Source organism: Perissodus microlepis, chromosome 14, assembly GCF_051167445.1.
Source record: "Perissodus microlepis isolate ML-2025 ecotype Zambia chromosome 14, ASM5116744v1, whole genome shotgun sequence".
In the NCBI taxonomy this organism is placed as follows: Eukaryota; Metazoa; Chordata; class Actinopteri; order Cichliformes; family Cichlidae; genus Perissodus; species Perissodus microlepis.
This window is the reverse complement of record NC_140474.1, coordinates 14,462,112-14,584,007: the sequence shown is the minus strand read 5'-3', so window position 1 is coordinate 14,584,007 and position 121,896 is coordinate 14,462,112. Positions and strand designations below refer to the sequence as shown.

At 39.9% G+C, this 121,896-nt stretch overlaps 8 protein-coding genes and 3 pseudogenes across 9 annotated transcripts in view; all 11 read left to right on the top strand.

Moving 5' to 3' along the window:
* Positions 1 to 707: 707 nt before the first annotated feature.
* LOC146373647 (extracellular calcium-sensing receptor-like) lies at positions 708 to 4,834 on the top strand. Its single transcript, XM_084950126.1, has 7 exons — positions 708 to 747; positions 999 to 1,167; positions 1,339 to 1,636; positions 1,878 to 2,672; positions 2,822 to 3,049; positions 3,228 to 3,351; positions 3,912 to 4,834. The coding sequence occupies exons 1-7, from the start codon at positions 744 to 746 to the stop codon at positions 4,832 to 4,834; spliced, it is 2,541 nt and encodes an 846-aa protein (XP_084806252.1). The 5' UTR covers positions 708 to 743.
* A 4,621-nt stretch (positions 4,835 to 9,455) lies between these two features.
* Positions 9,456 to 13,136, top strand: LOC146373646 (extracellular calcium-sensing receptor-like). Its single transcript, XM_084949735.1, has 6 exons — positions 9,456 to 9,631; positions 9,849 to 10,146; positions 10,291 to 11,085; positions 11,176 to 11,403; positions 11,554 to 11,677; positions 12,232 to 13,136. Exons 1-6 carry the CDS (start codon positions 9,555 to 9,557, stop codon positions 13,134 to 13,136), a joined length of 2,427 nt encoding a protein of 808 aa, XP_084805861.1. The 5' UTR covers positions 9,456 to 9,554.
* A 6,817-nt stretch (positions 13,137 to 19,953) lies between these two features.
* On the top strand, positions 19,954 to 30,568 carry LOC146373645 (extracellular calcium-sensing receptor-like). Of its 2 annotated transcripts, XM_084949730.1 has the most exons (6): positions 19,954 to 20,144; positions 20,284 to 20,581; positions 20,663 to 21,427; positions 21,579 to 21,806; positions 21,983 to 22,106; positions 29,655 to 30,568. In XM_084949730.1, exons 1-6 carry the CDS (start codon positions 19,969 to 19,971, stop codon positions 30,566 to 30,568), a joined length of 2,505 nt encoding a protein of 834 aa, XP_084805856.1. In that variant the 5' UTR covers positions 19,954 to 19,968. The 2 variants fall into 2 exon arrangements, with proteins under 2 accessions (XP_084805856.1, XP_084805854.1); XM_084949728.1 differs by lacking the exon at positions 19,954 to 20,144 and having other exon boundaries at positions 20,318 to 20,581.
* Positions 30,569 to 31,994: 1,426 nt separating this feature from the next.
* Positions 31,995 to 39,615, top strand: LOC146373644 (extracellular calcium-sensing receptor-like; annotated as a pseudogene).
* Positions 39,616 to 42,629: 3,014 nt separating this feature from the next.
* LOC146373643 (extracellular calcium-sensing receptor-like) lies at positions 42,630 to 46,604 on the top strand. The gene is made up of 6 exons (XM_084949733.1): positions 42,630 to 42,814; positions 43,034 to 43,331; positions 43,575 to 44,369; positions 44,523 to 44,750; positions 44,923 to 45,046; positions 45,691 to 46,604. Exons 1-6 carry the CDS (start codon positions 42,738 to 42,740, stop codon positions 46,602 to 46,604), a joined length of 2,436 nt encoding a protein of 811 aa, XP_084805859.1. The 5' UTR covers positions 42,630 to 42,737.
* Positions 46,605 to 58,293: 11,689 nt separating this feature from the next.
* LOC146373642 (extracellular calcium-sensing receptor-like) lies at positions 58,294 to 62,054 on the top strand (annotated as a pseudogene).
* An 11,312-nt stretch (positions 62,055 to 73,366) lies between these two features.
* LOC146373641 (extracellular calcium-sensing receptor-like) lies at positions 73,367 to 76,963 on the top strand. Its single transcript, XM_084949734.1, has 6 exons — positions 73,367 to 73,545; positions 73,673 to 73,970; positions 74,192 to 74,986; positions 75,137 to 75,364; positions 75,541 to 75,664; positions 76,050 to 76,963. Exons 1-6 carry the CDS (start codon positions 73,367 to 73,369, stop codon positions 76,961 to 76,963), a joined length of 2,538 nt encoding a protein of 845 aa, XP_084805860.1.
* A 6,011-nt stretch (positions 76,964 to 82,974) lies between these two features.
* On the top strand, positions 82,975 to 90,145 carry LOC146373640 (extracellular calcium-sensing receptor-like). Its single transcript, XM_084949739.1, has 6 exons — positions 82,975 to 83,111; positions 83,350 to 83,641; positions 83,869 to 84,663; positions 84,840 to 85,067; positions 85,252 to 85,375; positions 89,232 to 90,145. Exons 1-6 carry the CDS (start codon positions 83,080 to 83,082, stop codon positions 90,143 to 90,145), a joined length of 2,385 nt encoding a protein of 794 aa, XP_084805865.1. The 5' UTR covers positions 82,975 to 83,079.
* A 2,638-nt stretch (positions 90,146 to 92,783) lies between these two features.
* On the top strand, positions 92,784 to 99,709 carry LOC146373639 (extracellular calcium-sensing receptor-like; annotated as a pseudogene).
* Positions 99,710 to 105,087: 5,378 nt separating this feature from the next.
* On the top strand, positions 105,088 to 117,261 carry LOC146373638 (extracellular calcium-sensing receptor-like). Its single transcript, XM_084949738.1, has 5 exons — positions 105,088 to 105,366; positions 105,618 to 106,412; positions 106,589 to 106,816; positions 107,013 to 107,136; positions 116,348 to 117,261. The coding sequence occupies exons 1-5, from the start codon at positions 105,103 to 105,105 to the stop codon at positions 117,259 to 117,261; spliced, it is 2,325 nt and encodes a 774-aa protein (XP_084805864.1). The 5' UTR covers positions 105,088 to 105,102.
* A 4,505-nt stretch (positions 117,262 to 121,766) lies between these two features.
* Positions 121,767 to 121,896, top strand: part of LOC146373637 (extracellular calcium-sensing receptor-like) — a 6,031-nt gene continuing 5,901 nt past the window's right edge. The window contains exon 1 of the mRNA XM_084949732.1: positions 121,767 to 121,896. This exon is cut by the window's right edge and continues 61 nt beyond it. Within this exon, the coding sequence (XP_084805858.1) occupies positions 121,881 to 121,896 (16 nt within the window). The 5' untranslated portion in view covers positions 121,767 to 121,880.

Genomic DNA, 121,896 nt, shown 5'->3' with positions numbered 1-121,896 from the left:
GGGCGGTGCTAGATCGGCTTGGGATCACCCCGGAGGACTACCGGAGGCGGTTTCGAGCAAGCTGGATGTCAGCGGGGGAGCGGCCATTCACTTGGGCTCGTCAGCTGGAGGAGGCGGCGGCGAGATGGCTGCGACCAGGGCCGACGGAGGAGGAGACGTGTCTGCTGAACCTGGTGGTGTCTTTAGTTAAGACAGCTGGGTCATGTGATGGCTTTTAAAGTAATGGTTTAATCACTGCCCCCCAAAATGCCTGTGGTATATAACCCATTAATGGAGATAGACTGATTATATTTAAGACTGGAACATTAACAAGTGGTAGGACTTCTTTGAGCAGTCTTGTAGGAATAAGGTCTGAAAAATTTTGATGGTTTGGAGAAGGGGATTTCTCAAGTTAACCCAGAGAGATCAATTGCAGAGAAAGAGTATAAATAAATATCAACTGAACTGAATAGAACTGAATAGCTTCACTCCTCAAAAACTGTAGATGGCTGTTTTTCCTCACTGTACACAAACTGAAACCAGAATATAAACATGTCTGATTTTTTTTCTTCCTGTTTGCTCGTTGTGCAAATATTGGAAAAACTGATTGAAAATACAATAGTGAAAGGAAAGGAGATCATATAGTTTCATTTATCAAATTAAAACATTTCCAAATATAATCTTAAAAGATAATAAAGGTTTTCTTGAATCTTCATGGAGCTATTGAAACTATAAATGTTATATTGCATCTGATTCAATCAATAATGATATTGTAGAGTAGTGTAGTGTGTTGCAGTGCCACTCCTCTGGCCCCTCCTTTTCCTTCCACATAGAAGAAGCATGATGGTTCTGTTATTCATTTTTGCTGCTTCAAAATGTATAAATAAAGTCTGCATGTTTCACTTAGACTAGGTTACTTGCAATGCCACCCAGTGGTTTATTTTTTACAGACAGCATGTCATTTACACAGAAGTGGCCAGAACAGGGGTGGGCACTTTTCCAACTGTTACTGGTGGCATCTTTCTCTCAGGCAAAAGAACCCGTGTGCATGCAAAGAGGGGACCCTGACAACCCTCAGTTATCTAGGGATGGGGACATTATACTGGGGGGGATGTTCTCTTTTCACAGTAGCTGGAATGACAGAAAGGATACCTACATACAGAAACCACTGCCACTTCAATGCACGAGGTAAATAACATTATAAAAATAAATTTAAAATAGATAAATGATCTAAGATGAAAAAAAACCCAAACATTTTTCTCTTGTTTCTTGTTTTTTTTTTTCATTAATATAACTGACTGATTTCAGTATCTCATGTGTTAGTAATCTATTGTCAACTTTTTCACTGTTTGAATGAAGTTTGAATTCCAGAGAATTCCGGGTCGCCCAGGCTATGCTTTTTGCCATTGAGGAGATTAATAACAGTACAGACCTACTGCCAGGAGTCTCTCTGGGCTATAAAATGTATGATACTTGTGGTTCCATTGCCCAAAGCATAAAAGTTGCACTAGCCTTGATGAATGGTAATCAAATTATTTTCACAGCACCTGAGGCCCCTTGTACCAAACCAGCACAAGTGCAGGCTATAATTGGAGAGACTTCTTCCTCTCCTTGCATGGCAATAGCTACCATAATTGGGCCATTTTATATACCAATGGTGGGTAGGATAGCTAAAAATATTTTTTTCTGGAAACACAAATGTGACTCATTTTAGATAGGCCTCTTTGCGGGGATATAATGTGCTTAACACAGTGAAAACTGAAATTAAATGTGGATGTGTGCAAAAAATGTTTTTCATTTTTAATGGTCAATGTGACTATTGTCATTATTATTCCTTGTAACATCTTAAATTTTATCGCGTTCTTTGTCTTTTTCATGGCCTTTTCCCCCCCTCTTAGATCAGCCATTTGGCCACATGTGCTTGTCTCAGTGACAAAACCAAGTACCCATCTTTCCTCAGAACAATACCCAGTGACTACTACCAGAGCAGAGCCCTGGTCTATTTAGTAAAGTACTTTGGATGGACTTGGGTTGGAGCTATTCGAACCAATGATGATTATGGAAATAAAGGCATGGCAACATTCACAGAAACTGCACAGCAGCTGGGCATCTGTCTGGAATATTCTGTATCTTTTTTTAGGACAGATCCCTATGAAAAAATTCAAAAGATCATTGACATTATAAAAGCTTCAACCTCCAAGGTGATTGTTGGCTTTCTGTCCCACTTTGATATGGATGTGCTATTACATGAGTTTTCTCTCAACAATCTGACTGGTTATCAGTGGGTAGGTAGTGAGTCTTGGATATTTGATTCTCAAACCGCAAAAATGGATATACATCACATACTGGATGGTGCCATTGGTCTTTACATTCCCAAAGCACACGTCACTGGCCTGAAGGAGTTCATGCTGAATGTGAAACTTCTTAATTCATCTAATAATGATTTGTTTACTGAGTTCTGGGAGGCATTATTTAACTGTAAGTTCAAGGAGTTGAAGTCAACAGCAGAAAATCCAAGAGAGTGTACCGGACATGAAGATCTTACTGGAGTTCAAAATAGCTTCACTGACATGTCTCTCATGCCTATGTTTAACAATGTATATAAAGGAGTGTATGCAGTGGCCCATGCCCTTCACAATATCCTTAATTGTAATAAAACATGTGAGAAAAATGTGCAGCTAGATCCATTCATGGTGAGCCTATCTAAAATTATATTGTTCAAATCGAGTTACAAGAAGAATTGTTTAAATTTGAAGACAACATATGTTGATCATGTCATTAAGCCAGTAGATCTATTAAATATCTGTCAGTGTATTAACTGCCTTATTACATATGTTTTTAGATTTTGCAGCGCATTCTAAAAATTTACTTCAAAACAAAAGAAGGAGATGAGGTTTACTTTGATGAGAATGGAGATCCAGCAGCAAAGTATGAAATTATAAACTGGCAGCCAAGAAAAGACGGCATTGTGGAGTTTGTGACAGTTGGCCTTTATGATGCATCACTTCCTCCAGGCAAACAGCTGACTCTGCAAAATAACTCTTTAATCTGGGCAAGAAACTCAAAGCAGGTGAGTGATCAATAAACAATGAGTACAAATAATAAGCTTATTAAGAATAAAGAATTAATTATAACCAGGTGTTATTTTAAAACATTTGAACTTCATGCATATAAAATTAAGAAATGATTGTAAAGATCATCATACATGCAGTTTATCCATGGTTATTATTGTACATTTATTCATACAGGTGCCTGTGTCAGTTTGCAGTGAGAAATGTCCCCCAGGAACACGCAAGGTTCTCCAGAAAGGAAAGCCTGTTTGCTGCTACGACTGTATAAGATGTGCAGAGGGAGAGATAAGCAACATTACAGGTGTGGTAATATTTCAATAAAAACTTTAATGAACTACAAGCAATATTACTGTTCATGTTCCAGCATATTTTTTCATTCTTTCGCAACATTGAGGAAACCCCTCAGAAATTTTAATAATTATGCTCTTTTTTTCTATACATAAAGCAAATGAAGAGTGAAATATGGGGCTGTTTCAGCCTACTGTGAATAATATGAGCACACTCCCTGCTTCAAAACCTTCCCTATCTATCATAACTTTCGCTGTTGTTCCAGCACCAGTTGCTTTATACCACAGCATGTAATTTCTTGATGCTGCAGTTTGTTCAGAATCAGTGTCAGTTTTACTGAAACATGGCCAACGATGTTTGAAGTGACTTATTTACCATTTTTCATATTGACTGTGCAAAAGCATTGTCAACACATTTTTTTTCATCTTCTCATTGTGTAGCTTTAGCAGTAGCCTGACCAATGTAGAGTAATAGTTAGTGTGCTAGTGAGTATAATATGCTGTAAAGTAGATTCAAATGCATAAATCTAATAAATCTCCAGAATTTTAACATTGTATTAACATTAATTTGCAGATTCTGTTACCTGTTTGAGATGTCCCCCTGAATTTTGGTCAAATGAAAGAAGAGACACGTGCATAAGAAAGGAAGCAGTGTTTCTGTCATATGAAGAAATTATGGGAGCACTCCTGACTGCTGCATCTTTATTTGGAACATGCATGACTACTGGTGTGGCATTAATATTCTTCAAATACAGGAAAACTCCTATTGTGAGGGCAAACAATTCTGAGCTGAGCTTCCTGCTGCTCTTCTCTTTGACATTGTGTTTCCTGTGTTCTCTGACATTCATTGGTCAGCCCTCTGAATGGTCCTGCATGCTGCGACATGTAGCATTTGGGATCACCTTTGTCCTCTGCATCTCTTGTGTTCTGGGGAAAACAATGGTTGTTTTGATGGCTTTCCGGGCAACGCGTCCAGGTAGTAATGTTCAGAAATGGTTTGGACCTACACAGCAGAGACTCTGTGTTACAAGTTTTACTCTTATACAACTTATCATGTGTATAATTTGGTTAACAGTTTCGCCTCCTTTTCCATTTAAAAACTTTAAGGAATTTAAAGACAAGATCACCTTAGAGTGTGCTCTGGGCACATCTGTGGGCTACTGGGCTGTGCTTGGCTACATTGGACTTTTGTCTGTCTTATGTTTCATTTTTGCTTTTCTGGCTCGAAAACTGCCTGATAATTTCAATGAAGCCAAGTTTATCACCTTTAGCATGCTAATATTCTGTGCAGTGTGGATCACATTTATTCCAGCATATGTCAGCTCTCCGGGGAAGTTCAGTGTTGCTGTAGAAATATTTGCTATTCTTGCCTCCAGCTTTGGACTGCTGATTTGCATTTTTTTCCCAAAGTGTTATATCATCTTACTGAAACCAGAAAGGAACACGAAAAAGAACATGATGGGGAAGGGTGCTCCACGACCACCATCTTTAAAATAAATAAGTTATTTAATTAAAATATTAAGTTTGTGTGTGTGTGTGTGCTTCTGTGCTGTTTTTTTTTTGTACCAGCAGAGAATGCAAACATAGCACACTGCTCAGATCTTGTCTGAGGTGTTTAGTGTGTGGTCAGAAGGACTAAGCAATCATTCAGACAATGCCTGACTTTAACATTTATGATTAAATAAAATAAATTTTATTGAGTATATTATGATTGACACACACTTAATTCAAAGTGCACAGTTCTCACTACTGTTGGGTTCATCTTATGAGAGAAGACAGCTCAGCAATCTGTACGAATAAAGAGCACCCAGGTAGTAAACACTTTTATTATGAGATATAAAAACAAAATGTTAATTTGATTGGCCAAAAGGTTGTGGTCGTGGACTTGTTTCCCATTATTTGCCTTGGGTCCATTCCATGGATCACCATACCCCCTGGTATGGATATCTCCTTCTGCAATGAGAAGAACAGATAAACAACCACCGACTGTCTAAACAGAGAACTTATTCCTTGTGGTATTTGTTAAGCAGTCTGGTTTTGGATGGGCGTGACATTATCTTTTCAACACTCTATTCTACAACACCGATTTGTGTAATAAAAGATAAGATATAAATGTGTTATTTTAGATAAAATATAAGTGCGCGATAAAAATTGTGAGGTAATTGTAATATGTAAGACAATGGGGCACGCAAATATTAAAAATTTGTTTAAAAAAATTAAAACAAATCTCTACTTTCACACCTTTTAACATGTAAATCCATAATCCAGCTTAAAGCCTCATGTCCTTTCTTGGTATCAGTGTGATATTGGACCAGAGTGGTCTTCCTCTCTTAAACCTGTTTCAGAAGTCCCCAGAAGGTGAGAAAAATCTGTCACTCTTCTAATAAAAGTTAGTGGACCTTACAGGCCATCATCCTTTCCCATCAGGAGAGTGCAAAATGAGGTCCTCTGGACAAGCCTGATGACCTGAATGTTGGAGGGAAAAAGAACAAAAAACTTATAACCCATGGAAGGAAGTTTCCTCTCTCAGTACCTTCCTTCTGGCTTTCTTGACTGTTGTCTTCACTTTTCAGGTCCTCTGCCATACTCTAACAATGGCATCTGAAGCTATGTTTTTAAGAATGAGAGTGCAGCACACAATACCAAACACGCCAAGAGCGGAGAGGGGAAGTCTAAGGACTTCCTGTTCTATACCACCCTCAGTGACTTGAAAACAAATTTTTCAAATGGACCTGCAATGTTATCATCAGATTAAGTTAGCCAATTGGGTATTATAGTGTGGTCCACATGTTATTAGGGATTCCCCAACAGGATGAATGTAAACACGTTTACAATTTAATTAGGTAACACATGCTCATTAGACACACATCTTAGAACTTCAATAACACCAATTTGTATCACAATCTTTATGAAATAAATATTAAAATTGAGGAATCATCTTAACCACAAAAGTATTGGAGTTAGGTTCGACCAGTCCCCTATTACAGTCACTGGAAGCAGTAGTCTTACCATTGTACAGGTTCCTGACCACATCTGAGGCAGGAAATCCAAGTCTTTTCCTCCACAGAACCACAATAGGTCAGACTTGGAAATAGGTATCTGGTATTGGACCAATTCACAATGTTTATTATTTTATTAAACCATGAAAGCTTTGCTGCACTCCACCTACCTCTGTTGCATTATAGTAAACATGTGTAATTACCCTCCTTTGGCATTTAGTTGGGTGGTGTGGTCATGTTGGACGCTCTGAAAACAAAGAACTCAGAACATAACATTTAGCAGGGGTGTGACTCATATGCAAAGCAATCATGCAGTGTAAACCTTTTAATTCTTTACACATCATGATTTCTCTCAGTAATGATACAATAGCATTTGCTGGTGATGTTCAGTAACAACAGCATTAATGAGACAGTCAGGTCAAGGAAATATGACAAGATCAGACCTAATTATTAGGCTGATGATTAACAGAAATGACATTCATTCACTGTAGCAAATGTCATTTGTAATAACATATAAAATCATTAGTTCATCTTCCTCGCAATGGTATTTGCTGATAATCCATTGTGGGCTGGTTTGGAGGCGGCCCCCAAAGACCTGGTGGATTCAGCTGTTGTTGTGATGTCAGTGCTGCTGCTACTGCATGTTTTTATCTTAGTCTTCAAATCCATAGGTGTTGTGACCATCTGCTTGGCCTTTTCCTTTGTTTTGTTAATTTCCTTTTCATTCTGTCAGGGCTCTGTGTGCGGGTAGGCAGAGGTGAGGATCCAAAAGCAGGACTCGCTGAAAACCATAGCTTTATTGCTGGCGATAAAAACAAAACATGAACTGAACACTGACTGCAGAAAACAGAAATCAAACCAGGGAAAAACACAAACTAGAACACACAGGCAAAATCTGATTGTACGACGCGACACTGAGCAAAGGCAAACACAGAGCTAAAATACACAGGCCTCGACGGACCTGGAAATCCCTCACCTAGGGTCTCCTGGGTGAGGGATTAGATCAAACACAGAGTGATTCAGAAGGCCCCTATGAGAAGAACACTTAGGGAAGAGTTCACCCTGCCCATGATAGGGTTGCCGGGGCCCCTCCCTAAAGCCAGGCCCAGGGAGGGTGCCCAAGGGCAAGACAGGCCTAAGTCCATGGGGCTCGGCCAGGCACAGCCCAAAAAAAGGACATGGGCCCATCTTCCTGCAGGTCCACCACCCGCAGGAGGCACCGTAGGGGTCATGGGTGGTGGTCAGGAGCAGAGGCCCTGGCGGACTGATCCCTGGATACCAAGACTGGCAATTGGGAAATTGAATTTTACCTCTCTGATGGGGACAGAGCCTGAGTTAGTGTGTGAGGTTGAGAGGTACCAGCTGGATATAGTCGGGCTCACCTAAATGCACGGCTTGGGCTCTAGAACCAGTCTCCTGGAGAGAGGTGGTGGACTGGAGTGGGTATCCTAGTATCTCCTCGGCTTCCTGTCCGTACATTGGGCTTTCTTCAAGTGGACAAGAGGGTTCGTTCCCTGCGCCTTCGGGTCGGGGAACGGGTCCTGACCATCATCTGCACTTATGCACCAAGTGGCGGTTCAGAGTACCCAGCATCTTGGAGTCCCTAGGTAGGGTGGTAGAGGGTGCTCCACCTGGGGACTCTGTGTTCCTACTGGGAGACTTCAATGCTCATGTGGGCAATGACAGTGAGACCTGAAGGGGCGCAAATGGCCTCCCGGATCTGAACGTGAGCAGTGTTTTGTTGTTGGACTTCTGTGCAAAACACAGTTTGGCCATAACGAACACCGTGTTTGAACATGGCAACGGGCTTGGTTAGCCTGTGGGAATTTGGAGGCAGCTGATAGCTACCAACAGGCCAAGTGGAACACGGCTTGGGCAGTGGCTGAAGCAAAATTTTGGGTGTGGGAGGAGTTTGAAGAGGCCACAGAAAAAGACTTTCGGACTGCCTCGAAGAGATTCTGGCACACTGTCAGGCGACTTAGGAGGGGAAAGCGATTGCGCTACCTACACTGGTGGTGGAGCGCTGCTGACTTCAGCTGAGAAAATATTCAGGCGGTGGAAAGAATATTTTGAGGACCTCCTTAATCCCACTGTCATGGCTTCCATGGATGAAGTGTGAGATGGCCCCACAACAGCCCTTTTGAATGTCTCCCTAATTATGAGGTCTCAAGGTTGGCAAGTATGCTCCCACTCCCCAAATGCTCTCAGCCAGCCACAAGCATGCTCTCCTACTCTGTCATAGTTAGCTGATATGACTGATAGGCTTAACGGCCTCTAGACTGTGGAGCAGCTATGCCATAAGTGAGTGGCAATGTGAACACAATAACACAACAATCAACTAACTTGTAATCGAGTGCGTTACAATATGTAAGGAAACATGTTAGCAGTGGCTACAGGTTGTATTTATTTTAAAGAACAGAACAGACTCAATATATCAAGAATCATACAGAAGGGTGAGAGAAGGCCACCAACATCCTAATCGTCCTTCACACCTCAAGCTTCATGTTTTGAACAAGGCTCAAACACACAAATATGCATAAACACGCATATTTATCCCTGATAAAGTTATTTATTGTTAGCAGATTAGACATGCAACCCTTCTGCCTCCAGACAGCAGACAAGTACAAGCTAAACTACAACACTAGCAGGATATTCCTTTGGTTAGAAAAACATTGCATATAAGATAACAAAGCAGGTTTTTGTTTTGAGCCTACCATAGATCAGAAAGCAGGTTGTTGTTTTGAGCCAGCCCTAAATCAGAAAGCAGGTTGTTGTTTTGAGCCAGCACTAAATCAGATTCTCTTGAGTCTAATTAAAGTTAAAGAAAATGTAGTTTAAACTGTATCTCAGTCAATTAAAAAATTGATAACAAATACATATTTGGGATTTAAGCACATATAGAATATATTTTGAATAAGACTATAGTATATCACAGAGTTACTCCTCTCACCCCACCTTTTTGTTCCACAGGGATAAATTTTTGCTACTTTAAAATGTATAAATACAAGTCTTACTGTATACAGTGCCATATAATGCCACCCAGTGGTTTAGGTTTTCCAGACAGCATGCCATCTACGCAGAAATGGCCAGAACAGGGGTGGGCATTTTTACAACTGTTATTGGTAGCGTGTTTCTCTCAGAGTGAGGAGATATGCAAGAGAAGAGGGGACCCTGAGAACCCCCAACTGTCTAAGAATGGGGATATTATACTAGGAGGGATGTTCTCTTTTCACAGCAGCTGGAAAGACAGAAAGGATAACTACATGCAGAAACCACTGCCACTGCAATGTACCAGGTATAACGTTGCAAAAATGTATTCAATTTTGAAATATCTAAAAGTGGTCTCCAAAAAAAAAGGTGTCAGGTCTTTTGTTTCATTCTGGTTTAGATATTCATGTATTTCAGTTGTGTTACTGACGGATTGATTTTAACTGAGTGACATTTAACAATGTTCTGTGTCTTCTTCAACGTGAAACTAAATATTATATCAATTATTTACTGTTTGGATCAAGTTTGAATTTCAGAGAGTTCCAGTTTGCCCAGGCTATGCGTTTTGCCATTGAGGAGATTAACAACAGTTCAGATCTACTGCCAGGAGTCTCTCTGGGCTATAAAATGTATGATACTTGTGGCTCCATTGCCAGAGGTATAAAAGTTGCACTTGCCTTAGTAAATGGTAATGAAATTTTTTCTGCAGTGTCTGGAGTACCCTGTACCAGACCTGCATCAGTGCAGACCATTTTGGGAGAGACTTCTTCATCTCCTTGCATGGCAATATCAACTGTAATTGGGCCATTTTATATACCAATGGTAGGTAGGATTGGTAGAAATGTAAGAATTTCTGAAAAAAAGAACCCAAACAAAAACCATTTGCCTTTATTGTTCCACTTTATCAATATATATCATTCTTTGTGTTTTCATCCATGTGAATGAGTTCTTTTTCCTCTCTTTTAGATCAGTCACTTTGCCACATGTGCTTGTCTCAGTGACAAAACCAAGTACCCATCCTTCCTCAGAACAATACCAAGTGACTACTACCAGAGCAGAGCCCTGGCCCATTTGGTCAAGTATTTTGGATGGACTTGGGTTGGAGCTATTCGAACCAATGATGATTATGGAAACAATGGCATGGTCACATTCACAGAAACTGCACAGCAGATGGGCATCTGTCTAGAGTATTCTGTATCTTTTTTTAGGACAGATCCCTATGAAAAAATTCAAAAGATCATTGAAATTATAAAGGCTTCAACCTCCAAGGTGATCATTGCCTTTCTTTCACACATGGATATGGATGTGCTAATAAATAAACTGTCTGTCCATGGCCTAACTGGGTACCAGTGGGTAGGCAGTGAGTCTTGGATATCTGATTCCCAAATAGCTGCGATGGATATACATCACATACTGGATGGTGCCATTGGTCTTTCAATTCCAAAAGCACATGTCAGTGGCTTGAAAGAGTTTATACTGAATGTGAAATCACTGAATTCATCTAATAATGAACTCTTTATTGAGTTCTGGGAGACACTATTTAGTTGTAAGTTCAAGGAGTTGAACTCAACAGCAGAAAATCCGAGGGAGTGCACTGGACATGAAGATATGACTGGAGTTCAAAACAGTTTCACTGATATGTCACTTATGTCTATCTTTAACAATGTCTACAAAGGAGTGTATGCAGTGGCCCATGCACTTCACAACATCCTCAGCTGTAATGAAACATGTAACAAAAATGTGCAACTAGATCCATTCATGGTGAGGTTACATTTGAACAAAAAGTAGCAGTTGTGCTGTCTGTGTTACAAAATGAGATTCAATAAATTAACAGACTGCCTGTCTTCTTAGATTTTGCAGCGCATTCTAAAAATTTATTTCAAAACAAAAGAAGGAGATGAGGTTTACTTTGATGAGAATGGAGATCCAGCAGCAAAGTATGAAATTATAAACTGGCAGCCGAGAAAAAACAGTATTGTGGAGTTTGTCACAGTTGGCCTTTACGATGCATCACTTTCTCCAGACAAACAGCTGACTCTGCAAAATAACTCATTAATTTGGGAAAGTAACACAAAGCAGGTATGGTATTAGAAAATAATTAAAACTGTAATTAAAAGCTACAAATTAGATTTTGAATGTTTGAATTTGGTTTGAATTTGAGGCAATGAAAAATAAAGCTCAAATGATACAGGCACTTTTGTTGTAGTCATTGTGCATTTATCCATACAGGTGCCTGTGTCAGTTTGCAGTGAGAAATGTCCCCCAGGAACACGCAAGGTTCTCCAGAAAGGAAGGCCTGTTTGCTGCTATGACTGTATAAGATGTGCAGATGGCGAGATCAGCAATATTACAGGTTTTGTGCTCTAACAGAAACTTTAGAAGTTAGTGAGGCAGGTTTTGCATTTTTGTTTAATTCACATATCCCCCAAACCCAGTAAAATACACCTTATACCAGGCTGTCATCAAGACAGGAAAAACAAAAAAGAAACAGACAAAAAGACCTATGCCAGATGTCTTTTCACAGTTCAAGAGTCAACTCCAGGTGACACCAAATCTTCAACGTTAATAGAAATAAAAAAAATAAAACAAAACAGTCAACTCAGCAGATAACATGGGTTTGTAGGTTGATCTCTTTTCATTTTTGTATGCTCTATATTTGGCTAGGTGCAGAGTAGAAACTGGAGCAATGTAAGAAATGCATCATCTACTATGTTGATGAGAAAGTGTAGAAATGTCAGGAAGCATGTTGCTTCTTCTCTTTATAATTGTGTGACATCAGTAGCTTACTAGAGTAATTGTAGAAATGATATAGGATAAAGTAGATGTAAACACAGAAAATTATGCACTTGGGGAAAAGTGAAAAATCTATTGATGAAGTGTAACATCTGGTTCATTATCAATTTTCAGATTCTGTCAGCTGTGTGAGATGCCTCCCTGAGTTTTGGCCAAATGAGAAAAAAGATGCCTGTATTAAGAAAGAGGCAGTGTTTCTATCATATGAAGAAATTATGGGAGCACTCCTGACTGCTGCATCTTTATTTGGAACATGCATGACTACTGGTGTGGCGTTAATATTCTTCAAATACAGGAAAACTCCTATTGTGAGGGCAAACAATTCTGAGCTGAGCTTCCTGCTGCTCTTCTCTTTGACATTGTGTTTCCTGTGTTCTCTGACATTCATTGGTCAGCCCTCTGAATGGTCTTGCATGCTGCGACATACAGCATTTGGCATCACCTTTGTCCTTTGTATCTCTTGTGTTCTGGGGAAAACAATGGTTGTTTTAGTGGCTTTCCGGACTTCACGTCCAGGGAGCAATGTAATGAAATGGTTTGGACCTGCACAGCAGAGACTCTGTGTTACAAGTTTCACTCTTATACAAGTATTCATATGTGTCATCTGGCTAACAATTTCTCCGCCTTTTCCATTTAAGAATTTTAAGGAATTTAAAGATAAGATCACCTTAGAGTGTGCTTTGGGCTCTGTTGTAGGTTATTGGGCTGTGCTTGGCTACATTGGACTTTTGTCTCTCTTATGTTTTATTTTTGCTTTTCTGGCTCGGAAACTGCCTGATAATTTTAATGAAGCCAAGTTTATCACCTTTAGCATGCTGATATTTTGTGCAGTGTGGATTACATTTATCCCAGCGTATGTCAGCTCTCCAGGGAAGTTTAGTGTTGCTGTAGAAATATTTGCTATTCTTGCCTCCAGTTTTGGACTGCTGATTTGCATTTTTTTCCCCAAATGTTATATCATCTTACTGAAACCAGAAAGGAACACAAAAAAGAACTTAATGGGAAAGGGAGCTCCATAATCATCGTTCTGAAAAAAATAAATAAAACAATATGTAAGTAATGGTTTGGATTCACTTCATCCTTTGGTTACAAAGATTGTATTTTTAAAATGCATATGAATATACCAGTGACATTAATATGGTCATATTGCGAAAAGTATTCACACTCACTCATCGAAATTATTGAATTTAGGTGTTTCAATCACAGGTATATATAACCATGCATGTAGGCATGCAGACTGCTTCTACCATCTACTATCATTTACTATCAAAAAGTTGATTCTGTTCATTGGACATAGTGTTTTCAGTAGGAGAAATGTTTTGTCACTCATCCAAGTGACTTCTTCACTCTCAGCTGACTTCAGGTTTCCCCAACCTTATATAAGGTTTATAAGGATGGTTTAAAATGCTATGTCCAGATGAACAGAATCAACCTGTTGGCATTTACTTACCTGAATTACTGAGCATGGATCAAGACACCTTTGGGATGAATTAGAGTGAAGGGCAGCCCTTCTCATCCAACATCAGTGTCTTATCTCTGAAATGTATGTCTAGAAGAATGGTCAAAAATTCCCATAAATACACTCCTAAACCTTGTTTAAAGCCTTCCTAGAAGAGTTAAAGCTGTTATAGCTGCAACGGGTGGGTCGACATCATATTAAACTCTGTTGATTAAGAATTGGATGTGATGTTAATGTGCACGTGAAAGGAGTTGAGGATATACTTTTGGCAGTACGTCAGTCATGTACAGTTAAGGGAATTGATTAGAATTTAGCAATTCTGATTCTATTATTAATATTGCTTATCAATATTTGGTTCCTTATCAATTCCTTATCATTGGGTTCTCATTGGCTCTACTTTAAGAGTCACCACCATCTCAAAGCAGGATATCAAAGACATAGCAAAAGTTTGTCCACGTGGAGGTATTTCTCCTCTTTATTGTGAGTGGTGTTAGAGTCATTGCTCAAAAAATGATGGTCATGGTGTGCGCTCTGTGACAGGCAGGAGGAAGGACCCAAATGCAGACCCAAAAATTAAACTCAAAGCGACAGCTTTATTTGCTAGAAAAACTCAAACATGAAATACAAGATAACTCAAACTAGAAACTCAAAGCACAAAGCTCTAATTAGAAAGCTGGGAAAACTAAAAAAGAAAACCAGGAACAGAGAACCATAATGTTACCATTAGCACAGAGGAGAAAACGCAGCACAATGAAGGTACAACACAACAATTCACAGAAATATACACAGGACTTAAATACACAAGCAGGACAACAAGAGGATGGGGAACAGGTGGTAACACAGCTGGGACAAGTCAGACCTAACGAGACAAGGGAAGCAAAACCAGACACACTGCACACAGGACAGGGACTATCAAAAGAAAACAGGAAACATATGACAGGCACAGAGGCATGGACTTGACACTGAACAGAGGGAACATGGAGCACAGGGACAGGATTAACTGGGGAACAAGAAAATAAACATGAAGACAGAACTACGCCTACACTAAACATGAGGGGCACAGGAACAAAACCCAAGGACTAGAAATCACAGACAAAGAAGAACTCGATAGCTAGAAATACAATACCATAAACCAAAAAGACTATTAATAATAAACTATGATGAAATCAAATATTAATAATAACACAAAACACTGGGTCACCAACCCATGACCGTTACAAAAGTAATGTATTACACAAATTACACAAAACACTTTTCTTAAAGGCAATGCAGTACATTACTTAATTACTCCCAGGAGAAAGTAATTCATTATAATACGCATTGCATTACGTTTAATTTCCCCCCCAAAATTGCCTGAAACAAATTATCTCATAGTCAGAGATGAACAGTAACACATTACAAGTAACGCGTTACTGTAATCCCATTACTTTTTTCAAGTAATGACTTATGTAAGGGATTACTATTGCAAACAAGTAATTAGATTACTGTTACTTTCCCGTAAGCACGCTGCAATACCGGGCAAACCTTCACCGGTCCCACTCCTACTAAACAGGTGAAAATAGATTAGTGCCGCTGAATCTTTGATTTTATTTATTTTCTGCTGTGTTTTACTTGCATCTATTTGAAAGAGTGAGTGTATACACAAAACTTTATTTTATATGCTGGAATATGCAGAAAATAGGTTTAAATATTAAAGAATTTCTTCAAGTCAAAGACTGTTGCATATAATTTAATTTTTGCTTAATGCAAAGTGCATAAAATTAGATTAAGGTTAAAACTCATAAAACATTTTTTTAAAATAGGCTTTCCATTTGATTAAATTTTATATGATGGCTTATGCATAAAAAAAATAGAAGCTGACCAGCCAGCACAGAAACTTAGCAGGGATTGCCAGAGGTGGGATGTAACGAAATATTTCATTGATGTCCTTAAGTAGAATTTTCAGGTAAAAGTTATTTTTTTGACCACCTTTTACTTTTACTCTCTACGTTTTCAAACAAATATGTGTAATTTCTTTTTTTAAAACATTTTCATTACATTTGGTTTAAGGCATATGATTTTAGGTCAGTGCAAGCCTGCAAACATCTAAGCAATTTGAGCCTAAACAGTCAAAGACAAACGAGAGTCTTATTTTTGTATTAATCACCAGGGCTTGTTGAACAAATATAGATGAAAGAGGTAAAATCGTGTGGAATAGTCAGAGGTTAAAGTGGATTAGTGTTTTTTTGTTTGTTTTGTGTTTTTTGGGTGCAACACTGGAACCTTTGCAGACGTCCATAGGGTGCAGTTGCATTCAACTGGCGCTTCAAAAGAGGAGTGAGAGGAGCAAAAAGTAGCAGGTAATTTCAAATGCAGCATTTCTGTTTGTGTCTTCGGTTTGTTGCACTGTGTGTCTGCTAGCTAAATGTACAGCAGCTGTATTTCACAGGGAACAAAAAGAAAAAGAAGTAACTTCACTCAGAGATACTGTAGAGCAGAGCTTCCCAAAGTGTGGGGCCCGCCCGAGCCATTGCAGGGGGGGGGGGGGGGGGGGGGGGGGGGCGCGGTATGAAAAAGGAAAAAAAAAAACGTTATACTGAGATCTCAGGACACATTATGTTGCTCATTTTTTGGGGGGGCTCAGATCCAATGACTGTAGAAAATATGGACGACAAAAAGGAAACTATCCCGCTTCTGGAGGCTGCCATCTTGCATTTTTGGAGCCAGAGTCAGAGCCAGAGTCTGACTGTGAAGACTGTGAGTGTAATGCATCTAAAACTGTTTAAATCTTCAGACCACTCTACAGCCTAACATGGAAACTTTAAAAACAGCAGCAGAAAGTTTCAGTACTGTAGTGTAATTTGTTATTTTCATTTAATAATAGAGTCCATATTATATCAACAGCTACATTCACCTTGGGGAGACCATGAGGTAAATTGGTGTTACTGCCTTTACAGATGTGGCAAGAGACTGAAAACATCCTGCTGTTTGTCCATATTTAATAATCAGCTCTGCACAGGAGCTGAAGCCTGTTGCTTTTGCAGTATAATACTTGTAATAAAAGTACAGTAACAGTAATTAGTTAGTGACTGAGCAGCCCAGGGTGTTTCTCTTGATTTCTTCAGTCAGGGTAAATTCATTCACCTGCACGGATTAGCTAAACAAACTTTACAAAAACAAGTTTCCCCGGCATCTGAGTGCTCATCTTAGCCTACCATGGAAACTTTAAAAAGAGCAGCAGAAGGTTTTCTGCTTTTTTTTCTAATCCATAACTAACGTCTTTAGCTGAGACCCAGCTAAGGACTTTATGGATTAGCTTACAAACACGTTTAACTTACTGAAAAAGTGCCGCAGGGCCTCGTGTCCTTCTGTCAGCTAGTCCAGTTTACTGAAGAACACCTCAGTCTGTCAGGTTAAAACAGTCTGTCGTTGTTTTGTAACGTAAACGCTGGCCCTCCTCTCAGAGCCTACGCTCTATCTGCTATTCCTGAACAGAGATACGCAAGTTTCTCCGTGACTGCAGCTTCCAGTCAAAGCTGTTATGATGACATTACACCCCAATTTGGCTTCATTTTTGGTTAGCTGTTGCGTCGTCCATGTTTTCTACAGTAATTGGTCAGATTTGATACCGCTTAACAAAAACTTATGCATCAGAAAGCAGAACTGTGACTAAAGACAATCAAAATAACTTTGAGCACTTACCAAATAGTGAATATTAAGTGCACTCACCTGAAATGGACAGCGTACCCGAAATACTTATGGACACTTAAAGTGATGGTATTGAGCATCTTGAAAGTCAAATCACTGAGGTGAACTACATGTTTGAAATTAATTAAATGTTTTGTTCATGTCTATGTTTTTTGGGCAATTTAAATGTTTTAATACACTCAAATCACTTTTTTCCTTTAAGTCGTTGCCAGTGTCTCATTTTAAGTGGAGGTTTTCTTCTCTAAGTTGCATTACCACTGCCAGTCTCCTCACAATCCTAACTGAACCCAACAAGAGTAGATTCCAGATATTTATTTTTTTTATTTGACTTCAGATGACAGATTACTGTGGATTTGATTATTCTGACTACTCAGTTAAAAAGGGTGCTGATAGCATAAGATTCAGTTAGCTTTGTACAAAAATAGCTGGTAGAAACGTCCTCCAAAGGGCAACTTTTTACTTTCTTACTTTAAGTAAATTTTAGAGTGTGTACTTTTTCACTTTTACTTGAGTAAAGAAGTTGAATCAGTACTTCTGCTTTTACTTAGGTATTTTTCAGACTATCTGTACTTCTACTGAATTACAAAATGACTGTACTTTTGCCACCCTAGCGGAGTTATCTACTGTATAAAAATGAAGCAGTAGAAACTGCCTATCACTACTTTTGTTACCTGTTAAAGTTCCAGGTCTGGGAGCTGGGCTCGGATTTCCATTCACTCAGCTTTATCGTCACTTGGTTCTTGGCAAGCTTAGCATTATGATGCTCACTGTGCAGGTGCTAGCAAAGAGTCAAAATTGTATTGTTTTTTTTCTGAAACTGTTTGCACATTACTGTTGTGCTCTCATCTTTTTGTATGATAAAAATAAAAGTAATGTACATATCCATACTGTAGACTTTGCCGCTATTTTCCTTCTCTGGAGCACAAACTCAAATTAGCTCACTGTAGCAGAAGTACAAGTGGAATCAATAAACGGGATCGAGAGACAAGCAGACTTAACAGTTCCAAGGAACTGGACTTCTGGGAATCTGTTCTTAAGTCCCATCCCTAGACACTAATAATAATGCACCAACCTACTCGAGAGCTTTCTTAATTTGGTTAGATGTTGTGTTGTCTTGAGTTTTTCATTACCATGGAAATAATTCTGTCAGCACGCAGTTTAGTTGTCTTATGCACACTTTCAAGTCCTTTGATGCTTTTTTTTCTTTTCTTTTTTTTTTTTTAAATGTAACAGATTGTTGCTTTATGATTTATTCACATTCAAAACAGTATATGTTAAAAAATTTTTTAGTAATGTGACTATGTAAACAATTTTCATTGTGTAACCATTTCAATTAGAAATACTATAAAACATTATGTTGTATATTATTATAATGTATTATATTACGCTAGTAGGTAGGTAGGTAGGGTAGGGTAGGTGTAGGACCACAATTTTCCAAATGACCAAAAGAGGGTGCTAGGCATTGTTGGAAAAGAAAGAAGAAAAGAGAAAACAGAAAAATGGATGCAGCAGAATTTGGTGCTTTAGAAAGTTAGCCTGGATTAAACACAAGAATTATATTTTTTCTTTCTGGTTAAATGTCATTAACAGTGTTGTTTTATCATTATGTGGGAAATACAACTAAGATGTGGAATAAGGTACTATGCTGTTTTGTAATGATATAAAATATTGCAGTTGCTGTTACACTTTATAAACACAAGTAGATTAGAAATTTTTTTAAAAAAAGCAATTGTTAAAATTACATTTTTGTAATTTTTATTTTTAAGTGTTTCATTGCAACTAAGAGTGTGAATCTTTATTGCTAAATTTATACTCTTTCTCTTCTCAGTTTCATTGTGATTTTACTTCCTCACACAGACAAAAGACGGGTGAAGTGAAGAAAATCAAATTGGTAGCTAGTTGTTGCAGTTGGAGAGGGAACCACTGTAAACACAAATTACTATAAAGAAAAAGTGAAATTGTTGATACTGACAGCCTGAAATACCTCCAAACTGTCGATTTTTTAGTATTAGCATCTCCCCTTCTAGCAACTGGTAGACTGCTGGTAATCTTTATTGTAGAAAACACAGAAAAACATCAAACTGAATCAATCTGACCCATCAGTTGCCCAACTGTGAGAAATACAGTTGTTTTAAGATTGATATACAATATTGCATTAGTGCATCACTAATATGAATGTAGGTGTGTGAATGGGTGAATGTGACTTACACAAAGCTCTCAGAGCAGCCTGAAAATACAATATAAAGTGAAGTAAATAAAGTAGGCAGCTCAATTATTTTAATTGAATTAATAAATAAGTAGGTGTTTTCTAAGAAAGTAATAATGACAACTTTTTTGTCACTTACTGTAGGAAGAAGCCACTATAATTTCATAATTTTTCAGTGCATATTTATTTATAGTGAATCACTTTTTGTATTATAACTACATATTACATACCTACACACCTAAACTGCATTTCCTTCTTTTACAAAAAGTAAACTCTATAAAATTGTATAATTGGACATGTTCCTCCTCTTCCTCAACCTGAGAATGCATCATCTCTCTTCTGTTATTACATCTTAGGTTACACCAGAAGGTATAAATATCAGTGCAAGTCTTTCATTTACATGAAGCCATTTATAATGGCATTAAGTGGTTTAGCTCTAGACTTGGCATCCTCACACAGGTGGCCAGAGCAGGGGTGGGCACTTCTCCAATTATTATTGATGGCTTCTTTTTCTCAAGCTGAGGACCCAGTGTGCACGCAGAGAGGTGATTCTGGGAACCCAGTCCTATCAAAAGATGGGGATTTTATATTAGGGGGGATGTTCTCTTTTCACAGCAGCTGGGAAGACAGAATGGACAATTACACACACAAACCAATGCCACTACAATGTACCAGGTAAATGATAAGAAATGAATTTAATACAGTCATTTTTAAGAAATTCATCAATTCTTGGCTTTAAACATCGTTTGAAATGTTTTTTCTAAGTTTTAAGGGAAAATGTGATGCAATTCCAATTATTTGTAAATGTCTCAAGTTTAAATTTCAGAGATTTCCAATTTGCACAGGCTATGCTTTTTGCAGTTGAGGAGATTAATAACAGTACAGACCTACTGCCAGGAATCTCTCTGGGCTATAAAATCTATGATACTTGTGGATCTGTGGCCAGAAGTGTAGGTGTCACACTGGCTTTGGCTAATGGAAATGAAATTGAGTCTGTACCCTCGAAGGCACCATGTACCAGACCTGCACATGTGCAGGCGATAATAGGAGAGACCTCTTCTTCTCCATCCATTGCAGTAGCTACTGTTATTGGACCATTTGTTCTGCCAGTGGTGGGTAGGCTTCTTTCTTTATACATTTTATATATATATAAAGATATATATAACATTTAAAAAATATTTTTATTCTCTTAGATCAGTCACTTTGCCACATGTGCTTGTCTCAGTGACAAAACTAAGTACCCATCCTTCCTCAGAACAATACCCAGTGACTACTACCAGAGCAGAGCCCTGGCACATTTGGTCAAGCACTTTGGATGGACTTGGGTTGGAGCTATTCGAACCAATAATGATTATGGAAATAATGGCATGGCCACCTTCACAGAAACTGCACAGCAGCTGGGCATCTGTCTGGAGTATTCTGTATCTTTTTTTAGGACAGATCCCTATGTGAAAATACAAAAGATAATTGAAATTATAAAGGCTTCAACCTCCAGGGTAATTGTTGCATTCCTTTCCCATGCGGATCTGGATGTGCTGCTACATGAGTTTTCATACCATAACTTGTCTGGGTACCAGTGGGTAGGCACTGAGTCGTGGATATTTGATTCACAAACAGCAAAAATGGATATACATCACATACTGAATGGTGCCATAGGTCTTTCCATTCCTAAAGCACATGTCACTGGCCTGAGAGAGTTCATACTGGATGTTAAGCCACTGAATTCATCTAATAATGAACTCTTTATTGAGTTCTGGGAGACACTATTTAGTTGTAAGTTCAAGGAGTTGAAATCATCAGCAGACATGACTGGAGTTCAAAACAGCTACACTGATATGTCTCTCATGCCTATCTTTAATAACGTATATAAAGGAGTGTATGCAGTGGCACATGCACTTCACAATATCCTCAGCTGTAATAAAACATGTAATAAAAATGTGCAGCTAGACCCATTCACGGTGAGCTTTACACCAACTTAAAAGATTAAATCACATTAGCAAGAACATTGTTGTCATAATTAAAAAAATATTTTGTCTTTCATAATCTTTGACCATTAGGTGTGCAAGATATCTCTATTGCAAGTAACTGAGTTTTGGCATGTTATCTTAGGTTTTGCAACACATACGAAAGATTCACATCACAACAAAGGAAAGAGATGAGGTTTACTTTAATGAGAATGGAGATCCAGCAGCAAAGTATGAAATTATAAACTGGCAGCCAAGAGAAAACGGCATCGTGGAGTTTGTCACAGTTGGTCTTTATGATACATCATTGGCTCCAGAAAAACAGCTAAATTTGCAAAACAAGGCTTTAATTTGGGCAAGAAACACAAAGCAGGTACACATTCATACAATTTTGGGGTTTTTTGTTTTATTTTTTTCAATTTATAAATATGTATTTAATTTGTTTTACAGTATTTTGGTTTTGATCTTTCAAAATTAAGAAATTGTTTGACAGAGAACTTCATTTTTTTCTTAAAGTCCATATGCAGTTTAATTTTCTTGATCATGCAGGTTCCTGTGTCAGTTTGCAGTGAGAAATGTCCCCCAGGAACACGCAAGGTTCTCCAGAAAGGAAGGCCTGTTTGCTGCTATGACTGTATAAGATGTGCAGAGGGACAGATCAGCAATGTTACAGGTGTGGTGACATTTCATTTTAACTTTGGTGCATTACAAAGCAAAGTTAACCATGTAGGACGGTCATACGAGAACTATTTAATAATCGTGATGTTTGTTTTTATGCAGACATAATATGCATTTAGATTTCCTTCTCAAACTAAGTAAAACTATTTAACTAATAGTCACAGAATCATAACATTTCAACAGTAAGGAGACAGATTTATGTTGGGCATTGTTTCAGTTGACGGTTTTGGATTTTTACAGAGCTGCATAGAACTATATGTGCATTTTTTCACATATATACTCATAATTTAAAATACATGAAACTAGTAACCAATATGATGAAGAAGAAATCATCCATTCATTTTCTGCTGCTTATCCATGTCTCGGTCATGAAGTAGAATTGATAAAAAGAATTAGATAAAAGTTTACATGGAAAAAAAGAACAGGTTTATTCAAGACGTTGTATTTAGTCTTGTTGTTGCTAACAATAATAATAGAAATAATAATTCATTTTACACACAGAGACCCACAATAACATGCACAACTTACAAGTCAAAATAGAAATATAAAGATATAGTCTGTGCCAAATTTCATCAGGTCTTTTTATTTATATTGTAGTGTCTCTCCAACAGAAGACAGAGACAGTCGGTTATTCTGTTTATGAGTTTATTTGGAACAGTAACACATGTAGTTCTACAGACTCTCTGTCATAGGTAGCTGATATAATTGACAGGCTTAACAGCCTCTAGACCAGGGTTCTCAAACTTGCGGCCCCTCTACTTGCGGACTGTATATTGATGTGAAGAATTTTTTTTAAAATTATTATTCAAAACATAATTTAATATGAAGGCAATATGAGCAGAGTGTTACAGGTATTGCCCTTTAAGAATGTAGCCAGTGTAGTCCGTGCTTTAGGGAGATAGTGTGGGACTGCCTCTCCGTTATGTGTGTGAGTGTGAGCAAGGGAGAAAAAGGGGAGTCAAAAAGTATGAGTTGTCACCGACCAGAAACAGGAGATGGAAGCATGTAAATATAATAACAACCACTCCAGCCAAAAAGAATGCTTGACGAGCCCAGTTGTAAGTAAGCTGTTAAGACTAGACTGTACGCTGTGTTCGTGTTTTCCTCCGAAACAATAGAGTTCAGTTGGAGCAGCCTTTCAACACCTCTCTCTGTCTCTCACTAGCAAAGTTGACCCAGACAGTAAAGCTAGTTCCTGGCTATGAGCCCAACACGGAACCCGACATATTAGCCAGAGGTCTCTTTACTACGGTTTGGAGCCGTTGACCTGGCTGAGGTAGCAAGAGAGTACACACACGTGGAAGGATTGGCTGTGCCAGTTCAATGAGAGTCAAAAACGAATGTGTACACTTACGTCTGCATTTTTATTTTGTTAAATATGAACAAAATTATAGCAGAAGTGCTGTCACGTGTTTGGCCAGAAAGAGAGTACCAATTTGTTTATTTGGTAGTTCAATGAAAGGCTTCAGTTAAGAGTGAGAAAAAGAATTGCGTTCATGTTTGCAGTTTTGTCTTGTTATACAATATTTAAAATTTAAAACAAACAAACAAAATACAACATTTTAGGAAATATTAGTGGGTGTTTTCTGGTTTGTTTGGGTTTTTTGTACTACTTGAACATGAAAGTGGCCCTCCAATGAGATGGTGGTGCCAGCAGTGGCCCGTGGCTCATTTGAGTTTGAGACTCCTGTTTTAGACTATTACATCTTCAAGGATACTCAGTAAATTACTTCTTTGCAGGTGTGGAGCATATCTGCCAAAACTGTGTGGCAATTCTGAAAACAATAACAGTAATAACACAATAATTGGATTAACTTGTAATCCAGTCCATTACAATATATTTTAATGCCTTACAAAACCATGATTATACATAGTCTGCTTTTTTTCTGTAAAGTAACTCTTATGTTAGCCTCTCAGTTATAGTCAGTGTTTAATATTTACCACAATCCTTTGTTCTAAACTTAGAGTTAATACAATTATTGGTGATTAATACTCAATAAATGTTTTTCTCTATCTGATAACACCACTGAGGCTAAATATTAAACACTAAATAATATTTGGAATAATATCTGGAAAGTATAGAAAATCTATTATAACTCCTTGTAAAATTTAAATGAAAAGTATGCCACAATCACAAACACTGATGGATGCTCAATTTAATTTAATTCAATTTTAGTCATACAGCTCTAAATTGCAACAACTATTGCCTTGAGGCTGTTGTTGTTGTTGAAAGCTGGTTCAAAAGTAGAAAAAGAAGCCTGAAAACCAAAGGCTCTGGCTCCCATTCTACAACCACAAGTAAGCTTGCAGTCCAAGAGTGAAGTGCTCTAATAGGGTGATATGGTTATTAAGATAAGATGCGACCTGAGTATTCAAGAGCTTAAAAGTGAGAAGCCCGATTTTAAATTCAATTCTGGATTTAACAGGGAAGGGAAGCCAATATTGGAGAAATATACACTCTCTTTCTAGTTCCTGTCCATAATCTTGCTGCAGTATTTTGGATTAAGTGGAGGCTTTTCAGGGAGTTTTTAGGACATCCTAATGACAAACCAATTAAAAATACTCCAGCGTAGATGTAATAAATGCATGCACTAGTTTTTTAGTGTCACTCTGAGATAGGATATTTCTAATTTTAGAGATATTGAGCAAATGGTAAAAAGCAGTCCTACATATTTGTTTAATATTTGACTTCAAGTTTCCTCACAGTGTTACTGGAGGCTAAGGTAATGCCATCCAGAACAAGAATCTGGTTAGATACCATATGTCTTTGATTTCCAGGGCAGTGCAATAACCTCAGTTTTATTTGAATTTAGAAGTAGAAAATTAGAGGTCATCCAGGTCTTTGTCTTTTAAGACATTCCTTCCGGTTAAACTAATTGGTATCTGGCTTCATGGATAGATAAAGTTGGGTGTCATCTGCATAGCGGTGAAAATGTATGCTATGCTTTCTGATGATACCTCCTAAGGGAAGCATGTGTAATGTAAACACAATTGGAACCATGTGGAACTCCATAATTGACCTTACTGTGTGAAGAGGACTCTCAGTTTACTTGATAGCTATGATACAAACCACTGCAATGCAGTACCTGTAATGTCTACAGCACACTCTAATCGTTGTAATAGAATATTATGGTCTACATTATCAAACATTGCACTGAGGTCTAACCGGACAAGCACAGAGATGAATGCATTGTCTGAGGCCATAAGAAGATAATTTGTAACCTTCACTAAAGCTTTCTGTTTCTGTACTGTGATGAGCACTGAATCCTGACTGAAACTCTTCAAATAAGCCATTCCTCTGTAGATGATCAGTTAGCTGTTTGATAACTACTCTTTCAAGAATTTTTGAAAAGAAACAAAGGTAGGAGATTGGCCAGCAGGGTCAAGAGATGTCTTTCCAAGTAATGGTTTAACTATTGGCAGATTGAAGGCCTGTGGTACATAGCTGATTATTAGAGATAGGTTGATCATATTTAAGACTGATGCATTATTAATGGTAGGGCTTCTATGTGCAAATGGGAAGTAATTACTGAAGTTAACTCAGAAAGATCAGTACCAGTGGTACTGAAAGTAGCTGTAGATAATGTTACAATCTTTGAGATGATTATGAGTAATTTTTTTTCTCCAATGGTTACAATTTTATTTGTCGTGGTGGAGGGTTTATGTGTCCCAGGGACCCCAGGGGCTATGTTGTCCGGGGGCTTGTATCCCCTAGTAGGGTCTCCCATGGCAAATTGGTCCTGGGTGAGGGACCAAAGAGTGATTCAGAAAACCCCTATGAGTAGAACATCAAGGGAACAGTTAACCCTGCCCGGGATAGGGTTACCGGGGCCCTGCCCAGGAGCAAGGCCCTGTGAGGGTGCCCAAGGGTGTCTGGTTAATGGGCCTTAGCCCATGGGGCCTGCCAGGCACAGCCCGAAAAGGGGACATGGGCCCACCGTCCTGCAGGCCACCACCTGCAGGAGATGGGGTAGGGGTTGGGTGCTGGGTGGCGGCCAGGAGCGGAGGCTCTGGCGAACCTGGAGAGGGGCTGGAGAGTTTCTCAGTCTGGAGCTGCCCCTGGTGAGAGGCAGCAGGCTGGGGTGGGTATCCATAGTATCACCTTGGCTTGCTGCCTGCACATTGGGGTTTCTCCCGGTGGACAAGAGGGTTTACTCCTGCGCCTTCGGGTCGTGGAATGGGTCCTGACCGTCATCTATGCTTATGTGCCAAGTGGCAGTTCAAAGTACCCATCCCTTTGGAGTCCCTCTTTGGGGGGGGGGTTCAATGCTCATGTGGGCAATGACAGTGAGACTCGGGGGGCATAACTGGGAGGAAAAGCTTCTCTAGACCTAACCGCGGACTTCTGTGCAAACCCCAGTTTGACCATAACAAACACCATGTTCGAACATAAGTGTTCATAAGTGCACGTGGCACCAGAACGCTCTAGGCTGGAAGTCGATGATTGATTTTATAATCGTATTACCAGACCTGCGGCCATATGTTCTGGAGACTCAGGTAAAGAGACGGGCTGAGCTGTCAACTGATCACCACCTGGTAGTGAGTTGGATCAGGTGGAGGGGGAGGATGCTGGACAGACCTAAACATATAGTGAGTGTGCACTGGGAACGCCTGGCAGAGGCCCCAGTCCACGAGATCTTCAATGCACACCTCCGGCAGAGCTTCAACAGCACTCTGAGGGAATCTGTGGACATTGAGTCCAAATAGACCATATTCAGCACCTCCATTACCAAAGTCACTGCACTGAGCTGCAAGGTGATGGTGAATGTCATGCTGGTAACCCCTGAACCAAATCGTGGACACCAGAGATGAAGGAGCCACCAGGCTGAAGAAGGAGTCCTATCAGGCTTGGTTAGCCTGTGGGACTTCAGAGGCAGCTGATAGGTACGGACAGGCCAAGCAGAACATGGCTCGGGACTCGTCACTGCACGGAAAAAGACTTTTGGACTGCCTCAAAGAGATTTTGGCAAACCGTCAGGCGACTCAGAAGGGGAAAGTGGTACTCTACCTGCACTGTGCATAGTGCGGGTGTAGCGCTGCTAACTTCGACTGAGAAAATTGCCCTGAGTTCCTGAATGCTCTGGATTTTGTAAGGCTGTCTTGGCTGACACACCTCTTCAATGTTGTGCGGTACCTCTGGAATGGCAGACCGGATGGTGGTTCCCATCTTTAAGAAGGGGGACCGGAGGGTGTGTTCCAATTACAGGGGGATCACACTCCTCAGCCTCCCTGGGAAAGTCTATGCCAGGGTGCTGGAAAGAAGAGTCCATCCGTTAGCTGGACCTCAGATACAGGAGGAACAGTGCGGTTTTGTCATGGAACACTGGACCAACTCTTTATCCACTCGAGGATACTTGAGGGTGCATGGGAGTTTGCCCAACCAGTCCACGTGTGTTTTGTGTATTTGGAGAAGGCATTCGACCGTGTCCCTCGGAGTGTCCTGTGGAAGGTGCTTACGGAGTATGGGGCATCTCTCCCATTGCTACATGCCATTCAATCCTTATTCAACCGTTGCAAGAGATTGGTCCGCATAGCCGGCAAAAAGTTGGTCTCATTTCAGATGGGTGATGGGCTCCGCCAGGGCTGCTTTTGTCACAGATTCTGTTTGTAATTTTTATAGACAGAATTTCTAGGCGTAGCCAAGTGTCAGAAGGCTTTTATTTGAGTGGTCTCAGAATCTCATCTTTGCTTTCTGTGGATGATGTGGTTCTGTTGGCTTCATCAGGTGATGGCCTTCAGCTCGTGCTGGAATGGTTTGCAGCCAAGTGTGAAGCAGTAGGAATGAAAATCAGTACCTCCAAATCTGAGGCCATGGTCCTGGAAAAGGCTGAAAAAGAGTTCCTGCCCCAAGTGGAGGAGTTTAAGTATCTCGGGGTCTTCTTCATGAGTCACGGGAGAAGGAAGCAGAGAGAGCTGAGCGTAAAAGGGAAGCTCTCAATTTACCGGTCGATCTACGTCCCTACCCTCACCCTATGGTCATGAGCTGTGGGTAGTGACCGAAAGAACGAGATTGCTCTCCCTTGCCTCTCCCTTAGAGATAGGGTGAGAAGTTCAGCCATCTGGGAGGGGCTCAGATTAAAGCCGCTGCTCCTCCACATTGAAAGGAGCCAGTTGAGATGGTTCATGCATCTGATAAGGATGCCTCCTGGGCACCTCCTGGATGAGGTGTTACGGTCATGTCCCACTGGGAGGAGGCCCCGGGGCAGACCCAGGACTCGCTGGAGAGATTATATCTCTCGGCTGGCCTGGGAACACCTTGGTGTTTTCCCGGACAAGCTGAAGGAGGTGGCTGAGGAGAGGGAGGGTTTCTTTGCTTAGCCTGGTGTTAAGCTGGCATTCGAGGCTAATTAAGATAATTTACATCTGGCTCTGCATTTAGATTATGTAATTATTTTATATTTTATATCTGTAATTTATATTTCATATTGTGATTTTTACCTGTATCATGGTTTTACTGGAAAGCACTTTGGTGTACTTCGGACTTTAAATGTGCTATATAAATAAATTTGATTGATTGATCAATGGTCATGAGAATTTGCATATTAATGATCAAGGAACGGACCTCCCAGCCCATTGTTCATTCAGTGGTGCTAGTTTCAGACATGTTGTGTTGAGTCTGTCATTTTTAGCATTTACATGGATGTTAAAATCACCAGCAATAATTATTTTATTTGATCTGACCAGTAAATCAGATAAAAAGTCTGAGAAATCAGACAGAAACTCTGTGTAAGGCCCAGGTGGAAGATAATAACAAATAAGACTGTTTTTTGAGTTTTGAACAAGGCTAAGCATCAGGCTTTCCAATGAATTAAAAGTCTGTCTTGGTCTTTGGTTGATTAATAAGTTGGTGTGGAAAACTGCTGCCACACCGACCCCTCAGCCCTGATAGTTAATATGGCTCAGGGGTGTTGATTCATTTAAACTAACGTAATCATTCTGCTGTAACCAGGTTTCTGTAAGGCAGAGTAAATGAATTTGTTAATCAATTATTAATTAATGTACGAACAGACTAGACTTGGAAGAGAGAGACCTAATATTTAATAATCCACATTTTACTGTTTTACTCTTTGTTGTAGAAGCGCATTATTGTATTGTCCCTTTTTTGTGATTTTTTATGTTTAAGTTGTTTTTTGCCGGTTTTTAGTTTGTTTTTTGTCTGTTTGGGAGCTGACACAATCTCTGAGGAGATGGGGTTTTGGGGGATAATGGGAGGAGAGAAGCTGCAAAGAGGCGTGTAAGACTGCAACTCTGCTTCTGGGTCCCATCTCTGGATAGTCAGGTTTGGCAAGACTTCTAGAAATGAGAGCTGCTCCATCCAAAGTGGGATGCATGCCGTCTCCTCTCTAGACATCACATCTGTTAATCCTTACTTCATCACAAACCAGTATACCCGTGTGCTTAACTTAATAAACATATTGTTTATCATCTTGTAATTGTACAGCATCAGTAGGATATTTCATGGATGTTTTAAATGCAAACACATATGAAATTGTGCTCATTAAATTTAACAACCTGTAACATCTGCATCAATATTAATTTCCAGATTCTGTCACCTGTGTGAGATGTCTACCTGAGTTTTGGTCAAATGAAAGAAGAGATTCCTGTATCAAGAAGGAAGCAGTGTTTCTGTCATATGAAGAAATTATGGGAGCACTGCTCACTGCAGCATCTTTATTTGGGGCATGCATGACAATTGGTGTGATACTCATTTTCTTCAAGTATAGGAAATCTCCTATAGTGAGGGCAAACAACTCTGAACTGAGCTTCCTGCTGCTTGTCTCATTAATTCTGTGCTTCCTGTGTTCTCTGACCTTCATTGGTCAGCCCTCTGATTGGTCCTGTATGCTCCGACATGTAGCATTTGGCATCACCTTTGTCCTCTGTATCTCTTGTCTTCTGGGAAAAACAATAGTTGTTTTAATGGCCTTCAGAGCTACGCGTCCAGGTAGTAATGTTAAAAAATGGTTTGGGCAGACACAGCAGAGACTCTGTGTTACAGCATTCACTCTTATACAAGTTATCATTTGTATCATCTGGTTAACAACTTCTCCTCCTTTTCCATCTAAGAATTTGGTACAATTCAAAGATAAAATCATCTTAGAGTGTGCCCTAGGCTCGGCTGTAGGCTTTTGGGCTGTTCTTGGTTATATAGGAGTTCTGGCTATTTTATGTTTTATTTTTGCATTTTTAGCACGAAAACTACCCGATAATTTCAATGAGGCCAAGTTTATCACTTTCAGCATGCTGATATTCTGTGCAGTATGGATTACATTTATCCCAGCATACGTTAGCTCCCCTGGGAAGTTCAGTGTTGCTGTAGAAATATTTGCTATACTTGCATCTAGTTTTGGACTGCTAATTTGCATCTTCATACCCAAATGTTATATAATCTTACTGAAGCCAGAGAAAAATACAAAAAGGAATATGATGGGGAAGAAGGCACCAAATTCACTTTGAATATTGAATTTGGTAAAATGGTATTTACTCTTATTATTTTTACCAAATTAGTTCGTCACCATCCTGTCAGAATATGAATAAGCTCCTTCTCCTTCCTGATGCATTTTCATTACTTAGTTTGCAACTAGGTAAAAAAAAGCATACCAAGTCACTGATAGCTAGAGGTTATTGAGTCATTCATATATTTATCATGGCATGCCTTTATTTTGTCTTTATTTTATGTCAAACCCTGGAAGTTTGAAATTTGAATTACATGCCACTGCAGATAAAATCAGTAAGAGTACCTGTTCTTCTATAACCTGTTCATTCTCATTTTCAAGAGGTTTCCATTGCCATTATCAAATTTTTGTGCGCACCACAGTGCAACTCCATCAATTGTTTTGCTTTGTGCATGTATGTGTTTAATGCATGGTTCTCAAAGAGCAGCTACACATATATATGGCAAATGAAATAAGGAAAGTAAAAAAAAATCTCTTACTATATGAGTAATAGCAATAGCAGTAAAGCTCTTCCTTTGTATAGGATTAAAACAAAATCTAATATGTGGTACTTTAAAAGATGAGTTTTTAGTGTAAACACAAGTTACAGTAAATAAACAAATAAATCTTTTGGTGTCACATGTTTGAAATATCTCTAAACTGCTGATTATTTGCTGTTGCCTTTGTTCTCTGTTACCTCTTCATCTGCAGCTGGCGCAAAGACGCACTTATCCACACAACTGTCATTTGCAAAGTGGGTCTACAAACCCAAGCATTAGGGCCACAGGTGGATTGCCCTATTTCAGTACACCAAGCAAAACATGTAACACCAACCAACCAACCCAGTGATATCAAGTTCTGTACTGATACAAGATGGCGCTACACATGCTGTAAAATCTTTAAACACTTTCTTAAACCATACTTCAAAGACATTGTTAAGTCCATGACATGTTTTTAGAGTAGGGTTCAATGGTGTAAATTTTCCTTAGCATTTCCTGTTAACTTCAGACTGAATTAGTATCAGACTGATGACAGATCTTAATATCACATCTATGCATTACAGATGTGAAAGTGTAAGTGAATGGATGACTGTAACTTGTATAAAGTTCTAAGAGTATAAAAGTACTGTATAGGAAAAAGATTTTTTTAGTACATTATTTGTAGTGAATTGTTCTTTCCATTGTTAATTTATATTTAAATGGGCCTTTGTATATCCTTATTTTCTGTATATGAACCAACATTAAATTGCAAATTTGGGCGAGTCCCTCCTTTTGCTAGACCTGTACATCGAATGGGAATGATCTGTCTCTATTCTATTTTTTCTTTTGCTGCACCAAAAGGTATAAATACCTTCATCTACATTGCGGTACTTTAATGCTACTAAGAGTTTAGCTCAAGAAATGACATCGACACAGAGATTGCCAGAGCAGGGATGGGCATTTCTGCATCTGTTGTTGGTGGCATCTGTCTCTCATGCTGAGGAGCCAGTATGCAGGCAGAGAGGAGATCCTGAGAACCCACTGCTATCTAAGAATGGGGATATTATACTAGGGGGGATCTTTTCTTTTCACACAAGCTGGAAAGACAGAAGAGATTCCTACATGAACCAACCTCTGCCACTACAATGTGTCAGGTAAATGACACAATACAAATTAATTTACATTTAAGGAATCTGTTGGCTATCAAAAGAGGAGTAAAATGTATTTTGATTTTCTCAGTTATTTCATTTCCTTCCATTGAATGCTTTAATTTTGAGATTTATCCAGATTATTTATGTCTGTTTTAAGGAACACAATGCAATGCAAATTAATCATAATTGTCTCAATTAAGTTTAAATTTCAGAGATTTGCAGTTTGCCCAGGCTATGCTTTTTGCCATTGAGGAGATTAATAACAGTACAGACCTACTGCCAGGAATCTATGTGGGCTATAAAATCTATGATAATTGTGGATCTGTTGCCAGAAGTGTAGGAGTTACACTAGCTTTGGCTAATGGTAATGAAAATGTGTCTGTACCATCCAAGACATCATGTACCAGACCTGCACATGTGCAGGCCATTATAGGAACAACATCTTCTTCTACAACCGTAGCAGTAGCTACAGTCATTGGACCTTTTTTTATTCCAGTGGTGGGTATTATATATATTTGCCTGGTGCATCTTATGTACAAGTACCGAGTAGAATTGTTCTTTTTGTAATTTTACATTATATTTGAATGTTTTATTTTTAACAGTTTCATCTTTTTTCATTCTGTGTCTTTTTCATTTATAAGTTTTTATTTTTAATTCTAGATCAGTCACTTTGCCACATGTGCTTGTCTCAGTGACAAAACCAAGTACCCATCCTTCCTCAGAACAATACCCAGTGACTACTACCAGAGCAGAGCCCTGGCCCATTTGGTCAAGTATTTTGGATGGACTTGGGTTGGAGCTATCAGATCCAATAATGATTATGGAAATAATGGCATGGCCACATTCACAGAAACTGCACAGCAGCTGGGCATCTGTCTGGAGTATTCTGTATCTTTTTTTAGGACAGATCCCTATGTGAAAATACAAAAGATAATTGAAATTATAAAGGCTTCAACCTCCAAGGTGATTGTTGCATTCCTTGCCCGCGCAGATTTTAATGTGCTGCTACCCGAGTTTTCATACCATAACTTGTCTGGGTACCAGTGGGTAGGCAGTGAGTCTTGGATATTTGATTCACAAACAGCAGAAATGGATATGCATCACATACTGGATGGTGCCATTGGTGTTTCCATTCCCAAAGCACATATCACTGGCCTGAGAGAGTTCATACTGAATAAGAAGCCAATTAATCCATCTAATAATGAATTGTTTACTGAGTTCTGGGAGACACTATTTAGTTGTAAATTCAAGGAGTTGAAGTCATCAGCAGACATTCAGAGAGAGTGTACTGGACATGAAGATATGACTGGAGTTCAAAATAACTTCATTGACATGTCTCTCATGCCTATCTTTAACAATGTCTACAAAGGAGTGTATGCAGTGGCCCATGCACTTCACAATATCCTCAGCTGTAATAAAACATGTAACAAAAATGTGCAGCTAGATCCATTCATGGTGAGCTTTTTGCTAATTTACATGACAGTGTTCACATTAAGATTTTTAATTAAAAATTGATTCTTGCATATTTTTCAGTCAGTAGGTGTGTAATATCTTTGTCATGCTATGAATTGAATTATGACATACTTCTTAGGTTCTGCAACACATACGAAAGATCCATTTCACAACTAAGGAAGGAGATGAAGTTTACTTTAATGAGAATGGAGATCCAGCAGCAAAGTATGACATTATAAACTGGCAGCCAAGAGAAAACGGCATTGTGGAGTTTGTCATAGTTGGTCTTTATGATATATCATTAACTACAGAGAAACAGCTAAAACTGCAAAACAAGTCTTTAATTTGGGCAAGAAACTCAAAGCAGGTAAGCTATCATACAATTCCTTTTTTATTGGATGTATATGTACTTAAATTGTTTATTTTGGTTTTAATGCTTCAAAATTAAGAAATCGTTTGACATAGAACACCATGGACACAATTTTTTCTCAGTGTCTATACACGGTTAAATGTTCTTGATCATTCAGGTGCCTGTGTCAGTTTGCAATGAGAAATGTCCCCCAGGAACATGCAAGGTTCTCCAGAAAGGAAGGCCTGTTTGCTGCTATGACTGTATAAGATGTGCAGATGGAGAAATCAGCAACGTTACAGGTGCGGTGATATTTCATTCTAACTTTGGTGCATTACAAAGCAAAGTTATGTATGTAGGAAGGCCATACGAGAACTATTTAAGCATTTTGATGAATGTTTTTATGCAGAGATAATCTCCATCTAGATTGCCTGATTGAAATATTAAAAAATATTTTAACACATTGCCACAGAATAGTATATATGTTTGCATTTGTTATTACAGCTCACTTATAAAGTGATAACCACTTAATATCGAAGTAATGTCATGGTAGCATAATATAATAATAAAATGCTGAAATTTATGTAAATGGATAATAAGTCCAAAAATCTAGGGGTAATAATGTGGAACTACAGCTCGGTAAAAAAGTGGAAATAGTAGGGTAACAAGGCAGAAACAAGAATGTAATAATATGGTACTTTCTAATTTACTAGCACTCAATTACTGTTTGAGTGTTTGTGTAATAATCAGGAAACAGAGCTGCAAAATGCAAAACTGCCTGTTTCTATCTAATAACATATTAATAATCACACTTAAAGAATAGTAATGACTACCAGGAAACACCTTTTGCGTTTTTCAATTCAATTCAATGCCAAATCAAAACAATAGTAATCTCAAGCCACTTTACATTATAAGGTAGACCCTAGAACAATGCATACAGAGAAAAACCCCAACAATCACATGACCCCCTATGAACAAGCACTTTGGCGACAGTGGGAAGGAAAACCACCTTTTTAACAGGAAGAAACCTCTGGAAGAACCAGGCTCAGGGAGGGGCGGTTGGGGTGAGAGAAGGAAGACAGGATAAAAGACAAGCTATGGAGAAGAGCCAGAGATTAATAACAAGTATGATTCAATGTAGAGAGGTCTATTAACACATAGGGAGTGAGAAAGGTAACTGAAGAAGAACTACTCAATGCATCATTGGAATCCCCAAGCAGCCTACACCTATTTCAGCATAGGTAAGGGAGGACTCAAGGTCACGAGATCCAGCCCTAACTATATGCAAAAAGGAAAGTTTTAAGCCTAATCTTAAGAGTAGAGATAGTGTCTGTCTCCTGAATCCAAACTGGAAGCTGGTTCCATAGAAGCTGGTTTCAGGGGCCTGAAAACTGAATACTCTCCCTCCCATTCTATTTTTAATTATCCATCCATCCATCCATCTTCATCCGCTTTATCCGAGGCCGGGTCGCGGGGGCAGCAGCCTAAGCAGCGAGGCCCAGACCTCCCTCTCCCCAGCCACCTCCTCCAGCTTATCCGGGGGAACACCAAGGCGTTCCCAGGCCAGCCGAGAGATATAATCTCTCCAGCGTGTCCTGGTTCTGCCCCGGGGCCTCCTTCCGGTGGGACATGCCCGGAACACCTCACCTAGGAGGCGCCCAGGAGGTATCCTTGTCAGATGCCTGAACCACCTCAGCTGGCTCCTTTCGATGTGGAGCAGCAGCGGCTCTACTCTGAGCCCCTCCCGGATGGCCGAACCTCTCACCCTATCTCTAAGGGAGAGGCCAGCCACCCTTCGGAAGAAGCTCATTTCTGCCGCTTGTATCCGCGATCTTGTTCTTTCGGTCACTACCCACAGCTCGTGGCCATAGGTGAGGGTAGGGACGTAGATCGACCGGTAAATTGAGAGCTTCGCTTTTACGCTCAGCTCCCTCTTCACCACGACGGACCGGTGCAGCGTCCACATTACTGCAGCTGCAGCCCCAATCCGTCTGTCGATCTCCGGCTCCCTTCTCCCATCACTCGCGAACAAGACCCCGAGATACTTGAACTCCTCCACTTGGGGCAGGAACTCATCCCCGACCCGGAGTGGGCACTCCACCCTTTTCCGGCTGAGAACCATGGCCTCAGATTTGGAGGTGCTGATCCTCATTCCCACTGCTTCACACTCGGCTGCGAACCGTTCCAGTGCGAGCTGGAGATCCCCACCCGATGAAGCCAACAGAACCACATCATCCGCGAAAAGCAGAGATGAGATTCTGAGGCCACCAAAGTGAAAGCCCTCCGCCACTTGGCTGCGCCTAGAAATCCTGTCCATAAAAATTATTAACAGAACCGGTGACAAAGGGCAGCCCTGGCGGAGCCCATCACCCACCGGGAACGAGTCCGACTTATTGCCGGCAATGTGAACCAAGCTCTTGCAACGGTTGTATAGGGATTGAATGGCCCGTAGCAATGGGCCAGACACCCCATACTCCCGCAACACCTCCCACAGGACACCCCGAGGGACACGGTCGAATGCCTTCTCCAAGTCCACAAAACACATGTAGACTGGTTGGGCAAACTCCCATGCACCCTCAAGTACCCTTGAGAGGATAAAGAGCTGGTCCAGTGTTCCGCGACCAGGATGAAAACCGCATTGTTCCTCCTGTATCTGAGGTTCGACTAGCGGACGAACTCTCCTTTCCAGCACCCAGGCATAGACTTTCCCAGGGAGGCTGAGGAGTGTGATCCCCCTGTAGTTGGAACACACCCTCCGGTCTCCCTTCTTAAAGATGGGGACCACCACCCCGGTCTGCCAGTCCAGGGGTACTTCCCCTGATCTCCACGCAACATTGTAGAGGCGTGTCAACCAGGACAGCCCTACAACGTCCAGAGCCTTCAGGAACTCGGGGCGGACCTCATCAACACCAGGGGCTCTGCCACCAAGGAGTTGTTTAACTGCCTCAGTGACCTCGCCCCCGGAAATTGGCGGGTCATTCCCCTCATCCCCAGACTCTGCTTCCTCCTCAGAAGACGTGTCAGTGGGATTAAGGAGGTCCTCAAAGTATTCCTTCCACCGCTTGACAATTTTCTCAGTCGACGTCAGCAGCGCTCTGCCAGCACTATACACAGTGCAGGTAGAGCACCGCTTTCCCCTCCCGAGACGCCTGACGGTTTGCCAGAATCTCTTCGAGGCAGTCCGAAATACCTTTGATGTTGCGTGACAAACTCTGTATTCCTCGTCCACACGTAAACGCAAAAACTGAGTTTTTGAAAATCTCCAACCTGACAGGAGTTTTTAAAAATCTCAGTTTGCGGTGATCCGAAACGCAGTTTACCTGTGGACAAAAGCTCCATGCATAAATGCATAAAAAATCTGCGTTTTCAAAAATATCCATGTATGTGTGGACATAGCGTAAAAGAGTTAATAGTTCATTTTATTGCTACCTGTAATTTATTGCAGTTTAATGTATTTGATTTGATTTGATTTGATTGAATCTTTATTTTGAACATGTTGAAAAAGTACAACAAAATAGAATAAAAGAGACAAATGAACAAAGCAAAACAAAAGGAAAACGAGCAACCACAACTCCAAATAACTTTCATGTTCAAAAAGGAGCAGGAAGAAGCATAAGCTTATTTAATCCCACCCCTTTTCCACTATCTAGTAATCAATAGACTACAGAAATACCTCCTTGCAATTACATTATATGTCATGTGTATTTTTTTTTATTATTATTAATTTTTTTTATATATATATATACATATATGTTTCTATCTATCCATACATACGTATATACACATACGCACATATACACATTTTCAATAACCCCATTAACACCTCAAAGGATACACAACCTACAAATATATATATATACCCATACCAACATACCCGTGCACCCGCACACACATGAAAATATCAGACAAGAACACCCTATCAAATCTCTACCTTTTCCCTGTACCCTGTAAAAACCATATCCTTAAACCGCTTTTTAAACTGCGCCATGCTCGGACATTGCTTCATATCTTTACTTAGTCTGTTCCACAGCTTCACTCCACACACAGAGATGCAAAAACTTTTTAATGTTGTACGGATACGAGGATGTTTTAAATTTAATTCCCCCCTCAAATTGTATCCCCGTTCCCTTTTAGAAAACATTTGTAGAATATTGTCAGGAAGCAGGTTATTTGTTTGTTTACTAAATGTTTGAGGTGTGAAATAAACTGCAATTGAGTTTGAAAACAAAAAATATGGGTGTGTGTGGTTAGAGGATCTATTTGTGCCGGGGAGTGGGGTTTGGGGGGGGGGGGGGGGGGGGGCAAAATTTTCTTGTAAAACAAAGGGGTGCCTAGCAAAAAAAACCTTTGGGAACCACTGTTGTAACAGGACGTATATTTGGCCTATGTAAAATTATGTATCTTTCTGCCTTTGTGCTCGCTATTAAATATTTAGAATTATTTGCACATTGCTTCTAAAATGCAAAGGACAAGTATACCACATTCATAAACTCTGATGAATGCTCTAGAAGTTATATCTTTAAATCGTCATTTGATCACAAAACAGTGTGGCAGCCATTCAATAATAATGTTGTTTATGCACTTCTAATTCAACACCAGTAGAATATATCATAGCAGAGGCATAAACAATTGTATTCATTAAGTGTAACATCTGCTTCAATATTAATTTCCAGATTCTATCACCTGTGTGAGATGTCTCCCTGAGTTTTGGTCAAATGAAAGAAGAGATGCCTGTATAAAGAAGGAAGCAGTGTTTCTGTCATATGAAGAAATTATGGGAGCTCTACTTACTGCAGCATCTTTATTTGGGGCATGCATGACAATTAGTGTGATACTCATTTTCTTCAAGTATAGGAAAACTCCTATTGTCAGGGCAAACAACTCTGAACTGAGCTTCCTGCTGCTCTTCTCCTTAATTCTGTGCTTCCTGTGTTCTCTGACCTTCATTGGTCAGCCCTCTGATTGGACCTGTATGCTCCGACATGTAGCATTTGGCATCACCTTTGTCCTCTGTATCTCTTGTCTTCTGGGAAAAACAATAGTTGTTTTAATGGCCTTCAGAGCTACGCGTCCAGGTAGTAATGTTAAAAAATGGTTTGGGCAGACACAGCAGAGACTCTGTGTTACAGCATTCACTCTTATACAAGTTAATATTTGTATCATCTGGTTAACAACTTCTCCTCCTTTTCCATTTAAGAATTTTAAGGAAATCAAAGATAAAATCACCTTAGAGTGTGCCCTAGGCTCAGCTGTAGGCTTTTGGGCTGTGCTTGGTTATATAGGACTTCTGGCTATTTTATGTTTTATTTTTGCATTTTTAGCTCGAAAACTACCCGATAATTTCAATGAGGCCAAGTTTATCACTTTCAGCATGCTGATATTCTGTGCAGTATGGATTACATTTATCCCAGCATATGTCAGCTCTCCTGGAAAGTTCAGTGTTGCTGTAGAAATATTTGCTATACTTGCTTCCAGTTTTGGACTGCTAATTTGCATCTTCATACCCAAATGTTATATAATCTTACTGAAACCAGAAAATAATACAAAAAAACATATTATGGGGAAGAAGGCACCATAGTCACTTTCAAAACTGAATGCAGTAAAATGGAATTTTAATGTTATTATTATTTTTACATAATTGGGTCATCATCCTGTCAGAATTTAAATAAGCTGCCAGCAGGATATACTCCAATTGATACTGGCTTTATAGAAACTGCTTCTTCTTTCTGATGCATTTTCATTACTTACTTTGTAATTTACTCAAACAAAAAAAAAAACATACCAAGTGACCGATAGCTAAAGGTTATTGAGTCATTCACACATTCATCATGACGTGCTTTTATTTTGTTCTGTCAAACTCTGGAAGTTTGTTATTTGAATGACATGCCACTGCAGATAAAATTAGTAAGAGTATGTATTATTCTGTAACCTGTTCATTCTCCATTTCAAGAGGCCTCCATGTATAACCACTGTTGAATTTTAGTGTGCAGCACAGTCTTGATTACAGTAGTTGCTTTGCTTTGTCCATGTATGCGTTTTATGCATGATTCTCAAAGAGCAGCTACACATAGATACATGACTAATGAAATCAGAAAAGTTTAACTTTTTTCTCTTAATTTAATGATAATAGCAATAACAGTTAAGCTCTTCCTTGATATAAGATCAGAACAAAATACAGTCCCAAACGCATAGAAATAGCAGCGTTTTCAAAAATACCCATGTAGGTGTGGACGCAGCGTAAAAGAGTTAGTAGTTTATTTTATTACTACCTGTAATTTATTGCAGATTACTTGTACAGTGGAACCCCGACTTACGAATACCCCATTTAACGAAAAATTCAAGTTACGAAGGCACTTAACGGCAATATTTCTGCCCGTGTTACGGCAAAATGCCCGCTTAACAAAATCCGCTGGCTCTGATTGGCTGAGCCCAGAATGCCCAGAATGCCTGCAGTTAGCAATTAGCCTATAGCCTATCGTTCACTCAAAAGGCGCGATGGGTGCTTCGACTTGTGTAAATTTTCAACTTACGAAAGACCCTCAGGAACGAACTAATTTCATAAGTCAGGGTTCCACTGTATAATATATGGCAGCGGTCCCCAACCCCCGGGCCTCGGACCGGTACCGGTCCGTGAGTCGTTTGGTACCGGGCCGCGAGAGTTGAGGCTCAGGTGTGAAATGTATAGTTTTCAGGCTTTTTATTGGTTTTCAGCGTTATTTTGTTATCGTTTTTATCATTTACTCGGTTTTCCTTGGTCTTTTCACGTGTGTTATGAATAAATTTTCTTTTTTTCGGTACCGGTACTAGTTTTATTTTGTTGTATTTATCCGCGACACCTTAAAGGCCGGTCCGTGAAAATATTGTCGGGCATAAACCGGTCCGTGGCGCAAAAAAGGTTGGGGACCGCTGATATATGGTACTCTATACGATGAGATTTTAGAGTAAATACAAAAACAGTAAATATACAAAAAAGTCTGCTGGTGTAAAATGTCTAAAATACCTCTAAACTGCTAATCATTTACTGTTGCCTTTCTGCTGGCAACGGAATCTGTCTCCCAAGTAGATTGGGAGACAGATTCTAGCTAATTAAGGTGGACATTAAACTCTAAAAAGCTGTCATACTGCCCCTAGTAGCAGCAATAGATTTAATTTTAAGAACAAAAACACGAGGATATGCAGTTCATTTTCAACTTCTGTCTATTAAGCAATAGGTGATTTTAATTATTTATTTATTGTTGGCTAACTGAACTGAAATGGAATCCACTTGTTAGCCGTAATGCATAGTTTTGAAGAGTCAATTATAAATGAAGACTTTGTGGAGGAGAGCCTGTTTGCGTGGGTGCACCAGTGGTTCACCGGACCAACAGGCTAAAGTCAGATTAGATTTTTCCTCACTAGATCAGTATACAGACCAAGCTGGCAGAGCAGATGTCTGTAAGATGCGACCAACAATATTTTATGCGAATAAAATGCTGCTCATCAAAAAACAGGATAACTGGTCATTTTACAGAGTAAGCAGAAAGTATCAAGTAGTGTAACAAATGGCTTTATCATAGGAGTAAGTAACATACTGTGCTACTCAAAAGTAACACGTAATGTATAATACATTACTGTTCTTGAGTAATGACCGCAGCACTGATTGCAAACTGGTTGTAAATTGATTTGATGTGCTTGGGTACTCATCGCACATCTGCACTGCCAGCTGATTGTGCTGCTTGGTCTTTCCACGCGGCCTGACGAGGAAAAGTCAAACACAGAGGGGACAGTGTCAACTTCAGCTTGTGGGTCTGGTGAACCACCGATGCAACTGACTTAAACACACACTTATCCACCTAACTGTCATTTGCAAAGTGATCTACAATCCCAAGCATTATGGCCCACAAGTGGATTACCTTATTTCAGTGGGAATCTATTTAACAATTAAAAACCAACCAACCTAGTGACATCAGGTTCTGTACGGGCACAAGATGGCGCTACACCTGCTGTAAAAACTTAAAACACTTATTTCCTAAACTACACTTAAAATGTCAAATCCTCCCTGCTGCAAATTTCCCTTAGCATTTCATGTCAACTTTAATTTAGTATCAGACTGTTGACAGATCTTAATGTCACATCTATGCATCACAGATGTGAAAGTGGAAGTTAATGGATTACTGTAACTTGTTGTATAAAGCTCTAAGAAGAGTGTATAAGAGTAATGTATAAAAAAGTAAAGTTTCCAGTGCATCCACTTCTTTCCTTATTAAGCAGGTGCTTTCTAAGAAAGTAATTTTATGACCTTTGTTACCACTTTGGAAAAGGATACTGCATGTTTAACATTTGAATACATTTTAATGCATATTTATTTCTAATAAATTGTTTTTTGCACTGTTACTTCTTATTTAAGCCCTGTGTGATGTGTATGTCCTTGTTTTACATACGTAAACTTACATTTAAATGCAAATTTGGGCATGATTCTCCTTTTGCCAGACCTGTACATCTACTGTGAATATACTGCCACTCTTCGATTATTTCTTATGCTGCACCAAAAGGTATAAATACCAGAATAAGTATTTCATCTTCATTATAGTACTTTTAATGCTACTAAGTGGTTTAGCTCAAGAAATGACACCAACACAGAGATGGCCAGAGCAGGGATGGGCATTTCTACATCTGTTGTTGGTGGCATCTGTTTCTCATGCTGAGGAGCCAGTGTGCAGACGTAGAGGAGATCCTGAGAACCCACTGCTATCTAAGAATGGGCATATTATACTGGGGGGGATGTTCTCTTTTCACACAAGCTGGAAAGAGAGAAAGGATTCCTACATGAACCAACCTCTGCCACTACAATGTACCAGGTAAATGACACATTACAAATCAATTTACATTTAAAGAAACTTTTGGGAATCATTACAGACAAAAAGGTATTTTCATTTGTTTTAGTTACTTAAATTCCTTTCATTAAATGTTTTAATTTGAAATGTTTTTGTTTTGTATTTTGAGATTTATCCAGATTATTTGTGTCTGTTTTAAGGAACATGATGCAATTCAAATTATTAATAATTGTCTCAATTAAGTTTAAATTTCAGAGATTTGCAGTTTGCCCAGGCTATGCTTTATGCCATTGAGGAGATTAATAACAGTACAGACCTACTGCCAGGAATCTCTCTGGGCTATAAAATCTATGATACTTGTGGATCTGTTGCCAGAAGTGTAGGAGTTACACTAGCTTTGGCTAATGGTAATGAAATTGTGTCTGTACCATCCAAGACCTCATGTACAAAACCTGCATATGTGCAGGCCATAATAGGAGAGACCTCTTCTTCTCCAACCATAGCAGTAGCTACTGTTATTGGACCTTTTTTTGTACCCGTGGTTGGTATTTTATATATAGAACCTATTTTATCATCTTTGAATACTTTTTAAAAAAATATTTTTTTTTAGATCAGTCACTTTGCCTGGTACATTTTATGTACTCAGTATAAGTATTGAGTAGAACTGTAATTTTAATATTTTTACTATATTTTTTCCATTAAATTTGAATGTTTTATTTTTAACACTTTCATCTTTTTTCATTCTGTGTCTTTTTCATTTATAAGTTTTTATTTTTAATTCCAGATCAGCCACTTTGCCACATGTGCTTGTCTCAGTGACAAAACCAAGTACCCATCCTTCCTCAGAACAATACCCAGTGACTACTACCAGAGCAGAGCCCTGGCCCATTTGGTCAAGTACTTTAGATGGACTTGGGTTGGAGCTATCAGATCCAATAATGATTATGGAAATAATGGCATGGCCACATTCACAGAAACTGCACAGCAGCTGGGCATCTGTCTGGAGTATTCTGTATCTTTTTTTAGAACAGATCCATCTGACAAAATACAAAGGATACTTGACATTATAAAGGCTTCAACCTCCAGGGTGATTGTTGCATTCCTTTCCCGTGCAGATTTGAATGTCCTGCTACCTGAGTTTTCATACCATAACTTGTCTGGATATCAGTGGATAGGCAGTGAGTCTTGGATATTTGATTCACAGACAGCAGAAATGGACATACATCACATACTGAATGGTTCCATTGGTCTTTCCATTCCTAAAGCACATATCACTGGCCTGAGAGAGTTCATACTGGATGAGAAGCCATTGAAATCGTCAAATAATGAACTGTTCACTGAGGTCTGGGAGACACTATTTAGTTGTAAATTCAAGGAGTTGAAGTCATCAGCAGACATTCAGAGAGAGTGTACTGGACATGAAGATATGACTGGAGTTCAAAATAGCTTCATTGACATGTCTCTCATGCCTATCTTTAACAATGTCTACAAAGGAGTGTATGCAGTGGCCCATGCACTTCACAATATCCTCAGCTGTAATAAAACATGTAACAAAACTGTGCAGCTAGATCCATTCATGGTGAGCTTTTTAGTAGCTTAAAATTCAGTTTTCACATTAAATTATTAAGAAAAATGTTATCTAAAAAAATGGATTCTTATATATATATATTTTAACCAGTCGGTATGTAATATCTTTGTCATGCAATGAATTGAGTTATGACATACTTCTTAGGTTCTGCAACACATACAGAAGATCCATTTCACAACTAAGGAAGGAGATGAGGTTTACTTTAATGAGAATGGAGATCCAGCAGCAAAGTATGACATTATAAACTGGCAGCCAAGAGAAAATGGTACTGTGGAGTTTGTCACAGTTGGCCTTTATGATGTATCATTAACTACAGAGAAACAGCTAAAACTGCAAAACAAGTCTTTAATTTGGGCAAGAAACTCAAAGCAGGTAAGCTATCATACAATTCCTTTTTATGTTCTTGTTTCTTTGTTCAAAATATGTAATTAATTATGTTTCACAATATTTTGATGCTTCAAAATACATTGTTCTACAGAGAACATCATATGGACATTTTTCTTTGTCAAAGTCCATATACGGTTAAATATTGTTGATCATGCAGGTGCCTGTGTCAGTTTGCAGTGAGAAATGTCGCCCAGGAACACGCAAGGTTCTCCAGAAAGGAAGGCCTGTTTGCTGCTACGACTGCATAAGATGTGCAGAGGGAGAGATAAGCAACATTACAGGTGCAATGATATTTCATTTTAACTTTGGAGTGTTGCAAAGCAAAGTTAAGTACGTAGGAAGGCCATACAGTAACCATATAATAAGTTTGATGTCTGTTTTTGTGGAGACATAATATCACTTAGATTTCCTTGTTTAACCACGTGAAAATAATTAAATGCTTATCACAGAATCGTGAGTAAGGAGATAAAATTAATTTGGACATTATTTTTGATAATTGATAGCATTGGATTTCTGCAAAAAAAAAAATGAATTAAAATTTATATAAAGTTTACATATGTCTGCATATGTAAATATAGACAAATAGAGAGAGAGTTTTTATGTTATAACAGGACTTACATGTGGTCTTCGTAAAATTGTGTATGCACTCTGGAAAATATTTAGAATTGCATGTTCATTCATTTAAAGTGCAAAGGAAACGTATGCAACAATCAAAAACAGCAGGTGAATGCACTAGATAGCTACACTGTGCAAACTCACTTAACCACAAAACCGTGAAGCACTGTTTTTTTTTTTGGGGGGGGGGGGGTTGCTCAATAAACATGTTGTTTTTCATCTTGTAACTGTAAATCATCAGTAGAATATTACATGATGTTTTTGATGCAAATGCAGGCATATGACAATTGTACTAAATATTAATTTCCAGATTCTATCACCTGTGTGAGATGTCTACCTGAGTTTTGGTCAAATAAAAGAAGAGATGCCTGTATAAAGAAGGAAGCAGTGTTTCTGTCATATGAAGAAATTATGGGAGCACTGCTCACTGCAGTAGCTTTATTTGGGGCATGCATGGCGAATGGTGTGATACTTATTTTCTTCAAATATAGGAAAACTCCTATAGTCAGGGCAAACAACTCTGAACTGAGCTTCCTGCTGCTCCTCTCCTTAATTCTGTGCTTCCTGTGTTCTCTGACCTTCATTGGTCAGCCCTCTGATTGGTCCTGCATGTTCCGCCATGTAGCATTTGGCATCACCTTTGTCCTCTGTATCTCTTGTCTTCTGGGAAAAACAATGGTTGTTTTAATGGCCTTCAGAGCTACACGTCCAGGAAGTAATGTTAAAAAATGGTTTGGGCAGACACAGCAGAGACTCTGTGTTACAGCATTCACTCTTATGCAAGTTATCATTTGTATCATCTGGCTAACAACTTCTCCTCCTTTTCCATTTAAGAACTTTAAGGAAATTAAAGACAAGATCACTCTGGAGTGTGCCCTCGGCTCAGCTGTAGGCTTTTGGGCTGTGCTTGGTTATATAGGACTTCTGGCTATTTTATGTTTTATTTTTGCATTTTTAGCTCGAAAACTACCCGATAATTTCAATGAGGCCAAGTTTATCACTTTCAGCATGTTGATATTCTGTGCAGTATGGGTTACATTTATCCCAGCATATATCAGCTCTCCTGGAAAGTTCAGTGTTGCTGTAGAAATATTTGCTATACTTGCTTCCAGTTTTGGACTGCTAATTTGCATCTTCATACCTAAATGTTATATCATCTTACTGAAACCAGAGAATAATACAAAAAGGAATATGATGGGGAAGAAGGCACCAAATTCACTTTGAATATTGAATGCAGTAAAATGCAATTTACCAAGTGACTGAAGGCTAAAAGTTACTGATGTATATATATTTATTATGGTTTTTCTTTATTTATTTCGTTATGGTAAAGTCTGGATTTTTTAATTTAAATTTGAATGACATGGGACTGCAGATAAATTCAGAAAGCATATGTCATCTGCTCAATTTTCCCTTCTTTTTTAAGAGGCTGCCATGTAGAGCCATAGTTGAATTCTAGTATTAATTGCAATGTAACTTGATTAGTATGTTTTGCTTTCAGAAATGCTGTTTCTGCATGATTCATAGAGAGCAGCTACATTCATGAGATACGTGGCAAATTAAATAAGGAAAGTTAACCCTTTCTTCCTTTTATTATATATGGGAAAAAACAATAAAAGCCAAGCTTTTTCTTGGTATTGGATCAGAAAACAAATGCTATATGGTACCTTACATGATGATAACTAGCTGTTCTCATCACATTATTTAACCATTTTAAACACAAATTACTGTAAATAAAAAAATAAATACAATTTATTGATTTACTGTTAACTTCTTTGTTTTTCTATGTTAATGCCTCATTTAGACACATCATTACTGCTCTTGCTGAACAAGAAAAAATGTAATTTTATGCAAGCCAGAATTTTTTTTCACTCTCACATACTTTCTTCTGTTAGATACACGTATTTTTACTCTTACATAATTTTATGTTAATTTGTATATTTGCACATTTTCATTCTCATATGTATACATTTTAACATGGATGTACAGGGTGGGCCATTTATATGGATACACCGTAATAAAATGGGAATGGTTGGTGATATTACAGGGAGTGCAGAATTATTAGGCAAATGAGTATTTTGTCCACATCATCCTCTCCATGCATGTTGTCTTACTCCAAGCTGTATAGGCTTGAAAGCCTACTACCAATTAAGCATATTAGGTGATGGGCAAATCTGTAATGAGAAGGGGTGTGGTCTAATGACATCAACACCCTATATCAGGTGTGCATAATTATTAGGCAACTTCCTTTCCTTTGGCAAAATGGGTCAAAAGAAGGACTTGACAGGCTCAGAAAAGTCAAAAATAGTGAGATATCTTGCAGAGGGATGCAGCAGTCTCAAAATTGCAAAGCTTCTGAAGCGTGATCATCGAACAATCAAGCGTTTCATTCAAAATAGTCAACAGGGTCGCAAGAAGCGTGTGGAAAAACCAAGGCGCAAAATAACTGCCCATGAACTGAGAAAAGTCAAGCGTGCAGCTGCCAAGATGCCACTTGCCACCAGTTTGGCCATATTTCAGAGCTGCAACATCACTGGAGTGCCCAAAAGCACAAGGTGTGCAATACTCAGAGACATGGCCAAGGTAAGAAAGGCTGAAAGATGACCACCACTGAACAAGACACACAAGCTGAAACGTCAAGACTGGGCCAAGAAATATCTCAAGACTGATTTTTCTAAGGTTTTATGGACTGATGAAATGAGAGTGAGTCTTGATGGGCCAGATGGATGGGCCCATGGCTGGATTGGTAAAGGGCAGAGAGCTCCAGTCCGACTCAGACGCCAGCAAGGTGGAGGTGGAGTACTGGTTTGGGCTGGTATCATCAAAGATGAGCTTGTGGGGCCTTTTCGGGTTGAGGATGGAGTCAAGCTCAACTCCCAGTCCTACTGCCAGTTTCTGGAAGACACCTTCTTCAAGCAGTGGTACAGGAAGAAGTCTGCATCCTTCAAGAAAAACATGATTTTCATGCAGGACAATGCTCCATCACACGCGTCCAAGTACTCCACAGCGTGGCTGGCAAGAAAGGGTATAAAAGAAGAAAAACTAATGACATGGCCTCCTTGTTCACCTGATCTGAACCCCATTGAGAACCTGTGGTCCATCATCAAATGTGAGATTTACAAGGAGGGAAAACAGTACACCTCTCTGAACAGTGTCTGGGAGGCTGTGGTTGCTGTTGCACGCAATGTTGATGGTGAACAGATCAAAACACTGACAGAATCCATGGATGGCAGGCTTTTGAGTGTCCTTGCAAAGAAAGGTGGCTATATTGGTCACTGATTTGTTTTTGTTTTGTTTTTGAATGTCAGAAATGTATATTTGTGAATGTGGAGATGTTATATTGGTTTCACTGGTAAAAATAAATGATTGAAATGGGTATATATTTGTTTTTTGTTAAGTTGCCTAATAATTATGCACAGTAATAGTCACCTGCACACACAGATATCCCCCTAAAATAGCTAAAACTAAAAACAAACTAAAAACTACTTCCAAAAACATTCAGCTTTGATATTAATGAGTTTTTTGGGTTCATTGAGAACATGGTTGTTGTTCAATAATAAAATTATTCCTCAAAAATACAACTTGCCTAATAATTCTGCACTCCCTGTAAAGTCCTGTTTGTGGCACATTAGTATATGTGAGGGGGCAAACTCCTCAAGATGGGTGGTGACCATGGTGGCCATTTAGAAGTCGGCCATCTTGGATACAACTTGTTTTTTCAATAGGAAGAGGGCCATGTGACACATCAAACTTATTGGTAATGTCACAAGAAAAACAATGGTGTGCTTGGTTTCTAGTCATAACAACACCACGCATATGAAAAAAACAAAAACTTGGGCTAGACATTCCAAGTAAAGAGCACCTGTTCATAAACCGAGCGCCCAAGCTCGGCTGATTCAGCGTGCAGGGAACAGTAGAACCAAACCAGGACCCGGATGCAGTCAATGATGCTGTAATAACGGGTGGAAGAAGAAGCAACCGGCAAGGGATTCAATCAGGTAGGGAAGCCAGGAAATCCTGCACCTGCCCAGGGGTGGAGAATCTCCTCCTTGAGCCGTTGTGTGTCACCTGGAGTGTTGCCGGAAAGAACATGGTGTACTGTATCCCCCGCTCCCGCAAAAGCAGCTTCACTGCATCATAGGCCTTTCACTTCTTCAGCACCGCCGTGGAGAAGTCATTGTAGAATGACATCGTTGAGCCATTAAGCTTGAGCCCCCCATCTGAGTTGGTGCACCGCTTCCATGACTCTCTGCTTATCTCTGAAAGAGTGAAAACAAATGAGCAGAGCGCGGGGACGGTTGTTAGGGTCTGGTTAGCCCTCTCCAACTTTATGCGCCCAGCCTTGGTGGAACGCGTGTAGCCAAGTCTCAAAAAAGTCCACCTGCTGAGCAGATTCAGTGTCCTCCGGTAGGCCAACAAGCCGGACGTTCAGTCGTGTGCTGTAGTTTTCTGCTGCATCCAATCTTTCCATGAGAGCGCTGACTTGATTTTCAAGCTCGGTGATCCGGGGCTCGTGAGCAATAGCAACGCTGTCCACAGCTGGCACCCTAGCTTCTGCTTTGTCCAACCTTTTATGTGCTGACTGGAGTTCCACCACGAGCTTAGAAACAGCCTCGGTCAGAGGACTACGTTTCTCGTCAATTACTTTAACAACATTAGCCGTCATCAAGTTAAAGGCATTGGCAAGGGCTGGGTCCAATTCGGCAGTAGGGTCAGAGTTGGAGCGGGCACCATCTTGAGGGGCTTCGCCCGGTTCAGACGGAGTGTCTTTCCTTTCTCTATTCAGTCGCTGCTTACCCATCTTGTCAAAAGACTGTGGCCAAAAGTCTTTCAGGGACATAGCCCACAATGTACAGGGTGGGCCATTTATATGGATACACCATAATAAAATGGGAATTGTTGGTGATATTAAAGTCCTGTTTGTGGCACATTAGTATATGTGAGGGGGCAAACTCCTCAAGATGGGTGGTGACCATGGTGACCATTTAGAAGTCGGCCATCTTGGATACAACTTGTTTTTTCAATAGGAAGAGGGCCATGTGACACATCAAACTTATTGGTAATGTCACAAGAAAAACAATGGTGTGCTTGGTTTCAACGTAACTGTATTCTTTCATGAGTTATTTACAAGTTTCTGACCACTTATAAAATGTGTTCAATGTGCTGTCCATTGTGTTGGTTTGTCAATGCAACCCTCTTCTCCCACTCTTCACACACTGATAGCAACACCGCAGGAGAAATGCCAGCACAGGCATCCAGTATCTGTAATTTCAGGTGCTGCACATCTCGTATCTTCACGCCATAGACAATTGCCTTCAGATGACCCCAAAGATAAAAGTCTAAGGGGGTCAGATCGGGAGACCTTGAGCGCCATTCAACTGGCCCACGATGACCAATCCACTTTCCAGGAAACTGCTCATCTAGGAATGCTCGGACCGGGCACCCATAATGTGGTGGTGCACCATCTTGCTGGAAAAACTCAGGGGATGTGCCAGCTTCAGTGCACAAAGAGGGAAACACATCATCATGTAGCAATTTCAAATATCCAGTGGCCTTGAGGTTTCCATTGATGAAGAATGGATATACTATCGTTGTACCCCATATACCACACCAAACCATCACTTTTGTTGTTCCAACAGTCTTGGAGGGATCCATCCAATGTGTGTTAGTGTCAGACCAATAGCGGTGGTTTTGTTTGTTAACTTCACCATTCACATAAAAGTTTGCCTCATCACTGAACAAAATCTTCTGTGTGAACTGAGGGTCTGGTTCCAATTTTTGTTTTGCCCATTCTGCAAATTCTGTGCGCCGATCTGGGTCATCCTCGTTGAGATGCTGCAGTAGCTGCAGTTTGTAAGGGTGCCATTTGTGAGTAGCTAATATCCGCCAAAGGGATGTTTGACTAATGCCACTCTCCAGTGACATGCGGCGAGTGCTACGCTGTGGGCTATTGCTGAATGAAGCTAGGACAGACACTGATGTTTCTTCATTAGTGACAGTTTTCTTGCGTCCACATTTTGGCAAATCCAACACTGAACCAGTTTCACGAAACTTAGCAAGCAGTTTGCTATCTGTAGCATGGCAGATGGGTGGTCTTGTAGGGTGTCTTGCATTGAAATCTGCTGCAATGACCCGGTTACTGCGTTCACCAGATATCAACACAATTTCGATCCGCTCCTCACGTGTTAACCTCTTCGACATGTCAATGGCTGTGACTTGCAAATAACTCATGAAAGGATAAAGTTACATTGAAACCAAGCACACCATTGTTTTTCTTGTGACATTACCAATAAGTTTGATGTGTCACATGGCCCTCTTCCTATTGAAAAAACAAGTTGTATCCAAGATGGCCGACTTCTAAATGGCCACCATGGTCACCACCCATCTTGAGGAGTTTGCCCCCTCACATATACTAATGTGCCACAAACAGGACTTTAATATCACCAACCATTCACATGTTATTACGGTGTATCCATATAAATGGCCCACCCTGTACACTGTATGTACTGTATAAGACAGCAGAGAGAGAACCTGGGGGATGCCCATATTGTTGCTGGGGACTTTAATAAGGTATGTTTTAAATCTGTACTCTCCAAAATCATGTGTTAATTGTCCTACCAGGGGGGATATAACACTGGACCATTTGTGTACTAACATGAAGCATGCCTACAGAGCAACACCCCTCTCTCAACCTGAGACAATCTGACCACCTCTCTCTGGTCCTCATCCCTGCCTACATCCCCCAAAGGGAACATAGTTCTCTAAGCACCCAGGTCATTAAGACATGGCCAGATGATGCTGTCCTCCAGCTACAGGACTGTTTTGATCTGACAGACTGGTCCATCTTTGAACAGCAGGACATGGAGACCTTCACTAAGTCTGTCAATAGAAGATGCCATCACCCTTCACAGAGCACTGGGCCCTTTGGAGAACAGGAAGAGCTACATGAAGATGCTCTTCGTGGAGTACAGCTCAGCATTCCACACCACAATCCCAGACATCCTTACCACCAGACTGTACCACCTTCAGAAGACTTTCTAATCAGCCAGCCTCAATCAGTCTGACTCCTCGCCCACTGTCACTCAGCACCAGATCTCCATATTGTTGTATTCACAGCCCCCTACTTTATGCCCTGTACACATTTGACTGTACACCAACCCACGCAGCCAGGGTCATTGTCAAGTATGCCCACAGTGGTTGGGTTCATCTCTCAGAGAGATGAGACAGCGTACAGGTCGGAGGTAGAAAATCGGTCCTGCTGGTGTTTAGAAAATAATTTGAAGCCAGACGCCCTTAAAACAAAAGAACTCATAATGGAGTTCAGGAGGCACAGACAGTCCACTCATCTCTTATACTTAATGGAGAACGGGTGAAATCTGTCTCCATCTTCAGGTTTCTGGGCAACCACATCTCTGCTGATCTCACCTAGACCCACAACATAAACGCCCTTGTAATGATGACCCAACAGTGGTTGTACTTGCTCGGAGTCCGGAGGAAGAATAACCTCGACCAGAAGCTGCTGCTTGATTGTATATCTCCTGTTTGTTATTTATTTCTGCTGTCTTGCAATTTATATTTTATTCTTGCATATTTGGCATGGAATACACATAATTTCACTGTAAATGTACAATGACAATAAAGGGCTATTCTCTATTCTATTCTACAATAAAATTTAAAACCCTTCTCCTCGTTTACAAGGGCTTGAATAATCATGCCCCATCTTATCTTAGAGAACTCATACTGCTGTATCACCCCAACTGAGAATTTCAGTCTTAAACCGAAGGCTACTTGTGGTTCCTAGGATATTTCACTAGCTGGGCCCACATCCTCATTTTAGGTTTGACAGCGCTTTTAGTAAAATGGTAAATGGCCTGTATTTGTATAGCGCTTTACTTAGTCACTATGGACCCCAAAGCGCTTTACACTACATTCAGTCATCCACCCATTCACACACTGGTGATGACAAGCTACATTGTAGCCACAGCTGCCCTGGGGCGCACTGACAGAGGCGAGGCTGCCGGACACTGGCGCCACCGGGCCCTCTGACCACCACCAATAGGCAACAGGTGAAGTGTCTTGCCCAAGGACACAACGACCGAGACTGTCAGAGCCGGGGCTCAAACCGGCAACCTTCCGATTACAAGATGAACTGCCTGTCATTTTTCAATGATAAATGCAGAGAAACTGCCAAATCGGTGGTAGAAAAGCTTGATGCTGTGTTTGTGAATGAGGGCTAGAGAAAGATCCTGGCATCCCAGTGCCAGAAGGGTTCACAGCTGCTTTTTGCAAAAAAAAATGCAGAGAAACTGGCAACTCGGTGGCAGGAAGTTTGCTGCATTTTGCAAATGACAGATAGAGAAAGAACCTGGCATCACAATGCCAAAGTTTGCTTCTGCACTTTGCGTAAAGAGGGATGGAAAACATCAAAGCTGACATCCTATGCTTAGCAGAGATAAACGGCATGGAGGAGCAGCAGAGCATGGAACTAGCGACTATTTTCCAGCTGTGCATTAAATGGTGGTGGGGTGCAGGTGCATAGTACTGAGCTTGCCCTTGCTACCTGGTGCTGATGGGTGGGTGGAGCTACAAGGTACGCAGTAGCTTTTGCCTTTGGAGCTGCAATTTTGCTTCTGCACAGAAGAAGACTTTGGACTGATATTTAGTGCGAGGTTAAAAACCTACGAAAGTTAGAATACTGGTGAACAAAAGCAGTTAAAACCGGGCTACAACCCAGTCTGAATCCTTAACGGCAGCATATTCGGAAGACCTTACAGAAGCGTGGGAATGGCATGGTGCTGTCCGGTGCTGATGTCTGCCGGCTTTCGGCTAAGTCACCCGGCCTGTGGGCCAGTTTCAGAGTAACGTGAGTGGAGCTGCGAGCTTTGCTGGTGAGTGATCTTCCTGAATTTCGTGGAGGTGGCCAGTGGCCGGACTTACTTCATAACTGAATTTACTGGAGAGAAGATGACTGAATAGATCAAGCTAACAAAAAATTGCTAAAAAGTTTCCCAGGATGGCAGAGGGCATTCGGTCTCTCTGAACCGCTGCCGTGACATTCAGAGTGTTTGGGTTTCTTGGATCGCCTGAAGGGAATCAGATAAAATTATGTTACTCTTTTAAGTTAAGCTGTGTTAAAGACCTTCTTAAATGGTATTCACACGAAAACGAGAACCGACAAAAACGAACCTTGTTCGCACGAAAAAGAGAACGAGCAGCTTGTAGAACTGAGGGTCATATATAGATAAGAAACAGAAGGGGCGTGTTTGGGGGAGTGGTTCCACTCCTGAAATTCAGATAATTTATCTCCAATTAAAAGTAGTATGGGAGGAGCTTTAAGGCACTGTTTTTAATTTTGTTGTTCTGTTGTTTATGAATCTTTTTTGTCTTTCAAGTAGTACATGTTTTATATGTGAAAATGTTTTTTGTTAAAAAGTTTCTCTGACCCCTGGATTGCAGAAGCTAATGGAACCGGATGCTTGTTCATCTCTAGCATCATGTAAAACCCTCTCTCCTTGAAAACTCTTCTGTGGAAAAAGCTTCTAGCTTGGATCTGGGGACAGACACCCTCTCTACTTTTCAGATAAGGCTTAAGGCTTTCTTTTTTGACACAGCTTATAGTTAGGACTGGATCAGGGGACTCTGAATACACCCTTATGCTATAATAGACTTGGCATCTTATGATACACTAAGCGTTTCTCCTTATCTCACCCCCTTTTCACTCACCATGTGTTTAGACCACTCTACATTTAATTACAAGTAGTGTTGTCAAAATTAACGTGTTAACGCAAGTTAATCTGCCATCACGGTCAAGGCAATACATTTTTTTAACGCATTTAATGCATCTATTTTTTTAATCTATTGACAGCACTAATTATAAGTTATTGTTAATCTCTGGCAGCAAAAAAAGATGTGGTAGCATATCTCATCACACACCACACTCAGCTAGACTCTGGGACCTTCACCTCCCTCTGCAAGCTTCAAAACTCTGCCTGCCAAATAAACCATGCATATCCCACTAACCTTCATTTCCTCCTGGATACATTTTGTGTCCCTGCTAATTCCCACCTCCTCTGTCCACAATTTACCAGCGCTAGACCACCATGCCACGAGTCTCCCCCAATTGTTTACCTTTGGAGCCTTTACCCCTTCACTTCACCACACCATGCACTTTTTTTTGTTGTTCATGATCTTAAATAAAACTTGTGTGAAACTAACTCAACCTTCTCCATATCTGGTTCTGCAGGCACAGGCCCTCTTGACAATCATACCCAATACAATATCCCCAATACAATATCCTCTTTGTTAGATAGCAGTGGGTTTTTAGGATCTCCTCTCTGCCTACACACCGGCTCCTCAGCATGAGAGACAGATGCCACCAACAACAGTTCGGAAATTGGAAAGGTAACAGTGGTCACCATGGTAACACTCGGTGCAGTGACCCGCAGTTTGGACGAGTGGCTCCAGCAGATACCAGGAACAATATCTGAGATCTCTGTCCAGACGAGCACAGTCCTAGGAACAGGAAAAATACTGCGCAGGACCTACAACCTCCCAGGCCTCTCGCGAGAGGATATATAGATATAATTTGTTTTTATTTAAAAAAATGTTTTACTCTGTTAGATCAGCCACTTTGCAACATGCGCTTGTCTCCGTGAAAAAAACATAAGTACCAAAAAGCCAAGACTACTACCAGAACAGAGCGCTGGTCCATTTTATCAAGGAAATAAAGTTTTTTAAAAAAAATTCTCTTAATATATTGTTATAAGCAATAACAAGCTCTTCCTTGGAATAGGATCAAAACAAAATATAATATATTGTACTTTACAAGATAAGTTTTTAGTGAAAAAAATTACAGTAAAAACAAAGATATCTGTTGGTGTCAAATGTCTAAAATACTTCTAAATGCTGATCATGTACAGTTGCATTTGTGGTGTGTTAGCTTTTCGTCTAGCATTTGGTGCATTGCTGCTGATGCTGAATGGAGTCTGTCTTCCAAGTAAATTGGAATGGATCTTAACCCTTTAAGACCTACCATATAGAACCAAGTCCGCCAGAGCTTATATTATATTTTTACATGCTGTAGTGCAATTTTTGGGAGCATTTGAAGTTGATATACATCAATACAACCATTATAGCCTAAATTTTAGTAATATGTATGTATTAAGTGCATAGTAATTACATAAATTGCAAAAAAGTGCAATAAACTACAAAAAAATTGAAAATCGTTTTTGCTTTTTTAACATATATTTCTAGTTAGAGAAATTTAAGAGGCTTATCCCTCAAAACTGTAAATACAAAAAAGTTGCACAAACTAGTTTCCCACCACAGGAAATTTATTTTAAGTGTCTTCATAGTTTTATTTTTGAAATACACCAATTTTCATATACTGCAGGAAAAATGAAAATATTATAATGCAAATTTGCAAAATAACAGCATATGCATCAAAATAAACTATTTCCAGCAGTGCAGCATGAATCCTAAGCATCCCAGAAACGACACAGAAAGTCATAAAGTCAAACATAACTTTTAAAAACAACCATATAGGCTCATAAGGCCCAGATGGTAAAAAACTACATTTCTGCAAAATGACGTCACTTCCGGTTTCGGGCAGGTCATGGCGGACATGCGATAGTTCACGCTGATGGACGTAGGAAGTGTTATGAACAGCTGATCGGATCGGCAAAGCGTGTTTCTGGAATATTATGTTTTTGTTGCAAGTGCATTTTATACAGTTTTTGCAAAGCTATATGTGGAAGGAAACTGTGATCTAGGACAAGCTGATGGCATAAGATGTAATTAAACTCCTCCAGTTTCATATGCAAAAAAAATTATTGTGCTAGCTTACGTGGTTGCAGTGCTACCGGGATTTAAAAATAGTTACGCAAAATGGAGCGTGCCCGCTCCGACCGGCTTTAAAGGGTTAAACCACACTTCCAAGACAGTGGTAAATCTATGACAGCTTTTAAAGTAGGGGTCCATGCTGTAAATTTCCATTAGCATTTCATGTCAACTTTAATTTAATATCAGAGTGATGACAGATCTTAACACATCAATGAATCACAGATGTGAATGTGGAATAGATTATTGTAACTTGTGGAATAGAGCTCTAAGACTTCTGTATAGAAATATGATATCTGAAAAATATTGTTTAGTTTATATTTATTTCGAATGCATTGTTTTTTGCACTGTTGCTTCATATTTTGCTTCATGTGTAATGTGTATATCCTTGTTTTACATATATAATAACCTACATTTAAATGCAAATTTGGGCATGATTCGCCTTTTGCCGGACCTGTACATCTACTGGGAATATACTGCCACTATTCGATAACTTCTTATGCTGCACCAGAAGGTATAAATACCAGCTTAAGTATTTCATCTTCATTGCAGTACTCTCATTCCACTAAGTGGTTTAGCTCAAGAAATGACATCAACACAGAGATGGCCAGAGCAGGGATGGGCATTTCTGCAACTGTTGTTGGTGGCATCTGTCTCTTATTGTGAGGAGCCAGTGTGCAGGCGTAGAGGAGATCCTGAGAACCCACTGCTATCTAAGAATGGGCATATTATACTGGGGGGGATGTTCTCTTTTCACACAAGCCGGAAAGACAGAAAGGATTCCTACATGAACCAACCTCTGCCACTACAATGTATCAGGTAAATGACACACTACAAATCCATTTACGTTTAAGGAATCTGTTGGGATTCATTACAAATACAACTGAGGAGTAAAAGGTATTTTCATTTGTTTTAGTTACTTAATTTCCTTTCATTAAATGCTTTAATTTGAAATGCTTTTGCTTTGTATTTCAAGATTTACCCATGATTATTTGTGTCTGTTTTAAGGAACATGATGCAATGCAAATAATTGTCTCAATTAAATTTAAATTTCAGAGATTTGCAGTTTGCCCAGGCTATGGTTTTTGCAATTGAGGAGATTAATAACAGTACAGACCTACTGCCAGGAATCTCTCTGGGTTATAAAATATATGATAATTGTGGATCTGTTGCCAGATGCAGGAGTTACACTAGCTTTGGCTAATGGTAATGAAATTGTGTCCATACCCTCCAAGACATCATGTACCAGACCTGCATATGTGCAGGCCATAATAGGAGCGACTTCTTCTCCTACAGCCATTGCAGTTGCTGCTGTCATTGGACCTTTTTTGTACCAGTGGTGGGTATTTTATATATAATTTTATATTTTTATATATAATTTTCATCTTTTAATATTTTTTGAAAATGTTTTATTCTCTTAGATTAGCTGTTTTTGTTTATTTGTACTAGTACTAGTATTTTCATATTTTTACAATCGAGTTTTGCATTCTCTGACTTTCACATCTATATGTTTTTCATTTTTAATTCTAGATCAGCCACTTTGCCACATGTGCTTGTCTTAGTGACAAAACCAAGTACCCATCCTTCCTCAGAACAATACCCAGTGACTACTACCAGAGCAGAGCCCTGGCACATTTGGCCAAGTACTTTGGATGGACTTGGGTTGGAGCTATCAGATCCAATAATGATTATGGAAATAATGGCATGGCCACATTCACAGAAACTGCACAGCAGCTGGGCATCTGTCTGGAGTATTCTGTATCTTTCTTTAGAACAGATCCATCTGACAAAATACAAGAGATAATTGGCATTATAAAGGCTTCAACCTCCAAGGTGATTGTTGCATTCCTTTCCCGTGCAGATTTGAATGTGCTTCTACATGAGTTCTTGTACCATAACTTGTCTGGGTATCAGTGGATAGGCAGTGAGTCTTGGATATTTGATTCACAGACAGCAGAAATGGACATACATCACATACTAGATGGTTCCATTGGTCTTTCCATTCCTAAAGCACATGTCACTGGCCTGAGAGAGTTCATACTGGATGAGAAGCCACTGAATTCATCAAATAATGGGCTGTTTATTGAGTTCTGGGAAGCATTATTTAACTGTAAATTTAGGCAGTCAATGTCATCAGCAGACACTCAAAGAGAGTGTACTGGACAAGAAGATGTGACTGGAGTTCAAAATAGCTTCATTGACATGTCTCTCATGCCTATCGTTAACAGTGTCTACAAAGGAGTGTATGCAGTGGCCCATGCACTTCACAATATCCTCAGTTGTAATAAAACATGTAACAAAACTGTGCAGCTAGATCCATTCATGGTGAGCTTTTTAGTAGCTTAAAATACAGTTTTCACATTAAGTTAAATTATTACAAAGACTTTTAATAAAAAATGATTCTTAAAATTTAAGCAAGAGGTGTGCAAAAATCTTTATCATGTAATGAATTAAGCTATGTCATATTCCTTAGATTTTACAACAGATACAAAAGAGTCACTTCACAACAAAGGAAGGAGATGAGGTTTACTTTAATGAGAATGGAGATCCAGCAGCAAAGTATGAAATTATAAACTGGCAGCCAAGAGAAAATGGTATTGTAGAGTTTGTTACAGTTGGTCTTTATAATCCATCATTAGTTCAAGAAAAACAGCTAAATCTGCAAAACCAGTCTTTAATTTGGGCAAGAAACTCAAAGCAGGTAAAATTCCTTTTTTATGTTTTAATTTTTCATTTCTTTTTTCATTTTAGAAATATACACTTAAGTTTTTTTCACAGTATTTTGGTTTTGATGCTTCAAAATGAGTAAATTGTTTGACAGAAGATCATAGACAATTGTTTTTTGTCAAATTCCTTATACAATTAAATGATCATACAGGTGCGTGTGTCAGTTTGCAATGAAAAATGTCCCCCAGGAACACGTAAGGTTCTCCAGAAAGGAAGGCCTGTTTGCTGCTATTATTGTGCAGAAGGAGAGATCAGCAACATTACAGGTGTGGTTATATTTCATTTCAATCTTTGCACAAACCAGCACACACATACCTCATACATTTGACACCACTTTTGTTGGATTTGAAGAAGGTGGGTGGGCGGGAGGGCAACTTCACTCACTCCTTTCTGATTCTGTGCACTCTGGAAAATATTTAGAATTGTATGCAAATTACTCTAAAATGTAAAGGAAAGTATGCCACAATCACAAATATTGATGGACACTCTAGATGTCACATCTGTCAATCCTCACTTGATCACAAAACAGAATGCAAGTGTTATTCACTCAATAAACATGTTGTAAAGCATCAGTAGGATATTGCATGGATGTTTTAGATGCAAACACAGGCATATGGAATTGTACTGAGTGTAACTACTTGTAACATCTGCTTCAATATTCATTTCCAGATTCTGTCACCTGTGTGAGATGTCTACCTGAGTTTTGGTCAAATGAAAGAAGAGATTCCTGTATCAAGAAGGAAGCAGTGTTTCTGTCATATGAAGAAATTATGGGAGCACTGCTCACTGCAGCATCTGTATTTGGGGCCCACATGACAATCGGTGTGATACTTATTTTCTTCAAATACAGGAAAACTCCTATTGTCAGGGCAAACAACTCTGAACTGAGCTTCCTGCTGCTCTTCTCTCTAATTCTGTGTTTTCTGTGTTCTCTGACCTTCATTGGTCAGCCCTCTGATTGGTCCTGCATGTTCCGCCATGTGGCATTTGGCATCACCTTTGTCCTCTGTATCTCTTGTCTTCTGGGAAAAACAATGGTTGTTTTAATGGCCTTCAGAGCTACACTGTCACGGTTTGCCGGGGCAAGCCGTGTGGAATATTTAGGACCAGGACGTGGCAGCTCTGGTGCAGGTGAGTATTTATTAACGAAGGGAAAAACAAACAACAAAGGCACTGGGAACATGAAACTGAAACCTAAACTGGGTAAAACTAACAAAATAAACCAGAAACAAAGATGCAGGGAGGTCCGGGGAAATACACATGGAGAGATGCAGGGAGACCGAGGGGAAACCACACAGACGAACCAGCAACTACTATGACAGAAGACACAACTTAAATACACTCAGAGAACACAGGGAGATTACACACAGGTGGGGAACACAGCTGGGAGTGATTAACGTGACGAGACTAGGGAGGCAAACTGAAAACACTCACATAAGACGCAGACCTTCACAATAAAACAGGAACTACGCATGAAAGGACACAAACTCAGAAACGCGGACTAAATACAAGAACACACGGCAGAACAGAGTAAACACTAAACAGAGGAAGAACAGAAAACACCAAACGCTGGGTAAAAAGGACCCAGGATCATGACATACACGTCCAGGTAGTAGTGTTCAGAAATGGTTTGGGCAGACACAGCAGAGACTCTGTGTTACAGCATTCACTCTTATACAAGTTGTCATTTGTATCACCTGGTTAACAACTTCTCCTCCTTTTCCATTTAAGAATTTTAAGGAGATCAAAGACAAGATCACTCTGGAATGTGCTCTAGGCTCAGCTGTAGGCTTTTGGGCTGTGCTTGGTTATATAGGACTTCTGGCTATTTTATGTTTTATTTTTGCATTTTTAGCTCGAAAACTACCCGATAATTTCAATGAGGCCAAGTTTATCACTTTCAGCATGTTGATATTCTGTGCAGTATGGATTACATTTATCCCAGCATATGTTAGCTCCCCTGGGAAGTTCAGTGTTGCTGTAGAAATATTTGCTTTACTTGCATCAAGTTTTGGACTGCTAATTTGCATCTTCATACCCAAATGTTATATCATCTTACTGAAACCAGAAAAGAATACAAAAAAACATATCATGGGGAAGAAGGCACCATAGTCAGTTTGTAAACTGTATGTAGGAAAATGGGATTTTACTTACTTACTTACCAAAAAAAAAAAGACACAGTAATAATTATATGTATGGCTCAATAACCTGTAGCCTTGAGTCACTTGGTATGGTTTCTTGATTAAGTTTTTTTATTTATATTTACTTGACTTGGTTCTGCAGATAAATTCAGAAAACATATATAACCTGCTCAATTCTTCGTTCTTTGGCTGCCATTTAGAGCCATAGTTGAATTCTACTATTAAGTGCAATGCAACTTGATTAGTATGTTTTGCTTTGTTCACTTATATTGTTTCTGCATGATTCCTAGAGAGCAGCTACACTCATGAGATACATGGCAAATGAAATGAGGAAAATTAACCCTCTCTTGACTTTTTTTTATTAACTGGAAAAAGCAATACCAGCCAAACTTTTATTTGGTATTGGATCAGAAAAAAGTGGTATATGGTAGTTTACATTATGACAACTTACCATTGACATCTCCTTACTAAACCATTGTAAACTCAAATTACTGTAAACAAAATAAAAATAAAATGTATTGGTGTTAATGTCTGAAATATATCTAAACTTCTAAACATTTAGTGTTACTTCAATTTATATTCTATTTTTCTATGTTAGTGCCTCATTTAGACATATCATTGCTGCTGTTGCTGAACAAGAAAAAATATAATTTTACCTGTACCAGAATTCTTTTTCATTCTCACATACTTTCTTCTATTAGATACACATGTTTGTTTGTTTTTTTGGTAGCAAAGAGGAACAAGAGGTAAGTGACGAAAGTGACGGGAAAAGGTAAGTGACTCAAAAAAAGTGAATGGTAGCGTAGAATTTAACAAATGTTTCTTTAGGCTTCAAGTATACTAAATATACTAATCAATATACTAATCAATTGTCATATAGCTAACCACATCTGTATTATCATCTCCAACACCCTGGAGGCCAATGGGGAGAGTTTAGATGCTCTCGAAGATTTCATTGATCGGTGCTTCCAGGACATAGTGATGAAGAAGGCCCAGATTGCATCTTCCTCAGCCAAAATTGAGACGCCGTCATCGAAAAGATGTCGCCTGGCACAACATTGCCTGCCAGCAATGACATTGCAGACATCCTGGAGTCAATCGACTGTCCAGTTTTAATGCGAGGCTGTCCCTGGTGGAGATTTTACACTGGGAATTTAAATTTCTGGGAGAATCCCTGGAGTTCAGCCAGGAGCAGGTGGAAACACTTGCTGCTGAAAATGCCACGCTATGGGAGTTGGTCAAATCTCTTACTGAAAATGTGACTCAGCTAAACATAGAAAATAAAAAAATAAAAGAGACTGTTAGCACGAGAGATAACCTTGTGTTTTCTGGTATTCCAGAATCTGCTGGAGAGGATGCGTAAATAATGGCGAAAAGCTTCATTAAAACACACCTGAAATGCTGGAGGACACCATAAAGAACATCGCGTTTGAAAGAGTGCATCGCATCGGGGTCATGAGGTCAGCGACCGGGGGACCACATCCAATTGTGGCCAAATTCGGCCACTTCAAACAGAAGGAACAGGTGAAGAGTCACAGCAGGGAGCTGAAAGGAACGGACTTCAGCGTGAACAATCATTTCCCCAAAGAGATCCTGGAACGATGTAAGGTTCTGTTCCCAGTCCGATGTAGCTTCATCCAGAAAGGCTCCCGTGCTGTCATTGCTGTGGACCGACTCTACGTGGACGGACTCTACCGCAACCCCGGCATCCCTCTGTGGTTGTATTGACTGCACTCCAGATAAGAATCTGCTTCAATCTTTTCTTATCCACTCACACTCTTCTGCATTAACATGTGTTTAACCTAGAAATATCAGTACGATGTCATACAGATATAACAACGTCACCCTCGATCATTGCGTTAACTGGAATGTTTCCGGGGTTTTTTTCTTTCTTTTTTTCTTTTTTTCCCTAATTATTAAACTATCAATACTTAACAAAAGTATTGATTGGTACACCGAGATGTGCACTTGTTCTTGGGGGTGACCTCAACCTGGGACAAAATGAAGAAATGGATAGGCTCAACACAGCAGGAACTCGGCGCAACTGGCAGTCCACAAATATAATCAAACAGTATATGAGCGACTTTGGTCTTTGCGATGCATGGCGCTCCCTTCACCCCAACAGTAAGGAATACTCTTTCTTCTCACATGTCCATCACTCCTACTCTTGTCTGGATTATTTCCTAGTCAGCAACTCAATGTTGAGTGAGATTTCAGACACTGAGATACACCTTACAGCTGTCAGCGATTATGCTCCTGTATCTTCAACACTAATACATAAGAAGAACATTCCACCAAATAAAAACTGGAGATTTAATACATCATTGCTCAAAGATGAAGAAATATTAAATATATTAAATATTTTTAAAAACAGTGGACCTTATATTTAGACTGCTATGACACTCCTGGACCATCAACATCTGTCCTCTGGGAAGCAGGGAAAGCTGTGATGAGAAGTAAAATAATTTCTTTCTCATCACATAAAAAGAAAGAAGAAAACAAAAATATTCAGGAACTAGGGAAAACCATCAAATCCTTAAAAGAAGCCAACGTGTCCGACCAAGATCAGGAAATACTGAACAAAATACGCAAAACAAAACTCGAATTAAATGAAATCATTAATAGAAAAACTCAATTCCTAGTACAAAGACTTCGCTTCCAGAATTTTGAACACAGTGACAAATCCGGTCGATTTCTAGCCAACCAGTTAAAAGTAAATAAAGAAAAAACAACTATATATGCTGTTAAAGACTTATCTGGAAACACAATATATGACCTTGAAAGAATAAACAACCTTTTTAGGGTTTTCTATGAAATTTTATATTCACCACAAATAAACCCATCTAAAAATGAAATTGATCAGTTTCTTGACAACGTAACTCTTCCAAAATTACTAGACAGTCAAGCAATGGCACTGGATTTGCCGCTGACACCAGGTGAACTCCAGGAAGCCCTGATAAGTATGCCCAATAATAAGGCTCCAGGTCCAGATGACTTTCCAGCAAAATTCTACAAATAATTCTGGACAATTCTGGCACTAGTATTTCACAGAATGTTGCAGGAAATCAAGGAAAATGGCAGACTACCACCAAATATGAATCCTGCTAATATTAGTCTCCTCCTAAAACCAGACAAAGACCCTGTATTTTGCTCAAGTTATCGTCTAATATCCCTTAATAATGTAGACCTCAAAATAATCTGCAAAGCCCTCTCAAAGAGATTAGAGAAGATAACCCTCCTGACCAAACCGGCTTCATAAAAGGTAGGCACTCATCAAAAAAACACACATAGATTATTTAATTTAATAGACTAGATCTAATAGACTTTAATAGACTCTCTCTTGCAGTAAAAACACTGAATCCACATCTCTAGATGCAGAAAAAAGCATTTGACAGAGTTAACTGGAAAGTTTTATTTGCAACTTTACACAGATTTGGTTTTGGAAACTCTTTCCAAAACTGGCTAAAAATATTATATAATTCCCCAACAGCCTGTGTCAGAAAAAATGACCAAACATCCTCCAGCTTCTGTCTCCTGAGGGGTACCAGGCAGGGATGCCCACGCTCCCTGTCACTGTTTGCAATTTTTATTGAACCAATAGCAGCAGCAATTAGACAGGCTACAGTAATTAAGGGCATAAAATGCAAGAATGTAGAACATAAAATTAGTCTTTATGCGGGTGATGTGTTGCTTCCCCCCCGAACTCACAAACCAACCTTTCTGAGGTAATTACACTAATAAACTCTTTTTCAAGAGTTTCAGACTACTCAATTAACCGGGCAAAATCTACAGTTCTTCCAATTAATTGCTCCCTCTATAATTTGTCTTCTACCCCATTGCAATATGGAAATATAAAATATTTAGGTATTAATATCTCTCCTTAACTTGCAGATTTAACTAAATTAAACCAAATCCGACTTTTAAAGAAAGTAGAAGGCGATCTGGCTAGATGGAAATCTCTACCCATATCACTCATGGGAAGGGTCGCAGCTAAAAAAAAGGTGTCTTGCCAAGAATAAATTACTTATTTTCAATGATTCTGAACAAACCATCACAAGACTGGGATTAAATATTATCATGCAAATTTGCAAAAAAACCAGCATATGCGTCAAAATAAACTATGTCTGGCAGTGCAATTTAAGTTCTAAGCATCCCAGAAACTATACAGAAAAGCATAAAGTCAAACATGACTTTTAAAAACACCAGTATAGGCTCATGAGGCCCTGAAGGTAAAAAACGAAATTTTTTGTGAAAATGACGTCACTTCCGGTTTCGGACAGGTAATGGCGGACATGCAATATTTCCCGCTGATGTCTATTCCAACATAGGAAATGTTATCAACAGCTGATTGGATCGGCAAAGTGTGTGTCTGGAATATTATGTTTTTGTTGCTTTTTATGCAATTTTTGCAAAGCTATATGTGGAAGGAAACTGTGATCTAGGACAAGCTGATGGCATAAGATGTAAGTACAACTCCTCCGGTTTCATCCGATTGGTTTTAAAGGCTTAATCCCATGCAATAGTACACCTATCTGGAACAACCCTGAAATATTAGAAAACAATAATATGATTAATTTTCCAGATTGGAGTTGTAAAAGAATTAAATACTTGGAACATATATTTGAGAAGGAACAGACTTTATTCCGTTTGACAGACTAGTTATACAACTGCCCACACTGTCAAGGCAATACACCGGACAATTACATCCACGATCTTTGGTTCTGTCAATATGTGAAGACTTATCAAAGTGTCTTAAATGTAAAATCCCAACCTCCCCTTTAGTGTGCTTGTTGGGCAAATTGGATGATGTCACTACAGAAATGAATACAGCCCACATGGTTTTCACTGCCCTATGCATTGCCAAGAAAATGGTCCTCATGAACTAGAAAAATAAAAATAATCTTAATTCTAGCCAATATAGAGACCATCTAATACAAGCCTATTCAAATGGCGGCCCGCGGGCCACATGCGGCCCAGAAGCAACCTGCGAGTGGCCCTGCCTGTGGTTCTGGCAGAAACACAGAGAAAATGCAAAAAATGAATCAATTAATTTAAAAAAAAAAAAAAATTCCTACAGCGTAGTGTAGACTGTGAATGCAACACTCCTAGTAGCCTAGCAATATTTAACCCACAATGCACCGTGATGTAAACATATTAAACAATCATTGTAATATATGATGCGACAACAGCATGTCTTTCTCAGTCCAAAATCGTAAAATTGACAATGAAAACCATCGGTTTAACCTTGCCTGGACTGACAAATACTATTTCATTTTACCGCCAAATCCAAATGCCAAACCTATCTGTTTAATTTCAAGTGAGTGTGTTGCGGTAGGTACGAAGGCACCACAATGACAAACACCAGACTTTCTACACAAACTTTCCAGAGCATTCTCAGGAGAGGGCTGCAAAAGTACAGTTTAATTGCGAGTTTAATAATCTTACAACCAGAGTTGTACTACCATGGTGAGGGTCCTGTACAGCCCAAGAGAGAGCTGCAGCAGCTTCCCTTTGTGTTTGCTTCTTGGCGAAGAAGAAAAGGCCTTTTACAGATTCTGAAACAGTGAAATACTGCACGCTGGCCGTGGTGGATGCGGTGAAAAGTGACGAAAAAATTAAAGTAAGTGTGACATCTGCTATTAAAAAAGTACCCCTGTCAGACAGTTCAAATATTTGTAGAGTTGAAGTTCTGGCATCAGACGAGTTTGAAATGCTATTAGATGACCTAAAGAAAACTGATGTAATGTCTATAGCAGGAGATGGGTTCACAGACAGAACTGATAATGGTACCATGACACTCAGAGGATCAACATGAAATTAAGAAAATATGGAAATTTTGTATGAAGTACATGACTGATAACTGTTCTGTCTTAAGTTTTGTTTGATTGCATTATAAGTGGGAAAATTGAGTTTCAAAGGTGAAGTTGATGTTAACACACAGGTTTTGGTTCTAGGAAGTTCCAAGGGTGCAGGCTCTGTGTCATGGTCCTGGGTCGTGCGACCCAGTGTTTTGAGTTTTAGTCTATTTCGATGTTTATTGTTTGTTTAGGTTCATTAAGTTATTCTAGCTCATTTGTAATTATATTACCCTTGTGGTTAGTCTCCCTTGCCCTTCATGTGTTTATGTCTGTGTGTCTTATGTTGCCAAGTTCATGTTGTCGTTTCTTTCATCTTCCCCTGTACTCAGTCTCCCTGGTTCGTGCGTCTACCTGTCATGAGTCATGTCTGCGTGGTTATGTTTAGTTCATGTCATGTCTAATCTCCATGTTTCCTGTTTTACTTTGAAAGTCTGTATTCAATGTCAGTGCATTGAGTTTCACTTCTCCTGTCCTGTCTTTAGGTTCATGTGTGTCAGCTGTGCTCCCATGTGTGGCCACTTCCCCTGATCATCCCTCATGTGTATTTAGTCTCTGTGTTTCATGCAGTCTGTGTCGCGTCGTCTGTGTTCCCACCTCCATGTTTTCACGGTCAGTCTTTGCAGTTATCACCATAGTCTCTGAGTCTTCTTAGTTTGTCACAGTACTAGTTTTCCCAGTTTAGTTATAGTCTAGTTTAGTCACGCTATCCCTGCTGTGTTTATACACTTTGTCTTCGGCCATAATAAAGGCTCGCTTTCTGTTAAGTTCACTCCCGTCTACTCACTTGTGTACGCACCTGGGTCCATCACACACACACCACCACACGGCCTGTCTCCACAGACCGTGACACTCTGGGTGGAGCCAGGAGTTCAAAAGATTTGACATGATGATTAAATTGATTTTATTCCTTAACACAGGTTTGCAGGCCCGGAGGAAGTATATACGAGAGGAGAATGGTGGAGGTGTTCTGAGAGATAATATGACTAACCTTTTTATTTTAATTTCCTAAGATGTGGTGAAGCATTTTCAGTTTCAGTAGCTGGTCTTTAGCTTATTTGACACATAAAGTGTGTCAAAAAAGGGGGGATTTTGGGTTTAATTTGAAATAAGGGGCTTTATGATCATTTTATGACTTTCTGGACGTTTGATAATTCAGATACAGTAAAACTTGGGCAGAAATTGTTATTTTCATGTTTAAGCCAAAGGATTAAAATGAACTGAATCCTGTTTAGAAGATAAAATGCCGGTGTTCATAAGAAGCTGAATACCAAACTTAAGGGGAAACTGTGTGACAGCAGCTTGAATAAAACATGCTTTGGTGAAAGGAGGGAAGATGTTAGGATTGAAAATGTTTGTTTTCTCTTTGATCTTTTATTAGAATAAGCGGTTTTAATCATTTTCTTATACATATTGCGAAGTGTGCTCATAAAGAGTTGAGCATTCAGTCGTTCAAGGGTCAGAAGCTTCATTTGGTGGGACTGTCCAGATGATACATGTTGAAAGGAGACTTGAGTGTAATAAGGTCAACGCCAACACGCTTACACACACAGATATTACATAGATTTATTTCTAGGGTAGAGGTGGAACACATTTTGCTTTGTCTTTGCTTAGCAACTGGTGATGCAGAAGGTGTTAAAGATAACCATGCCATGAATAAGTTGATAGGAAACATGTTGAGAGTGAGACAACCATATAGGGCAAAATGTGGTTGAGCCTGTAACTGCATTGGTGCCTGTAAAAATAACAGTTTTGTATAAGATGTGCTTGAGATGATCAGATAAGAGAAGAAGAGAGCTTATTAAAAGGGTGTCAAAGGTTGTCAAATGTGTCGTTTACCCAAATGAATAAAATTGAAGATTATATATGTATAAATGAGAGACCCTAGAACATGATAGGTTGAACCAAGTTTGAATAATTAAGAAAACAATTCATGAACATATTAGATTATGGAGGCGTAGCAGGGAGAGGTGTTTTTTTGTTTATCCTTTACAGGAGATTTCAGGACCACAACGAAAATCACGAAGGGGTTGGCAAGAATCCAGGAAGCACCAGACCGAACGGAACCACCAGAAAGGGGCACCCAAAAGAAGCACAGAGAATCGCACAGTTTCAGAAAATTTGTTGTTTAGGAAATTAAAAGCTTGTTAAGGATAAATGTGAGCATAAAAGTAATGAAGAGTAATGAGAGGGACTTTAGTAATAGTTTGCAGGATTTCTATGTTGGGTAAATTGCCCAAAAATAGTGTTAAGGCCGGATACATGCTACCCCTAAAGGGGGTGGAAAACCAGGAGTAAATTTTTAAAGAGGAAACACGTTAACTTTATAGAGGCTGTTTCCAAAGAGTGACAAAAGTAATGTAGGACATTTTACCAGAAAAAGTTAATTATATCTGTTTGGATTCTACCGTGAGCAGTGAGGGAAGTCAGAAGTGGGTTTAAACTGGGATTGTACTTAAAAAAGGGGTAATACTTAAGGGAGGACAGTTCACAGCCCGGCGCGAACGTGAGGTGCTGTCTAAGAGCTTGATGTTTGTTATATTTTAGCTATTATTGTCACATGAAAGTAAACTTAATGGGATAAATAAGGGAATTATGTTGTGTTTCTTGGGGAAACACAAAAAAGGGGTGAACTGTCATGTATTTAATATATATTCTTAGTGCTTATTTGCTGACTATATTGCTTTATGTGTATAAACTAGACCCAGACGAGACAAGAACTAGGTTAAGGGTGGCAAGTTGCCCTGGTAACAGAACTTAGAAAGGGGAAGTTAGTGCAAAGCTGTACCGGAAATTTGACACAAAGAAAGAGGAACTGAGTAAACTGAGTGTGTGTGTGTGACGTGCTGCAGAAATATAACCATGCTGGCTGCTACCACAGTCAGACTTGAGCTGGTGTCTCTATGAGCTCGGTCTCCATTTTCCGGAAAATGTAAAATTAAAGATCATTATTTGAGTTAGGCCACTTTGAGCTTGAGTCTTTCTTCACCGCCAAAAGAATGCAAAGAACTGAATTTAATAAGGGTCTACACTGTATATAGTGAAGTCTGCAAGTTTTCTAACAGCAAAATTTGTTTTGTGCCCAAGTCATTTTGCAGATCATTAGAATGAAAATTATTGGCCATGTTTGCTTAGCCCTTTTTAAAAATATGCTTTCATGACATTATTGTATGTTGGGTGGTGGTCAAGGCTATCCAGAGTGACAAGTGGGACATTGAATGTCACCTCTCTGGTGGAGGGAGCCTGAGATTGTCTAAACTGGAGTCAGAAAAAAATGTTTTAAGAAAGCAATTAAGTTTGTGTTCCAAAAAATATGATTGTTTTCTTGCAGGACACCAGGAGAGATGAGTCCTCCGTCACAGATGGTGTGGTCAGTGAAGATGGTCGCCTGCAGGTTCAAGCTCATTGCATCTCCAACCAACATCCACTGCCACTGTGCTTAAGGGAAGTTAAAGACTTTCTTCTGCACTTACATTTGGATCACCTCGATCCATGATAGTCATTCAGGCAGTAATGCCTGGACTGGAAACAAGCCATCCTTAAAATATTACAACATTCCAGCTCCTGTGTTGGAATGAAAAACAAATGTGTTGCTTTAATTAGAGACTGCACTTGTGACAGAACAACAAATATATTTTATTTTGATTATATAAGTAATGTAAGTACAAAACAAACTTGAGGTAGGCCTAAACTTAGTTTCAGAATAATTAAATCTGAGACTTTGTTTCATTGTAAGATTATAACAGTGATGGCAATATAATTGTTTGTTGTTCAAGAGAACAGTGTCCAGTATGTTGGCTGTTATACTTTGTTGCGTTTAAAAATAAAAGTTGGGCTGATTTTTAACATCATTACAAAAAGTGTTGTTAATTATTTTTAATCATATTCAGGTTACTACAAATTGTTTTTTCATTTAGTTGAACTTGAAATGTTTGTCAGTAGGTAAACAATTAGTATTGTAAAGTCAGAAATATCAAGTTATTCTTAATACTGTATACTTGCAATGAATAAGTTGTCCTAACAATCATCTTAAGTAAGCTTTACTTAGTTTTTTTTTGAGGTAACGAGTTTGCATATTTATTTATTTTTAGTCCTGGAAACTAAATAGGTTTTTAATCTGTACTCAAAGTGAATAAGTTGCCTTAACTTAGTCATCTTAAGTAAATATTACTCAATTTTTTTGAGGCAACAAGTTTGCATAGTTTTTTTTAGTTCTGGGAACTAATGAGGCTGTACAGTATACTCAAAATGGGTAAGTTGCCCTAGCTTAATCATCTTAAGTAAAACTTTACTCAATTTTTTTGAGGCAATGAGTTTGCATCGGGTTTTTTTTTTTTGAGTTCTGTGAACTAATTCGATTTTACAGTGAACGCCGACCACAGCATTCTGCAGCACCATGCAACACCCTCTGAGTGTTGCTGTAGAAGCTGCTCAGGCGTTCATCCTATAGCAAGATAATAACCCAAAACATAAGTCCAATCTATGCCAGAACTACCTCAGGAAAAAAGAAAAAGATGGTAAGCTTGAAAACATTGAGTGGCCAGCACAGTCTCCAGACTTAAACCCAATCGAGCTGGGTTGGGATGAACTGGACAGAAGAGTGAAAACAAACCAACCTACAAGTGCCCCACATTTATGGGAACTTCTCCAACAGATATGGGAAGAACATTCTGAGGAATATTTGATTTCTTTGATTTCTAAAACGTTTGACCAGTAGTGCACGTATGTGAAAGAAGAAGCTATGTATGTAAAAGTGAAAGAATGAATTTAGACTTGGAATACTCCTCCTAGAATTAGTTTGCCCAGTGTATTTGACTGACTTTCAGTAATGTGCAGTCTGACTACTTAAATGATTATATTAGATTGATGATAGTTTCAAATATTACTTCTTCAATGCGAATATAGACATGAGTAGGTGACTGTGACTTGTTGTGTAAATCTCTAAGAGTAGCCCAAAACTACTTTATGAAATAAAGTAAATAATGTTTCCAATGCATCCACTTGTTTAATAACATATTGACTTACCAAGAAAGTAAATATATGACCTTTATTGCCATATAAGAAGAGATCATTGCACATTTCACATTGGAAAAATTATTTTTAGTGGATATGTATTTGTAAGGAGTTCTATTTGAATTGTTACTTTAAATTTAAATGGGCATATGTGTGTATACCATTATTTTACATACATGAAACTACATTAAATTGCAAATTTGGGCATGTCTCTACTTTTCACTAACCATGTAGGTCTATGGAGAATAAACTGTCACTATAGTATTATTTCTTATGTTGCACTGAAAGGTATAAATACCAGTATAACTCTTTCATTTTCATCAAGGTACTTTTAATGCCGCTAAGTGGTTTAGTTCAAGAAATGACATCAACACAGAGATGGCCAGAGCAGGGATGGGCATTTTTGCAACTGTTAATGGTGGCATCTGTCTCTCATGCTGAGGAGCCAGTGTGTAGACAGAGAGGAGATCCTGAGAACCCACTGCTATCTAAGAATGGGGATATTATACTGGGGGGGATGTTCTCTTTTCACACAAGCTGGAAAGAGAGAAAGGATTCCTACATGAACCAACCTCTGCCACTACAATGTACCAGGTAAATGACACAATACAAATCAATTTGCATTTAAGGAATATTTTCAAGATTTATTCATGATTATTTGTGTCTGTTTTAAGGAACATGATGCAATGCAAATTTTTAAAAATTGTTTGTCTCAATTAAGTTTAAATTTCAGAGATTTGCAGTTTGCCCAGGCTATGCTTTTTGCCATTGAGGAGATTAATAAGAGTACAAACATACTGCCAGGAATCTCTCTGGGCTATAAAATCTATGATGATTGCGGATCTGTTGCCAGAAGCATTGGAGTTACATTGGCTTTGGCTAATGGTAGTGAAATTGTGTTTGCACCCTCCAAGACAACATGCACTAGACCTGCATATGTACAGGCCATAATAGGAGCAACATCTTCTTCTACAACCATAGCAGTAGCTACTGTCATTGGACCTTTTTTTGTACCAGTGGTTGGTATTATAATCTTTTTTTTTCTATTTTTGAATACTTATTAAACCATATTTTACTCTATTAGATCTGTTGCTTTACCTGTCACATTTTATGTAACAGTAGTGAGAAGAACTGTTATTTTCATATTTTTACAGTATGTTTGAATGTTTTATTTCTAACAGCTACAGCTTTTCTCATTCTTTGTCTTTTACATATATACATTTTTCATTTTTCATTCTAGATCAGCCACTTTGCCACATGTGCTTGTCTTAGTGACAAAACCAAGTACCCATCCTTCCTCAGAACAATACCCAGTGACTACTACCAGAGCAGAGCCCTGGCCCATTTGGTCAAGCATTTTGGATGGACTTGGGTTGGAGCTATTAGAACTAATAATGATTATGGAAATAATGGCATGGCCACATTTACAGAAACTGCACAGCAGCTGGGCATCTGTCTGGAGTATTCTGTATCTTTTTTTAGGACAGATCCATATGTGAAAATACAAAGAATACTTGACATTATAAAGGCTTCAACCTCCAAGGTGATTGTTGCATTCCTTGCCCGTGCGGATTTGAATGTGCTTCTACATGAGTTTTCATACCATAACTTGTCTGGGTACCAGTGGGTAGGCAGTGAGTCTTGGATATTTGATTCACAAACTGCAGCACTGGACATACATCACATACTGGATGGTGCCATAGGCCTTTCTATTCCCAAAGCACATGTCACTGGCCTAAGAAATTTCATACTGACTGAGAAGCCACTGAATTCATCTAATAATAAACTGTTTACTGAGTTCTGGGAGACATTATTTAGTTGTAAGTTTAAGGAGTTGAAATCATCAGCAGACATTCAGAGAGAGTGTACCGGACATGAAGATATGACTGGAGTTCAAAATAGCTTCATTGATATGTCTCTCATGCCTATCTTTAACAACATCTATAAAGCGGTGTATGCAGTGGCCCATGCATTTCACAATATCTTGAGCTGTAATAATACATGTAATAAAAATCTGCAGCTAGATCCATTCATGGTGAGCTTTTTACTAGCTTAAATTACAGTTTTGACATTAAGTTAAATTATTAAGAAGATTTTTAATTCAAAATTGATTCTTGGGTATTTTTCAATCAGTAGGTGTGCAAAAATTGTCATGCAATGAACTGAGTCATAACATATTTCTTAGGTTCTGCAACACATACGAAAGATCTATTTCACAACTAAGGAAGGAGATGAAGTTTACTTTAATGAGAATGGAGATCCAGCAGCAAAGTATGATATTATAAACTGGCAGCCAAACGAAAACGGCGTTGTGGAGTTTGTAACAGTTGGTCTTTATGATACATCATTAGCTGCAGAAAAGCAGCTAAATCTGCAAAGCAAGTCTTTAATTTGGGCAAGAAAAACAAAGCAGGTAAGCTATCATACAATTTTGTTTTTATGTCTTTGTTCCTTTGTTCAATTTATACCTAATTAGTTTCACATTGGTTTGTTTTAATGCTTCAAAATGAATAAACTGTTTGATACAGAAGATCATTGGGAGATCTTTTTTGTCAAAGTCCATATGGTTAAATGTTCTTGATCATGCAGGTGCCTGTGTCAGTTTGCAGTGAGAAATGTCCCCCAGGAACACGTAAAGTTCTCCAGAAAGGAAGGCCTGTTTGCTGCTATGACTGTATAAGATGTGCAGAAGGAGAAATCAGCAACATTACAGGTGTGATGATTAGCAAAATTAAGTATTTAGGAAGGCCAAAGGAGTCGTTTCATCTTGTTACAGGACATATATGTGGTCTCTTTCAAATTATGCATGTACCTTTTTGTCTCTGTGCACTTTGGAAAATATTTCGAATTGTATGCACATTCCTTTTAAATGTAAAGTATGCCACAATCACAAATGCTGATGGACTCTCTCGATGTCACATCTGTCAATCCTCACTTGATCACAACTCAGGATACTAGTTATTCACTCAATGAAGGTGTTGTTTTTCATCTTCTACTTGTACAGCATCAGTATGATGCACGGATGTTGTAGATGCAAATGCAGGCATATGACAATTGTACTGAGTTAGTGTAACATCTGCTTCAATATTAATTTCCAGATTCTGTCACCTGTGTGAAATGTCTACCTGAGTTTTGGTCAAATGAAAGAAGAGATACTTGTATAAAGAAGGAAGCAGTGTTTCTGTCATATGAAGAAATTATGGGAGCACTGCTGACTGCAGCATCTTTATTCGGAGCATGCATGACAATTGGTGTGATACACATTTTCTTCAAGTATAGGAAAACTCCTATTGTCAGGGCAAACAACTCTGAACTGAGCTTCCTGCTGCTCTTCTCCTTAATTCTGTGCTTCCTGTGTTCTCTGACCTTCATTGGTCAGCCCTCTGATTGGTCCTGTATGCTCCGACATGTAGCATTTGGCATCACCTTTGTCCTCTGTATCTCTTGTCTTCTGGGAAAAACAATAGTTGTTTTAATGGCCTTCAGAGCTACGCGTCCAGGTAGTAATGTTAAAAAATGGTTTGGGCAGACACAGCAGAGACTCTGTGTTACAGGATTCACTCTTATGCAAGTTGTCATTTGTATCACCTGGTTAACAACTTCTCCTCCTTTTCCATTTAAGAATTTTAAGGAAATCAAAGACAAGATCACTCTGGAATGTGCTCTAGGCTCAGCTGTAGGCTTTTGGGCTGTGCTTGGTTATATAGGACTTCTGGCTATTTTATGTTTTATTTTTGCATTTTTAGCTCGAAAACTACCCGATAATTTCAATGAGGCCAAGTTTATCACTTTCAGCATGTTGATATTCTGTGCAGTATGGATTACATTTATCCCAGCATATGTCAGCTCTCCTGGAAAGTTCAGTGTTGCTGTAGAAATATTTGCTATACTTGCATCAAGTTTTGGACTGCTAATTTGCATCTTCATACCCAAATGTTATATAATCTTAATGAAGCCAGAGAATAATACAAAAAAACGTATCATGGGGAAGAAGGCACCACAGTCACTCTGAAAACTGAATGTAGTAAAATGAGATTTTGTTTACTTACTTAATAAAATAAAGACACACAATAGTAATTATATGTATGGTTCAATAACCTTTAGCTTGCATTCACTTCTTATAGTTTCTTGATTATGTTAAACGCTAAAATTTTTTACATTTAAATTTAACCCTTTAAGACCTACCATAGAACCAAGTCCGCCAGAGCTTATATTATATTTTTACATGCTGTGGAGCCATTTTTGGGAGCATTTCAAGTTGCTATACATCAATACAACCATTATAGCCTAAATTTTAATAATATGTATGCATTAAGTGCATAGCAATTACATAAATTGCAAAAAAGTGCAATAAACTACAAAAAAATTGAAAATCGTTTTTGTTTTTTTAACATATATTTCTAGTTAGAGAAATTTAAGAGGCTTATCTCTCAAAACTGTAAATACAAAAAAGTTGCACAAAATAGTTTCCCACCACAGGAAATTTATTTTGAGTGTCTTCATAGTTTTATTTTTGAAATACACCAATTTTTATACTCTGCAGGAAAAACGAAAATAAATATTATAGTGCAAATTTGCAAAAAAGCAGCACATGCATCAAAATAAACTATTTCCAGCAGTGCAATATGAGTCCTAAGCATCCCAGAAACGACACAGAAAGTCATAAAGTCAAACATAACTTTTAAAAACACCAGTATAGGCTCATGAGGCCCTGATCGTAAAAAACTACATGTCCGCAAAAATGACGTCACTTCCGGTTTCGGGCAGCTAATGGCGGACATGCGAAAGTTTGCTCTGACATCTATTCCAACATAGGAAGTGTTATGAACAGCTGATCGGATCGGCAAAGCGTGTTTCTGGAATATTATGTTTTTGTTGCTGCAAGCGCTTTTTATGCAGTTTTTGCAAAGCTATATGTGGAAGGAAACCGTGACCTAGGACAAGCTGATGGCATAAGATGTAAGTACAACTCCTCCGGTTTCATATGCAAAAAAAATTATTGCGCTAGCTTATGTGATTGCAGTGCTACCGGGATTTAAAAATAGTTACGCAAAACAGAGCGTGCCCGCTCCGACCGGTTTTAAAGGGTTAATTGACATGGTACTGTAGATAAATTCAGAAAGCATATGTAACCTGCTCAATTCTTCCTTATTTTTCAAGAGGCTGCTATGTATGAATTGTAGCATTAAGTGCAATGTAACTTGATTAGTTGCTTTGCCTCAAGCACTTCTGCATGATTTCTAGAAAGCCGCTATACTCATGAGATACATGGCAAATGAAATGAGGAAAGTTAACCCTTTCTTTTTGCAATACCAGCCAAACCTTTGCTTGGTATTGGAGTAGAAAAAAAATGGTATATGATACTTTACATGATGACAATTTACCATTGAAATCTCCTTACTTAACCATTGTAAACACAAATTACTGTAAACAAAAGATAAATTGTGTATGACAATTCACACTGTTTATTATCAGTGTGAATTGTCTGAAATATATCCAAACTCCTTATTAACTTCTATATTAGTGCCTTGTTACGACCCACCTAGGGGCGAGGTCATAACATGAATGAAGCACCCCCCACCCCCACCCCACCGAATACCCAAGCAGCCACAAGAAACAAATATCTGTTCATTGCAATGCCATTTATTTACAACATAATGAAAAGGAAACAACAAAACGCGAGAGTCAACAACTTAGGGTGAGCCAAGGCCAAAATAATAAACTAAACTAAACTCGTATTCCCACACACCTAACCTTACAGAAAACAAAAGCCAAAACCAAAGGCTGAGTCTGACCTCCTTGACCTACACAAAACAAAAGAAAAATGAGTGATCAAAAGAAATGGCAGCTCACCCCCACCCATTCCACCTCCTTAACTGCTACAGGGAACCACAGCCAGCGGTTGTCACAAGCGTACTGCTCAGGTATTGGGAGAAGCTCGAGAACCTCCCTCGCCGGCAGCGCTCCAGCGCTCATTTAAGAGGTGACAGCTGCAACCAGTCACTTCGGAGCTGTACATTCACGCACTGATCGCAGCAGGGCTCCTGGACAGTTTAATTAACATACCACAGTGTGTTGTCCGCACAAAAACAAACACATACGGTCATAGCAACCTAATTTAGACATACCATTGATGATCTTGCTGAACAAGAAAAAATATATAATTTTATGGGTGCCAGAATTCCTTTTTTTTTTACTCTCACATACTTTCTTCTATTAGATGCACATATTTTTACTCTTAGATAGTTTTATGTTAATTTTTATATTTCCACATTTTTATTCTCACATTTATACATTTTAACGTGGATGTACACTGTATGTACTGTGTAAGACAGCAGAAGGAGAACCCGGGGGTTGAACATATATTTGCTGGGGACAATAACAGTGGCATGTTTGAAATCCGTACTCCCCAAATTCAAGTGTTAAGTGTCCTACCAGGGGGGACATGACACTGGAACATGTGTAAAGTAACATCAAGCGTGCCTACAAAACAACACCGCCTCGGACAATCTGCCCACCTCTCTCTGCTCTTCATCCCTGCCTACATCCCCCAAAGGGAAACAAACTCCTCCAAGCACATATGTAAATAAAACATGGCCACATGATGCTTTCCTTCAGCTAAAGGTCTGTCTTGATCTGAGAGACTCGTCCATATTTGAACTGCAGAACCTGGAAACCTTTACTTCGCCTCTGTCAGTGCGCCCCAGGGTGGCTGTGGCTACACTGTAGCTTGCTATCACTAGTGTGTGAATGTGTGTGTGAATGGGTGGATGATTGTGTATAGTGTAAAGTGCTTTGGGGTCCTTAGGACCAAGTAAAGCGCTATACAAATACAGACCATTTACCATTTACCATTTACTTAGCTTGTCCATGGAGGATGCCATCACCCTTCACAGAACGCTGATCATTCTGTAGAACAACATTAGCTACATGAAGATGCTCTTTATGGACTACAGCTCAGCGTTCAACACCACAATCCCAGACATCCTCACCACCAAACTGTACAACCTTGAGAAGACTTCCTGTCTAACCAACTACAATTAGTCTCAGACTTCCCACCCACTGTCAGACAGAGGCTGCCCATAGAGACTGCTGCAACCAGCCGGCGAGTTTGGAAACTGTGGTCACCCTAGCTGAGGATCATCTGGCTGCATGGAGACAAGCAGAGGAGGGCCACAGCCAGCCGGTCAGCAGGCCCTGCCCCATCGGAGTGGGTTAGGGCTAGCCACCACTACATTCCACAAACCCAGTCGTTCCCGATCTGCCACCCTGGGCCCTGGCAACAACAGGCACTGCACCCAAGCCACTAGGGGTGGGAGTGCTAAAAGTGTGGTCGGTCGGGACACCCACTACAGGATTGTTAGCTGATGGAGGTCAGTTGGGTGTTCCGCTTTGGCTGCTCTCTGGTAAGGTGTCAAGGGGGTATACAGCAGGCTTTTGTGGACATGGGCTGCAAGCATACCCTAGTTCACGGTTCACCCCAGGACATTGTTGGAAGCAGAGTGGGTGAAGACTAAGTTGTTCATGGGGATATTCACAAATACCCCACTGTGCTGCTGCTATTAAAATACAAGGGAAAAACGCATGGGATAAAGGTTGCACTTAGCTCGTGCCTGTTGCATCCCCTAATTCTGGAAATGAATTGGCTGGGGTGTAATAACCTGTTGAGGCAGTGTGTGGAGATGCGATCATAACCTTTAGTAGCGTGTACTGACTGAGTAGACCTCACTAGAAGGTCCTGCTGGCTCCAACGATTTGCCCCACGGAATTTTCCACTGAAGCAGTCTCATGATGACCCCTACACTCAGACTTTAACTAAGTGATAGAAATTAATGGTTACTTGGTGCACCCTGAAGCCGCATGGACCTACTTGCACGTCATATTGTTAAATGATAGGCTTTATTGAGTAATTTGTGATACTCGCACAGAGGAACACACACAGTTGTTGTTGTCTATGACAAAACTCTGGAAAGAATAATGGCCAGATGTTATTGGCCGGGGCATCCACGTGGATTATGGACCTTAAAGTCCATGATTCGGAATTTCATTCATAAGGATGAACACAATTGTGATCGCTGGTTAGACCCTCTGTTGTTTGCAGTGCATGAGGTGCCCCCTGCAGAAAGCCGCAGGGGTGTTGGACCTGCTTAAAGAAAACTGAGAGGAAGGTCCAAGCCCAGCAAAAAATCAGATTCAGTAGGTTCTGGACCTGAGACCAAAGCTGTACACTTTGGGGAGGTTATCATGAGAGACACTGCTCAAGTCCCAGCAGCACCTGTACAACAGAGGGGCTAGACTCAGGCAGTTTTCACCGGGAGACAAAGTGTTTGTGTTACTTCCCTCTTCCAGTTGCAAGGACCCTTCTTGTTCAACCAGCGAGTGGGAAACAAGTTATCCTTCATATATAACTAATATCACTAATACATATGTATACTATCGTCAGAACACGTGATCAGTACACTAAGGTAAAAAAAATTTCCATCGCAACCTCCTGGAACACTCGTTCACCCTCTGCTCAGACCCTGCTCCGCTGCAGTGCTTCCAGCGCATGAAGGATGCCAACGCCCAGATCACCTGGTGGGATCTGGCTTTTTAGACCTTTAAATTCAAGGTGATCCATAGGCCTGGTCCTCAGATGGCAGTGGCCGACTTCCTCTCCCACACCCACAAGAGGGTGAGTAGGTTCGGCCAGATGGCTCCCCAGTCTCGGCCAGGTGGTGAGGGTGGTGGTGGGGATGTGTCTTTGGGGTAGGTGCAGGGGAGGGATGAAGCAGCAGGCTCGAGGCGCAATGCCAGTGAGGCTGACAGGGCAGCTGTTCCTTATCCTCCTAATTAGTGTCTTCCTTTTTCAGTGACGCCAGGATGGGAGAGAGGAGAGGAGTCAGCTGGAAAGCTGAGAAGGCCATGTGGACATGTCCACTAGTTTGTATATGTTTCTCTTTTTCCACCCTTATGTTGCAATAGACTTGGCATCTCATGATACACTAAGCGTTTCTCCTTCTCTCAGCCCTTTTCACTCACCATGTGCTTATACATCAATCTACATTTAATTACAAGTTATTATTAATCTGTGGCTCTCTTCCACGGCATGGCTTTTGTCCTGTCTCCCTCCCCTAACCCCCACTTGGTCATGGCATATGGTCGCACCTCTCTGAACCTGGCTCTGTCATTGATTTCTTCTCGTTAAAAAGGAAATTTTCCTTACCACTTTCACCAAAGTGATTGCATGTGATTGTTGGGGTTACTCTGTATTATTATAGGTTTTTCATCTTACAATATCAAGTGGTTTGAAGAAACTGTTGTTGTGATTTGGGGCTATATAAATAAAACTGAATTGAAATGAATTGAAATATGCCCTCATAAACATGTATACAGTAATATATGAATGTGAAAGAAGAATGTACGTATGTGAGAGTGAGCAAATGAATTTAGACTCAAAATATTACATCTTCACTGTGAATATGGAGATGAATAGGTGACTGTGACTTGTTGTGTAAAGCTCTAAGAGTAGCCCAAAAGTATTGTATGAAATACAGTAAATAATATTTCAGTGCATCCACTTGTTAATTAAGATATTGACTTGATAAGAGAGTAAATATATGACCTTCATTGCCATATAAGAAGAGCTCAATGCACATTTCCCATGTGTAAAAAAATTTTTGTGCATATTTATTTTTAAGAAGTTTTGCACTGTTACATATTTAAATGGGGATATGTGTGTATACCATTATTTGACATATATTAAACTACATTAAAATGCAAATTAGGGCATGTCCCTCCTTGTGCCCAACCCTGTAGGTCTATAGAGAATACACTGTTACTATTATATTATATTATTTCTAATGTTGCACTGATAGGTATAAATACCAGTACACTTTCATTTTCATCAAGATACTTTTAATGCCACTAAGTGGTTTAGCTCAAGAAATGGCATCAACACAGAAATGGCCAGAGCAGGGATGGGCATTTCTACAACTGTTGTTGGTGGCGTCTGTCTCTCATGCCGAGGAGCCAGTGTGCAGACAGGGAGGAGATCCTGAGAACCCACTGCTATCTAAGAATGGGGATATTATACTAGGGGGGATCTTTTCTTTTCACACACGCTGGAAAGAGAGAAAGGATTCCTACATGAATAAACCTCTGCCACTACAATGCGCCAGGTAAATGACACCACAGAAATTAATTTAGTTTAAAAGAATCTGCTTGAAATATATAGATGCTAATAAGACTTAATAAATATTTTAATGTTCTCAGTTTTATAAATTGTTTGCATCAAATATTGTTGTTTGAAATGCTTATGTTGCTGTTTAAAGATTTATACATAATTATTAGCCTCTGTTTTAAAGAACATGATGCAAAGCAAATTATTCATAAGTGTCTATTATCGTCTCAATTAAGTTTAAATTTCAGAGATTTGCAGTTTGCCCAGGCTATGCTTTTTGCCATTGAGGAGGTTAATAAAAGTACAGACCTACTGCCAGGAATCTCTCTGGGCTATAAAATCTATGATACTTGTGACAATGTTGCAAGAAGTGTAGGAGTTACACTAGCTTTGGCTAATGGTAATGTGTCTGTACCGTCAAAGACACCATGTACCACATCTGCACATGTACAGGCCATAATAGGAGCGACCTCTTCTTCTACAACAATAGCATTAGCTACTGTCATCGGACCTTTTTTTATACCAGTGGTGGGTATTTTATATATTTAATCTTTTTTTTAAATCTTTGAATACTTTTAAAAATATTTTATTTTCTTAGATCAAAGCTTTGCCTGGTACATTTTATGTACTCAGTACTGAGTGGAATTGTTATTTTTGTATTTTTACAGTAATACTGAATCTTTTATTTTTAACCGTTTCATTTTTTTTTCATCATGTGTCTTTTTCATTTATAAGTTTTTCATTTTTTATTCTAGATCAGTCACTTTGCCACATGTGCTTGTCTCAGTGACAAAACCAGGTACCCATCCTTCCTCAGAACAATGCCCAGTGACTACTACCAGAGCAGAGCCCTGGCACATTTGGCCAAGTACTTTGGATGGACTTGGGTTGGAGCTATCAGATCCAATGATGATTATGGAAATAATGGCATGGCCACATTCACAGAAACTGCACAGCAGCTGGGCATCTGTCTGGAGTATTCTGTATCTTTCTTTAGAACAGATCCTTATTCCAAAATACAAAGGATAATTGACATTATAAAGGCTTCAACCTCCAAGGTTATTGTTACATTCCTTTCCCGTGCAGATTTTCATGTGCTGCTACGAGAGTTTTCGTATTATAACTTGTCTGGGTATCAGTGGATAGGCAGTGAGACTTGGATATTTGATTCACGAACTGCAGAAATGGACACACATCACATACTGGATGGTGCCATAGGTCTTTACATTCCTAAAGCACATGTCACTGGCCTGAGAGAGTTCATACTGAATGAGAAGCCACTGAATTCATCAAACAATGAACTGTTTACTGAGTTCTGGGAGACATTATTTAGTTGTAAGTTTAAGGAGTTGAAGTCATCGTCAGACATTCAGAGAGAGTGTACTGGACATGAAGATATGACTGGAGTTCAAAATAGCTTCATTGACATGTCTCTCATGCCTGTCTTTAACAATGTCTACAAAGGAGTGTATGCAGTGGCCCATGCACTTCACAATATCCTCAGCTGTAATAAAACATGTAACAGAAATGTGCAGCTAGATCCATTCATGGTGAGATTTTTACTAATTTACATTACAATGTTCACATTAAGATACATTATTAAAAAGATCTTTTAGTTAAAAATATTTACAAGAACTTCATTTTGCAGTTCTTCTGTATATTTTTCAGTCAGTAGGTGTGCAAAATCTTTTTCATGCAATGAATTGAGTCATAACATGTTTCTTAGGTTCTGCAACACATACGAAAGATCCATTTCACAACTAAGGAAGGAGATGAGGTTTACTTTAACGAGAATGGAGATCCAGCAGCAAAGTATGACATTATAAACTGGCAGTCAAAAGAAAACGGCGTTGTGGAGTTTGTCACAGTTGGTCTTTATAATCCATCATTAGTTCCAGAAAAACAGCTAAATCTGCAAAACAAGTCTTTAATTTGGGCAAGAAACTCAAAGCAGGTAAGCTATCGTACAATTTCATTGTTTTTATGTTTTTGTTCTGTTTTTCATTTTATACATATGTACATACTTTGTTTATTTTGGTTTTGATGCGTCATGATTAAGAGGGGCTTTTTTGACTGAGAACATCAAAGAGACATATTTTTCTATGTCTATACACAGTTCAAATTTTTTGATCATGCAGGTGCCTGTGTCAGTTTGCAGTGAGAAATGTCCCCCAGGAACTTGCAAAGTTCTCCAGAAAGGAAGGCCTGTTTGCTGCTATGACTGTATAAGATGTGCAGAGGGAGAAATCAGCAACGTTACAGGTGTGGTTATATTTCATTTTAACTTTGGTGTGTTGCAAAGCAATGCTACATATGTAGGAAGGCCATACAAGAACTATTTAATCATTTTGATTAATGTTTTCATGCAGAGATAATCTCCATCTAGAATGCCTGATTAAAATATTTGAAAATATTTAACTCATTGCCACAGATTAGTATATCTCCTTGCACTTTCTATTACAGCTTGGTTATAAATTGATAACCACATAACATCAAAGTATTATCATTGTAGCAACACTGATTACAGTAAAGTAATATTATGCTGGAATTTATGTTATTGAATCATAAGGGCTCAAAAATTAGGTGTAATACTGTAGAAATACAGCTCAGTAATAGTAGGTTAACAGGGCAGTTTCCAAGTAATAACTGCTGAATTACCACTGAATTACTACCCTACTATTACCACTTTAGTACTGAGCTGTAATAAAACGTGCTACCTTATATACCAGCTAGTCCAACTTCGTGCTACCTCCTTCCCCTGTGGGTGGTCTATGCTTCAAGTTCGGGTCCTCTACAGGACGTGTGGGGCTTGAGAGTCCTGCGCAGTATCTTTGCTGTTCCTAGGACTGCGCTCTTCTGGACAGAGATCTCGGATGTTGTTCCTGACATCTGCTGGAGCCACTCACCTAGCTTGGGAGTCACTGCACCTAGCACTCCGATTACCTCTGGGACCACTGTTACCTTCACCCTCCACATCTTCTACAGCTCTTCTCTGATACCTTGGTCCAGTTTCTCATGTTCCTTACAATGCAATACAATACAATTTTATTTATATAGCACATTTAAAACCAAAGGTAGACCAAAGTGCTTCACAATAATGCAATAAGTCATTGATATAAAACATTAACAAAGTACAAAACAAGCACCAGTACTAATACTAACAGATAGGAAGCACTAATTAAACCAGGAGTGTGGGCTAAATAAAATAGATATCGGGCCTCCGTTCAGAGATAGGGTCAATTCAAAATATAAAATATTATCTAGGAGAATCAGGAATAATGCAGTAAAAGGTTAAAATAGATTAGACAAGAGCACTAGATAGTGGGGAATGCCAAATTAAATAGGTACGTTTTCAACCATGTTTTGAAAGATTGAATAGAGTCCAAGGCACGAATAGTAACAGGAAGACTATTCCAGAGGCTCGGTGCAGCTGAGACAAAAGCACGATCGCCCCTGGTCTTTAGGCGGGACCTAGGTTGGACCAGGAGTAGTTGACCAGATGATCTTAATGCTTGAGTATATAAGCTAAGAAGGTCGGCAAGATTGCTAGGAGCAACATTATTTAAAATTTTAAAGGTAAGCAACAAGATTTTAAAATCAATACGATATTTGATGGGTAGCCAATGTAAGTCAGCAAGAACTGGAGCGATGGAAGCAAATTTTCAGGTTCAGGTTGGAGACGAGCCGCAGCATTTTGAACAAGCTGAAGTCTATGAAGGTGTACGGATTGAAGACCAAAGTAAAGGGAATTGCAGTAGTCTAATCTGGAAGTCACAAAAGCGTGGATAAGTTTTTCAAGATCGTTGCACGGTATAAAATGTTTGGCTTTAGTGATTTGGCGCAATTGATAAAAGCCAGATTTGACTACTGGGGACACTTGTTTATCGAGCTTAAATGAACTGTCCAGGAAAACACCTAGATTGCTTACAGTGTCAGAGAGGAAGATGGCAAGGGGCCCAAATAGAAAGGCTAACTGGTCCCGAGGGATATGACTATCAAACACCACAATCTCAGTTTTCCTTTCATTCAAAATAAGATAATTGGCTGACAGCCAATCTTTGACCTCTTTCATGCAATATAACAAGCAGTCCAGTGAAAACGACAAATCATCAGTCAATTGAAAATAAATTTGAATGTCGTCAGCATAAGAGTGGTAAGCGATTTTATATCAAAAATAGAGCCCAGAGAAAGCAGGTACAAAGAAAACAACAAAGAGCCCAGCACAGACCCCTGGGACACACCACAACAAAGAGGAGCCATGGTGGATGAATAACATCCCATCTTCACAGAAAAAGACTTTAAACCAGTTAAGGGCAGAACCCTTAATGCCTAAAGCATATTCTAGCTTCTTTAAAAGAATATTATGGTCCACCATGTCAAAAGCTAAAGACAAGTCCAATAAAATTAAAATAGCAGGACGACCTGAGTCAGTAATTAAAAGAAGATTGTAGAAGACCCTCAGCAGAGCCGTTTCAGTACTGCAGCGTAGTTTAAAACCAGACTGAAATTTGTCACTAATATTTGTGTTTAAGTAGGCCTGTAGTTGCAAAAAGACAATTTTCTCTAATACTTTAAATAAGAACGGGAGTTTGGAGATCGGTCTATAGTTTGCAAGTTCATTGTGGTCAAGGCTGGGGTTTTTTTTAGAACAGGTTGCACTATTGTGTGTTTAAAAGCAGCTGGGAGACAGCCCACCAGTACTGATAGGTCCATCAAAGATAGAATATAAGGCCCCATTACATCAAAACCATCCTTAATAATGCAGGAGGGGAGAATGTTATGTACAGAATTTGAACTTCTCAGCTGTTCAATTAATCTCTTGAGGGTGGAGAGTGGGATTGGCTCAAACTGATAAAAAGTCGACAGAGATCTTGAAGTAGGAAGAGGATTCACCACAGAAGGGTGTAAAAGTGAGGCCCTTAACAATACAATTTTTCTTGTAAAATGATTTAAAAATTGCTCACAGAGAGCTGGGGAGGCCAAATCCAACATTCCAGGACAAGGATTGATCACAGAGTTAAAGATCTTGAACAGGATTCGGGGGTTATGGCTATTAGTCATAATAATATCCGACAGGAAAGACGCTTTAGCTGTCTTAACAGAGTCCTGGTATATAGAACGGTTCCTACGTAGAGTGTCAAGGGATACCTGAAGATTGTCTTTTTGCCACTTCCTCTCAGATGGACGAAAGACACGTCGTAAGGCTTGTATAGAGTCATTTAACCAAGGTTAAGATGAAGATCTGGGACTTTTCAACTTTACTGGGGCCACTGTGTCCAGAATAGAGGAGCATGTGGACAACATAGAATTAACAACATCATCAACCAAGGGGGGTGTATAACATGTAGTGCTATCAGGACGCTATGTCTATAACTACAGCTGTCTTCTTCTGCTTGTCTACCACTACAATGTCAGGTTGGTTAGCCATCTCCATTTTGTCCGTCTGTATCTGAAAGCCCCACAGAATCTTAACTCGTCGTTCTCGAGGGGGTTTCTCCCAATTTGACCTTGGGACTTGCAGGCCATACTCGGCACAGATGTTTCTGTATATTATGCCAGCCACTTGGTTATTGCGTTCCATGTATGCCCTGCCAGCTAGCAACATGCATCATGCTGTTATGTGCTGGATTGTCTCAGGGGCATCTTTACACAGCTTGCTCCTGGGGTCTTGCCTGGTGTGATAGACCCCAGCCTCTATGGATCTTGTGCTCAGAGCTTGTTCCTCTGCTGCCATGATTAGTGCCTCTGTACTGTCTTTCAGTCCAGCTTTTTCCAGGCACTGGTAGGATTTCTTCCTCTGTCTGCCAGCATACATACCGTGCAGGGGCCTATTCTTCTATGATGGTTCCTCCTCTTCCTCCTCTTTCTTGGATCTCTCTCTCTCTCTCTCTGTATTTATATATATATATATATATATATTATATGCATACTCCTTTATAATGCTGGGGAAAAGAGTACCACATTCATAGTCTCTGATGAAAAAAACAGTGTAGCAGTCATTCAATAATAATGTTGTTTTTCAACTTCTAATTCTAAAGCACCAGTAGAATATATCATGGCAGAGGCATACACAACTGTACTGGGTAAAAGTAACGTCTGCTTTAATATTACTTTCCAGATTCAGTCACCTGTGTGAGATGTCTCCCTGAGTTTTGGTCAAATGAAAGAAGAGATGCCTGTATAAAGAAGGAAGTGGTGTTTCTCTCATATGAAGACATTATGGGTGCACTGCTCACTGCAGCATCTGTATTTGGGGCCCACATGACGATTGGTGTGATACTAATTTTCTTCAAGTACAGGAAAACTCCTATTGTCAGGGCAAACAACTCTGAACTGAGCTTCCTGCTGCTCTTCTCCTTAATTCTGTGCTTCCTGTGTTCTCTGACCTTCATTGGTCAGCCATCTGATTGGTCCTGCATGTTCCGCCATGTAGCATTTGGCATCACCTTTGCCCTCTGTATCTCTTGTCTTCTGGGAAAAACTATGGTTGTTTTAATGGCCTTCAGAGCTACACGTCCAGGTAATAATGTTAAAAAATGGTTTGGGCAGACACAGCAGAGACTCTGTGTTACGGCATTCACGCTTATACAAGTTAACATATGTATCATTTGGTTAACAACTTCTCCTCCTTTTCCATTTAAGAATTTTAAGGAAATCAAAGACAAGATCACATTGGAGTGTGCCCTTGGCTCAGTTGTGGGCTTTTGGGCTGTGCTTGGTTATATAGGACTTCTGGCTATTTTATGTTTTATTTTTGCATTTTTAGCTCGAAAGCTCCCCGATAATTTCAATGAAGCCAAGTTTATCACTTTCAGCATGCTGATATTCTGTGCAGTATGGATTACATTTGTCCCAGCATACGTCAGCTCCCCTGGGAAGTTCAGTGTTGCTGTAGAAATTTTTGCTATACTTGCTTCCAGTTTTGGACTGCTAATTTGCATCTTCATACCCAAATGTTATATAATCTTACTGAAACCTGAGAAGAATACAAAGAAATACATGATGGGGAAGAAGGCACCAAATTCACTCTGAAAAATGAATGCGGTAAAATGGGATTTTAATTTGATCATTTGTACATAATTAGTTGGTCACCATCCTGTCAGAATAGAAAGAAGCTGTCAGCAGGATACACTCCAATTGATACTGTCTTTATAGAAACTACTTCTCCTTTGTGATGTGTTTTTATTACTTACTTTGCAACTTACCTAAACAACAGCAAAAACAAAAACAACAACAAAAAAAACATACCAAGTGACTGATAGCTAAAGGTTATTGAGTTATTTACACATTCATCATGACATGCTTTTATTTTGTTCTGTCAAACTCGGGAAGGTTTTGATTTGAATAACATGCAATAAAATGCTGATAAAAACAGTAAGAGTAACTATTATTCTCTATCTTGTTCGTTCTCATTATCAACAGGCTTCCATGTATAACCATGGCTGACTGCAGCACAGTCTAACTTGATGACAGTAGTTGCTTTGCATTGTCTATGGATGTGTTTTATTCATGATTCTCAAAGAGCAGCTAGACGCAGATACATAGCAAATGAAATCAGGTTAGATTAACTTTTTTTCTCTTAATATATTGGTAACAGCAATAACAGTCAAGCTCTTCGTTGGTGTAAGATCAGAACGAAATACAATATATGGTACTTTAGAACATGAGTTGTTAGTGTAAACAAAAATTACAGTTAATAAAAAAAAATCTGTTGGTGTTGAATGTCTAAAATACCTCTAAACTGCTGATCATGTACTCTTGCCTTTGCGCTGTGTTAGCTCTTCATCTCACATCTGGTACATTGTTGCTGAAGCTGAATGGAATCTGTCTCCCAGGTAGATTGGCCCATTGTCAGTGACACAAAGTCTAGCTACTGAAGGTGGACATTAAACTCTACATGTATTAAGGGTAACTTACCCAATGGAGCACTGCTCTAAAAAGAGTCATACTGCTCCTAGCAGCGGAAATGAATTTTATGTTTAAAAAAAACAAGGATACTGTCCACTTTCACCTTCCATGTTTTAAGCAATAGGTGTTTCTTTTTTCTTGATGGCTTGCTGCACTGAAATGGGAGAATCCACTTGTTAACTATAATGCTGAGTGTTGTATAGTACTTTATATATGAGGACTTTGTAGAGGAGAGGCTGTTTGTGTGGGTGAACCAGGGGTTCACTGGACCAACAGGCTAAAGCCAGATCTGATTTTTCCATGCTGGGTCAGTATACAAACCAAGCTGGCAGAGCAGATGTCCATTGGATGCAATCAGCAATATTTTATGCGATAAAATGCTGCTCATCCAAACAACATAACTGGTCATTTTACAGACTAATGAGAAAGTATCGAGTAGTGTAACAAATAACTTTAGCCTAGGTTACTCATTGAACATTAAGGACATCTGCACTGCCAGCGGATGTGATGCTTGGTTTTTCCACATGACTCAACGGCAAACACAGAACGGACAGTGTCAACTTCAACTTGTGGGTCTGGTGAACCACCGATGCAACTGACTCAAGCAAGTACTTATCCACACAACTGTCATTTGCAAAGTGATCTACAAACCCAAACATTACGGCCCACAGGTGGATTACCCCATTTCAGTGCATCTAGCAAAATATTTAACACCAAACAACCAACCTAGTGACATCAGGTTCTGTACTGATACAAGATGGTGCTACACATGATGTAAAATCATTATACACTTTATCTTAAACCACACTTCAAAGACATTGTTAAATCCACGACAGTTTCTGAGAGTAGGGTTCAATGGTGTAAATTTTCCTTAGCATGTCATGTAAACTTCAGAATGAAATTAGTATCAGACTGATGACAGATCTTAATATCACATCTATGCATCACAGATGTGAAAGTGGAAGTGAATGGATGACCGTAACTTACTCTAAGAGTACTGTATAAACGTACTCTATAAAAGTATGTATTGGAAAAATATTTTTTCTACATATTCATTTGTAATGAATTGTGATTTACATTGTTAATTCATATTTAAATGAACCTGTGTATATCATTATTTTACAGATATGAACCTACATTAAATGGCAAAGTTGGGCATGTCCCTCATTTTGCTGAAACTGGGAATGAACTCTCTCTATTCAGTTATTTCTTATGCTGCACCAAAAGGTATAAATACCAGAATAACTATTTCATCTTCATTACAATACTCTAATGCCACTAAGTGGTTTAGTTCAAGAAATGACATCAACACAGAGATGGCCAGAAAAGGGATGGGCACTTCTGCAACTGTTGTTGGTGGCATCTGCCTCTTATGCTGAGGAGCCAGTGTGCAGGCGTAGAGGAGATCCTGAGAACCCACTGCTATCCAAGAATGGAGATATTATACTGGGTGGGGTGTTCTCTTTTCACGCAAGCTGGAAAGACAGAAAAGATTCCTACATGAACAAACCTCTGCCACTACAATGTATCAGGTAAATGACACACTAAAAATCCATTTACATTTAAGGAATCTGTTGGGAATCAAAAGAAGAGTAAAATGTATTTTGATTTTCTCAGTTGTTTAAAGTCCTTTTCATGAGAAATGCTTTTGTTTCTATTTAAACATTTATCCATAAATATTTGTGTCTGTTTTAAGGAACACAATGCAATGCAAATTATTCATAATTGTTTGTCTCAATTAAGTTTAAATTTCAGAGATTTGCAGTTTTCCCAGGCTATGCTTTTTGCCATTGAGGAAATTAATAACAGCACAGACCTACTGCCAGGAATCTCTGTGGGCTATAAAATCTATGATGATTGTGGATCTGATGCCAGAAGTGCAGGAGTTACCCTGGCTTTAGCTAATGGTAATGAAATTGTGTCTGTACCGTCAAAGACACCGTGTACCAGACCTGCACATGTGCAGGCCATTATAGGAGCGACCTCTTCTTCTACAACGAGAGCAGTATCTACTGTCATCGGACCTTTTTTTATACCAGTGGTGGGTATTTTATATATTTAATCTTTTTTTAAAATCTTTGAATACTTTTAAAAATATTTTATTTTCTTAGATCAAAGCTTTGCCTGGTACATTTTATGTACTCAGTACTGAGTGGAATTGTTATTTTTGTATTTTTACAGTAATACTGAATCTTTTATTTTTAACCGTTTCATTTTTTTTTCATCATGTGTCTTTTTCATTTATAAGTTTTTCATTTTTTATTCTAGATCAGCTACTTTGCCACATGTGCTTGTCTCAGTGACAAAACCAAGTACCCATCCTTCCTCAGAACAATACCCAGTGACTACTACCAGAGCAGAGCCCTGGCCCATTTGGTCAAGTATTTTGGATGGACTTGGGTTGGAGCTATCAGAACCAACAGTGATTATGGAAATAATGGCATGGCCACATTCACAGAAACTGCACAGCAGCTGGGCATCTGTCTGGAGTATTCAGTATCTTTCTTTAGAACAGATCCATATTCCAAAATACAAAGGATAATTGACATTATAAAGGCTTCAACCTCCAAGGTGATTGTTACATTCCTTGCCCGTGCAGATTTTCATGTGCTGCTAAGAGAGTTTTCGTATTATAACTTGTCTGGGTATCAGTGGATAGGCAGTGAGACTTGGATATTTGATTCACGAACTGCAGAAATGGACACACATCACATACTGGATGGTGCCATAGGTCTATCCATTCCTAAAGCACATGTCACTGGCCTGAGAGAGTTCGTACTGAATGAGAAGCCGCTGAATTCATCAAACAATGAACTGTTTATTGAGTTCTGGGAGACATTATTTAGTTGTAAGTTTAAGGAGTTGAAGTCATCGTCAGACATTCAGAGAGAGTGTACTGGACATGAAGATATGACTGGAGTTCAAAATAGCTTCATTGACATGTCTCTCATGCCTCTCTTTAACAATGTCTACAAAGGAGTGTATGCAGTGGCCCATGCACTTCACAATATCCTCAGCTGTAATAAAACATGTAACAGAAATGTGCAGCTAGATCCATTCATGGTGAGATTTTTACTAATTTACATTACAATTTTCACATTAAGATACATTATTAAAAAGATCTTTTAGTTAAAAATATTTACAAGAACTTCATTTTGCAGTTCTTCTGTATATTTTTCAGTCAGTAGGTGTGCAAAATCTTTTTCATGCAATGAATTGAGTCATAACATGTTTCTTAGGTTCTGCAACACATACGAAAGATCCATTTCACAACTAAGGAAGGAGATGAGGTTCACTTTGATGAGAATGGAGATCCAGCAGCAAAGTATGACATTATAAACTGGCAGTCAAGAGAAAACGGCGTTGTGGAGTTTGTCACAGTTGGTCTTTATAATCCATCATTAGTTCCAGAAAAACAGCTAAATCTGCAAAACAAGTCTTTAATTTGGGCAAGAAACTCAAAGCAGGTAAGCTATCGTACAATTTCATTGTTTTTATGTTTTTGTTCTATTTTTTCATTTTATACATGCGTACATACTTTGTTTATTTTGGTTTTGATGCATCAAGATTAAGAGGGGCTTTTTTGACTGAGAACATCAAAGAGACATTTTTTTCTATGTCTATACACATTTCAAATTTTTTGATCATGCAGGTGCCTGTGTCAGTTTGCAGCGAGAAATGTCCCCCAGGAACACGCAAAGTTCTCCAGAAAGGAAGGCCTGTTTGCTGCTATGACTGTATAAGATGTGCAGAGGGAGAAATCAGCAACGTTACAGGTGTGGTTATATTTCATTTTAACTTTGGTGTGTTGCAAAGCAATGCTACATATGTAGGAAGGCCATACAAGAACTATTTAATCATTTTGATTAATGCTTTCATGCAGAGATAATCTCCATCTAGAATGCCTGATTAAAATATTTGAAAATATTTAACTCATTGCCACAGATTAGTATATCTCCTTGCACTTTCTATAACAGCTTGGTTATAAATTGATAACCACATAACATCAAAGTATTATCATTGTAGCAACATTGATTACAGTAAAGTAATATTATGCTAGAATTTATGTTATTGAATCATAAGGGCTCAAAAATTAGGTGTAATACTGTAGAAATACAGCTCAGTAATATAGTGGTAATAGTAGGTTAACAGGGCAGTTTCCAAGTAATAACTGCTGAATTACCACTGAATTACTACTATTAATACTATTACCACTTTAGTACTGAGCTGTAATAAAACGTGCTACCTTATATACCAGCTAGTCCAACTTCGTGCTACCTCCTTCCCCTGTGGGTGGTCTATGCTTCAAGTTCGGGTCCTCTACAGGACGTGTGGGGCTTGAGAGTTCTGCGCAGTATCTTTGCTGTTCTTAGGACTGCGCTCTTCTGGACAGAGATCTCGGATGTTGTTCCTGACATCTGCTAGAGCCACTCACCTAGCTTGGGAGTCACTGCACCTAGCACTCCGATTACCACTGGGACCACTGTTACCTTCACCCTCCACATCTTCTTGAACTCTTCTCTGATACCTTGGTCCAGTTTCTCATGTTCCTTACAATGCAGTACAATACAATTTTATTTATATAGCACATTTAAAACCAAAGGTAGACCAAAGTGCTTCACAATAATGCAATAAGTCATTGATATAAAACATTAACAAAGTACAAAACAAGCACCAGTACTAATACTAACAGATAGGAAGCACTAATTAAACCAGGAGTGTGGGCTAAATAAAATAGATATTGGGCCTCAGTTCAGAGATAGGGTCAATTCAAAATATAAAATATTATCTAGGAGAATCAGGAATAATGCAGTAAAAGGTTAAAATAGATTCGATAAGAGCACTAGCTAGTGGGGAATGCCAAATTAAATAGGTACGTTTTCAACCATGTTTTGAAAGATTGAATAGAGTCCAAGGCACGAATAGTAACAGGAAGACTATTCCAGAGGCAGCTGAGACAAAAGCACGATCACGCCTGGCCTTTAGGCGGGACCTAGTTTGGACCAGGAGTAGTTGATCAGATGATCTTAATGCTTGAGTATACAAGCTAAGAAGGTCGGCAAGATTAATATTTTAAAGGTAAGCAACAAGATTTTAAAATCAATACGATATTTGATGGGTAGCCAATGTAAGTCAGCAAGAACTGGAGCAATGGAAGCAAATTTTCGGGTTCAGGTTGGAGACGAGCCGCAGTATTTTGAACAAGCTGAAGTCTATGAAGGTGTACGGATTGAAGACCAAAGTAAAGGGAATTGCAGTAGTCTAATCTGGAAGTCACAAAAGCGTGGATAAGTTTTTCAAGATCGTTGCACGGTATAAAATGTTTGGCTTTAGCGATTTGGCGCAATTGATAAAAGCCAGATTTGACTACTGGGGACACTTGTTTATTGAGCTTAAATGAACTGTCCAGGAAAACACCTAGATTGCTTACAGTGTCAGAGAGGAAGATGGCAAGGGGCCCAAATAGAAAGGCTAACTGGTCCCGAGGGATATGACTATCAAACACCACAATCTCAGTTTTCCTTTCATTCAAAATAAGAAAATTGGCTGACAGCCAATCTTTGACCTCTTTCATGCAATCTAACAAGCAGTCCAGTGAAAACGACAAATCATCAGTCAATTGAAAATAAATTTGAATGTCGTCAGCATAACAGTGGCAAGCGATTTTATATCAAAAATAGAGCCCAGAGATAGCAGGTACAAAGAAAACAACAAAGAGTCCGGCACAGACCCCTGGGGCACACCACAACAAAGAGGAGCCATGGTGGATGAATAACATCCCATCTTCACAGAAAAAGACTTTAAACCAGTTAAGGGCAGAACCCTTAATGCCTAAAGCATATTCTAGCTTCTTTAAAAGAATATTATGGTCCACCATGTCAAAAGCTAAAGACAAGTCCAATAAAATTAAAATAGCAGGGCGACCTGAGTCAGTAATTAAAAGAAGATTGTAGAAGACCCTCAGCAGAGCCGTTTCAGTACTGCAGCGTAGTTTAAAACCAGACTGAAATTTGTCACTAATATTTGTGTTTAAGTAGGCCTGTAGTTGCAAAAAGACAATTTTCTCTAATACTTTAAATAAGAACGGGAGTTTGGAGATCGGTCTATAGTTTGCAAGTTCATTGTGGTCAAGGCTGGGGTTTTTTTTTTAGAACAGGTTGCACTATTGTGTGTTTAAAAGCAGCTGGGAGACAGCCCACCAGTACTGATAGGTCCATCAAAGATAGAATATAAGGCCCCATTACATCAAAACCATCCTTAATAATGCAGGAGGGGAGAATGTCATGTACAGAATTTGAACTTCTCAGCTGTTCAATTAATCTCTTGAGAGTGGAGAGTGGGATTGGCTCAAACTGATAAAACGTCAACAGACATCTTGAAGTAGGAAGAGAATTCACCACAGAAGGGTGTAAAAGTGAAGCCCTTAACAATACAATTTTTCTTGTAAAATGATTTAAAAATTGCTCACAGAGAGCTGGGGAGGCCAAATCCAACATTGCAGGACAAGGATCGATCACAGAGTTAAAGATCTTGAACAGGATTCGGGGGTTATGGCTATTAGTTATAATAATATCCGACAGGAAAAATGCTTTAGCTGTCTTAACAGAGTCCTGGTATATAGAACGGTTCCTACGTAGAGTGTCAAGGGATACCTGAAGATTGTCTTTTTTACAATTCCTCTCAGATGGACGAAAGACACGTCGTAAGGCTTGTATAGAGTCATTTAACCAAGGTTAAGATGAAGATCTGGGACTTTTCAACTTTACTGGGGCCACTGTGTCCAGAATAGAGGAGCATGTGGACAACATAGAATTAACAACATCATCAACCAAGGGGGGTGTATAACATGTAGTGCTATCAGGACGCTATGTCTATAACTACAGCTGTCTTCTTCTGCTTGTCTACCACTACAATGTCAGGTTGGTTAGACATCTCCATTTTGTCCGTCTGTATCTGAAAGCCCCACAGAATCTTAACTCGGTCATTCTCGAGGGGGTTTCTCCCAATTTGACCTTGGGACTTGCAGGCCATACTCGGCACAGATGTTTCTGTATATTATGCCAGCCACTTGGTTATTGCGTTCCATGTATGCCCTGCCAGCTAGCAACATGCATCATGCTGTTATGTGCTGGATTGTCTCAGGAGCATCTTTACAACTTGCACCTGGGGTCTTGCCTGGTGTGATAGACCCCAGCCTCTATGGATCTTGTGCTCAGAGCTTGTTCCTCTGCTGCCATGATTAGTGCCTCTGTACTGTCTTTCAGTCCAGCTTTTCCAGGCACTGGTAGGATTTCTGGATGTCAGCCACTTCCTCTGTCTGCCATCATACATACCGTGTAGGGGCCTATTCGTCTACGATAGTTCCTCCTCTTCCTCCTCCTTCTTGGATCTCTCTCTCTCTCTCTGTATATATATATATATATATATATATATATATATATGCGCATACTCCTTTATAATGCTGGGGAAAAGAGTACCACATTCATATTCTCTGATGATCACAAAACAGTGTAGCAGTCATTCAATAATAATGTTGTTTTTCAACTTCTAATTCTAAAGCACCAGTAGAATATATCATGGCAGAGGCATACACAACTGTACTGAGTAAATGTAACATCTGCTTCAATATTAATTTCCAGATTCTATCACCTGTGTGAGATGTCTCCCTGAGTTTTGGTCAAATGAAAGAAGAGATGCCTGTATAAAGAAGGAAGTGGTGTTTCTATCATATGAAGACATTATGGGTGCACTGCTGACTGCAGCATCTTTATTTGGGGCATGCATGACGATTGGTGTGATACTCATTTTCTTCAAGTACAGGAAAACTCCTATTGTCAGGGCAAACAACTCTGAACTGAGCTTCCTGCTGCTCTTCTCCTTAATTCTGTGCTTCCTGTGTTCTCTGACCTTCATTGGTCAGCCCTCTGATTGGTCCTGCATGTTCCGCCATGTAGCATTTGGCATCACCTTTGTCCTCTGTATCTCTTGTCTTCTGGGAAAAACTATGGTTGTTTTAATGGCCTTCAGAGCTACACGTCCAGGTAGTAATGTTAAAAAATGGTTTGGGCAGACACAGCAGAGACTCTGTGTTACAGCATTTACTCTTATACAAGTTAACATATGTATCATTTGGTTAACAACTTCTCCTCCTTTTCCATTTAAGAATTTTAAGGAAATCAAAGACAAGATCACATTGGAGTGTGCTCTCGGCTCAGTTGTGGGCTTTTGGGCTGTGCTTGGTTATATAGGACTTCTGGCTATTTTATGTTTTATTTTTGCATTTTTAGCTCGAAAGCTACCCGATAATTTCAACGAAGCCAAGTTTATCACTTTCAGCATGCTGATATTCTGCGCAGTATGGATTACATTTGTCCCAGCATATGTCAGCTCCCCAGGGAAGTTCAGTGTTGCTGTAGAAATATTTGCTATACTTGCTTCCAGCTTTGGACTGCTAATTTGCATCTTCATACCCAAATGTTATATAATCTTAATGAAACCTGAGAAGAATACAAAGAAATACATGATGGGGAAGAAGGCACCAAATTCACTCTGAAAAATGAATGCGGTAAAATGGGATTTTAATTTGATCATTTTTGCATAATTAGTTGGTCAACATCCTGTCAGAATAGAAAGAAGCTGTCAGCAGGATAAACTCCAATTGATACTGTCTTTATAGAAACTACTTCTCCTTTTTGATGCATTTTAATCACTTATTCAAACAAGAAACCATACGAAGTTAGTGATAGTTAAAGGTTATTGAGTCATTCACACATTCATCATGACATGCTTTTATATTGTTCTGTAAAACTCAGGAAAGTTTTCATTTGAATAATATGCAAATGAAGGTAAAATCAGTAAGAGTATCTATAATTCTCTATCTTGTTTGTTTTCATTTTCAAGAAGCCTCTATGTGTATCCATTGTTGAAATTTAGTGTGCAGCACAGTCTAAAAGATGACAACCGTTGGTTTGCGTTTTCTATGTACCGTATTTGTCACGGCTAGATGGTCCTCACCGGTCGCCTTGCCAATTTTTGTTGTGTTTGTGTGTACTTTGTGGTGTTCTCCTCTCCATCCTGTGCATGTGTGTTTGTATGCTGGAACGTGTACTTCCGGAATCCGTGGCACGGAACGGCAGCTGACCCGGGGGGAGTATCCTGAGCTGGAATCGTCGCACCTGTGCTTAATCACTTCGCCGGCTACTACTAATCCGAAGCAGACCTATTTAATGGTGCGGTCGAGTCACAACCAACGCTGGAACATTGAGCTAAACCGGGTAGCGTAGTCGCGATTAGCATACCTAGTTTGAGGAGGAGAGAGAAATTTTTCGTTACCGTGCGTGTGTTTTTCTCATCTGCCTCCAGGATCCAGGGATCGGAGGAGGAGCGGGCACAAGGAGTTGTTTTGAGTTGTCACTGCACTGTCACCACGGGGAGAAGCCACCGTATCACTGCACTGCCCTTTTTGGATTACAGACTCGAACTGTTGCCTTATTTTTTCACTGTGAATAAATTCACTGTCACTCTGCAAGGAGTCTCGCACCTGAGTCCTTTAACCCAATTCACCATGACAGAATTTTTCTGACTATAAGGCACACTGTCGATGAACGGGTCTGTTTTCATACGTAACGTGCACCAAATTATAAGGGGAATTAATAAAACAGTCAGATAGGTCAAACTTTACTCAAGTCATTCTTCTTGCTTCCTCCACTTCCGTACCATTGATTCATTAATGCTGAATTCTCTCGCAGCTGCTCTATTCCCATGTTATTACAGTATATTAATGACTAGCCTCATATTGTGGATGGATTATATGAGGTGTTCTCCTGACAGAAGTTTGGTCTGTTTACAGCATCCTGCCATGCGATTGCATTTGTCCCTCACCTTCGGAAGCCCTCACATTAATTTTTATCAAGTGGAAAAAAGTTAGCATTCATCCTCCAGCTTAACTGTTCTAATGTTATGCTAACATAACTGTCTCGAAGTTGGACTAGCTGGTATATAATGATGTGCTAAGTGATCGCTAGCACTTAGCACATCATTATATACCAGCTAGTCCAACTTCATTAACCCTACAAACGTCACTGCTGTTTATTTTTCTGTTTTCATTTATGTTGGAAGTGATAGCAGCGCTGTATGTTTACATTTTTTCACAAATTTCAGAACATGGTATATCATGTTTAGATGGAAACTAGCGAGCTAACTTCCTTCTAACTTCTAACTGTTATGTGACGGCTGTGTGCAGACAGGAATAGGACCCAAGGTGCAGACTCCGGAGACAAACGTGAACTCAAAACAGCTTTAATGTTAAACTCAAATATAACATAACTGGAAAAAATCAAAATAAACTTAAACCAGAGGACTGACAGAACACACAGCTAGGTAAACGGTAGATCGCGACACAGACACAAAGAAACACAGGGCTTAAATACACAGAGGGAGCAATCAGGGAATGGGTAACAGGAGGGAAACACAGCTGGGGCAAATCAGAACTGACGAGACAAGGAAGCGTAAACTGAACACACTGAGATGAGACAGAGACCTTCAAAGTAAAACAGGAAACACAAAACACAGACTGAACAAAAGACACAGACTCACATGCAGGCACTACAGAGGGAACAGAGACGTGGGACCAGGGCAGACACAGACACTGACTGGACACGGGGATATAGCAACTAAGGATACACAGAGACGCGAACTAGACAAGGGGATATAGCTGACAGGGGAGACAGAGCGACTAGAGAAGACAGAGACATAAACCAAAAGACAGAACTCTAACAAAGAAACCAAAGACTAGAATTTATAAATAATAATAAACTCAAAAACCCTGGGTCAACGACCCAGGCATCCTAACACTAACTCTGGTAAGTTTAATTGTACTGCCTCTGCTATGGTTGGGCAGTCAGCTAAACTCCTTCCCCACATCAAGACTCTGATGACACGATTCCCGGTTCACAGGTTTATTGACACAGGGAAAGGTGAAACTGTAACAAACAGTACAAGGCATAATCACTGTACTTATTCACCATGTACATATATAATGATGAAAATATATTTACCCAGTTTTTTTTAATATGTCAACATGCAACGTTCATATGAATTACTTCCCTTTTTAACTCAAATACAAACATCAAATTATGATTTTAACAAGTCTTGCTATAATGAATGCCTCCAATTCGTTTGTTGTTCCCCTTTAACTAGCTCCATAAGCGATTGCTAGCATAAACTGCATAAGATTGGTTTTATCATTAAACTTACAGAAAAATTAACTTACTTAAAAGAAAGTGGTCTATACATGCACATAAAATATAAAACAAGTCCATACATACCCACAATGCTACCAAAGGCATAGGATGTATATGGATGCCACTGGATTTATCTGGCTAAGGCCACCATGCTGCACATGCCTTCTCCTTAATTCACAGACTTACTTCCTGTTTACCGACGACATCATGTCCTATTACCGACTACAGGTTTTAAGGTGGCACCAGAGAGTTACAATTGCATATTTAAACATTTACCAAATCCAAGAAAACAGTCTACCTTAAAAACTTTTGATATCAGAACATTAATAAATTCTGTTTTCATGGATGCCTGGCTGTTAATCTTAATTGTTACACCTGGTAAAGCAGCAACACTGATCATTTGATTAAAGATGAAAGAATTTAGACAGTTTTTAACTCTCAGTGATGCCACATTGTTCGTTTGACTTTGGGACCTGAAGCGCAGTTTGGACGCGGATTACTCCGCGATGTTCCTGACTACAGTAGCCGTAATGCTCCGACAATCCATGTGGTGCGCCTTTGTAGCTTATCAAAGTCGTACTAAAACATTTTTTGACAGATCTTTGAGCGCCGTGTACCGCATAAAATCTCTGCATGGTCAGTAAGCACAACCAGAATTCATACATAATGTGCACTGGATTATAAGGCGCACTGTTGATTTTTGAGAGAAGGATTTTAAGCGCGCCTCGTAGTCCGAAAAATATGGTATGCGTTTCATGCATGATTCTTAAAGAGCAGCTAGACACAGATACAGAGCAAATGAAATCAGGAAAGTTTACCTTTATTCTCTTAATATATTGGTAACAGCAATAACAGTCAAGCTCTTCTTTCGTATAGAATTACAACAAAATATAATATATGGTATTTTAGAACATGAGTTTTTAGTGTAAACAAAAATTACAGTTAATAAAAAAAAATCTGTTGGTGTTGAATGTCTAAAATACCTCTAAACTGCTGATCATATACTCGTGCCTTTGTGCTGTGTTTGCTCTTCATCTCACATCTGGTACATTGTTGCTGATGCTGAATGGAATCTGTCTTCTAAGTAGAACCAGTGGTTCACCGGACCAACAGGCTAAAGCCAGATTTGATTTTTCTTCGCTGGGTCAGTATACAGACCAAGCTGGCAGAGCAGATGCCCGTTGGATGCAATCAGCAATATTTTATGTGATAAAATGCAGCTCATCCAAACAACATAACTGGTCATTTTACAAAGTTACCAGAAAGTATTGAGTAACATAACAAATAACTTTAGGCTAGGAGTATGTAACATACTGTTTTACTTAAATGTAACACATAATGTGTAATACATTATTGTTCTTGAGTACTGACCCCCACACTGGTTGCAAACTGGTGTGAACTGGTTGGAAGTGCTTGGTACTCATTGAAAAAGGATATTGCACTGCCAGCTGATTGCGACGCTTGGTTTTTCCACATCATGACTCAACAACACAGAGGGGACAGTGTCAGCTTCAACTTGTGGGTCTGTTGAACCACCGATGCAACTGACTCAAGCAAGTACTTATCCACACAACTGTCATTTGCAAAGTGATCTACAAACCCAAACATTAGGGCCCACAGGTGGATTACCCCATTTCAGTGCATCTAGCAAAAGATGTAACACCAAACAATCAGGTTCTGTACTGATACAAGATGGTGCTACACATGATGTAAAATCCCTTTTTCTTAAACCACACTTCAAAGACATTGTTAAATCCACGACAGTTTCTTAGAGTAGGGTTCAATGGTGTAAATTTTCTTTAGCATGTCATGTAAACTAAAGAATGGGTATTAGACTGATGACAGATCTTAATATCACATCTATTCATTACAGATGTGAAAGTGGAAGTGAACGGATGACTGTAACTTGTTTCATAAAACTCTAAGAGTGCTGTAAAAATGTACTCCATAAAAGTACTGTTTTGGAAAAATATGTTTTCTACATATTCATTTGTAATGAATTGTGATTTGCATTGTTAATTCATATTTAACTGAACCTGTGTATATCCTTATTTTACATATATGAACCTACATTAAATGGCAAAGTTGGGCATGTCCCCCATTTTGCTGAACCTGTACATCTACTGGGAATGAACTGTCTCTATTCGATTTTTATTTATGCTGCACCAAAAGGTATAAATACCAGTCTAAGTATTTCATCGTCATTACAGTACTTTAATGCTACTAAGGGTTTAGCTCAAGAAATGACATCAACACAAAGATGGCCAGAAAAGGGATGGGCACTTCTGCAACTGCTGTTAGTGGCATCTGCCTCTTATGCTGAGGAGCCAGTGTGCAGGCGTAGAGGAGATCCTGAGAACCTGCTGCTATTTAAAGATGGAGATATTATATTGGGTGGGGTGTTTTCTTTTCACACAGGCTGGAAAGACAGAAAAGATACCTACATGATCAAACCTCTGCCACTACAATGTACCAGGTAAATGACAAGATACAACTCCATTTACATTTATGGAATCTGTTGGGAATCAAAAGAAGAATTAAATTTATTTTGATTTTCTCAGTCGTTTAAATTCCTTTCATTAGTGTTTTTTCTAATTTTTTTATGTAACTTTGCACTGTCCACTTTCTGCTGTAACAAAACAAATTTCCCATGTGTGGGACTAATATATGTTATCTTATCGTATCGTATCTTATCTTAAATGTTTTCATGAGAAATGCTTTTGTTTCTATTTAAACATTTATCCATAAATATTTGTGTCTGTTTTAAGGAACACAATTATTCATAATTGTTTGTCTCAATTAAGTTTAAATTTCAGAGATTTGCAGTTTGCCCAGGCTATGCTTTTTGCCATTGAGGAAATTAATAACAGTACAGACCTACTGCCAGGAATCTCTGTGGGCTATAAAATCTATGACATTTGTGGACCTGATACCAGAAGCATTGGAGCTACACTGGCTTTAGCTAATGGTAATGAAATTGTGTCTGTACCGTCAAAGACACCGTGTACCAGACCTGCACATGTGCAGGCCATTATAGGAGCGACCTCTTCTTCTAAAAGCATAGCAGTAGCTACTGTCATCGGACCTTTTTTTATACCAGTGGTGGGTATTTTACATATCTAATCTTTTTTTAAATCTTTGAATACTTTTAAAAATATTTTATTTTCTTAGATCAAAGCTTTGCTTGGTACATTTTATGTACCAGTACTGAGTAGAATTGCTATTTTTGTATCTTTTGTATGCGTATGTATCACAGCTGTTAAAAAAAAAATTCAAATATTTTATTTTTAACGGCTTCATTTTTTTCATCGTGTGTCTTTTTCATTTATAAGTTTTTCATTTTTTTATTCTAGATCAGCTACTTTGCTACATGTGCTTGTCTCAGTGACAAAACCAAGTACCCATCCTTCCTCAGAACAATACCCAGTGACTACTACCAGAGCAGAGCCCTGGCCCATTTGGTCAAGTATTTTGGATGGACTTGGGTTGGAGCTATCAGATCCAATGATGATTATGGAAATAAAGGCATGGCCACATTCACAGAAACTGCACAGCAGCTGGGCATCTGTCTGGAGTATTCTGTACCTTTCTTTAGAACAGATCCATCTGCCAAGATACAAAGGATAATTGACATTATAAAGGCTTCAACCTCCAAGGTGATTGTTACATTCCTTACCCGTGCAGATTTTCATGTGCTGCTACCTGAGTTTTCATACCATAACTTGTCTGGGTATCAGTGGATAGGCAGTGAGACTTGGATATTTGATTCACGAACTGCAGAAATGGACACACATCACATACTGGATGGTGCCATAGGTCTTTCCATTCCTAAAGTACATGTCACTGGCCTGAGAGAGTTCATACTGAATGAGAAGCCACTGAATTCATCTAATAACGAACTGTTTATTGAGTTCTGGGAGACATTATTTAACTGTAGGTTTAGGCAGTCAGCATCATCAGCAGACATTCAGAAAGAGTGTACTGGGCATGAAGATGTGACTGGAGTTCAAAATAGCTTCATTGACATGTCTCTCATGCCTCTCTTTAACAATGTCTACAAAGGAGTGTATGCAGTGGCCCATGCACTTCACAACATCCTGAGTTGTAACAAAACATGTAACAAAAATGTGCAGCTAGACCCATTCACGGTGAGCTTTTTACTAATTTACATTACAATGTTCACATTAAGATACATTATTAAAAATATCTTTTAGTTAAAAATATTTACAAGAACTTCATTTTGCAGTTCTTCTGTATATTTTTCAGTCAGTAGGTGTGGAAAATCTTTGTCACGCAATAAATTGAGTCATAACATATTTCTTAGGTTCTGCAACACATACGAAAGATCCATTTCACAACTAAGGAAGGAGATGAGGTTCACTTTGATGAGAATGGAGATCCAGCAGCAAAGTATGACATTATAAACTGGCAGTCAAGAGAAAACAGCGTTGTGGAGTTTGTAACAGTTGGTCTTTATAATCCATCATTAGTTCCAGAAAAACAGCTAAATCTGCAAAACAAGTCTTTAATTTGGGTAAGAAACTCAAAGCAGGTAAGCTATCGTATGATTTCATTGTTTTTATGTTTTTGTTCTATTTTTTAATTTTATACATATGTACATACTTTGTTTATTTTGGTTTTGATGCTTCAACATTAAGAGTTTTATTTATTTGTTTTTTGACTGAGAACATCATAGAGACATTTTTTTCTCAATGTCTATAGACAGTTAAATGTTCTTGATCATGCAGGTGCCTGTGTCAGTTTGCAGCGAGAAATGTCCCCCAGGAACACGTAAAGTTCTCCAGAAAGGAAGGCCTGTTTGCTGCTATGACTGTATAAGATGTGCAGAGGGAGAAATCAGCAACGTTACAGGTGTGGTGATATTTTATTTTAACTTTGCTTTGTTGCAAAACAATGTTATATATGTAGGAAGGCCATACGAGAACTATTTAATCATTTTGATTAATGCTTTTATGCAGAGATAATCTCCATCTAGAATGCCTGATTAAAATATTTGAAAATATTTAACTCACTGCCTCATGTTAGTCTGTATGCCTGCACATTCTATTACAGCTTGTTTATAAAGTGATAACCACATAACATCAAAGTAATATCATGGTAGCAACAGTGGTTATAGTTAAGAAATATTAAATTAACATTAATGTTATTGGACTAGGGAAACAAGGCAGAAACAAATATGTAATAATGTGGTAATTTCTAAGTTATTACCACTCAATTACTTGTCAAAGAGTCTGTGTAATAAGCAGGAAGCAGTGCTGCAAAATGCAAAACTGCCCATTTTTGTTTAATAACAAATTAATAACCAAACTTAAAAAGTAGTGATGACCACCAGGAAACACCTTTGGCATTTTCTGCTTAATAAGCAGGAATTGAATTCCATGATCATTATAACTGAATGAAACAAGCACCAGGAAGTCTGTAATGAAGTGAAAACACTTAGGTAAAATACTAATAATTAAGCTTAAAAGAATAATACATATGAATACATTAGGTGTGCATAGAAGTGTAAAGGACCCTCTTTCACAGCATAGTTTATATATGGATGACAATGCATAGTATCGTAAAAATATTTCAGGTAGGAAAGGAAGTGGAACAAATTTTTAAAATGTCTAGTACACAAAAATAAGATGCCATCTATGTTCTCCCGTTTGTCCAATAAACTGTTATAATCTATTGTTTTGTGCAAGCATCGCTCCAAGAAGCAAGCCAAAAAGACGCACTACTTCTTTGTTTTTATCCAGGGCTAAAATACAAATGACAGACTCCCAGTAGACAACAGTCTGCCACCTACTGGCAGCCAGCTCTTTGTAGGCTGTTTCTATTTATGCTTATAACAGAAAAACTACCACAGGTGTTTCCAGGTAATCACAACGTTCTTAAGTCTGCTTTAATAGTTGATTAATATTGTGGCGTGTTGGGGGAACAGCTAGTTCTCTCCCATCATGCCTTGGGACATGTGCTGCTGTTTAGATGTTCTTGTTTTATTGTTTATGGTTACGTTACTTTTAACTGTTATCTTGCATGTTGTGTTTACGCTGTGGTGCAGAGTCACTGACAGATGTTGTTTTGTAGAGAGTGCTGTACCATGAGTGACTTCTGTTGTGCTGTTGTTGAACCTTGAGGCACATTGTAGCACAAGCAAGTGTTATAATAAAGAGCTCCCCCTACCTGCTTGGGGTTGAATAACAAGCTCAATTTCTCTCTGTGAGCTTCTCTGTTAAGATTTCTCTGCATGCCATATTGGTGTCAGAAGTGGGATTCCAAGAGCATGGCCACTATTCTGAAAGAGGAAGAGGAGCTGAGGAAGATTGAGGAGCTTATCACTCGCCTGGATGCGGTGAATGGAGCATGATCGAAGAAGCGGGGAGAGCCCCAGGCAGCAGCAAGCCAGCCAGGGGAAGATCTGTGGGGCTTACCAGATGGAGCCTCACACCCCCGCCCACTGGGGAGCTGTTGGAGCCGCCAAGGCATGCTGCAGGCTCCAAGACCACGAGCAGCCAGCCAGCCTCCACTCATGGTGATGCCTGGGAGCAGCACACCCTCATTGCTGGCAGCCGAGGGGGACAACGCCAACTGTCTCCAGGACCAAGTGCAGCCACCGCTGCCATCAGGGGCTCCTGTCCAGGGGAGCATGAAGCTGCCACACTATAATGGGGAGGCACCTCCAGAGACCTACCTTATCCAGGTACAGCTGGCTGCTCAGCTAAATGGATGGTCAACAGAGGAGACAGCTGTCCAAGTCGCCCTCGCCTTGGAAGGCAGGGCCCTGCAGATCCTCACAGATCTTCAGCCAGAAGAGCGTTTAAGTTGGCCTGCTGTTGCCAGAGCAATGCAGAGCAGGTTTGGCCTCCGTACACATGCAGATGATGCCCGGGATAAACTTGCTAGCCGCCCATGGAGACAAGAGGAGAGTCTGGGTGCTTATGCTGCTGACCTACGTCTTTATGCATGTAGAGGGTACCCTGCTTTTGATGCTGCAGCACAAGAAGAGCTTGCTCTCCAGGCTTTTGTCCGGGGTCTCCAGCAAAAACGACTACAAGAGCACATACGTCTGCATGCACCAGAAACCCTGGCAGCAGCTCTAACTGAGGCCGAAAGAGTGGAGCATGTGCTCAGCCCAGGTGCACGCAGCCCTGGCATAAGTCACCAAGTGCGCCAAACGGACTACGAAAGGAGCAACCAGGAGGAGGAGGCCCGCCAAACCACCAACACACCACCCTGGCGATCTCGGCGAGGGAATAGGCGAGCAGGAGGCCAATCCAGGGGTAACTGCCATCGGTGCGGAGAACCAGGCCACATCGCACGCTACTGTCCAGCGCCAAGCCCACAAAGCCTGGCACCCCAGCTGCCGTTAAACTAAGGCGGGGTGGCACAACGGAGGAACTGCCCCCTGCCACCACTCTGTCCTCCGAATCACACTTGCGGGTTGACCGGCTCGGCCAGACACGGGGACTGTATCTGGACTGTGACCTTGCCGGCACCACCTGTAGAGCCCTGATAGACACTGGATCCACGCTTTCCTTGGTACAGGCCGGAGTCCTCCCTGGTACTGATGGCCCAATACCGCAGGGTTGGCAGCCTACTCAGCTCCACATCACCACAGTCACGGGGGAGCGTGCCAAAGTTAAGGGGGAAAGATCCCTCCCGGTGACTGTTGCTAACTGCACTGTGGACCACCAGTTCTGGCTAGCCAGCATCCAGGACCAATGCATCATTGGCCTGGACCTGCTAGCCAAATGGGAGGCCACAGTGGACGTGTCCCGAGCAATCCTTTACTTGGGCACGGAGGCTGTGAAGCTCCACATCACAAAGGAAGTCCTGCTGCCTGCCTCCACTTTTTCAGCCAGCGTCAGGAAGCCTGAGGACCTGTCGCCGCTGGCGGGGGAAGGGGCCTCCCCTTCACCAGCAGTACCGTAACTGTCTACAGAGACCAAGCAAGCTATCGAGGACCTATACCAGAGGAGCTGCGAGGGTCTCCAGGCTGAGCAGCGACGGCAGCTGCGAGAGATACTCGACTTGTTTGCCGACATCTTTGCGGCCAAGGATGAGGACTGCACGCAAACCAGCCTGGTGCAACACGACATTGACACTGGGGATGCACGGCCCATTCGCCTCCGCCCTCGTCGCCTTCCCCTTGCCAAGCGTGCCGCAGCAGAGCAGAAGATAAGGGAAATGGCAGACGCGGGCATCATCGAACCCTCAAACAGCCCCTGGGCAGCCCCGGCTGTACTGGTTCGGAAAAAGGATGGTACCTGGCGGTTTTGTGTCGACTATCGTCTACTCAACAGCATCACACGCAAAGACTCCTACCCATTGCCCCGGATTGATGATGCCCTCGACGACATTGCTGGGTCCTGCTGGTTCAGTTCCCTCGAATTGCGCAGTGGCTACTGGCAGGTGGAGCTGACGCCAGAGGCCCGCCCAAAGACTGCTTTCTCCATTGGCCAGGGACTGTGGCAGTTTAAGGTGATGCCCTTCGGCCTCTGCAATGCCCCAGCCACATTCGAGCGCCTAATGGAGAGGGTTCTGGCTGACATCCCCCGCGACCGCTGTGTGGTCTACCTGGATGACCTCCTCGTTCACGCGACAGACTTCGAGAAAGCCTTGGCTAACCTGACTGCTGTTTTCCATGCTATCCGCCAGGCTGGCCTTTGCCTCCACCCCAAAAAGTGCCACCTCTTCCGAAGGGAGACGACCTTCTTGGGTCACGTTGTGAGCGGAGCAGGGGTTTCCACTGACCCTGCGAAAGTGTCCGCTGTGAAAGACTGGCCCATTCCGGGCAACACTGCCGAGTTGCGGAGCTTCCTTGGCCTGGCATCATACTACCGGCGTTTCGTCAAGGACTTTGCTACCATTGCAAGCCCCCTGCACTGGCTCACACAGAAGGGCCGGGAGTTCCACTGGAGTGAGGACAGTGCCGTGGCATTTGATCGGCTCCGATCTGCACTGGTTGAGGCACCGGTGCTAGACCTGCAGCTCCCTTTTGTCGTGGACACCGATGCCAGCAACACAGGGGTGGAGGCTGTACTGTCGCAGGAAGGCCCTGAGGGGGAGTGGGTCATCTCCTACTACAGCCATTCCCTCAGCAGACCGGAGAGGAACTATTGTGTCACCCGTCGAGAGCTGCTGGCCATCATCCTGGGTCTCCGCCATTTCAGACCCTACCTTTATGGGAAGAAGTTCCTCCTGCGCACAGACCATGCGTCCCTCACTTGGCTGCTCAGTTTTAAAGAACCGGAGGGACAGCTAGCCCGGTGGTTGGAGACGTTGCAAGATTACCACTTTGAGGTTCGTCACCGGGCGGGACGTCTCCACACCAATGCAGATGCCCTCTCCTGACGCCCTTGTGAGGAAAAACAGTGCAGGTACTGCCAACGCTTGGAGGACCGGGAGGGCATGACTTCAGTGATCGCGTCACCACAGGGCGGCCCTGAGAATGACTCTGTTCCAGGTGGGCATTGTAGCAGTCTTCAGGTCCAGTCCGCCGCAGGGGATACTGAGGGTCTGGAGGCCATGGATCCCCAACAGCTGCAACACGACCAGAACCAAGACCCTGCCCTTTCCCAGGTTCAGTGTTGGATTGGAGCTGGTCAGAGACCATCATGGCCAGAGGTATCTGCACTGGACCTCGAGACCAAGGCTCTCTACTCCCAATGGGCCAACCTCACAAACCGAAACGGCCTCCTCTATCGCCACTGGCAGGCTCCCGGGGGTCACCGTGAGGTCTTCCAGCTCGTGGTACCTCAACAGTTGCGGTCCAGGGTGCTCCAGCTGGTCCATGGTGCGGCGGGGGCAGGACACTTTGGAGTTACCAAGACTCTGCGGCGGCTTCGGTCTCGGTTCTACTGGCCTGGGTGTCGCCAGGACGTAGAGCTCCATGTCCATCGGTGTGATGCCTGCACGGCTCAGAAAGGGCCTTCCCAACGCTCTCATGCCCCCTTGCAGCAGTATCAGGTGGGGGCTCCCATGGAGCGGGTTGGTGTGGACATCCTGGGACCCTTCCCCACCACTGACCAGGGGAACCGCTACGTCCTGGTTGCCATGGACTACTTCACTAAGTGGCCTGAGGCCTATGCAGTCCCTGACCAGAGTGCTGTTACCACTGCTGAGCGTCTGGTCAACGAGATGTTCTGCCGGTTCGGGGTACCAGAGGAACTGCACAGCGACCAGGGCCGGAATTTTGAGGCTGCGGTGTTCAAGGAGGTCTGTCAGCGGCTGGGTATCAGGAAGACCCGGACGACGCCACTGCACCCCCAAAGCGATGGGTTGGTGGAACGCTTCAACCGCACCCTGGCCACCCAGCTTGCTTTCCTGACCTCCCGCCAGCAGCGTGACTGGGATCAACACCTTCCCCTGGTCCTAATGGCCTACCGTTCTGCAGTCCAGGAATCTACTAAGTGCACTCCAGCGGCCTTGATGTTCGGTCATGAGCTTCGTACCCCAGTGGACTTGATGTTTGGATCCCCCCCCGAGCAGGAAGTGTGCGGGGACCCCGGGTTGGACTACCTCCACAACCTCCTCACCCGGCTCCGAGAGGTGCATCAGTTGACCAGGCAGGCTCTCCGAGATGCAGGCTCCCGGCAGAAGCGAGCTTATGATACCCGCTGCAAGGGGGAAGGACTTTCGCCCGGTCAGCATGTGTGGGTCTACAGCCGGGAGAGGAAGAAAGGGCTTTCTCCCAAACTGATGAGCCAGTGGGTTGGACCCTGCACTGTTCTCGAGAGGCTGTCCGACGTGGTCTACAGGGTGCGGCTGGTCAAACGGAACAGGGTGGTCGTACTCCATCGTGATCGCCTGGCACCCTATCAGCCCTTGAGTCCATCCAGGGAGGAGTCAGGGTCCCAGCTTCAACTGCAGGCCCCCAACCTGGCCTCGGAGGCAGCTGGGGGACCCACGGAACGTCCTCAACGAAGCCGTCGCCTTCCCCAACACCTCAGAGACTTTGCTATGCACATGCCGGTTGCTGGGGACAGCTAACCACTCAGGTGGGGGCTGTGTGGCGTGTTGGGGGAACAGCTAGTTCTCTCCCATCATGCCTTGGGACATGTGCTGCTGTTTAGATGTTCTTGTTTTATTGTTTATGGTTACGTTACTTTTAACTGTTATCTTGCATGTTGTGTTTACGCTGTGGTGCAGAGTCACTGACAGATGTTGTTTTGTAGAGAGTGCTGTACCATGAGTGACTTCTGTTGTGCTGTTGTTGAACCTTGAGGCACATTGTAGCACAAGCAAGTGTTATAATAAAGAGCTCCCCCTACCTGCTTGGGGTTGAATAACAAGCTCAATTTCTCTCTGTGAGCTTCTCTGTTAAGATTCCTCTGCATGCCACAATATGTTATTAAATAGAGAGGCAGATTTGCATTTTGCAGTTCTGTTTCCTGCTTATTACACAGAAACCACCAGTGGTAATTCAGTAGTTATTACTTGGAAACTGCATTTTTACCCTACTATTACCACTCTTTTACCGAGCTGTATTTCTACAGTATTACACTTAGTTTTTTTTATTATGCATTAACATAAATGTCAGCATAATATTACTTTCCTGTAACAAATGTTGCTACCATAATATTACTTGGTTATTAAGTGGTTATTACTTTGGTAATAGCATGGTAATAACTTAACTAATAATAACTGCATTACTATTTTGTTTCTGCCTTGTTACCCTACTATTACTATTTAAGTACTGAGTTGTAATAAAATGTGCTACCTTAGAAAAGTATACATATATATTTCAACAAACTCCATCTTGCCCCTGCGGGTGGTCTATCCTTCAAGTTCGGGTCCTTTACCAGAGGTGTGGGAACTTGTGGGTCCTGCGCAGTATCTTTGCTGTTCCTAGGACTGCGCTCTTCTGGACAGAGATCCCGGATGTTGTTCCTGGTATCTGCTGGAGCCACTCACCTAGCTTGGGGGTCATTGCACCTAGCACTCCGATTACCACTGGGATCACTGTTACCTTCACCCTCCACGTCTTCTTGAGCTCTTTTCTGAGCCCTTGGTATTTCTCAAGCTTCTTGTGTTCCTTATTTCTGATGTTGCTGTCATTGGGAACCGCTACATCTATCACTACGGCTGTTGTCTTCTGTTTGTCTACCACCACTATGTCCGGTTGGTTAGCCATCTCCATTTTGTCCATCTGTATCTGAAAGCCTGTGACAAAGTGGGTGAGAACACCATTTGTCCATATTTTTAGTTAACATTCTTGTTTTGATTTAGCCATATCTCATATGTAGTCTGCAATAGGCAAACATCTACTATCCTGGGTTTGTTTATGTTTTGCACTTTTACAGATTATGTAACATCTTGGTTTAAATCAATTCTGACAAGTTTGTTAAGTTAACATGTTATTTATTTCAACTGTTAATTGGTTTTGTTTGAACCCACCTTACCTACCTGTGTTCCAGGAACAAAAGGAGGAAATGTAGCTTAGTTTCCTGGTTAATCTGAGGTCACAGGAAGAGACCAGGTGAAGAAGGAGGAGACTCTTTGTAATTTAATAAAGCTGATTTTTAGAGTGTTAGTAGAGAAATGGATTTGTTTTAATATGTATTGACTATGCCGCACAGCAAGAAGGTCAATTCTACCATCAAGCCGGGGTCTTTCTGTGTGGAGTTTGCATGTCCTCCCCGTGTTTGCGTGGGTTCCCTCCGGGTACTCCGGCTTCCTCCCACCATCCAAAGACATGCAACTTGTGGGGATAGGTTAATAGGATAATCCAAATTGCCACTAGGTGTGAATGTGAGTGCGAATGGTTGTCTGTCCCTGTGTGTTGGCCCTGCGACAGACTGGCGACCTGTCCAGGGTGTACCCCGCCTCTCGCCCTATGACAGCTGGGATAGGCTCCAGCGCCCCCCGCGACCCTGAAAAGGATAAGCGGAAGCGAATGGATGGATGGATGTATTGACTATACCTTAGAGTTTTATTGCTAGGAAGAGTAGTAGTACAGGTTTGAGTATAGAAATGTTTGCCTTACCTATCCTAATGGAATAGTCCAGGGGTGAATGGACTATTTAAGCAGATGAAAGCAGGTGTTCAGGAAGGAAGGACCAGGGCAGTGTAGCTGTGTGCAGTTTGACCTTAATTTCCATTGATTTAAGTTTAGTTATGTTTATTTGAACTGAGTTAATTTTGGAGTTGAGTTTTTTATTTATTTTTGTAAATATTGGTTGGTCACAAAATGGTGAATAAATCACTTGCTACACTGGACAGCATCTGTCTCCTGCACTTCTTTGTCAAGTCCTACCAGAAAGCCACACAGGATCTTAACTCGATCATTCTCGAGGGGGTTTCTCCCAATTTGACCTTGGGACTTGCAGGCCATACACGGCACAGATGATTCTGTATATTATGCCAGCCACTTGGTTATTGCGTTCCATGTATGCCCTGCCAGCTAGCAACATGCATCCTGCTGTTATGTGCTGGATTGTCTCAGGGGCATCTTTACACAGCTTGCTCCTGGGGTCTTGCCTGGTGTGATAGACCCCAGCTTCTATGGATCTTGTGCTCAGAGCTTGTTCCTTTGCTGTCATGATTAGTGCCTCTGTACTGTCTTTCAGCTTTTTCGAGGCACTGGTAGGATTCCTACCAGTTCCACTTCCTCTGTCTGCCAGCATACATACTGTGCAGAGGCCTATTCTTCATGATGGTTCCTCCTCTTTCTTGGGGATATATGTGCATATATATATATATATATATATATATATATATATATATATATATATAGATAGATATAGATATATAGATATAGATATCGTTAGGATAAAAGCGACATGTTTGATTTTCTAACAGGAGAATTATGTATCTTTCTGCCTGTGTACTCTCATGATTTTTTTTTAAATTATATGCATATTCGTTTAAAATTCTTGGGGAAAGTATACCACATTCATAATCTCTGATGAATGCTGTGTCAATCGTCACTTAATCACAAAACAGTGTAGCAGTCATTCAATAATAATGTTGTTTTTCAACTTCTAATTTTAAAGCACCAGTAGAATATATCATGGCAGAGGCATACACAACTGTACTGGGTAAAAGTAACGTCTGCTTTAATATTAATTTCCAGATTCAGTCACCTGTGTGAGATGTCTCCCTGAGTTCTGGTCAAATGAAAAAAGAGATGCCTGTATAAAGAAGGAAGCAGTGTTTCTATCATATGAAGACATTATGGGAGCACTGCTCACTGCAGCATCTGTATTTGGGGCCCACATGACGATTGGTGTGATACTCATTTTCTTCAAGTACAGGAAAACTCCTATTGTCAGGGCAAACAACTCTGAACTGAGCTTCCTGCTGCTCTTCTCCTTAATTCTGTGTTTTCTGTGTTCTCTGACCTTCATTGGTCAGCCCTCTGATTGGTCCTGTATGCTACGACATGTAGCATTTGGCATCACCTTTGTCCTCTGTATCTCTTGTCTTCTGGGAAAAACTATGGTTGTTTTAATGGCCTTCAGAGCTACACGTCCAGGTAGTAATGTTAAAAAATGGTTTGGGCAGACACAGCAGAGACTCTGTGTTACAGCATTTACTCTTATTCAAATTAACATATGTATCATCTGGCTAACAACTTCTCCTCCTTTTCCATTTAAGAATTTTAAAGAAATTAAAGACAAGATCACATTGGAGTGTGCCCTTGGCTCAGTTGTGGGCTTTTGGGCTGTGCTTGGTTATATAGGACTTCTGGCTATTTTATGTTTTATTTTTGCATTTTTAGCTCGAAAGCTCCCCGATAATTTCAACGAAGCCAAATTTATCACTTTCAGCATGCTGATATTCTGTGCAGTATGGATTACATTTGTCCCAGCATATGTCAGCTCCCCTGGGAAGTTCAGTGTTGCTGTAGAAATTTTTGCTATACTTGCTTCCAGTTTTGGACTGCAAATTTGCATCTTCATACCCAAATGTTATATAATCTTAATGAAACCTGAGAAGAATACAAAGAAATACATGATGGGGAAGAAGGCACCAAATTCACTCTGAAAAATGAATGTGGTAAAATGGGATTTTAATTTGATCATTTGTACATAATTAGTTGGTCACCATCCTGTCAGAATAGAAAGAAGCTGTCAGCAGGATACACTCCAATTGATACTGTCTTTATAGAAACTACATCTCCTTTTTTGATGCATTTTAATTACTTATTCAAACAAGAAAGATCTGCAAAGCGCTCCTTCATGCAGCAAGGGTGTTTCAGTCTCTGACTAAAAGAGTTGCTCAGCCCACTCACATACTCATGCAGTGGGTGATGTGGGTTGTTCATGATGGATGTCAGCTTTACTAACATCCTCCTCTCGCCAACCACCTCCACAGACTCCAGGGGACATCCCAGTACGGAGCTAGACCTCCACATCAGTTTGTCAATCCTGCACCTGTCCCTGTCCGTGCATCCACTCCCACAGCAGGCCACTGCATAGAAAAGGGCAGATGCTACCATAGTGTCATAGAATGTCCTTAAACGGTATTTGTAGCGGAATGCAGTTACTCATATTTTGTATTTTAAATATGTAACGCTGGTACATGTATTCCGTTACTCGCCATCACTGAACATAAGGTCAACCTGGATATAAATTGACTCATTAGAATTGAACGATACAGAGTTGAAACATACAATTAAAAAAAGTATAGAATCCTATCTACAACTGTTGGACAGAAAAGACAATACAACCATATATATAACACTGAAATGGGAACGAGAGCTAGGAGTAATTATACCAGAAGATGAATAGTTATATATAAATAAAAATATAAATATGAATATATATATATATATATATATTTCTCATATTTTTTTGGTTCTGTCATAAACATTATAGATTTTTGGGAAGATGTCCACTATTCGAATTCTAGGCAATCGTATACCCAAGTCATGCATGTCATTGTATCTGGGCAATATGCCGAGCAAAGTGGCACAAAGCGGACCATGCAACACAGCACGACTGGCAAAAAAGTATGAGTGAGATACATGTGATGGAACTGTTGACCCATAAGATAAGGACTCAAGAAGAACAATGTCGAGAAAAATGGGAGAAATGGACTGCTTATACAGCGACAAGATAAGGACGATCATACCGACGATAATAATAGAGCAAACTTTAGAGACCTGGAAATCCACTGTTCTTTTTCTGTTGGAATTTGTTTTGTCTTTGTACTGCTGTCTTTTTATGTGCTGTTCAAAAGAAAACAATAAAAAGAAAGTTTTATAAAAAATAAATATGTGTTACTTTACAGCATGACTTTTCACTTGTCAAAACCTTATTTAACCACTCTAAATAAACAAAGAAAAACAGTTAGTGTCAAATGTCTGAAATACCTCCAAACTGCTGATCATTTACTGTTACCTTCTTCTATGCTGTGTTACTGGTACAGCCACTGGTACATTGCTGCTGATGTTAAATGAGAAAGAATACCATCAGTCTGCCCAAATCAAATCAAATCAAATCAAATCAAATCCCTTTTATTGTCACATCACATGTGCAGGTACACTGGTACAGTACATGCGAGTGAAATTCTTGTGTGCGAGCTTCACAAGCAACAGAGGTGTGCAAAAATACAATAACATAAAACAAGCAAAATATAAGAATGGCTAAATCTATGTATCTATGAGTAATAAATATATGTACAATATAAGAGTGTATGCATTACTGGATGTGTATACTAAATATGTTTTTCTACGTGTGTGTGTGTGTGTGTGTGTGTGTGTGTGTGTGTGTGTGTGTGTGTGCGCGTGTGTGTGTTACATATTTTACAAATTAAATACAATAAAATAAAATATATAAAATATACAGAGGTTGGTAGTTGGACATGTGCAAAACAAGTGGTATTTATATAAAGTGTGGAGTGGATAATGTTGAAGTTCCAGTAGTGAAGGTGAGGTGTCTATGAAGTGGTCAGCAGTCTGATGGCCTGGTGGAAAAAGCTGTCTCTCAGTCTGCTGGTATGGGACCGGATACTGCAGAACCTCCTCCCTGATGGAAGTAGTCTGAACAGTTTATGGCTGGGGTGACTGGAGTCCTTGATGATCCTTCCCGCTTTCCTCAGGCACCGCTTCCTGTAGATGTCTTGGAGGGAGGGAAGCTCGCCTCCGATTATCCGTTCAGAGCACCGGTAGATTCACCAACTGTCATTCACATCAGTGATGCACAGATGTGAATCTCAACATGAATGGTGACTGTGATATATTGTGTAAAGCTCTAAGAGTAGCCCACAACTACTGTACAAAAAAAATATGAATAAAATTTTCAGTGCATCCACGTATTTAATGAGATATTGAATTACTAAGAAAGTACCGTAAATTCCAGACTATAAGCCGTTACTTTTTTCCCAGACTTTGAACACTGCGGCCTATACTAAGGTGCAGCTAATGCATGTTTTTTTTTTTTAATGCTACCAAAAACATTTTGCCTCGTAACAGTAGACCAATGAAGTTGATAAGTAGTTCACAGAGGTCCAATGAAATTGTGTGATACATTAGTATACTTTCACAATTAAATTATTGTAAATCATCCTCATCAACATGGAAAACACTCGAAGAAAAGCATATGATGCAGCCCAAATTTTAATATTATGTATGCATTAAAGTTAAAGGCAATCAATCTGGCGGTTGAAGAAGGAAAACAACCCGCTGCATGTAATCTTGGCATAAATGAATTGATGATGAGACAGTGGAGATGCCAGTGTGAAAAACTGAGTCAATGCAAAAATACAACAAAAGCTTTCAGAGGTAATCATAACAGATGGCCCGAACTTGAAAACTTTCTTGAAAACTGGATTAACACTCAGAGAGAAGGTGGCTGCGGTGTTTCCACCGTGCAGATCAGACTGAAGGCTAAAGCAATCACCACCGAAATGAAAATTGAAGATTTTAGAAGTGGACCATTGCGGTGATTTAGATTTGTGAGACGAAAAGGCCTGCTCATCAGGGCACAATTTTGTGTCAGCAGCTCCCTCCCGACTACGAGGAAAAACTTGCTAACTTCTGCACAGTCACTCAAACAAAGATAGCGGAGAATTCCATCGAGCCAGACGATATTACAAATGTGGATGAAGTACATTTGATGTTTGACCTGCCTTTCACTCAGATTGTTAATAAAAAAGGTGACTAGTCCATCACACAGAAAACAAGTGACCATGAGAGAACGCATTTTACTTGTGTTCTGAGCTACACAGCATCCAGGCTAAAGCTTCCACCGATGGTGATTTTTAAGCGGCTGACAATGCCAAAGGGGGATTTTTTCACAGAAGAAAAGCATTGCTATTATGGACAGCATGACGGACCATATAACAGATTCAGCAAAAACTGCTAACAAGAGTACAAACTCAATTCCAGCTGTGATTCCTTGGGGCAGCACTAAGTATTTGAAGCCACTGGACATCAGCGTGAACCAGGCATTAAAAGTGGCACTGCGCCTTGAGTGGGAGGCTTGGATGACAAGCGGCGAGAAATCATTTACCAAAACAGGCCGCATGCAAAGAGCATCTTTAACTAAAGTCTGCCAATGGATCCTAAATGTGTGGAGCTGTGTCAAAACATCCACCATCACCAACAGATTTCAAAAGGCTGGACTGCTGCGTGATGAAGAGGACCACCTGTGCTCAAGTGAGAGCGACAACAAAGAGACTGAAGTGTGTGGCGAGAGCCTAAGGCTGTTCAATTTGGACACTGAAGAAGAGGACTTTGATGGTTTTAGTGCTCAGGAAGAAGATGAAGAAGGCGATTAATTACTTTTCCTGGTAGGCTGTCGTATGTATACGGTATATATTTTTACTGGTCGTTAGAAGATATTGGAATGTTGTTCATTCACTGTTCAGTAAAAAAACATAAGCAACATAACTTGTGTGTTACCGATAAGTACAAAATAGATTTCCTTTCTAAAATTAGAGCATGTGGCTTTTAATCAGGTGCACTCTGTAGTCTGGAATTTATGGTAAATATATGACCTTTATTGCCATAGAAGAAGAAATCACTGCAAATTTCCCATGGGAAAAATAATTTGCAAAGCATATGTATTTGTAGGGAGTTCTATTTTACACTGTTACTTCATATTTAAATGGGCATGGCTAAAGTGTATGTATGTATTTATTGTATTGTATTGTATATGTATGTATTTACTTGTATTCTATTGTACATATTGTATATCTTATTACTGTTCCTCTGTCTCTCTTGCTGCATTGAGCATGTGTATGACAAAATAATTTCCCTCGGGATAAATAAAGTTCTTCTTATCTTATCTTATCTTATCTTATCTTATCTTATCTATTTATTTTACACACTTTAACCTACATTAAATTGAAAATTAGGGCATGTCCCTCCTTTTGCCCAACCTTGTAGGTCTACTGAGAATGAACTGCCACTCTTTCTCATGTTTCCCAAAAGGTATAAATACCACGGTAAATTTCATTTTCATCAAGACACTTTTAGTGCCACTAATTGGTTTAGCTGAAAAATGACATCAACACAGGTATGGCCTGAGCAGGGATGGGCACTGCTGCAACTGCTGTTAGTGGCATCTGTCTCTCATGCTGAGGAGCCAGTGTGCAGGCAGAGAGGAGATCCTGGGAACCCACTGCTATGTAAGGATGGGGATATTATATTGGGGGGTATGTTTTCGTTTCACA

Excerpts from the sequence above, each read along its gene's own strand:
- LOC146373647 (XM_084950126.1), top strand. Across the intron at positions 1,637-1,877 it reads GGCCATTTTATATACCAATG|ATCAGCCATTTGGCCACATG; the intron begins GTGGGTAGGATA and ends CCCCCCTCTTAG. Across the intron at positions 3,352-3,911 it reads AGAGATAAGCAACATTACAG|ATTCTGTTACCTGTTTGAGA; the intron begins GTGTGGTAATAT and ends ATTAATTTGCAG.
- LOC146373646 (XM_084949735.1), top strand. The coding sequence starts at position 9,555 with ATGTTCTCTTTTCACAGCAGCTGGAAAGACAGAAAGGATAACTACATG. Across the intron at positions 11,086-11,175 it reads TGCAACTAGATCCATTCATG|ATTTTGCAGCGCATTCTAAA; the intron begins GTGAGGTTACAT and ends CTGTCTTCTTAG. Across the intron at positions 11,404-11,553 it reads GGGAAAGTAACACAAAGCAG|GTGCCTGTGTCAGTTTGCAG; the intron begins GTATGGTATTAG and ends TTATCCATACAG.
- LOC146373645 (XM_084949730.1), top strand. The coding sequence starts at position 19,969 with ATGGCTTCTTTTTCTCAAGCTGAGGACCCAGTGTGCACGCAGAGAGGT. Across the intron at positions 21,428-21,578 it reads TGCAGCTAGACCCATTCACG|GTTTTGCAACACATACGAAA; the intron begins GTGAGCTTTACA and ends ATGTTATCTTAG. Across the intron at positions 21,807-21,982 it reads GGGCAAGAAACACAAAGCAG|GTTCCTGTGTCAGTTTGCAG; the intron begins GTACACATTCAT and ends TTGATCATGCAG.
- LOC146373643 (XM_084949733.1), top strand. The coding sequence starts at position 42,738 with ATGTTCTCTTTTCACACAAGCTGGAAAGAGAGAAAGGATTCCTACATG. Across the intron at positions 43,332-43,574 it reads GACCTTTTTTTGTACCCGTG|ATCAGCCACTTTGCCACATG; the intron begins GTTGGTATTTTA and ends TTTTAATTCCAG. Across the intron at positions 44,370-44,522 it reads TGCAGCTAGATCCATTCATG|GTTCTGCAACACATACAGAA; the intron begins GTGAGCTTTTTA and ends CATACTTCTTAG.
- LOC146373641 (XM_084949734.1), top strand. The coding sequence starts at position 73,367 with ATGGTGGCATCTGTCTCTCATGCTGAGGAGCCAGTGTGTAGACAGAGA. Across the intron at positions 75,365-75,540 it reads GGGCAAGAAAAACAAAGCAG|GTGCCTGTGTCAGTTTGCAG; the intron begins GTAAGCTATCAT and ends TTGATCATGCAG. Across the intron at positions 75,665-76,049 it reads AGAAATCAGCAACATTACAG|ATTCTGTCACCTGTGTGAAA; the intron begins GTGTGATGATTA and ends ATTAATTTCCAG.
- LOC146373640 (XM_084949739.1), top strand. The coding sequence starts at position 83,080 with ATGAATAAACCTCTGCCACTACAATGCGCCAG. Across the intron at positions 83,112-83,349 it reads CTGCCACTACAATGCGCCAG|TTTAAATTTCAGAGATTTGC; the intron begins GTAAATGACACC and ends GTCTCAATTAAG. Across the intron at positions 83,642-83,868 it reads GACCTTTTTTTATACCAGTG|ATCAGTCACTTTGCCACATG; the intron begins GTGGGTATTTTA and ends TTTTTATTCTAG.
- LOC146373638 (XM_084949738.1), top strand. The coding sequence starts at position 105,103 with ATGCTTTTTGCCATTGAGGAAATTAATAACAGTACAGACCTACTGCCA. Across the intron at positions 106,817-107,012 it reads GGGTAAGAAACTCAAAGCAG|GTGCCTGTGTCAGTTTGCAG; the intron begins GTAAGCTATCGT and ends TTGATCATGCAG. Across the intron at positions 107,137-116,347 it reads AGAAATCAGCAACGTTACAG|ATTCAGTCACCTGTGTGAGA; the intron begins GTGTGGTGATAT and ends ATTAATTTCCAG.